General features: G+C 35.7%; 10 protein-coding genes and 1 long non-coding RNA gene across 27 annotated transcripts; 6 read left to right on the top strand and 5 right to left on the bottom strand.

The window, feature by feature from the left end:
* Positions 1-20,908: 20,908 nt before the first annotated feature.
* Positions 20,909-22,860, bottom strand: LOC138191006 (uncharacterized). Its single transcript, XM_069136316.1, has 3 exons — positions 22,266-22,860; positions 21,833-22,003; positions 20,909-21,593 (listed from the first exon to the last, which is right to left on the bottom strand). Exons 1-2 carry the CDS (start codon positions 22,679-22,681, stop codon positions 21,943-21,945), a joined length of 477 nt encoding a protein of 158 aa, XP_068992417.1. The 5' UTR covers positions 22,682-22,860; the 3' UTR covers positions 20,909-21,593; positions 21,833-21,942.
* A 2,320-nt stretch (positions 22,861-25,180) lies between these two features.
* Pgm1 (phosphoglucose mutase 1) lies at positions 25,181-35,301 on the bottom strand. The gene is made up of 7 exons (XM_046637085.2): positions 34,883-35,301; positions 33,078-33,516; positions 32,720-32,922; positions 32,101-32,302; positions 31,785-31,977; positions 31,288-31,471; positions 25,181-31,125 (listed from the first exon to the last, which is right to left on the bottom strand). Exons 1-7 carry the CDS (start codon positions 35,129-35,131, stop codon positions 30,901-30,903), a joined length of 1,695 nt encoding a protein of 564 aa, XP_046493041.1. The 5' UTR covers positions 35,132-35,301; the 3' UTR covers positions 25,181-30,900.
* On the bottom strand, positions 33,380-46,201 carry LOC124224879 (ATP synthase subunit C lysine N-methyltransferase). 3 transcript variants are annotated; one of them, XM_046637091.2, is made up of 5 exons: positions 45,885-46,197; positions 45,583-45,755; positions 45,144-45,332; positions 44,509-44,660; positions 33,380-33,516 (listed from the first exon to the last, which is right to left on the bottom strand). In XM_046637091.2, exons 1-5 carry the CDS (start codon positions 45,973-45,975, stop codon positions 33,513-33,515), a joined length of 609 nt encoding a protein of 202 aa, XP_046493047.1. In that variant the 5' UTR covers positions 45,976-46,197; the 3' UTR covers positions 33,380-33,512. The 3 variants fall into 3 exon arrangements, with proteins under 3 accessions (XP_046493047.1, XP_046493045.1, XP_046493044.1); XM_046637089.2 differs by lacking the exon at positions 33,380-33,516 and adding an exon at positions 37,903-39,261 and having other exon boundaries at positions 45,885-46,198; XM_046637088.2 differs by lacking the exon at positions 33,380-33,516 and adding an exon at positions 43,753-44,224 and having other exon boundaries at positions 45,885-46,201.
* LOC124224875 (neutral amino acid transporter 9) lies at positions 38,182-43,432 on the top strand. Of its 2 annotated transcripts, XM_046637083.2 has the most exons (12): positions 38,182-38,317; positions 38,475-38,590; positions 38,740-38,920; positions 39,093-39,264; positions 39,418-39,572; positions 41,337-41,494; positions 41,582-41,746; positions 41,866-41,925; positions 42,030-42,203; positions 42,400-42,602; positions 42,795-42,899; positions 43,019-43,432. In XM_046637083.2, the coding sequence occupies exons 2-12, from the start codon at positions 38,482-38,484 to the stop codon at positions 43,430-43,432; spliced, it is 1,896 nt and encodes a 631-aa protein (XP_046493039.1). In that variant the 5' UTR covers positions 38,182-38,317; positions 38,475-38,481. The 2 variants fall into 2 exon arrangements, with proteins under 2 accessions (XP_046493039.1, XP_046493040.1); XM_046637084.2 differs by lacking the exon at positions 38,182-38,317 and having other exon boundaries at positions 38,464-38,590.
* Positions 46,202-46,406: 205 nt separating the features above from the next.
* ohgt (E3 ubiquitin ligase component cereblon) lies at positions 46,407-49,637 on the top strand. Its single transcript, XM_046637087.2, has 7 exons — positions 46,407-46,583; positions 46,933-47,042; positions 47,200-47,529; positions 47,668-47,920; positions 48,060-48,205; positions 48,351-48,547; positions 48,710-49,637. Exons 1-7 carry the CDS (start codon positions 46,529-46,531, stop codon positions 48,915-48,917), a joined length of 1,299 nt encoding a protein of 432 aa, XP_046493043.1. The 5' UTR covers positions 46,407-46,528; the 3' UTR covers positions 48,918-49,637.
* Positions 49,638-50,543: 906 nt separating this feature from the next.
* Positions 50,544-64,915, bottom strand: Cnot4 (CCR4-NOT transcription complex subunit 4). 9 transcript variants are annotated; one of them, XM_046637080.2, is made up of 16 exons: positions 64,821-64,915; positions 63,049-63,131; positions 62,169-62,465; positions 61,499-61,640; positions 61,063-61,182; positions 60,516-60,781; positions 60,305-60,414; positions 58,867-59,481; positions 56,024-56,221; positions 55,152-55,489; positions 54,787-55,086; positions 54,410-54,680; positions 53,869-53,982; positions 53,507-53,760; positions 52,931-53,075; positions 50,544-52,805 (listed from the first exon to the last, which is right to left on the bottom strand). In XM_046637080.2, exons 3-16 carry the CDS (start codon positions 62,396-62,398, stop codon positions 52,798-52,800), a joined length of 3,111 nt encoding a protein of 1,036 aa, XP_046493036.1. In that variant the 5' UTR covers positions 62,399-62,465; positions 63,049-63,131; positions 64,821-64,915; the 3' UTR covers positions 50,544-52,797. The 9 variants fall into 9 exon arrangements, with proteins under 9 accessions (XP_046493036.1, XP_046493037.1, XP_046493038.1 ...); XM_046637081.2 differs by having other exon boundaries at positions 53,869-54,000; positions 54,485-54,680; XM_046637082.2 differs by having other exon boundaries at positions 54,485-54,680.
* Positions 64,916-65,599: 684 nt separating this feature from the next.
* On the top strand, positions 65,600-68,865 carry asf1 (histone chaperone asf1). The gene is made up of 3 exons (XM_046637092.2): positions 65,600-65,941; positions 66,220-66,335; positions 67,506-68,865. Exons 1-3 carry the CDS (start codon positions 65,833-65,835, stop codon positions 67,875-67,877), a joined length of 597 nt encoding a protein of 198 aa, XP_046493048.1. The 5' UTR covers positions 65,600-65,832; the 3' UTR covers positions 67,878-68,865.
* An 8,776-nt stretch (positions 68,866-77,641) lies between these two features.
* Positions 77,642-80,804, top strand: LOC124210811 (uncharacterized). 2 transcript variants are annotated; one of them, XM_046609193.2, is made up of 3 exons: positions 77,642-77,858; positions 78,439-78,930; positions 79,532-80,804. In XM_046609193.2, exons 2-3 carry the CDS (start codon positions 78,515-78,517, stop codon positions 79,857-79,859), a joined length of 744 nt encoding a protein of 247 aa, XP_046465149.1. In that variant the 5' UTR covers positions 77,642-77,858; positions 78,439-78,514; the 3' UTR covers positions 79,860-80,804. The 2 variants fall into 2 exon arrangements, with proteins under 2 accessions (XP_046465149.1, XP_046465150.1); XM_046609194.2 differs by lacking the exon at positions 77,642-77,858 and adding an exon at positions 77,880-78,161.
* A 1,927-nt stretch (positions 80,805-82,731) lies between these two features.
* LOC124210810 (E3 ubiquitin-protein ligase MARCHF8) lies at positions 82,732-90,956 on the top strand. Of its 2 annotated transcripts, none has more exons than XM_046609192.2 (5): positions 82,732-82,752; positions 86,025-86,116; positions 87,998-88,178; positions 88,849-89,114; positions 89,648-90,956. In XM_046609192.2, exons 2-5 carry the CDS (start codon positions 86,079-86,081, stop codon positions 89,925-89,927), a joined length of 765 nt encoding a protein of 254 aa, XP_046465148.1. In that variant the 5' UTR covers positions 82,732-82,752; positions 86,025-86,078; the 3' UTR covers positions 89,928-90,956. The 2 variants fall into 2 exon arrangements, with proteins under 2 accessions (XP_046465148.1, XP_046465145.1); XM_046609189.1 differs by lacking the exon at positions 82,732-82,752 and adding an exon at positions 82,761-84,196.
* On the bottom strand, positions 90,351-92,791 carry LOC124210812 (uncharacterized). The gene is made up of 2 exons (XR_006881308.2): positions 92,244-92,791; positions 90,351-91,700 (listed from the first exon to the last, which is right to left on the bottom strand). It is a non-coding gene; the product is annotated as an uncharacterized lncRNA (long non-coding RNA).
* On the top strand, positions 91,690-99,878 carry Cds (CDP-diacylglycerol synthase). 4 transcript variants are annotated; one of them, XM_046609186.2, is made up of 10 exons: positions 91,690-91,943; positions 92,791-92,915; positions 93,604-93,700; positions 94,486-94,662; positions 95,371-95,573; positions 95,691-95,847; positions 96,024-96,179; positions 96,412-96,543; positions 96,634-96,768; positions 98,350-99,878. In XM_046609186.2, the coding sequence occupies exons 1-10, from the start codon at positions 91,872-91,874 to the stop codon at positions 98,437-98,439; spliced, it is 1,344 nt and encodes a 447-aa protein (XP_046465142.1). In that variant the 5' UTR covers positions 91,690-91,871; the 3' UTR covers positions 98,440-99,878. The 4 variants fall into 4 exon arrangements, with proteins under 4 accessions (XP_046465142.1, XP_046465141.1, XP_046465143.1 ...); XM_046609185.2 differs by having other exon boundaries at positions 98,329-99,878; XM_046609187.2 differs by lacking the exon at positions 91,690-91,943 and adding an exon at positions 92,173-92,269 and having other exon boundaries at positions 98,329-99,878.
* The last annotated feature ends 4,998 nt before the right edge of the window (positions 99,879-104,876 follow it).

Raw genomic sequence — 104,876 nt, 5'->3', positions numbered from 1 at the left:
TCAAAAAGTGCTGGAATAGAGTCTTCTATGGACTATTCCGACGTAATTTTGCGAGAGAATACGATTGGGTGCAGTTCCAATACGCTACGATCAACGCATCAAAAGTTACAGCCAAAAAACCAAAACCTCAATTTTCGACATTTTTCAGCGGGTGCTTTTTCGCTCGCCATTTCTCTCCTGTTGGTCCTACGCTCGTTTCGCTGCGATTTCTGAGTTCCTGAGGGTCCAATTGGTCAGATAAGGGTCATTCAAATCGAATCTGAGACCAAAAGTTTTTTGCCCAAAAAAAAAGTGAGGCTAACCCCTTTCCATTTTTGGCGAAAATTTTCGCGATTTTCAAAAGTGCTGGAAATGATTAATTGTGGCACTATTCCGGCGTAATTTTGCGAGAGAAATCGATTGGGCGCAGTCCCAATACGCTGCAATCAACGCATTACAAGTTACGGCCGAAAGACGAAAACCCGAATTTTCGACATTTTTCAGCAGGTGCTTTTTCGCTCGCCATTTTTCTCCTGTTGGTCCTACGCTCGTTTCGCTGCGATTTCTGAGTTCCTGAGGGTCCAATTGGTCAGATAAGGGTCATTCAAATCGAATCTGAGACCAAAAGTTTTTTGCCCAAAATAAAAGTAAGGCTAACCCCTTTCCATTTTGGCGAGAATTTTTGCGATTTTCAAAAGTGCTGGAAATGATTAATTGTGGCACTATTCCGGCGTAATTTTGCGAGAGAAATCGATTGGGCGCAGTCCGAATACGCTGCAATCAACGCATTACAAGTTACGGCCGAAAAACGAAAACCCGAATTTTCGACATTTTTCAGCAGGTGCTTTTTCGCTCGCCATTTCTCTTCTGTTGGTCCTACGCTCTTTTCGCTGCGATTTCTGAGTTCCTGAAGGTTCAATTGGTCAGATAAGGATCATTCAAATCGAATCTGAGACCAAAAGTTTTTTGCCCGAAAAAAAAGGAAGGCTAACCCCTTTCCATTTTTGGCGAAAATTTTCGCGATTTTCAAAAGTGCTGAAAATGATTAATTGTGGCACTATTCCGGCGTAATTTTGCGAGAGAAATCGATTGGGCGCAGTCCCAATACGCTACAATCAACGCATTACAAGTTACGGCCGAAAAACGAAAACCCGAATTTTCGACATTTTCCAGCAGGTGCTTTTTCGCTCGCCATTTTTCTCCTGTTGGTCCTACGCTCGTTTCGCTGCGATTTCTGAGTTCCTGAGGGTCCAATTGGTCAGATAAGGGTCATTCAAATCGAATCTGAGACCAAAAGTTTTTTGCCCAAAAAAAAAGTAAGGCTAACCCCTTTCCATTTTTGGCGAGAATTTTCGCGATTTTCAAAAGTGCTGAAAATGATTAATTGTGGCACTATTCCGGCGTAATTTTGCGAGAGAAATCGATTGGGCGCAGTCCCAATACGCTGCAATCAACGCATTACAAGTTACGGCCGAAAAACGAAAACCCGAATTTTCGACATTTTTCAGCAGGTGCTTTTTCGCTCGCCATTTCTCTCCTGTTGGTCCTACGCTCTTTTCGCTGCGATTTCTGAGTTCCTGAGGGTTCAATTGGTCAGATGAGGGTCATTCAAATCGAATCTGAGACCAAAAGTTTTTTGCCCAAAAAAAAAGTAAGGCTAACCCCTTTGCATTTCCGGCGAAAATTCTCGCGATTTCAAAAAGTGCTGGAATAGAGTCTTCTATGGACTATTCCGACGTAATTTTGCGAGAGAATACGATTGGGTGCAGTTCCAATACGCTACGATCAACGCATCAAAAGTTACAGCCAAAAAACCAAAACCTCAATTTTCGACATTTTTCAGCGGGTGCTTTTTCGCTCGCCATTTCTCTCCTGTTGGTCCTACGCTCGTTTCGCTGCGATTTCTGAGTTCCTGAGGGTCCAATTGGTCAGATAAGGGTCATTCAAATCGAATCTGAGACCAAAAGTTTTTTGCCCAAAAAAAAAGTGAGGCTAACCCCTTTCCATTTTTGGCGAAAATTTTCGCGATTTTCAAAAGTGCTGGAAATGATTAATTGTGGCACTATTCCGGCGTAATTTTGCGAGAGAAATCGATTGGGCGCAGTCCCAATACGCTGCAATCAACGCATTACAAGTTACGGCCGAAAAACGAAAACCCGAATTTTCGACATTTTTCAGCAGGTGCTTTTTCGCTCGCCATTTTTCTCCTGTTGGTCCTACGCTCGTTTCGCTGCGATTTCTGAGTTCCTGAGGGTCCAATTGGTCAGATAAGGGTCATTCAAATCGAATCTGAGACCAAAAGTTTTTTGCCCAAAATAAAAGTAAGGCTAACCCCTTTCCATTTTTGGCGAGAATTTTTGCGATTTTCAAAAGTGCTGGAAATGATTAATTGTGGCACTATTCCGGCGTAATTTTGCGAGAGAAATCGATTGGGCGCAGTCCGAATACGCTGCAATCAACGCATTACAAGTTACGGCCGAAAAACGAAAACCCGAATTTTCGACATTTTTCAGCAGGTGCTTTTTCGCTCGCCATTTCTCTTCTGTTGGTCCTACGCTCTTTTCGCTGCGATTTCTGAGTTCCTGAAGGTTCAATTGGTCAGATAAGGATCATTCAAATCGAATCTGAGACCAAAAGTTTTTTGCCCGAAAAAAAAGGAAGGCTAACCCCTTTCCATTTTTGGCGAGAATTTTCGCGATTTTCAAAAGTGCTGAAAATGATTAATTGTGGCACTATTCCGGCGTAATTTTGCGAGAGAAATCGATTGGGCGCAGTCCCAATACGCTGCAATCAACGCATTACAAGTTACGGCCGAAAAACGAAAACCCGAATTTTCGACATTTTCCAGCAGGTGCTTTTTCGCTCGCCATTTTTCTCCTGTTGGTCCTACGCTCGTTTCGCTGCGATTTCTGAGTTCCTGAGGGTCCAATTGGTCAGATAAGGGTCATTCAAATCGAATCTGAGACCAAAAGTTTTTTGCCCAAAAGAAAAGTAAGGCTAACCCCTTTCCATTTTTGGCGAGAATTTTTGCGATTTTCAAAAGTGCTGGAAATGATTAATTGTGGCACTATTCCGGCGTAATTTTGCGAGAGAAATCGATTGGGCGCAGTCCCAATACGCTGCAATCAACGCATTACAAGTTACGGCCGAAAAACGAAAACCCGAATTTTCGACATTTTTCAGCAGGTGCTTTTTCGCTCGCCAGTTTTCTCCTGTTGGTCCTACGCTCGTTTCGCTGCGATTTCTGAGTTCCTGAGAGTCCAATTGGTCAGATAAGGGTCATTCAAATCGAATCTGAGACCAAAAATTTTTTGCCCAAAAAAAAAGTAAGGCTAACCCCTTTCCATTTTTGGCGAGAATTTTCGCGATTTTTAAAAGTGCTGAAAATGATTAATTGTGGCACTATTCCGGCGTAATTTTGCGAGAGAAATCGATTTGGCGCAGTCCCAATACGCTGCAATCAACGCATTACAAGTTACGGCCGAAAAACGAAAACCCGAATTTTCGACATTTTCCAGCAGGTGCTTTTTCGCTCGTCATTTTTCTCCTGTTGGTCCTACGCTTGTTTCGCTGCGATTTCTGAGTTCCTGAGGGTCCAATTGGTCAGATAAGGGTCATTCAAATCGAATCTGAGACCAAAAGTTTTTTGCCCAAAAAAAAAGTAAGGCTAACCCCTTTCCATTTTTGGCGAGAATTTTTGCGATTTTCAAAAGTGATGAAAATGATTAATTGTGGCACTATTCCGACGTAATTTTGCGAGAGAAATCGATTGGGCGCAGTCCCAATACGCTGCGATCAACGCATTACAAGTTACGGCCGGAAAACGAAAACCCGAATTTTCGACATTTTCCAGCAGGTGCTTTTTCGCTCGCCATTTTTCTCCTGTTGGTCCTACGCTCGTTTCGCTGCGATTTCTGAGTTCCTGAGGGTCCAATTGGTCAGATAAGGGTCATTCAAATCGAATCTGAGACCAAAAGTTTTTTGCCCAAAAAAAAAGTAAGGCTAACCCCTTTCCATTTTTGGCGAGAATTTTTGCGATTTTCAAAAGTGCTGGAAATGATTAATTGTGGCACTATTCCGGCGTAATTTTGCGAGAGAAATCGATTGGGCGCAGTCCCAATACGCTGCAATCAACGCATTACAAGTTACGGCCGAAAAACGAAAACCCGAATTTTCGACATTTTTCAGCAGGTGCTTTTTCGCTCGCCATTTTTCTCCTGTTGGTCCTACGCTCGTTTCGCTGCGATTTCTGAGTTCCTGAGAGTCCAATTGGTCAGATAAGGGTCATTCAAATCGAATCTGAGACCAAAAATTTTTTGCCCAAAAAAAAAGTAAGGCTAACCCCTTTCCATTTTTGGCGAGAATTTTTGCGATTTTTAAAAGTGCTGAAAATGATTAATTGTGGCACTATTCCGGCGTAATTTTGCGAGAGAAATCGATAGGGCGCAGTCCCAATACGCTGCAATCAACGCATTACAAGTTACGGCCAAAAAACGAAAACCCGAATTTTCGACATTTTTCAGCGGGTGCTTTTTCGCTCGCCATTTCTCTTCTGTTGGTCCTACGCTCTTTTTGCTGCGATTTCTGAGTTCCTGAAGGTTCAATTGGTCAGATAAGGGTCATTCAAATCGAATCTGAGACCAAAAGTTTTTTGCCCAAAAAAAAAGTAAGGCTAACCCCTTTCCATTTTTGGCGAAAATTTTCGCGATTTTCAAAAGTGCTGAAAATGATTAATTGTGGCACTATTCCGGCGTAATTTTGCGAGAGAAATCGATTGGGTGCAGTTCCAATACGCTACGTTCAACGCATCAAAAGTTACAGCCAAAAAACCAAAACCTCAAGTTTCGATATTTTTCAGCGGGTGCTTTTTCGCTCGCCATTTTTCCCCTGTTGGTCCTACGCTCGTTTCGCTGCGATTTCTGAGTTCCTGAGGGTCCAATTGGTCAGATAAGGGTCATCCAAATCGAATCTGAGACCAAAAGTTTTTCGCCCAAAAAAAAAGTAAGGCTAACCCCTTTCCATTTTTGGCGAAAATTTTCGCGATTTTCGAAAGTGCTGAAAATGATTAATTGTGGCACTATTCCGACGTAATTTTGCGAGAGAAATCGATTAAGTGCAGTTCCAATACGCTGCGATCAATGCATCACAAGTTACAGGCAAAGAAAGAGAACCTGTGTTTAAGACATTTTTCAGCAGGTGCTTTTTCGCTCGCCATTTCTCTTCTGTTGGTCCTACGCTCTTTTCGCTGCGATTTCTGAGTTCCTGAGGGTTCGATTGGTCAGATGAGGGTCATTCAAATCGAATCTGAGACCAAAAGTTTTTTGCCCAAAAAAAAAGTAAGGCTAACCCCTTTCCATTATTGGCGAGAATTTTTGCGATTTTCAAAAGTGATGAAAATGATTAATTGTGGCACTATTCCGACGTAATTTTGCGAGAGAAATCGATTGGGCGCAGTCCCAATACGCTGCGATCAACGCATTACAAGTTACGGCCGGAAAACGAAAACCCGAATTTTCGACATTTTTCAGCAGGTGCTTTTTCGCTCGCCATTTTTCTCCTGTTGGTCCTACGCTCGTTTCGCTGCGATTTCTGAGTTCCTGAGGGTCCAATTGGTCAGATGAGGGTCATTCAAATCGAATCTGGGACCAAAAGTTTTTTGCCCAAAAAAAAAGCAAGGCTAACCCCTTTCCATTTTTGGCGAAAATTTTCGCGATTTTCAAAAGTGCTGAAAATGTTTAATTGTGGCACTATTCCGGCGTAATTTCGCGAGAGAAATCGATTGGGCGCAGTCTCAATACGCTGCAATCAACGCATTACAACTTACGGCCGAAAAACGAAAACCCGAATTTTCGACATTTTCCAGCAGGTGCTTTTTCGCTCGCCATTTTTCTCCTGTTGGTCCTACGCTCGTTTCGCTGCGATTTCTGAGTTCCTGAGGGTCCAATTGGTCAGATAAGGGTCATTCAAATCGAATCTGAGACCAAAAGTTTTTTGCCCAAAAAAAAAGTAAGGCTAACCCCTTTCCATTTTTGGCGAAAATTTTCGCGATTTTCAAAAGTGATGAAAATGATTAATTGTGGCACTATGCCGATGTTATTCTGCAAGAGAAATCGATTGGGTGCAGTTCCAATACGCTACGTTCAACGCATCAAAAGTTACAGCCAAAAAACCAAAACCTCAATTTTCGATATTTTTCAGCGGGTGCTTTTTCGCTCGCCATTTTTCTCCTGTTGGTCCTACGCTCGTTTCGCTGCGATTTCTGAGTTCCTGAGGGTCCAATTGGTCAGATAAGGGTCATTCAAATCGAATCTGAGACCAAAAGTTTTTCGCCCAAAAAAAAAGTAAGGCTAACCCCTTTCCATTTTTGGCGAAAATTTTCGCGATTTTTAAAAGTGCTGAAAATGATTAATTGTGGCACTATTCCGACGTAATTTCGCGAGAGAAATCGATTAAGTGCAGTTCCAATACGCTGCGATCAACGCATCACAAGTTACAGCCAAAAAACCAAAACCTCAATTTTCGATATTTTTCAGCGGGTGCTTTTTCGCTCGCCATTTTTCTCCTGTTGGTCCTACGCTCGTTTCGCTGCGATTTCTGAGTTCCTGAGGGTCCAATTGGTCAGATAAGGGTCATTCAAATCGAATCTGAGACCAAAAGTTTTTCGCCCAAAAAAAAAGTAAGGCTAACTTTCCATTTCCCTTTCCCTTTCCATTTTTGGCGAAAATTTTCGCGATTTTCAAAAGTGCTGAAAATGATTAATTGTGGCACTATTCCGACGTAATTTTGCGAGAGAAATCGATTAAGTGCAGTTCCAATACGCTGCGATCAATGCATCACAAGTTACAGGCAAAGAAAGAGAACCTGTGTTTAAGACATTTTTCAGCAGGTGCTTTTTCGCTCGCCATTTCTCTTCTGTTGGTCCTACGCTCTTTTCGCTGCGATTTCTGAGTTCCTGAGGGTTCAATTGGTCAGATAAGGGTCATTCAAATCGAATCTGAGACCAAAAGTTTTTTGCCCAAAAAAAAAGTAAGGCTAACCCCTTTCCATTATTGGCGAGAATTTTTGCGATTTTCAAAAGTGATGAAAATGATTAATTGTGGCACTATTCCGACGTAATTTTGCGAGAGAAATCGATTGGGCGCAGTCCCAATACGCTGCGATCAACGCATTACAAGTTACGGCCGGAAAACGAAAACCCGAATTTTCGACATTTTTCAGCAGGTGCTTTTTCGCTCGCCATTTTTCTCCTGTTGGTCCTACGCTCGTTTCGCTGCGATTTCTGAGTTCCTGAGGGTCCAATTGGTCAGATGAGGGTCATTCAAATCGAATCTGAGACCAAAAGTTTTTTGCCCAAAAAAAAAGCAAGGCTAACCCCTTTCCATTTTTGGCGAAAATTTTCGCGATTTTCAAAAGTGCTGAAAATGTTTAATTGTGGCACTATTCCGGCGTAATTTCGCGAGAGAAATCGATTGGGCGCAGTCTCAATACGCTGCAATCAACGCATTACAACTTACGGCCGAAAAACGAAAACCCGAATTTTCGACATTTTCCAGCAGGTGCTTTTTCGCTCGCCATTTTTCTCCTGTTGGTCCTACGCTCTTTTCGCTGCGATTTCTGAGTTCCTGAAGGTTCAATTGGTCAGATAAGGATCATTCAAATCGAATCTGAGACCAAAAGTTTTTTGCCCGAAAAAAAAGGAAGGCTAACCCCTTTCCATTTTTGGCGAAAATTTTCGCGATTTTCAAAAGTGCTGAAAATGATTAATTGTGGCACTATTCCGGCGTAATTTTGCGAGAGAAATCGATTGGGCGCAGTCCCAATACGCTACAATCAACGCATTACAAGTTACGGCCGAAAAACGAAAACCCGAATTTTCGACATTTTCCAGCAGGTGCTTTTTCGCTCGCCATTTTTCTCCTGTTGGTCCTACGCTCGTTTCGCTGCGATTTCTGAGTTCCTGAGGGTCCAATTGGTCAGATAAGGGTCATTCAAATCGAATCTGAGACCAAAAGTTTTTTGCCCAAAAAAAAAGTAAGGCTAACCCCTTTCCATTTTTGGCGAGAATTTTTGCGATTTTCAAAAGTGCTGGAAATGATTAATTGTGGCACTATTCCGGCGTAATTTTGCGAGAGAAATCGATTGGGCGCAGTCCCAATACGCTGCAATCAACGCATTACAAGTTACGGCCGAAAAACGAAAACCCGAATTTTCGACATTTTTCAGCAGGTGCTTTTTCGCTCGCCAGTTTTCTCCTGTTGGTCCTACGCTCGTTTCGCTGCGATTTCTGAGTTCCTGAGAGTCCAATTGGTCAGATAAGGGTCATTCAAATCGAATCTGAGACCAAAAATTTTTTGCCCAAAAAAAAAGTAAGGCTAACCCCTTTCCATTTTTGGCGAGAATTTTCGCGATTTTTAAAAGTGCTGAAAATGATTAATTGTGGCACTATTCCGGCGTAATTTTGCGAGAGAAATCGATTGGGCGCAGTCCCAATACGCTGCAATCAACGCATTACAAGTTACGGCCGAAAAACGAAAACCCGAATTTTCGACATTTTCCAGCAGGTGCTTTTTCGCTCGTCATTTTTCTCCTGTTGGTCCTACGCTTGTTTCGCTGCGATTTCTGAGTTCCTGAGGGTCCAATTGGTCAGATAAGGGTCATTCAAATCGAATCTGAGACCAAAAGTTTTTTGCCCAAAAAAAAAGTAAGGCTAACCCCTTTCCATTTTTGGCGAGAATTTTTGCGATTTTCAAAAGTGCTGGAAATGATTAATTGTGGCACTATTCCGGCGTAATTTTGCGAGAGAAATCGATTGGGCGCAGTCCCAATACGCTGCAATCAACGCATTACAAGTTACGGCCGAAAAACGAAAACCCGAATTTTCGACATTTTTCAGCAGGTGCTTTTTCGCTCGCCATTTTTCTCCTGTTGGTCCTACGCTCGTTTCGCTGCGATTTCTGAGTTCCTGAGAGTCCAATTGGTCAGATAAGGGTCATTCAAATCGAATCTGAGACCAAAAATTTTTTGCCCAAAAAAAAAGTAAGGCTAACCCCTTTCCATTTTTGGCGAGAATTTTTGCGATTTTTAAAAGTGCTGAAAATGATTAATTGTGGCACTATTCCGGCGTAATTTTGCGAGAGAAATCGATAGGGCGCAGTCCCAATACGCTGCAATCAACGCATTACAAGTTACGGCCAAAAAACGAAAACCCGAATTTTCGACATTTTTCAGCGGGTGCTTTTTCGCTCGCCATTTCTCTTCTGTTGGTCCTACGCTCTTTTTGCTGCGATTTCTGAGTTCCTGAAGGTTCAATTGGTCAGATAAGGGTCATTCAAATTGAATCTGAGACCAAAAGTTTTTTGCCCAAAAAAAAAGTAAGGCTAACCCCTTTCCATTTTTGGCGAAAATTTTCGCGATTTTCAAAAGTGCTGAAAATGATTAATTGTGGCACTATTCCGGCGTAATTTTGCGAGAGAAATCGATTGGGTGCAGTTCCAATACGCTACGTTCAACGCATCAAAAGTTACAGCCAAAAAACCAAAACCTCAAGTTTCGATATTTTTCAGCGGGTGCTTTTTCGCTCGCCATTTTTCCCCTGTTGGTCCTACGCTCGTTTCGCTGCGATTTCTGAGTTCCTGAGGGTCCAATTGGTCAGATAAGGGTCATCCAAATCGAATCTGAGACCAAAAGTTTTTCGCCCAAAAAAAAAGTAAGGCTAACCCCTTTCCATTTTTGGCGAAAATTTTCGCGATTTTCGAAAGTGCTGAAAATGATTAATTGTGGCACTATTCCGACGTAATTTTGCGAGAGAAATCGATTAAGTGCAGTTCCAATACGCTGCGATCAATGCATCACAAGTTACAGGCAAAGAAAGAGAACCTGTGTTTAAGACATTTTTCAGCAGGTGCTTTTTCGCTCGCCATTTCTCTTCTGTTGGTCCTACGCTCTTTTCGCTGCGATTTCTGAGTTCCTGAGGGTTCGATTGGTCAGATGAGGGTCATTCAAATCGAATCTGAGACCAAAAGTTTTTTGCCCAAAAAAAAAGTAAGGCTAACCCCTTTCCATTATTGGCGAGAATTTTTGCGATTTTCAAAAGTGATGAAAATGATTAATTGTGGCACTATTCCGACGTAATTTTGCGAGAGAAATCGATTGGGCGCAGTCCCAATACGCTGCGATCAACGCATTACAAGTTACGGCCGGAAAACGAAAACCCGAATTTTCGACATTTTTCAGCAGGTGCTTTTTCGCTCGCCATTTTTCTCCTGTTGGTCCTACGCTCGTTTCGCTGCGATTTCTGAGTTCCTGAGGGTCCAATTGGTCAGATGAGGGTCATTCAAATCGAATCTGGGACCAAAAGTTTTTTGCCCAAAAAAAAAGCAAGGCTAACCCCTTTCCATTTTTGGCGAAAATTTTCGCGATTTTCAAAAGTGCTGAAAATGTTTAATTGTGGCACTATTCCGGCGTAATTTCGCGAGAGAAATCGATTGGGCGCAGTCTCAATACGCTGCAATCAACGCATTACAACTTACGGCCGAAAAACGAAAACCCGAATTTTCGACATTTTCCAGCAGGTGCTTTTTCGCTCGCCATTTTTCTCCTGTTGGTCCTACGCTCGTTTCGCTGCGATTTCTGAGTTCCTGAGGGTCCAATTGGTCAGATAAGGGTCATTCAAATCGAATCTGAGACCAAAAGTTTTTTGCCCAAAAAAAAAGTAAGGCTAACCCCTTTCCATTTTTGGCGAAAATTTTCGCGATTTTCAAAAGTGATGAAAATGATTAATTGTGGCACTATGCCGATGTTATTCTGCAAGAGAAATCGATTGGGTGCAGTTCCAATACGCTACGTTCAACGCATCAAAAGTTACAGCCAAAAAACCAAAACCTCAATTTTCGATATTTTTCAGCGGGTGCTTTTTCGCTCGCCATTTTTCTCCTGTTGGTCCTACGCTCGTTTCGCTGCGATTTCTGAGTTCCTGAGGGTCCAATTGGTCAGATAAGGGTCATTCAAATCGAATCTGAGACCAAAAGTTTTTCGCCCAAAAAAAAAGTAAGGCTAACCCCTTTCCATTTTTGGCGAAAATTTTCGCGATTTTTAAAAGTGCTGAAAATGATTAATTGTGGCACTATTCCGACGTAATTTCGCGAGAGAAATCGATTAAGTGCAGTTCCAATACGCTGCGATCAACGCATCACAAGTTACAGCCAAAAAACCAAAACCTCAATTTTCGATATTTTTCAGCGGGTGCTTTTTCGCTCGCCATTTTTCTCCTGTTGGTCCTACGCTCGTTTCGCTGCGATTTCTGAGTTCCTGAGGGTCCAATTGGTCAGATAAGGGTCATTCAAATCGAATCTGAGACCAAAAGTTTTTCGCCCAAAAAAAAAGTAAGGCTAACTTTCCATTTCCCTTTCCCTTTCCATTTTTGGCGAAAATTTTCGCGATTTTCAAAAGTGCTGAAAATGATTAATTGTGGCACTATTCCGACGTAATTTTGCGAGAGAAATCGATTAAGTGCAGTTCCAATACGCTGCGATCAATGCATCACAAGTTACAGGCAAAGAAAGAGAACCTGTGTTTAAGACATTTTTCAGCAGGTGCTTTTTCGCTCGCCATTTCTCTTCTGTTGGTCCTACGCTCTTTTCGCTGCGATTTCTGAGTTCCTGAGGGTTCAATTGGTCAGATAAGGGTCATTCAAATCGAATCTGAGACCAAAAGTTTTTTGCCCAAAAAAAAAGTAAGGCTAACCCCTTTCCATTATTGGCGAGAATTTTTGCGATTTTCAAAAGTGATGAAAATGATTAATTGTGGCACTATTCCGACGTAATTTTGCGAGAGAAATCGATTGGGCGCAGTCCCAATACGCTGCGATCAACGCATTACAAGTTACGGCCGGAAAACGAAAACCCGAATTTTCGACATTTTTCAGCAGGTGCTTTTTCGCTCGCCATTTTTCTCCTGTTGGTCCTACGCTCGTTTCGCTGCGATTTCTGAGTTCCTGAGGGTCCAATTGGTCAGATGAGGGTCATTCAAATCGAATCTGGGATCAAAAGTTTTTTGCCCAAAAAAAAAGCAAGGCTAACCCCTTTCCATTTTTGGCGAAAATTTTCGCGATTTTCAAAAGTGCTGAAAATGTTTAATTGTGGCACTATTCCGGCGTAATTTCGCGAGAGAAATCGATTGGGCGCAGTCTCAATACGCTGCAATCAACGCATTACAACTTACGGCCGAAAAACGAAAACCCGAATTTTCGACATTTTCCAGCAGGTGCTTTTTCGCTCGCCATTTTTCTCCTGTTGGTCCTACGCTCGTTTCGCTGCGATTTCTGAGTTCCTGAGGGTCCAATTGGTCAGATAAGGGTCATTCAAATCGAATCTGAGACCAAAAGTTTTTTGCCCAAAAAAAAAGTAAGGCTAACCCCTTTCCATTTTTGGCGAAAATTTTCGCGATTTTCAAAAGTGATGAAAATGCTTAATTGTGGCACTATGCCGATGTTATTCTGCAAGAGAAATCGATTGGGTGCAGTTCCAATACGCTACGTTCAACGCATCAAAAGTTACAGCCAAAAAACCAAAACCTCAATTTTCGATATTTTTCAGCGGGTGCTTTTTCGCTCGCCATTTTTCTCCTGTTGGTCCTACGCTCGTTTCGCTGCGATTTCTGAGTTCCTGAGGGTCCAATTGGTCAGATAAGGGTCATTCAAATCGAATCTGAGACCAAAAGTTTTTCGCCCAAAAAAAAAGTAAGGCTAACCCCTTTCCATTTTTGGCGAAAATTTTCGCGATTTTTAAAAGTGCTGTAAATGATTAATTGTGGCACTATTCCGACGTAATTTCGCGAGAGAAATCGATTAAGTGCAGTTCCAATACGCTGCGATCAACGCATCACAAGTTACAGCCAAAAAACCAAAACCTCAATTTTCGATATTTTTCAGCGGGTGCTTTTTCGCTCGCCATTTTTCTCCTGTTGGTCCTACGCTCGTTTCGCTGCGATTTCTGAGTTCCTGAGGGTCCAATTGGTCAGATAAGGGTCATTCAAATCGAATCTGAGACCAAAAGTTTTTCGCCCAAAAAAAAAGTAAGGCTAACTTTCCATTTCCCTTTCCCTTTCCATTTTTGGCGAAAATTTTCGCGATTTTCAAAAGTGCTGAAAATGATTAATTGTGGCACTATTCCGACGTAATTTTGCGAGAGAAATCGATTAAGTGCAGTTCCAATACGCTGCGATCAATGCATCACAAGTTACAGGCAAAGAAAGAGAACCTGTGTTTAAGACATTTTTCAGCAGGTGCTTTTTCGCTCGCCATTTCTCTTCTGTTGGTCCTACGCTCTTTTCGCTGCGATTTCTGAGTTCCTGAGGGTTCAATTGGTCAGATAAGGGTCATTCAAATCGAATCTGAGACCAAAAGTTTTTTGCCCAAAAAAAAAGTAAGGCTAACCCCTTTCCATTATTGGCGAGAATTTTTGCGATTTTCAAAAGTGATGAAAATGATTAATTGTGGCACTATTCCGACGTAATTTTGCGAGAGAAATCGATTGGGCGCAGTCCCAATACGCTGCGATCAACGCATTACAAGTTACGGCCGGAACACGAAAACCCGAATTTTCGACATTTTTCAGCAGGTGCTTTTTCGCTCGCCATTTTTCTCCTGTTGGTCCTACGCTCGTTTCGCTGCGATTTCTGAGTTCCTGAGGGTCCAATTGGTCAGATGAGGGTCATTCAAATCGAATCTGGGACCAAAAGTTTTTTGCCCAAAAAAAAAGCAAGGCTAACCCCTTTCCATTTTTGGCGAAAATTTTCGCGATTTTCAAAAGTGCTGAAAATGTTTAATTGTGGCACTATTCCGGCGTAATTTCGCGAGAGAAATCGATTGGGCGCAGTCCCAATACGCTGCAATCAACGCATTACAACTTACGGCCGAAAAACGAAAACCCGAATTTTCGACATTTTCCAGCAGGTGCTTTTTCGCTCGCCATTTTTCTCCTGTTGGTCCTACGCTCGTTTCGCTGCGATTTCTGAGTTCCTGAGGGTCCAATTGGTCAGATAAGGGTCATTCAAATCGAATCTGAGACCAAAAGTTTTTTGCCCAAAAAAAAAGTAAGGCTAACCCCTTTCCATTTTTGGCGAAAATTTTCGCGATTTTCAAAAGTGATGAAAATGATTAATTGTGGCACTATGCCGATGTTATTCTGCAAGAGAAATCGATTGGGTGCAGTTCCAATACGCTACGTTCAACGCATCAAAAGTTACAGCCAAAAAACCAAAACCTCAATTTTCGATATTTTTCAGCGGGTGCTTTTTCGCTCGCCATTTTTCCCCTGTTGGTCCTACGCTCGTTTCGCTGCGATTTCTGAGTTCCTGAGGGTCCAATTGGTCAGATAAGGGTCATTCAAATCGAATCTGAGACCAAAAGTTTTTCGCCCAAAAAAAAAGTAAGGCTAACCCCTTTCCATTTTTGGCGAAAATTTTCGCGATTTTTAAAAGTGCTGAAAATGATTAATTGTGGCACTATTCCGACGTAATTTTGCGAGAGAAATCGATTAAGTGCAGTTCCAATACGCTGCGATCAACGCATCACAAGTTACAGCCAAAAAACCAAAACCTCAATTTTCGATATTTTTCAGCGGGTGCTTTTTCGCTCGCCATTTTTCTCCTGTTGGTCCTACGCTCGTTTCGCTGCGATTTCTGAGTTCCTGAGGGTCCAATTGGTCAGATAAGGGTCATTCAAATCGAATCTGAGACCAAAAGTTTTTCGCCCAAAAAAAAAGTAAGGCTAACCCCTTTCCATTTTTGGCGAAAATTTTCGCGATTTTCAAAAGTGCTGAAAATGATTAATTGTGGCACTATTCCGACGTAATTTTGCGAGAGAAATCGATTAAGTGCAGTTCCAATACGCTGCGATCAACGCATCACAAGTTACAGGCAAAAAAAGAGAACCTGTGTTTAAGACATTTTTCAGCAGGTGCCTTTTCGCTCGCCATTTCTCTTCTGTTGGTCTTACGCTCTTTTCGCTGCGATTTCTGGGTTCCTGAGGGTCCAATTGGTCAGATGAGGGTCATTTCAATCGAATCTGAGACCAAAAGTTTTTCGCCAAAGAAAAAAGTAAGGCTAACCCCTTTGCATTTTTGGCGAAAATTTTCGCGATTTTGAAAAGCGCTGGTATGAAGTCTTCTATGGACAATTTCGACGTGATTTTGCAAGAGCAAACGACTGGACGCAGTCCCAATACGCTGCGATCAACGCATCAAAAGTTACAGCCAAAAAACCAGAACCTCAATTTTCGACATTTTCAGCAGGTGCTTTTTCGCTCGCCATTTCTCTCCTGTTGGTCCTACGCTCGTTTCGCTGCGATTTCTGAGTTCCTGAGGGTCCAATTGGTCAGATAAGGGTCATTCAAATCGAATCTGAGACCAAAAGTTTTTTGCCCAAAAAAAAAGTAAGGCTAACCCCTTTGCATTTTTGGCGAAAATTTTCGCGATTTCCAAAAGTGCTGGAATTGATTATTTGTGGTACTATTCCGACGTAATTTTGCGAGAGAAATCGATTGGGCGCAGTCCCAATACGCTGCGATCAACGCATCAAAAGTTACAGCCGAAAAACGAGAACCTGTGTTTTCGACATTTTTCAGCAGGTGCTTTTTCGCTCGCTATTTCTCTCCTGTTGGTCCAATGCTAATCTGGCTGCCTTTTCTGAGTTCCTGAAGGTCCAATTAGTCAGGTAAGGGTCATTCAAATCGAATCTGAGATCAAGAAAAGTGTGTGGCAGCTCCAACGCACGACTGGATTTTACTCCTTACGAACGATAATTATGATATATATCTTATAGAAAAAGAGAATAAATGAACGCATTTTTCAAAATGATAAGAGAAACAATCATATATCTGTAATTATCTGGATTATTCATATAATGTAATGATTCAAATATAAATGCGCGATGAACACGGCACGAGTGTATTAGGTTAGACCCAGGGAGTGGGGAACCTGGTCACAAATTTGAAAGTAGGAGGTTTTGGTCTACGTCTCTCCAGGAGGAAGGAGGTGCGGAGGTGTTCCTCTCTGAACTGAAATAGTAACTGATCGAAAATCGACCATTTAAAAATAATAACGGAAATTTAAACTACTGGGACATACCTTTTAAATTAACAATTCAAACACTCGAAAAGCCAAGCAAATTTAAAAAGAGAGACGATAGAACGAGAACATTAAAAGTGCCATAAACCAATATAGTGCCTCGACGAAAAACCGTTATTGACAATACATCGTAATTTCAACCATATACACTGATTTTAACAAGATACACTGATTTTAAATAAATACACCGGGAATGAATGATGAATGAATGATGAATGAATGAATTTTAAAATTAATGACAGCCCATGTGTAGTCATATTTATAAATAAATTAAAATGGTCACTCTACTAATCATAGTTTGATAAAAGATTGTTAATATAGATTTCCCCTCATTGTTAAAATTCAAATATTATTAGAATTTGGCGCCCAACGCGAAGGCTCGAAAGCTAGGAAGAAGTGTGAATGATTAAGAGGTCAAGATAGAATTTATAATTTTCAATTAATTGCATGGGTAGAGTAAAACGAACTTCAGTTTCTAGACCGAAAACTACACGTAGTGGCCGAAATATTCAATATAAAGACATGGCACCTGGTTCGACGAATTCAAATTCTGACCGTGAAGACAATGCGACTGGAGTTGAAGGAGGTGATGATTTGAATAAATTGAGATTAGAACGACAACAATTGGCTAACCAACAAAAAGAATTGGACAAGTCTTTGCGTGATAAGCAGCAGCAGGACACGATGATGGCGGAAATTCGACGTTTGATGGAGGAAAATGAGAGACAACGTCAATTGGTAGAAAGATTGTCGGCAGTAGAACCAATTCAACAAAGTCAAAATATTGAAGGAAGGTTAGTAGGAGGTTTGATAAACCAAATGAAATCATTTCAAATAGACATAAAAGTACCTAAATTTTCTGGGGAGGATAACACGAATCCTAGAGAATTTTTAAGTGATTTAGAAAGATATTTCGATGTGAAACACGTACCGACTGAACAAAAAATATTAGTTATTCATGGTGCATTAGATGGTAGAGCTAAGATTTGGTTTGATGGAAAAAAAAGTAGGTTTAACGATTACGAATGTTTTAAAACTGCATTTTTGAAAGAATTTTATTCCATAGCTATAAGAATCAGGGAAAAAAATCGTTGGTCGATGCGCAAATTCAAAGGGAATGAAAATAATTTGCAAACGTATTTTTTAAAACAAACTAAGGAAGCTCAGTATTTTGAACCCAAGTTGTCGGATTATGAAATAAATTATAGTATTATTCAACAAATGCCGATTAAAGTGAGGGAAGCGTTAGTGGCAATTGATTTTTCCGATAATAATAGAGTTGAAGCCGCGTTAGCTCAGCTAGATTTGACTTATGAAGAAAGAGAACGTGAAAAACCTCGAAATTCGCAATCTTACAACAACAATTCTTATAATACCAGCGAAATCAATAAACCAGGTCACATTCACGCACAACAGAAATATCAACAGATAAGTCAACATAACGGGGTATCTACGAAGCCAAATTTTCAAAATACTATACCAACAGCTGTAAGCGTTTGTTTACCCAACACAAGTTATCCGCCACCTACTTACTTTGGACAAAATCAAAGGTCGAATGGATATCATTTACCAACAGGGAATTATAATAATAACAACAGTAATGACCAACAACAAAATTTAAACTGACCATCGGCGCGTTGAATCAAGGTCCAATAACGTGTCGTGACCCTTTTGATTATATTACGGACCTATCTTATGATGTAACTGGTACTGAAAAAAATGTCCAAAAGAATTCAAGATTAACTGTACCAAGATGTCCACATATCTTAGTTACTGTTTTGGGGATTAAAATACATGCACTTCTTGATACTGGTAGTCAAGTGACATGTATATCCGAAGAATTTTTCAATCGATTAATGACAATAATAAATTTAAATATTCTCCCGGTTAGTAGAGTAATGGTAATCCCAGCTATTGGACGAAAAACTATAACTGTTAAAAAACAAGTTTTCTTACAATTGCATCTGGCAAATCAAGTTATAGAATATTCATGTCTTGTTATTCCACATTTATCTAATCGTATAATACTTGGTAATGATTGGTTATTGAAAAACGAAGTGATAATAAATTACAAAGATCGTATGTTGGAAGTCAACGGTGTTCATATCGGTATACCAACGGTGTTGTTTGATTTGGAACCTTTAGATAAATTGGTATCCTCTACAAATAACGAAGTAACTTTAATTCAAATAATAAATATGCAAAATGTTAATTTAGATTTAAGTGATGAAAATGATAAACTTGTTATTGGTGAAGAAAATTGTGGGGTTGATGCGTTGATTCATAATGAACAACCACACTGCCATGTAGAAAATGAAATTGAATTGATAGTTGATGAAAATAATATCGTTAATGATAATGATGTTGATACACAGCATCTCAATTGTGAAATGTATAAAAATAATTTACCTCGTGAAAATGATTTTGTTAAGTTAGTTAAAGCCATTGAAATAAATAGTAGTCATAAACAACTAGAAGAAACAAATGAGGAAGAAAGATCTCAAAATTTAAAGAAAGATGAAAGATTTTTAATACATGGAGAGGATCATAATTTTTTTAAAGAGTCTTCAAACTTCGTGCATAGTCTAACGACACTCAGTAATGTACAGATTGAAACTGTCTGTGTACTTCTTAAAAAGTATCAAGTCTTGTTTTCCGATAAACCCGGATGTACTCAAGTATATCAACATGAAATCAAAGTAACTAAGCCAAATCCAATTGTACGAAAAATTTATCCAATTCCTTTAGCTTTGCGAGTGTTAGTAGACAAAGAAACTAAAATTATGATAGCTATGGAAAGATTGTTAAAGAACTTTCGTTATCGACGCAAGCAACAAAAAGTGAAAACAAAGATTATTCTTGATGTGAATGATTTAGTTTTATTGAAAGTACCACTACCCTCTAATGCAGCTGATAGAGTAACTCATAAGTTTTTTCACATATATCAGGGACCATATAAGATTACAAAAGTGATTGGAAAGAATGCGTTCGTGTTATGTAATCCAGAAAATTTAAATGATGTCAAAGGTACATATAATAGATTAAATTTACGCAAGTATCAAACTTCCTAGTTTCCTGAATCAATTTTGAAACCAATTTATATACATTTAAGTTTATTGATATTCAAAAAAAAAAAAAAATATATATATATATAATAATGTATTTAACTCGTATGAATCTCAATGAAATTGATTTCATCCTCTACTTTGGACTCGACATAGAATAAGGACAAGCAAATTTTGTGAGTTAGATTTAATTTTATTAAGTGGACGAGATTGTAATAATCGGAATAACGGAAAACCAGAAGATTGTTAATTAGTTTATACAAGTGGATGAAGGTGTGTGGAAGAATGCGTGTGACAAACTTTCCAGTGCTAATAATGCAAAAAGGTGATGAAATTTCAAGTATGTGCAGAGAACGGTGGACACGAAGCAGTTTTCGATCATTATATAATAAATTTGAGTATGGATAATGAACAATGACAATAACTGGTGTTTGTGATAATTATGATAAACCTAACCATCACAAAAGGGAGGCAAATGTAATGATTCAAATATAAATGCGCGATGAACACGGCACGAGTGTATTAGGTTAGACCCAGGGAGTGGGGAACCTGGTCACAAATTTGAAAGTAGGAGGTTTTGGTCTACGTCTCTCCAGGAGGAAGGAGGTGCGGAGGTGTTCCTCTCTGAACTGAAATAGTAACTGATCGAAAATCGACCATTTAAAAATAATAACGGAAATTTAAACTACTGGGACATACCTTTTAAATTAACAATTCAAACACTCGAAAAGCCAAGCAAATTTAAAAAGAGAGACGATAGAACGAGAACATTAAAAGTGCCATAAACCAATATAGTGCCTCGACGAAAAACCGTTATTGACAATACATCGTAATTTCAACCATATACACTGATTTTAACAAGATACACTGATTTTAAATAAATACACCGGGAATGAATGATGAATGAATGATGAATGAATGAATTTTAAAATTAATGACAGCCCATGTGTAGTCATATTTATAAATAAATTAAAATGGTCACTCTACTAATCATAGTTTGATAAAAGATTGTTAATATAGATTTCCCCTCATTGTTAAAATTCAAATATTATTATAATAACTTCAAAAATTTTCACATTTTGAGTGCGTGTTCGTAGTAAGTCACTGCAAAAACCCCTGAGTACCAACTATCGTTCCCGTCAAACGACTTTTCACATCTTCCGTCCGCCATATTGGATCCGATATCTTGAATTCCTAACTTTTGAGTGCGGATTCGTAATCAACGACCCTGAAAACCCCCGGGTACCCACTTTCGCTCTCGTCAAACTTTTTTTTGCGTTTCGCTCCGCCATAATGGAACCGCCACATCGAATTTCCATTTTTTGAGTGCGGATTCGTAATCAGCGACCCTGGAAACCCCCGAGTACCAACTTTCGCTCAAGTCAAACGAGTTTTTGCACGTTTGGTCCGCCATATTGAATCCGCCATCTTGAATTTTAAAATTTTGAGTGCGGATTCGTAATCAGCGACCCCAAAAACCCTTGGGTACAAAATTCAAGTCGATAGTAAGCACGGAAAAATGTGTGCTGCTAAGGGTTAATATAAGTAAAGGAAATAATACATGAATATAAAATATATTAAATTAATTAATCAAAAATAATAAAAACACGAAATAAAAGATTTAGTTGTTTGTATTTGAAATGTATATTATTTGTAAATGTAAACGATAAGCTTACGAATTAACAGCATCCATGTGTTTTTCGGATTCTTCTTCATTATCATCTAAATCAATTTCTTCCATATTTTCAAATATTTTGACGGGATAACGTCACGTCTTATAAATTCATACGCAGGCACACAACACACACGTACAAACATGCGCACACATTCAACTCCCAGACCAAAGGTAGTGACTATACAGTGAGACTACGAAGCACCGCTGCACCGCACAAAGAGGAGACCCCGAGTATAGGATACGCTGTGTAATGTATTCCATCTCATTCTTTTGCACGTTCAATATATGTGTTTGTCTCTTTCTATAACGCCTCAAATTTTCGTGTTACACTTGATTTTACTCCTCATATAATTTCCGTACCGGGCCCTATAACTCAAATCGTTTCTTAAGAAGTAAACTCCAAAAACTTTTGGCTCCAAAAATGAAGAAAAAGTAAGGCTACCTCCTACTTCTCCTAATTCTACTTCTACTTCTACTCCAACTCCTACTGCAACACCTAACACTTCTAATCCTACTTTTACACCTACTCCCACTCCTATTCCTTTTCCTAATCTTACTACTCCTGCCTACCACCCCCTACTACCTTCGACCACCTCCGTTCTCCTCGTTCACCTAGTCCTCCTTCTCGTCTTCATCCTCGTCCTTTTCGTTCTCCTCTACCGCCTTCTCCTTCTTTTCCAACCACCTTCTATTACCGCCAGCCACCGTCAACCACCTCCAACGACCATCGATAACCACCTCGGGTTATGCCTTGAACAGTAATACATATTTGCAGCATAAGAACACTTCAAAATATTGTGTGAGGATTAATATAATTAATTTATTAATTGATAATACAATAACTTCTATTGGCGCATTCATAGCTACTGAATTTGTGCGTGCGCGAAAAATGAATTGAAATAATTTATTGTAAACAAGACAAGTGTAAAAAAATTTAGATGAAATATAATTACAATTGCCATCAAATATTATAAAAATGTTTTACTCACCGAGCACAAATCCTCGTCCTCCTTGTTCCCCTTGTTCTCCTCGTCTTCCTCGTCCTCCTCCTCGTCCACCTCGATCACCCACAACTACCCCCAACCACCTCCGATAACCTCTAACCACCGCCAACCACCTCTAACGACCACCGCCAACCACCTCGGGTCATACCTCGAGTACTAATAAATATTTTCAGTATTAGAACACATCAAAAATAATGTGTAAGGATTAATGTTATTTTTTTACTGACAAATCTGACCAAGAATATTGAGAAAATTATAAAAAGTTATAGATATTTTACTCGTACAATGATAGCTACTGAATTTGGGGTTGCGCGAAAAATGAATTGACATAATTTATTATAAACATGATAAGTTCAAAAAATTCTAGATAGAATAAAATCACCATTGCCATTAAATATTATAGAAATGTATTACTCACCGTGCAGAAATCCTCGTCCTCCTCGTCCACCGAGAGTCGAGATTCACCGGGTCGCGGACGTGGAGGGCAGGAACCGTGGAGCGCTTGTCCTGGAAGTCAAGTTCCACCAGGTAGTAGAACTTGAGCGCAGAAACTACGGAGCGCTCGTCCTGGAAGTCGAGTTTCACCAGGTAGCGGATCTGGAGCGCAAGAACCACGGAGCGCTTGTTCCTGAACTCGAGTTCCACCAGGTAGCGGATCTGGAGCGCAGAAACTACGAAGCGCTTGTCCTGGAAGTCAAGTTCCACCAGGTAGTAGACCTTGAACGCAGAAACTACAGAGCGCTCGTCCTGGAAGTCGAGTTGCACCAGGTAGCGGACCTGGAGCGCAGGATCAGGAAGTAGAGAACTCGGTACTCGAAATCTGCGGAGCGCCATTCTCGTACGCCGCTCTACTGCGCGGTTGTTTCCAAACTGAGGAATTCGGCTAGCTGATTCTACATCGATGACGTCAGGAGAAAAAAAATTTTGGGTGACGTCACTTTCTGAACATCCGAACTTTAATACTAAGTAAGATGTATGATGTATGATATATGATATGATATGATGTCAAATGATTTTAGTTTCTACATTTCAGACAAGAAATACGCACTTTATCTTTCCTGCCAATTCCAGACTCAAGCGGCTAGGCCCTTCGATGGTCAGCCGTTGACTAAAGATATTTTTTTAAGTTAACGGGCCAGCTGATAACGATGCCGTTCTGCGACAGTTGGATGATAAAAATTTTTGCTTGTACCTTTCAAATGTGTGTTAAAATACACTCGAAGTTTTAAGAAGCATCTTTCTTTTTCTCCCCATCAAAAAAAAAATCGCCGACAATCACCTTTTTAGGTCTTCAAATCAGGACACTGCGTTAAATACTGTTTCATATACGGAGCATCCATTTCATCTGGCTGAAAATTAGAGCATCCGTGATGTATTACAGTTACTCTGAATTTTTTCAGTCTAGAATCGTTGCGCGCTGCGGGTCTAAACTTAAAGTCGCAAAACAGAATATTTCTCCACATTTTTCCACATTTTCTCAGTTGTTGGTCTTTCTCGCATTCCGAAGGATCCAATTAATCCATAATTGCTCTTTTAAATCGATATTAGGATTTTAAATTTTTTGCATACTAAATAGTCGAAAAATGAAGACATCGGGAGACTTAGACAAAAGCTAATGAATAACGCCTGTTTCCTCCGACACACTTAACGCGGCGTTTCATTTTTTATGCATAGATTGGAGATAGGCTGAACTTACTTCAAATTTCGATTATTGTTGAAGGATTCGGGCCTAAATTGTACAAGAAAATAACGATAAATAATTATCAATAACATATATTTATTGAAATTGAATGAATCACATGTGCTCGTTTACACACCACCGCAAGCGGTAGCGTATTCGGCGTGTGTTGTTTAACCTCTGGAGTGCCGACATTTTTCCCTTGAAATTCGACATTTTTTAAAGTTATAATTTATGCATATAAATAGTCAACACGTCTGGTGGAGTTTCCGAGTTATCTGCTGACTCTTCAAAGAACCAGACCAGCCCTCTAAAGGTTAACGTGATATCCCGAGTTAATGGAGTTTTAAACAGCGAGGTATTCGATTCAACGAAACATTTTTACCATGCGTTACGCACAGCTAAAATCTACTAGAATCACGAAAACCAATAATTTGAGCGTTCATCAAAAATCCGTAAAACCATTTGTCTTCAAATCGTTTATCTACAGCGAGAATTCATCCCTCTCAATATGGATCGGCGACTCCCCAACAAAATGCAGTCACTCTAAATACCAGTCGGTAGTACTGTGAGATCTTTGTGTCCACCATTTAGCAGCAACATGCGAAGATCACCGTCGGCCGAGAAGGCACGTAGGATTCGGACTGAACACATCACGAAAGACAATCGACCGTTGGGGGAAAATGGTTTCAAAGCTAAAATACCGAGTAAAATATATTTCTACCTCAGAGTGATTACGCAAACAAGTTTTCTCAACAACAATAGGAGCCTGAAACTGATAACATTGACAGTATCTGTCAAAATTTCGAATCTATTGGTCAAACTGTTAAGTGTTACATATCCGTTAACGATTGTAAATTATCTCGAAGAACTGCTAAGAATTGCCTAGAAGCTATCCGGGGCAGATGACCAAATCTTCGCTAAAAACTGCAACCACTATGCATTCATGGCCGCAGGTTATAGGATGGCTTTCTTGGTTGGTCGAGTGCTGCACAGCCAAGCACCTTAGCCATTTAGCCTCGGACCATGTTCAACTGGATAATTTTCCATATATAGAAACAAAAAATTGCGAACATGTTGATAAAATGAAATTTCAATATTTCATAGATGCTTAAAACCGAGAGACAATGTTTTGCAGAAAGTTTCCAGTGATTGCGAGCTCATAAAAGTTGTCAATTATTTTATCTTACTGCCATGCCAAGTAATATCAATCGTTGATGTTTGTGATTTGTTCAGTTACAACTATTATAATGGCATTTTGCTGTGGTAAATATGTACTGCATTCGTGATGCAAAATACGACAGAATAAAGTCGTTTGCCGACATGCATTTATCATCCGTGCACTTCGAAAATGAGTTCCAAAAACTTGTTTCGTGTCGGAAGGCGCTACTATTTTGGGGATATGGAAAACGCAGGCGTGGATTCGCTTAGAGTTTTCTTTGGTTCAGATAAATTTTATTCCAATGCTGTTCGAAATCAGTAAAAAAATTTCTGAAAAAATTCGAATTAATTAACGTTCGTTTTGCAGCTTTGGTACTCAAAAACTTTTTATCCTAGAATCGATCTATGTAAGGTTTTTCCGACTAATTGGATCCCAAGCAAACTAACAAACACAATCAGAACGTAGAATGAACAACTGCAAACATACGAGAAAATTTCTGTGGTTGTCGGTTTATTTTTGCAAATCGATTGTTGCAACAGATTACAGCTGATTGCACTCATTTTTCCGTGAACCATCCGAAAACATGTATCGAACAAATCATCGTAGCATTCTGCTTTTGCAGAAATCAATATTTTTAACTGAAAGGAAAAAGAATTTTTTTTATTATTTTAGTTCGGCAGAAAAGTTCCCATCGTTAAATGAATGGTCGCTAATCTACAACGCTACAAAGCGTACCGCCAACAGTAGTCTTTGCAAAGTACTCATTTAATAAATGGTGACGCACCTCGGGTGTTAAATTTCTTGTGTCGATAAATCTTAAAAAATTATCAATTACTTAACATGTGGCATCTATATACGTGATGTCTTTATTCTCCAAAATTCAACGGCGTCTAATGTGTAGCAATAATAACAATAAAATACTGAACAAAGAAGTTGAATTTCTTGTGATACGACCATTACCATCAATTAAGAAATCACAGATGTTCACTACCGCATAAAAACACTTACCAAGGAATTCCAATTTATAATCACTACGTTATTCTGGTTTGCAAAAAAATGTACCAAGTATATTATAAAAACATACAGTAATTAGACATACTACTTTGTTAAAATATTCTGACCTTGCGTGATTTATAACTCTCCACTGTACACATTCCGTTGGCTTTATTCCTGGGCATATAATTATCACTAATCATCATCGAAATATTTCAACAATCAGTCGGATATGAGTTAGGGGAATTGTGTGAAATAATATACAGCAGCTGAGATTTCATCAGGTTTGCATGAATAAGAAAAAGTAACTTCACAAATCGAGATACCCTCCACGCTAACAAAGTGAACCAGAAAAAAATGTTGTTCGCCATTTAGTAAGAGGATCCTGTTCACAGTACATATTCAATACTTGATAATAACAACCAATATTGTCAGGATATACGCATGGCGATACCCAGTCTATAATAATGTACTTAGAAACCTAAAAGTTTCAAGTATTTCACATCTCATAATTAAAGTTATATATTATTCTGACATGATCTCACTTTTTCTGTTAAGTGTGATTGCTGGATTACAACTTCTCTTCTCATCACTCACTTAGTAGAATAAGAAACGAAAAAAATCAGTGCTCGAGTGTTCGAATCCCAAGTAATTTTAAACAGTCTAGTTAGATTTTTTCCCTCTACATCGTACATGGAACTTCAACATCTATTTGCGATGTATAAATGAAGATTCCACAAATGTACCAAGTAGATGGTTAGTCAGCAATCATAGCCTCTAATTATATCTTCCACCGTTATTAAAGGTACTTAGGGTATGTAACAATAGTAGAATCAGGATGATCAGCATGATACGATACTATGTACGTGCATGCTAACGAAATAATAGTACGAGTTTGATTTAACATTCACCGACATGGAAGCGAAGCGATATTTAAGCAATTTACAAAGCAATTTACCAAGATTGGACATATCGTCTGTATTCAATTTCAACCTTTTACAATGAAATTGAAACAAATAGATCTGAATAAAAATTAGTAATAAATTATTTATAGACATTACGAATCATATCAAATGCACATTCCATTTTGCCTAATACTTTGACTTGATAAATGCACTAATATAACAACTTTGTATCATGACAAAATCTTAGTAACAAATGGAATACGAGAGTCTACTAATGTAATTAAATGAATTGGGTGGAGAAAGAGTAGTTTGTACATCTAGTTAAACAGAAAATAAGTTCACATTAGGGATAATAACACGTATAGCTTTAGGCATTCACTCGAAAACTCTTAGATAGTAATTACTATAGTACAAATGTTATATGTTTATGTTTTATAGTACAATCGGCAGTCATCGCTGGTCTCTTGTGACACAGCTACCACATCACGACCTGAGACCATGTCACATATCTAATGAACAAATTATATAGATAAAAAATAATATATATCGACAACAATATGGATTTAGAACGTCTATCAATTCATTTTTAGATCTTACATGTTTTCAGTTTCCTGCGTGACATGACAATATTTTTGAAGCTGTAATTACGGTGCAGTTACAAATCTATACATAGAGATGAGAGTGATTAATGAAAAGATAGTCATTTTTTCAGGTCAAGATTCCACAGGTCAACAGACCAACTTTGGAGTTGGAGAATTAGACTTAAGGCGAGAAGCTCATATATCTGACATGACTTCGTGGCAAAATACTATCATAATATTGAAAAGAGAGCATTGCCAATTTCCAATTGTTTTCCCACAATCAGTAGCAAGTTACAGGGTCAAAAACAAACCACAATTTCTGAATAGCAGTAAATAATTCTGAATTTTTAAATTAAGCTTCATAATACTCTATTATATCTTTGGAAACTTCAAAACTTTCCATTACAAAGTTACATAAGATGGAAAATTAACACGATTACTTCTACGGGTTATTTGAACATAGGTACAATTACATGATTAGGGCACCTCTTAATCTTGAGTTCAACAGAAAATAGAACACAGACGTTTGTCGCTTTAACGGCCAGACGTCTTTGCCGTTCAAAAAAATCATTTTTCTCAACCACTTCAAATTTTTCTCAATCAACATATTTGAAAAATTACACTTTTTAAAAATAGTTTTTCAAATTTCATGCCTAAATTAAAAGTTTTTCAAATGAAATTATTCAGTGAAAACTTTCTTTAGAGTGCGTTACTATTTTTCAAATTCGTTCAGGATTTTTAAATTGAATTGAAGTAGGTATTTGTAAAAATAGCGGTTTCATCATTGTAGCAAATATGCTACAATGGCAGTTAAAGGGTTAAATACTTTCCAAGACAACTACGTGCATATTGAATTGTGACATGGAGGTTTTAGTCGGATGGGAGCTTGTGTCGCCTCAGGTCCCCAAGTATCCTCCCGCTCATCATCGATTATTTACAGAATTCCATTGGAATCTTCCAGACGCATAATCTCAAAAAATTTCAGACCCACCTGAAAACGTCGTTTGCAAAAACAAAACAAAAAAGAAAACACAAAAAAATTAATCAAGACCGAAGATGAAAACTAATCAAAAATCTGCTATGTCAAATTGGCCATTGTACTTGAAAACGACGTTTTTCTCTAGGATTCTTCATCTCTTATCAAAACCTACAGTCCTTTACAAATCGAATTTTGACACAATGAAATGATAGTTGCAAACTACACAAGCTATTAACACTACATCATTAAAGGACATATATTACTTTGTTGTCAAATACTTAGTGCTAAAACAAAATTGTTTGAAAAAAACTTTTAAGAAAGAAAAAGACTAACCTCACATTTATACAAGCAATATAGATCCCATTAGTGTGTTACATGAATGTATATATACATTTTTTTTTGTGTTTTTTTTACTTATTTTCCATTAGCTGAAGCAACAATTAATAAAAGCAAAAAGTGAACTAAGAATATTTCTATCTGCGATTATACTCGTATAAACTGATTACCATTATACCTCTTTAGTTATCATAAAATTGTTTTTTCTTTACGATTACTTAACACTGTATTCAGTGGACTTTTAAAACTGTAGATAGTTGGTTTTTTGTTTGTACACTTCGTTGTAATGTACATTGCCATACCAATTAAATTTATTTCGCAATTTTTCGGTGAATGTAATACTGACATTCACATTTCTTGAAATACTTTTAGTATTAAACTGTTTAGTATAACTTACTCTATGTATAGTTTTGTATGAAGAGACACGAGACATCACAAACAAAATGATGTCATTGTTAATTTTACATCACCATCACATTTTCATAACAAACTTATAGATATCTCTTATATTCAAAACTATGTCCAACCTCAGCGGTGTGGAGGGTCATTTTTTCAAACTTCATAGAAAATTGAAACTTTCAATTTTATCATTTTTCCTAGATCTTTGAAAAATTACTAGTATCCCGCACATCCACGCACTGACTAAAGTTTCCCATACAAATTAACTGAATATATATAATACAAGCAGTAATTGATAAGGAAATACAAATTGTATGCAGAATAAATTCACTTTACTAGCAAGTTACTGATAGATAGAAAAACGTGATGAAAAATCATAGGTACCTAAGTTCGTAATTGTCTCGTGGATGTTTAAAAAAAATAAAATTATATATAATTGTAAAAATAGTGTTGAACATCTAAAGCATATGAAAAGAAATAAGCAAACTACCCATTTCAACCGTTGGCTTGATAGATTTTTTATCACTGAGCAATTTATGTCGATATACCAGAACAGCAGATCATGTCAGAATGTAGTGTATGCATGTTGATATACTGTTAAGTATTAATGATTAGAATGGTAAGAATGTTTTTCATTCTGAATACTAAGAGGTAAGCTGTATTGAACCCCTGCGGTAAAAATTGTGAGGAACTCATTATTTGCCACGAAGAGCTGGTTTTTGTCGTTCGATAAATTTCAAATTCATGTTCAGGCACTGATATTTGTTCACATTGATGATTTGACAATTATGTCGTAAATTATTACATTGAATAACTTGTAGAGCTGGTAAACAGCAATATCAAGTTATATCTCAAGTTGCAATTTTTAAATACTAAAAGTAATTCGTATTGATATGATCACAATAGATATCTATCGATCTATGATAACTGTGTCGTTATTTTCTGTACAGTTAAGTTAACGGTAATATAAACTAATAATATTAGACCGCATTGTTCAATTTAGTTCTAAAGCGAATTTTTAACTGAATGTATTCAGCGTTTTTGTTTTATTACTTGGACACTTGAAAAGTTACCCCTTTTCAGGTTCATGTAAGTAAGTGATACTGTTGGTATGTCAAAACTTACAGACAGCCAATGACATTGATTTTTCGACGATTAAAAATCATCCCTACCATTACTCCGCAATTTATTTGTACGAGAATGTAAAGTAATGTAGTAAAGCGTCTTTATCTTTCAGAGTAAATTTAAACCATCATTCTTTTATCATAAACTGTGCTTTTCGAGTAAGTGATTTATGTTAAGAACATATATAATCGGACTATAAAAATCTATTATTCAGAATATATAAATTTTAAGTATCGGCAAAGTTTGAGAATATAATATTTTAATTGCAGCATTCCCATGGATAAAATTGAGATGCTTATTGTACATGAAAAATTCGTGTAAAAGTGAAAAAAAAAGTTGAGCAGCAATATTACTTTTCAGACAAATTTTTTTTCAGATGACAACTCAAATATCTAAAGCTATATAACACTTACTTCCTGTATGTAAAATTTCCTCATGTTAATCACTACATTATTGCTTTTTTTTTGGAATAAGAACATTTTGAGGAAAACAACTTTTAAGTTCTATTTCAATCTAATTGCAACATGGTTGTTAGCTGTAATAATCTTGTAGAAAGCATCCTCTTTTATCAAACAGTATTATGCATTTCATTGCAATTCTGCATAATCGAGTATACGATATAAATTGAAGAGGTGTATTTGGCATTGTAAATATCACAAAGGTTGCATTCTGCGGTGAGAAGTTCGGTAAAGAAGTTTATGATCGAGTCTCTGGTAAAATCGGACCTTCTTTTATCATATTGAACTTTAATTCAGAATTTTTTTTGGTAAAATTAAAACTATTCAAATATGCATTGTACGTCTAACACAAAATTTGTATAATTAAATATACTATACATACTGCTGCGATGAAAAGTGCTAGGTACTGTAGACGAATGTGGACTAGCTAATAAGTTTTATGTGATGACAGTTGGAGCGTTACGTCCAGTGTGCTCCTGGAGTTTACTCAATTGAAGAGCAATATTTAGAAGCGGAGCAAGAATTTTTTGGGGATCTTCGTTGTAAGTTGTTGGGTCAGACTCATAACTTTCAACATAAAGTCGGATTGTAGCTCCAGAACTACCTGTTCCAGATAAACGAAAGATCACTCGAGAACCATCTTCAAACAACACTCGCAGACCCTGTAGAGAGGAGTTGAAAATAATTATGAAGGGTGGTCTCAACTCATCATATTTAGTAATTAATTTTGGTGCATCAATATATAATCCTCTCAGAGAAGCACATGGATTTCAGAGCGCACTTGAATTCATAACACTACCTACAAGTACATCATATGTCCAAACCTGTTTCTGAGCAACACTTCCATCAATTGGATCCTTGTACGCGTAATTGTCAGCATGTTTAACAACATACGACTTGTCCGCATTTGTAAGTTTTGTTCCTTTGAAACTTGGATTGCTAATATGCTGTTCAAGTTCGAGCATCATTTTATTTGCAGCGTCAGATGCACAATTTTCGTAATCATATCTGTAAAGTGAATCATGGAGATCAATTGAAATTTAAAATTTCATGAATCGTTCGTCTTTTGGGTTGTTAAATTGGTTTTCCGTCTGAAACTAACTCGAAATTCATATGGGAAGGAAAATATTTTGAAAAAGTCATGATTTTCCGTTCAAACAACATGTACCAGCAGTAAGCTATAATGTGACCAATGATGAGTTAGATATTTTGACAGACTGTAATGGGATATTTGAAAACGGTGTTTTGTTTGAGGGGCTGATCAATATTTCGTTAAAGTGACAGATATTTCGATCTTCATGTTTACTATATAAAGACATACCTTGTAAAAAAGTTTCTACCATACTTGGTCCAATGTGCTTGCAGAATTTCCTCGACAGATTTACCTGAGTGTGCAATAATGCTGAGCCAAGCAAGACATGCCCAAACTCCATCTTTTTCGCGAATATGGTCGGAACCAGTTCCAAAACTTTCCTCACCACATAAAGAAAGTCTTCCTGCATCCATTAGATTGCCTGTCCACAATATAAAACGTTTAATTAACCATTCCAAATTCCAATCATCGTTTCATTTGATTCAAAATACTGTTTTCAAGTAACTGTAGAATCAAATTTCACACAAAAGATGTTTTCACTCACCAAAATACTTCCATCCTGTTGGCACTTCAAAAAATTCAACACCAGTTGCTGCAGCTACTCGATCAACAGCACCACTTGTAGGCATAGATCGAGCGTAACCTCTTACACCTGTCTTTTTAAAGTATGGAATAGAATCCAAATTCGCAGCTATGACTGCCAAGGAATCTGACGGATTGACAAAGAAGGCCTTCTTGCCTATTATCTAAAAATGCATTCAAATTTGTTGAATAATACACGCAGCCAACATAAATACTGCTATTCACTATACTAATTATGTGAAAAAAAATCATAATATTTAGAAACTTCTGGACACTGTTATTTGAAATACAAGGTAAGTTACATTAAACTTCACAAATAAAAGGAAATTAATTGAACAGTGAGCACCGCCGCATGGCTAGTTAGACAAGTGATCAGGTGTATAGAACCTTTTTACCGTAGAGTATTATTTATTTTCTTATTTATCGCTAATATTGAACCACCAATATTGACGTTACTTCAATGTAGTCTGATAACTCACTGATTACATTTGCCCTGAGGCGGTGCCTAACGACCAGCTGAGCTGCATCTATTCTAAAAATTTAAAATGAGGCGCCTCACATGTATGATTTCAAAAACTTGCCATGTTTCTATCTCCATCGCCATCAAAGGCTGCTCCAAGATCGTAAGGGCCGTTTTTAACAGTATTCACAAGATCTACTGCGTAAGTCAAGTTAGGATCAGGATGAAGTCCACCAAAGTCTTCCAATGGAATGATATTTACTGTGTTTGCTTCAGCTGCGCTCAATTCGTCGATAAATATCCGTTTTACATATGGCCCAGTGACTAGTAAGACATTGAATGTAAAATTAATGATGTATAGTAGTGATGTTATTGATCAGTCATTTCACTATGACAGATTAGGACAGTTTTTCGTACGTTATTCCACACTGTAAATTCAGCTGTAGGTTAACAAATTTTTATCAGCAACTATATCTTACCGCCACTCATTGAGTTGATAAGAACTTGAAAAGCAGATCGTTCCGTGCTGCCTTGGATAAGTTTCTTAAGAGCGGCGAAATCAAAAATGCTCTTCATCAGTTCAACGTAATCGTTGACAGAGTCAATAACATCGACAGTAAAATTTCTTCCATCGACTTCTATATTCGTGCTCTGAATTTTAGATATATCAACGTTGATCCCTGAAGCAATTTTGTAGCTTTTCAAAGTTTTGGTTATATCATAAATTTTGTTGGTAACAGCATCAGGTGCAGGTCCGCCGTTTTCACAATTGAACTTTATTCCAAAATCAGCATCTGGACCACCAGGGTTGTGTGATGCGGTTAAAAGAATTCCCCCAAGAGTTTTGTACTTGCGAATAATAGCCGAAACAGCCGGAGTTGATAGGATCCCATTCTGTCCTACTATCAACTTGCCTACCTATTGAAAAACAATTCTCACTTTAATTATTCAGTCAGTTGCTATAGATTTCTCCGTTTACAATTTACTGAAGGTCATACAAGAATAATTCAAGACTTGGGATTTAATTTCTTTCCTAACAAATATAAAATGTCAAATACAATTTTTGGTAAATGTAATCGAATTGACAAACTTTTTGAACAATATGAACTCATCTGCGTTGTATGTATAATAGTGTGGTCGTTAAAAATTAAAATCTTTGCGGCGCTGTTTTCTGTTTTAGCTGTTTAGCTCTAAATATGGTGATAAAAAAAAAATTTTGTAGAGAATTTAATTTTCTACAAGCCGTTTTTGATGATTTTTACCCAAACTTAACTACTGAGACAAATTAAAAAAAAAAACCATAATTTTATCGAAAAATTAACTTCAATTGGCCGTCGGCACGTGTTATTTTTGTTTAAATCGCAAAAGCAAAATTTTCCCCGTAGTTTCTCATCAGAAGGAAGGATTTTTTCGGGCGCCGCAAAGATTTTAATTTTTAACGACCACACTATTATACATACAATAATTTGCTGAGAAGTAGTTTCAAAATATTGAAAAATAAATTAAAAAGAAATATTCGGATGAAAATCAAAATGAGTCGAAAGATAATAAACAGTTAGAACTCTAATATCTATTATATCAATACTTGCACAAGTTTACAATTGTAATACAAATTTTACATCAGAATTACAAGTTTTCTTTTTAATAAGAAATCTAGGTATTCGAAATATAATCGTAAACCTAACTTATATAACAAAACTGTAGGTAAATACATAGATAATTATTTCGTAATTAAGTAAAAAGTGCTAGCTCATAGTGGCCCACGCCTGTTTTAATAATCTTAATGACCGCAGTATTAGATCTTTATCAATAGCTGATAGGCAAAGACAATACTGTGGTATGGATATACGATATCTGTATGTATATAGGTATAGCCTACGCTATCGTGTCACTTTATACACACGTAAATTTCATAGTATGAACTACACGTGTGTATTCACAATTTGTAGTACCTTACAGCATGACTTCTAAAACTCATTATACATGTGTTATGCTGTAATTTTTACGTTCTTAGCAAAAAAAAAGAACTAGAGTAACCATTTCTGAATTTTTATCTCATCTCAACTACACTGTACAAATTGAATAAAGGAACGTATTATTACAGCCCCCCCCCCCCCCCCTTGCCTAGGCAGCGAAGCACTCATACATGACATGCATTGAGATGCAAAGCTGTGAAATACACGTCACTTTTACGTGTGCATATATACACACACACACACACACACACACACATACATGACGACAGAGAATTTTAATAACAGGGCAACTAATTAATTTGACATACCCCGTTAGCTGCAGCGATTTTTATGATTTTTGCAACGGCCTCCTTGCCGTAATATCGGCCGTCACCGCCGACGACCAGCGTGCACCCGGTCAAACGATCGCCAAGAGCTTCAAAAATTGATTGGATAAAATTTTCAGTATAATGCTCCTGTGTGAAGACTTTGACGGCTTTTCGTAGACCCGAAGTACCCGGCTTTTGACCCTCGTGAACCTTCGTGGGTACGCTTACGCTTGAAATATTCCCGGGCATAATATTTTTTTTAATGTAACAATGTTCGATGGTCAAATATACAACGGTGCGATTCGATGTTAAACAACAATTGTAAACATACGATTAAATACCGAGCCCAAAAAATGTTCGGTAGAATCGACCACCAGTCCCGTCACCGCGGTTGCTAGCAGACTAAATTTTATCTGCCAATGACACACAAGGGCATGGATCCGACAACCAATGTATTACTCACTCGGAAAACATTCGCCTTTAGGCATCGTGTCAACTGCTATCGCCACGGACTTATGGACGGAGCCACGGTTATCGCACTGATCATACATACATATGATATCGTTCGCAGCTCCGGAATATACATACCAGAATAATTTTCGCAAGCGCAAGAGTCGCTCACTCCCGGCATGAAAAAAATTAGAAACAAATCGATTCATTTATCAAGTTGCATATGCTACTTTTTTCATCACGATAAAACGGCTAAAAGATATTTTCGTCTCGAGAATTTTTAATTCGGATTTTACAGAGCTACTTACTACTTTTATCCTCGTCTCTACTGTTGCGCGGAATTAGAGATTACAGTTCAATTTAACTATTTTATTTTGTACTGTATTTTTGGTACGTAGAAAAAGCGAAGAAGAAATGTACATCCTTATCTTATTTGCATGTGTGCATGTATTTCTGAACTAGATTTGATTATTGAGCAATATTTAAGTTTAATAACTGCTGGAAGGTTGTAATAATAAATTTACAAAAACGATAAATAAAAATACAATGTTACACCCTGTCTCGATACCTACTCATTGTAAGTTATTCTCTTCCACTTCTTAAGTATTCGGTGAAGAATTTTCGTAATTCGAAAAAGAAGTTGCAACGCATGAATCTATCTGGGCATTCGTGAAAAACTTCCTTATACATACTTCACTATAGCTTTCATGAAAATGTCTTTGAGATTTTATCCGTTTTTGAATAGTACTACCTTTACTTTCCTAAGAATAATTAACAACTCTCACTCTACATTACCGTATTCGACAAATGCATTGTTCTACAATTCTGTGACTGTTACATTACTCCGCATTCTCAGAATTTTATTAACTATACAGTGACACCTGCAATAAGTATGAATTTTGTTTATGCCTCGGCGGTATGTGCATATAGTACACAAATAATAATGTAGATAACTGATTGGTTTAGGAGTCAACACAAATATAGGAGTAAACATATAACTATTTGCTCCAATGTGAAATATCTATGTTTACAAAGCAGATACCTCAAAATAACAAATAAGACAATACAGCGGAAAATTGTTTGGAACATGCCACAATGGAATTTTCAACTGTTGGCGTCCGGTTCCAGACATTTCAAATCACTTTTTTCATGCTATACAGGACTGGAATGACAATGGCAATGATTATCCTTAAATATATTTCTGCTAAAAAATTTGACCTGATTTTCGTATCAAGTTTAAATTGCAACGTATCACACATGTTAATTATAGTTATCGTTATATTTGCAAGGACATGTTTGGAAAATTTTAGCCGTGAACTCTGAGTTATCAATACTTGATATTTGTGACAATATGTTCAAGGTCAATATAAAGTCTGCACGTTTCCGTCAGCTGGATATAGCTATCTAAATCATCTCTATAAATTCGTTGAGCCTAATGTGGGTCAATCTGCTACTAACATAAAATTTAGTAGAATCGTATACTCGGTGAGAAACTTGATAACTGTCTACCTTGACTGTATTACGCGTGGGGAGAGATAATAACGCTCTATTTTGTAACAGTGGATCTCGATCACAAGGTTGACGAAACTTCGAGAAAGCAATCTTTTGATAATAATCTGACGTCAAAAATACAAAACGAAAAATGAAACAGTTTGACCTATAATTCTAACAGTTGCTACTCATGCACAATAAAATCATTCCATAAGCCTTAACTAATACAAACTCAATTTATAGAAACCGTGAAACGTGAATAAATAAATAAAAAGGTAATACAATATTGCGCAACCTTTAAATGTTTTATGTTGCAAAAGGATTCCTATCGTCTCATTAATGAGAATGTGAAATTGTTATTGGCATTTAAATAACACATAGTCTCTCGTGGTTTCTGTGCTGCATAAAAAAGCGATACTTTATTTAGCCAAAACAGAATTAAGGTGAACTGCGATTGTCTTGGCTCATGCTATATATGGAAATAAATAAGATAAATAAGATTGTTTTTTAAGAAGTTGTTAAAAATAGTCGTACTGACTAGCAATTAATGGAAGTTAACTCAGTGCAGCATATTTACGCCACAGTGAGATGCTATAAAAATTGTTTAATGGTGAATTTAATTTGATGAAAAAATTCCGTTTAGATAGTGCAAGCAAAATCGTATGATAAGTTCATAGAAACATGTGTAAAGCCAATTTAGTTGATAGTAAATGATAAACTTTCAAATTAATTATATCACATCTTTAGCTACCGACTTCATAGAATTTTATTTTTGGCAAAACCTATTAATAAGTCAAATGTTATACTTCTATCGTTTAGTAATTAAATAAGTTTTTCTGTTGCTCAGCAGTTGTGAACGAAAAAGGAGATAATGACCAGCAGAGGGGATGATACTTATTACGTCACAAAACCCAGATATAATCACATGCTGTAGAAAGCATAGAGCTGAAGTTCTGCGAGTAAATCAGTCCGAGTTAAACCTTTAGTCAGGAAGTACGATTCATACAGTAACAAGGACAGTACTTGGTTCAAATATTTAAAATCCACCAAATAATACCAAGTTATTTTTTCACCCAACGGAATAGCATAACACATATCATACTTGCGGTAATAAAATAAATTCAAATATGATTGCGTACATACTAATGAAAGCCGATAAAAATTTAAACCAAGTACTTGTAGCAATACAAAAAAAATATAAGGTGTGTAAATGTTTTCGTACAATTGTCAGTTGTAAATAATTATTAGTAGAACACCGAATTAATTACTGCATATAACATAGAAACAACGTAAAAGTTTGAAACAATAATAGCTTGTGAAGAAAAAAAGTATTCACAAAATGTGTATTTTCATACTCTGCGAGAATTGAACTTACTATCATTTAGCCGACCTTCATGTTAAATCATTTTTATAACGAGAACAAGATATTACATATTTGCTACTACCGATATAATCCCATATCAGTGACGAAAGGCAACTAGAATTCAAGAGCTGGTATGTATAAAGCATTATTGGTCTATTATCATTTTACATAGCAAATATTATTCGGTAGGGATATACTACTACTTGGTAATAAATGAAATTATTAAAAAGTACTTCTTATAATGAATAACAGATGATTCGACGCAATTTCATGCAAATTTTCTATTAGGAGAAAAATGAAACCAAAAAGACAAGCTGAAGTAGCAAAGTTAGAAGCAGGTCTTGAATCTTTATTATCACACGCTACACTCTCCGGTGAAAATGAAACATCTAAACAACGGCAAGGTAGACAATAGAAATACAGAAATTTGATCGCTAACATCGCTGATTGAAAGAAATTTTTAATGGAAGAATGTGATAAGAATTTCATCTGTTGATACAATTCAATTTAACAAAATGATGCGAAGTCTTGATGAATTATAAAAATAAAACAGGTATGTACGAGCGAAAACCAAGACGTGCGTGGAGTGTAAGTGACACATCTCCACCACAAGACAGTGGATCTGAAAGCGCACCCTTACTAAGCTCTGGAACTCATATGAGCTTCTCACCTATGATTTTTCATGACTCTGATACCAGTGACTTAGACTTCAGTCCTATTGCAGATTCTCCCAGGTAACATTCGTATGAAGTTATCACAGTCACATCAGAAGACATCTATTTTATTGGCAATGTTTATAATATGGTTTTTGATCCTTCTACTTTGTGTTGCTTCATTTCTACCTCGAGTAACTACTTGTGACATTTGATAATCGTATTATAGAAAAAATGCTATAAATGTTTATAGATATGGTAGTGCAGGAACTTCAAATTTTAACTCCATGGCAATATTACCAAGAAGAGTACCTCTTTTAGCACACGATAGTCCATTGATAACATCGCACCAAACAAATATTTCACCACCACCACCGTATTGCCGGGAAGGATATTACCAAATTCACAACTCATTGTCAGACCTGGTAAGAAATCAAGGAAAATGAAATCAACTTAAGGGTACAACCACATTTTAAACCTTTCAAGTTCTCATATTTGTAGTCTTTCAAAGATTCTATTTACTTGACAAAAAAATTTATCTGTTTAATTGAGTTATTGATAAAAATCAAATTCTATAGGTCATAGATGATTCAATTTGTAAAGACGGTGGCACACGACCAATCATAAAAGAAATTGGTCGAGGTTTTTTGCCCGGACCTTTACCCTTAATACAGGATCCTCCGCCAATCACTTCCAAGTCCACAAAGCGAACACAGAGCTCTTTAGTGACAATGTAAGCCCATAACATACAGTGTAAATAAAACCGTATCATTTTGATGAGTGATAAACTTTTAACTCATGTTAACAATCTCGTGTACTTTATCTGCCAAAAATGTTTTAACATTGCCCAGGTGCCAACGGCAACGTTCACTGCATTAAATTGTTAAATCCATAGTCAATCTCTTTTTAGTACCGTCCATTCCTGACTTAAGTGAACTATAGCTGGTAATTCTCGCGAAAAATGTTGCTATTGTGGTAGGAATTTTTTTTTATAATATTCAATATTTAAGAGTCTAACGACTATGAATAAATATGGGAAAATATTTTTTCACACTGATTACGGACTACAGCAAATATAACAGGCTTTGATTTCATACACATATGCAATAAATAAGTATTGTTGCTGTTTTATTCATTATTTTATAGACCTCTATCAGTATAACTTTAGCTGATGTATGAATCAACAAATGTTTCATCAGAATCACTGGCAGAGTATACAGGGTGTCACTTATTTTACAAATATAGGAAATTTCTAAAATTTTCCTCAACGGCATGTTATTTGTATGAATATGTATTATGTCTAATGATGAATTTTACACAAATAAAAATTTTACGGGTGTCCTGAAGTAAAATTTCATGAAAAATCAATGATAAAATATTTCTCGTATTTGATTGAAGCACAAAAGAACAAAACACAAAGCTTAATGCGTATATTACAGTTGCATAATATGCTTATGGTTCATTTCTAGCGTTTAATAACCTTGACACAACACTGAAATGTTGACGACTGATAAAACCATTAAGGAAAGAGATTAACTTACATTGCTAATCTTGAAGACAGTGTAAAACAATATAAGATGGTGTTTGCAATAGCTAGAGATTTTTACCTTCACTTTGTGATACTTTGAATAGGATTAAACACTAGAATCATGGTATGAAATGCAGTGTAATCCGTTGAAGGAAATTTGAAACAACTTTCATAATACGATTAGAAAACCACAAATATCGTATTTTCACCAAACATTTTATGAAAAATCTACGCAAAGAATTTAAAAAATAATACTTGTAAGCAGTTCAGACATTTTTCCTTTCGCTTTTACAATCACTCAGAATATGAAAATATCACATCACTGCACATGGTATAGATAATGGGAATTGAATATCAAGATCTTTCTTCAAATTAACTATCGCAAATTTTAACACTTATACGCGAAATTATTGCCACACGTTATTTAATAATAATAAAAAATGGATAGATTTTAATGCGTAAAAGAAAACGTTTCTGACAATTTCTGCATATTCTAAAAATGCTTGTACGTAGCTTTGCAGAGGGAGTACAATTCACTGGCTGCTTTAGTTACCTAGATACACGCATATAAATCCCTGCCAAATATCACATCACCTATACTATTGTAAGCAGACGGTGGATAGAAGTTTTACACATTATTTGAGTGAGAAACTTGCGAGACTGTAGTATAGTAAGGGGTATTGCTTCGTCTGTTGCCTAGGCAACTGTCTAGTCAGTTCACTGTCCCCTGCTAGGGTGGATACCCTTCTCTAACCAGTCAAGCACACGAGCGCGTTCGTACAAAAGATATACCTATACCAGCATAATGACCTATATTTGTCATATTTACACCCACGATCCGCACTTTCGACATTATTAGTCTTGATAGTTCATGTTTCGAGTAATACTATATGTTATACTATAAAGAAAAAAAGAATGATTACCATGTTACAAATTATGGATATTCAGATTGACAATAATATTTTTCAGATTTTCAATATGGAATACCATTCTAGGTTCCTCATTGTTAACTATGCCATGGGGTATAGCAATGGCAGGATTAATTCCTGGAATAGGACTTATGTTAGCTATGGGAGGTCTTTGCCTTTACACAGCATACAGGTTACTCCAAGTCCACAAGTATCACGGTAAAATTTTGAGATAAAAACTTAAAATGCAAGTGAGCTTAAAGAAGTACGTGTAACTTGTCCATCAATGACTATATTGCATTCTAGGAGCAGGAGATAACGGAGAAGTTACTGCACTCAGTCGAACTCTACTGGGCTCCTGGGCAGAATATATTGCCAAAACTTTTAGCATTACAGTTATGCTAGGAGCAAATATTGCATACTGGGTTTTAATGTCAAACTTCTTGTACTATTCAGTGAATTTTTTATACGGTCTGTAATGAAAATGATTATTTTGAATCACAGCCATTGTTGTTCAATCAACGACATGATTATGATTCTTTTCTAAATCTTTATGTTGCCAATTACTAATCATTTTCCACCTGTTACAGATATTATTGCAGGACTGCCAATACACCCACCATTTACAAACGAATCTCATGCAACAGAAGGTGCATTTCTTTAAATCCTATTTTTATAATTAAATATATTTCGTAAAATTCAATTGAATAAAGACATCTTCATAGGTTAAATGGAAATCTTTCTTCTTATACAGTTTTGTGCCCAAAACAAGGATTGTACAATGATAGCAACCTCCACGACCATTCATATGATAACATGGGACCACTCTGGGACTTGTATAAAACAGTGCCTATAGTTTTGGCTATACTTATATTCCCTTTGCTCAACTTCAGCAGTGCAACTTTCTTCATGAAATTCAATTCACTTGGTAAGAGGAAGTACATTAAATAAATAACAGTGAAGTAATTAACCAGAAAGGGGTTGAGACAGGATCCAGTGTTCACCATTGGCATGATGTAATATATGGACACAACTTTTACTTGGAACTATTGCATCTATTAGAATCGCATCATTTTACTGTAATGGCGAATTCATTTCATCTGACATGTTTTTACTTTTGATAGGTACAGTATCAATTCTTTATTTGATTGTGTTTGTCATTGTGAAGTCGACCTCCTGGGGTATTAATATGGACAATAAGGCATGGGAAAGTAGTTGGGAACTGAGACCAACTTTTCCTGCATTATCTGGTATGCTCGCGCTATCATTTTTCATACACAACATTATCATCACTATAATGCAGAACAATGAAAATCAAAAGAATAATGTAAGTACTTTGATGTGAAAGACATACAACAAATCTGCCTTGACAAAAACTGTACAGTAATCACAGCAGATTTATAGATAATGTCATGTTTACACAGACAAAGTGATTAATATGAGGACATAAAAACTGTTAATGCGCAACAACTTGCTTGTGTTGAGTGGTATGACAAAAAAATTTTTTCACTGCTTTCAGGGAAGAGATCTGACCATAGCTTATATTTTGGTAATATGCACCTACATTTTAATCGGAATTATGTTCTATGTTTGCTTTCCATTGGCCAAATCATGCATCGAAGATGTAAGTACTCCTTTCCCTTTGAAATACCGAAATATCATAAAGATCATGACATGACATTACCTAATCAATATGACTTGATAGTTCTTGAAATGTAAACATTAATCATGGTTTGATTTTAGAACTTATTGAACAACTTCCAAAAATGGGATGGTTTGACCATAGGCGCCCGAGTTGTTTTATTCTTCCAGTTATTGACCGTGTACCCACTAATAGCGTATATGTTGCGTATTCAAATATTATCGGCTATATTTAAAACTTCCAACTGTACCAAGAGCTATGTTTTGATTGTAAATATCGTAACGGTACTAATCTGTGTTTTGTTCGCTATATTTATGCCACGGGTAGGTACAATAATCAGATACACAGGTGCAATGAGCGGTTTCATTTACGTTTTCACTTTACCTAGTCTATTGCACCTAATGTCTATGTACAAACAAGGTAAAATGACGATGATATCAGCCATTTTACATTTGACCATACCAATTGTTGGTGTATCTAATCTCGCAGCACAATTTCTCATCAGTGAAGACTAACTACAGTTTGCGAATTCAGTTGTGATTGTAGTTTTATTTTAAGGACACATTGTGCGATTCAGTTGTATAATATGTAATATTTTTAACAACCTAATACGTCTTTTAAATAAAGAATATGTAAGCAATCATCTTAATACGCTATTTCACCACTCAAATATTTCTTTATTGTCAAATTTCTGACAGTTGGTTACTAGGAACTTTATTTTGTAAGCTCGTTTAAATTTCAAATTCGGATTTTTGTTAGAAATTATGAGAATTATCCGATACACTACCACAGTTAGTATATGCAATCTTCAAATATCACGTTTTTTATTAACAGATGCAAACGAAAAATATATGTTTCACAATCAGAGAAACAAATAGAAAAATTGTATCTCAATGTGGCTGCTGAAAAATACATAATTCCACATACAGAATTCAAAGTACGTATGTTGGAGATGTGTTTAAAAATTTTATGTCCGGGGAACTAAGTTACGTTTTTTTAAACCCATACAGCGTGACATGCCTTTTCTATCTGCATCTCTGAAATGTCTCTCTGAGCTAGGTAGTTTTCATCAGAACCTCTCTTACTCATGTGTCATTATATGCCACAGTTACTGTGTAGAGTCATGGAACAATTTTAAATATAACAATTTCTGTGACTATTAATTGACTTGTTTGTAAGTATCAAGAATTTAATAAAACATTTTTGGTACATTATTATCACAATGTATATATATGTATGTTAGGGTGTTTCAAAAAAAGACGAATTTATTTTTTTTTTCTTATGGTGTCCAAAAATTGATAGTATACCTAAAAATAAAAATTTTAGCGCCAATATGAGCTTTAATATCAATAATAAGGTTTGCCTCTATCCATTTCTTTATTTTCCATTTAAATAACACGGAAAATTTTTTTTTTTATTTTATTTTGTGTGTGTGTGTGTGTGTGTACACATATATACATATGTATATAAATTCGTTGAAAAAAAAGTTGACTATTGCAAAAAAAAAAGATATTTTTTATTACCTTCTCCTCATTTGTTGCGATACCAATTAAAGTTATCTACATATTAAGTATAATGTATCTAAACTCACTTTGGTGAAGCTGCACTTTTGTAGACCCAAACAGTATCAACCCCATGTCCGAATATTGCAACAGGTTCCAAGTTGGGTAATGGAAAACGACAAGCTACTATCAAACTATCTCTCTTTAGTTCTGAGTTAAATTTCTCTTCCACTTCGTCCATCTGTACAGAAATTTCATAACATTAAATTTTCAATTCATTGTCATTCATTGATGTTATTATAAAATAACAGCTTGCAAATAAGAGTGGAGCTATGGTGAAGCTGAAACTAGCAGCCAGAGTTAGAAGCTAAACGTCTTAAACTTGTTGGAAATAGAAAGATACAGTTCAGTTTCATGCTTGTAATTCTATAAAAACAATGGGAGTTCAAGGCATGACAAAATTTTTATTTTTGGACGTCACTACGGTATTCGAAAGAATATTAGAACGTTTGGCTAATAATTCTAGCTGCTAGCTTCAGTCTCGTAATGGAGCTCTATACAAGCCTCGCAACAAAATTTAAGGTAAGTATAACGGTTTTTATTTGAAGTTAAATATATGACACATAAGGCAAGATGGATCAAAAAAATGCAATCAATGCATGCAATTTGCATGCAACCAAAAAATTATTTTATGTGCAAATTAAACGATTATATATACACTTACCATTTGCTGCACTCCAAATATAACAACGTTATCGTACTTTTCCAAATTAAATTTCCAAAGATCTTTTCTAAAAAAGGTGACTCTTGATGATAATCCTCGCATTATAGCGGTAAATCGTGAGTACGCTATGAGCCATGGATTTAATTCGATACCATCTGCCTTAAATCCAATTTTTGCAGCTGCGAAAACCTGAAGCAAGCATCCATGTACAGGAATAGATTTATTTTTAAAAATAACTACAATTAATATATTCCTAAATTTTACTACTTTACAAAATTATTTTTATCGTTAAACTACAGGTGGTTAAGGCAAATAACGATTGTATCTGAACTAGATCCACATGGAATAAAATCATAATTTTGATAAAAATAGGACGCACGTTCTTGTTTCTAAAAATTATTTTAGTTCATTTCAAAAATCATCACATGTATTGACATACTATGCGTCCATCTCCACTACCCAGGTCCACCAAGGTTCCTGAGCGCCCCTTCAATGCTCGTAGAACATTTTCAACTTGCTGAGTGGTTGCCGGCACATACGGTAAACAAACCTTGCGCAGTGCTGGACTCACAAACGGAAGACATACTGCACTGATGGCGACAGCTGCACCGCCTGAAAATATTAATTTCGGTTAATCGTATGAAGAATATCTGAGAATATCAGTACAGATAATGTCTCTAGGTTTGTGCTCGCAGTAAATCTGTTTTTGGTTATCTAATAAATCATGCCACATAACCTCACCAGTAAGTCCAACAAAGATTAAACCGATATTAGAGGTTCGTTTCTCAACGCCACTAGATAACTCTTCATTTCCTAACTGTAGTTCTTTCATAATTATTTGTATTTTTCACCGCGAGACTTAATTATTGAACAATTACTTCACATTTGTAACACGTCGCTGCCGCGAACCGGGAACAACAGGTTACATCTGTTTAACAGCATGTCTATACCTTCATTGAGCATACATATTACCGTACAGCTGAGAATCATCGCTGTGTTTCCCAAAAATACGCAACGCCAATCGTGCGTTGATGCGTACAATGATTCAAGAAACGATTCACAGAATGAGAAAAAATGATCCCGAATAAGACAAAACTATCATAAATCAGAATAATTAATATCCAGCTAATGAAGTCAAAATACGCGCGCTTTTCTAATCAATACCGTTAAAGAGGAATATTATGATTGGCTAGTATTCTCGTAGCATACAAATTTCAACCAATTGAAGTATCTGAACAATTTTTTGACACTTTTTATCATAACCACAAGTGAAACGGTGTGAAGAATTCGGCGTATATGCCGTAGATGAAACTGCTGAATTTAATGCAAGATTTTTCCAATTTTATCCAAAAATATTTACAGTTAACCACATTTAGAACCCAGTTATGAACTTTGTAATGGAGACAGACGAATCCAGTGCTTCTGAAGAGAATAATTCAGGTAAATGCAACAATAATTTTTCTGATCACGAAAATTTCCACTTGACATTCTGCAATAAGTTCAAACTGACGAAAATGTAATTCTGGTAATGAAACATAATTGTTGTCCTTTTGAAAATTCAAAAGAAAAGGAATACTCGATGAACGGGTAGAAAATATTTACATCTATGTACCTTAATCTACGTTTTACTTTTAATTACGTTTTACTTTTACCTAAGATCGTCCCAATTCTTACTTCAAATTTCAAAGCATTAGGAATTTTGTAACACTGCATACCTTTCAAATATGTTGTAGACACTTTTACCAGGTTATCTATTTCAATTGTTTTACCTATATTTATGATTTTACAGATGCATCATACATTGTGGAAGCATCTGATTCCGATGAAACCATCGAAGACGTGGTGTCACTTCCATCCACAGATAGCACGTTTGATTTAACGCTACCTGCAACTCACTCGGTAAAGTGATGCAAATGAGACATACTCACTTTTAAACTTATGAAATAAATCACAAACACTTCTTTTCAAAAATGAGTCAACTCATAATTGCATGTTTTATTTGTGTCAAGATTTTTATCAGCATCAATTTTCACCTTCATCTTTTTCACCTTCTCAGTATTTGGGAAATAACTTGGAGGAGCTGAGAGGTCGGACTATTTTGGATGATGGTATATATATGAACCTGCCGTTATTAGTAAAACAATCGGTCATTTTATTCCCTGGTCAAACACTGCCACTAACTGTCCATGGAAGAGATACTATCGAGATGCTCCAAAAGTGTATAGACAAGGATCGAACTTTTGGTGTTGTTTGCTTGGATCGTGACAAAATGATCCCTATTGGAACAACAGCTGAAATTTATCAATACAAATCAGAAATTCAATCATATGGGTTTAGGGTGAAAGCAAAGGGGAGACAACGTTTTAAAATATTGCGTCTAATACAGGTTTGTCTCTACCGAATTAGTCATATTTAACATCTTTACTATCTATGATTTACTGACTTCAATCGGTTTGTATAAAATTGTTTTCTGGCGATTTCACAACATAGATACATTATTGACAACATACTTTTCTTATGAAAGGGCTCGGGCAAGATATCTGCTGATGTTAAAATACTACCAGAAATATCACTTGGACCACCGTTATTCGACGAGCGATTAGTCAGCTTGGATCGCCTGAGAACACCTCCCACTAATAAACATCAAGCAAAAAGACGGCAAATATTAGATAGATATGACGCAGTAGCAACTCCTTGGCCATCCTGGGTCTATAGACAGTACGATTCAAGAATACTTGCAATCAGAATCAGGCAGTTTTTACAATACATTGAAACACGTTAGTTTCTTTGCTATTAGCATATGACAAAAATTATCATAACCTCTGACAGGAATATGATTGTCTTATAAATGGTTATTTGGACTTTATGCAAAGTATTTATGAGTACATCAATGTTGATTAAATTATTCTGGTTTAGAGGGCAGTAGTATTCCGGAAGATACAACAGAATTATCATTTTGGGTTGCTCAAAATCTACCACTGGACGACAGCGAAAGAATTTTATTACTGGCCTATAATTGTGCCATTCCTAGGTTACAATGGGAGATCAAATATCTGGTCAAGGTACATTAATATGGAGTAGTTAGAATTTTAACCAATGGAACATCACTAACCAATTTCCAATCGATATCTCTGAATTAATTCTGTCTCAAACAATTTACTTTCCTTATTTTTTCCATAATTAATGATACTAATTTGATTCATATAGGACCGAGTTTTCACGTGTTCCCAATGCAATGAATTCATTGGAAAACAGTCTGACATATTTCCTATGAGTAAAGAAGGGCCGCAAAATGCTTACTGTAATCCTGCCGGAATTATTCATGATACGGTGACTCTATACAAAGCTCAAGGCCTGGTACTTAGCAGAGAGGAGCCGTGTACCGATTTTAGCTGGTTTCCAGGGTATAACATTTGCTCTTATACTTATTTGTGCCAATCAATATTTTTCATCGGTTAAATAAAACTGCTTGATCTCTAAGTACTATAGATCATTCTTCAGCTCTTGCAACTACATAGGTAAATCCTGTAAATAATTCAAGTGAAATTAATAAAAGTTTTATTCAGGTATGCTTGGACAATAGCTTCATGCAACTGTGGTGTCCACATGGGATGGAAGTTCACAGCAGTTCAGAGTGATCTTAGACCTGTGGCATTTTGGGGACTTACTAGAAAAAGCTTACGATCAAAAAAACTTGGCGCAAAAGGACAATACTGGAAAAGTAGAATTCAAAGATATAACAATTCCGACGATTTTTTGACATGGTCTGAATAGTTAATGACAATCATAACCATAATCATATATGATTTAGTACTCAAAAAATTAATACAGATAATATTATATGTAAGGGTGAAAGCTCTAACTCATTCCGATTTTCCATTGATAAGTTTTTACCGTAATAATTGAAATATTTTTTCTAACAAAAACAGAAGCATCAAGTGCAGTTTATTAGTATATACTACAGCAAAGGGTGCACCGTTATGGCACAGTTTATAAAAAGTTACGAATTGTTTTTGCGATAAAACGATGCTGAATGTAGGATTATGAAATATTACATACATTTTAAGCGAACGTTATACGATCAATGTCTAGTTCGCAGCATTGTACAGTACGTTACGATTTCTAGTACAGGTGGTGAAGTTATAACCCACAATTTCTGTAAAATAAAAATAATACTATATTTTTCGTCATAGTAGGCATAAAGTACGTTCAAATATGCACCATTTGCGGGCGTAAAGTTGAATTTTATGCCCCAGGTATGAAACCTACTATTTAACCCATTCGCTTTTTTGTACATTATAGTGTACAATCTTGATTTACGATTTTCTCGATATATACTGCATATTAAATAATTGTAAAGTATATGAAATAGAGGTCAAATTTTCTGACAAATCGATTCCCACTATTTATTTTGTAGAATTATTCTCACACTGCAGGAAAATCGCAAATTTGGAACCAAACTAAAGTTCTGAAACATACCAAATCATTTCGAAATCGTCCACAAAAAGTGTTTCTTTATTTTTCTTTCTCAAATAATGGTATTTTGAGTAAATATTTTCATTTTAAAGGGAACGGGTTGATATATTTTAGGATCTATTCGTTCTGAAATGCTGGATTGAGTATCGCTTAATTTATTGTAGCTGCCGCAAAATATTTAGCTGCTCACAATTAGAACTTCGTTTACTGCAAGTATCTAAAAGTCGATACATTAAAAGTGATTTACGCAATTTGATACTGTTGAAAAACGTATGAAATTGGTGAATCTCAAACCCTTTGTAAAGTTCAATCACGTGGTTCCGTTTGTTAGTAACATATTTGTTAGGAAAGTGTGCAATATTTTGTAATGAATAAAACAACCGGTTTTCATCTGAAACAAGTTACACTTATTAAAATTCTTGGAAAATCGAATAGAAGAGTGCAGATATCATTTTCAATTCTGTATAGCGCCAGGAATGAAGAATTTGTTGAAGTTAAAATTTATATATGAATCATTATAATAAAGTTTTTAAAAGGCCTGTAAACATCCTTGAAACCTTTACAATATAAAGATTTGAATAGTGTTTAGTTTTTCAAGTTTACCAAAAATAAATCCCAGGAAAACATTCGTTATTCTATCTTATTAAATCCGCCGCTAGTCTACATCTCTCCCGAAAGTCAAATTCCTTTTATTACCTTTTATTGGTGGAAGAAGACGCCACCAGTAATAAAATTACAACATAGTTGCATAATCAATTTCAAGAGTTTGCCGTAAGACTGTTCCTAACAATGGTAGCGAATATAGTGATCTATGAGTTAGCATAAGTTTTTCATCTACATGTATGTACAATTCGTGACTGTAAATGAACAAAATTTCATTCATCAAGGGTAAAGGTACTTTGATAAATACTTCGAATCAATCGATTAATTTTTGCTCTCGCATATCGTATATTTTTCGATTACCTTAAATCAATCAATAAATTTATAATAATCATATTTCAATTTTTCATTCATTCGCTTGTGTATCTATTCGTTTGCGACATGACATTAGTCATCAAGATCGCTACGCGCTCATTCAATATTGTGTAATTTCAATTTATAATCATATTAATAATTAGACGCTGTCTCTTGTTATTTTAATAATTTTATACAAATTGCGGACCGTGCTGGATGATTGTAGAAAGAAAAAGCTCAGCAGCTGTCCAATCTTTGCATGTCCGAAGTACACATTTGCTTTTTTTAGGTGCTTTTCTTTAATACCATATTTTTAAGAGGTCTTCATTTTGTTTTCGCTCGATTTTAATACTGCACAACTGTCCTTAACGTCCAGTGTGCCAGGTTCAAATAGAGCGAATCAAAACGAAAATTGTACATCGCGAATACAAATTGTGTTTCTGCCCTTAACGTTCAGGATACTCAACTTGAATGCAATTTGACCTCTCTCTTCATGCTCAGCGTGTTTTGTCAGAAACGAGAACACAGGGTAGTGTTTGAAATCAAGGAAAAATTTTCAAATCATAAGCCCAATGATTATCAGCTGTCAAAGTTTATCAAGTCTAAGCCAAAGTATATAGAATAGGTTTTTTATAATTATAAATTATCGTATAAATTTGTAGTGGTTATTTTTCTATGTTCTGTAAAAATTCGCAAAATGTATAACCTTGAGTTAATATCGTGATTCTAATAGTATGGCACTAAGTATCACTAGTGAATTGTTCCAAAATCAATTTTCCTTGATATTGTCCACTATAGCCCTGTGGTTTCCTGTTCACAAAACTTCTCGACAATTCCTTTTAAAATTAAAAATTTTCGGTACATAAATGTACAGTATACATATGCAATGTATATACAATATACACACATACTGTGCCCTCCACCGAATGTCACCACACACAGCTGTCTATATCTTTTCCTTGATCATTGGTGAAATCGCGGATTAAATTGGATAACTACTACATACTCTGATATCTATTATGCCATAATTTTGGATTCACAGGAAGAAGGAAAGGTAGGAGAGATTTGATGTAAACAGTTAGTCTTGATTAATGTCTAGAACCATGAATAAATACAGAAATACCACTAGGCTGCTCTGAATATTGAATCAGGAAAATGAGGGACAGGTACGTAGCAAATTAAATTGCAGACTGAACTTATGCAGATCGCCACTGGAAGATGTGATGTTGTGTTACAAAATCAGATATAATAAGTGACCCTTTTTCAACCTTTAACAAATAAACCAGTGCTTTCACTAACACTGTTATTCAATTCCTGTAATGGCTATACAATCAATTATTATCAATGTTTAGATTGAAATAAGTGCCATATAACTTACAATTCAATTGTGCTCTTTCTTTACTGTTTTCACTGTTGAAATAGTAAAAATCTATTATACTTCAACTTTCTCTGATACTGAAATTGGCAAATCTGACTAGGTGATAATCTGTTTCGATTCTTTGTTGGCTTGTCACAATCAAAGCCGTGGACGTTCTTCACATCGTCAAAATTGTATCAAGAATTTGAATTTAAAACTGTCTGAAGACACGTTGAATGCGGAAAGAAGTGAATAAATAATCAGAATAAAATCGAATATTACTACTTGTTTCAAATTATGACAACTATTTTCTGGCTTTAGAATAATTTGCTGATTACAATGGGTTGAAAAAGTAATTGTGCTAAGTGTTTTGAGTCACTTTTGGCAATCCTTATTGACTTGAACTTGTGAGTTATACTCTATTAATGACTTTTGCTTTAGTAAAGAAATGCGAAAGTCTCAAAATGCTTGTAATAATGTCAATACAAATACCACTTTAATATTGCACAATCATCGCAAATGAAATCTCTGTTTCTAAACTTAGTTCGAATACCTTCGAGAATATGCAGTAAAATGTCTCAGGTGTAATATCAGTAATTTTGAATATACACTGTTTAAATATAACCTTATCCGAAGGTGGATCAACATATGCTTGTAAATCAGGAAAAAAAAATTGCTAAAATAGTATTTCTATTATTTTTTGCATTACCAAATACACATTGGCTCGAAGCCAAATCAAATATTTCTGGAAATAGATATAGACATAAGTTAGAAAAGGTACGTCACCAGCCACTGGCTGTTTTTTACACTCTGATGCCTGCACTATGTATCGCATGGTATTGGTATGTCCGCCTGTTTTCATGATGTTTACAAGTCTGCAACAAGTGATAAACTTCTTTAATGACATGATATTTGATTCCACTGACCGTTATGTTACTAGGTCTATCCTCAATGGAAATTTTAGTTTCTAGTAGGTACAACATATCGTATAATAACTCACTTTCAATCTCAGATCCGGCAGAAATAAGTTTAGAATGCGATTGTGTCCCTGAGCTTGGTTGCTGACCATTGTGTGGCGCCGAAGACGATGGCGCAGTAAAACCTGGTGGTGGTTGCATTGCCCAGTGTTGGGGCTGGTTCTGCTCCTAAAACGAAGAATAAATTAATGTTTCAATATTTGCAAGAGTCATTTTCCAAGATTGGAGCTCAATAGACTCAAGGTGTGAAAAACTAACCATAGACTAGAGAAAATCGAGAGCTAATGTATTTGAGAATATTTTTCTATTCTCTTAACACATTTGGAGAACATACCATACCATTTTATCTTACAATGATCGAATCGTTTTTAAATTCCGAACTCAGGTACACGTATTTGTCAATAAGATCACTTACAAGAATCTCTATTGATTTCAAAATGTAGTAGGCAAGTGATAAGTATAATATTTCTTTGATTAATAACGGTATGTGATTCAATTTTTAATTAAGTTTAGCATTTTATGTGCCAAAATATCAAAGTAATTATTGAAAGCCAGAAGGTTATCAACATTTTTCGGTACATTATAGATTTTCAACTGACCTGTTGTGTTGTATGAGATGATGTGTGCGGAGACTGAACGTGAGGGAATTGCCAAGTAGCTGTCGCCTGGAAAGGGACTGGTCTAGATGAGCTAACAATAGCTGGATCAATTGAAGTCCAGTCAGCATTTGGTCCGATGTTATTCCACCCTGTCTTTTGGTGTAGAAGCTGTTGGTGGTATTGCTGTTGTGGACTGCCCACTTCGCACCAATCTTTTAAGTTATACACAGCATCGCCGGCACATTTACCAACGCCTGAATAAAGAGCATGGTTTTTTATTGTTTGTAAAATCATCATTCCGTAATGTCTACTTTTAGAAAGTTGAGAAGGTGAAAGAGAACAAAATAAGAGACAATCTATACCTTGGGAACGAAGTAGCGGGCCACCATTGGGCAGAAAAGTATTTTGCTGTGGAGTTTGGGCACCAGTTAACAATACCCCAGATGAGTGACTCATGAATGGCAGTATCTTACTACCTGCAGACATAAGCAACTCTGTAACACAAACACGAGTCCATGCCATTGTACATTTTTGCCATATTGTAAATATCTACAACTACAATGGATATAGCAGTTTATTGTTAAGAGGTAATACCTGTATCTTATTGTCACAGTTTATATCTAAAATCACTTCAAGTATACAGCTTTCTGACTGTTTCAGAGTCGATGATGGAAAATAATGATCAAATAGTTTTCAGCTACAATTTCCAGAACTAAAAATTGATTGCCCGAAAATTTTGATTCTTCATAGTCAAAAGGGTCTGGGTCAGCTATAAGATAGATGCATTCACAGGGACAGAAGAAAAAAAAAAAAAGAAAAAACATGGAGCATGTATCCGTGGATAATTTAACGATAGTGACGATTTTATTTGACACGCGCTAGCGAAAATTAATTATTATTTACCGGAAAGAACATTGTTTGTGGGAGCCGGTCGCGGTATACCCAAACCAAAGGAGTTCATGTGATTTGGAGCCGAACCTGGAAAGCCTGGTGGTGGTAGACGACTGCGCTGTCCAAGATTGGTTGATGTAGCTGCCGTAGGTGCAGGGCTTTGAGTACCGCTAGGCGGTAACAAATTTGGTGGGAGTCGAGATAACAGGGAATGTGATTGCTGCAATGCTTGAAGGTTCTGCATATGTTGTGCTTGTTGTTGCAAATGAGCAATGTGTGCCACCTATATTGAGAAAAACAAGAACTTTTAATGTTACATAAGAGTTAGAAATGAAAGCAAGAGATATTTCATTAGGTTAAAAAAGATTTAAACTTTGAGATTTTCTAACCTGGGGGAAGTGTTGTTGGCCTAAGCTCACAAGGCTTTGTTGTTGCACTCTGCTTTGTTCTTCTCGTTCTCTTAGCTGTTGTTGTTGTTGCTGCTGTTGCTGAAACAGTCTCTGGTGCTGCAGCATTTCATTTTCCATCAATTCTGCTAATGCTTTTTGAGTCTCATGAAAAGGATCGAAACCCAAATCATCATCAGCCTTTATCTCTGTATTTACTTCACTATGATGTTTATTTAAGTCATCCAACGACGTCTGACCGTTTTGTTTTATGTAATCACAATTTTCTTGATTTTGTTGCGCCTGCAAATGTATGCAAGTGTCTGTAAGTAATGACCAAACAAATGTTTCGTATTTACAATAATTACCTGCATTACAAGCCTCTGTCTCAACGAATTTTGTTGAAAATCAGCCATAAACTTCGATGCTGGTGAATCTGTGAGAAAATTTGTAGCAAATACAGTTGCATTTTCAGCCAAAGTAGCATATCTCGAATTAGTGAAGACTTCTCCATCAATAAATTCCTCGGGATTGAAAGAGACACCTGGTGAACTAGACGGGCTTGGCTTATGTGTGGGGAGATTTGTCTGAGAAGGTTCGGGTTGAAATCCAAACGCAGCTTGCCAATCTTCACTAGAGTGGACAGTAGGTAGGGAATCAGGTATCGATACCAATCCCGTACTCATCCAATCTAAATTTGTGCTCCCTGTTCAATAAAACAATTTTTGTCATTATTTTCTAAAATCCCTAGAAATATAAACATAAAAGTACTTCTGTATTAAAAAATTAATACCACAATCAAATAATTAAATCTGTATCGTATGCTAGTATTCAATAAATTAGTTATAGTGCTTTTATACAATTACTTTGATTACCCAGATAACAACGTGTGTTCAAATTTGACAGCAAAATGACAGCAATGCTTCTAAAGTGTTGCCAGCAAAATGAGAACAAGGTGTGTTCCGAAATTGCTATCAAAATCAGAAAAAACTATTCTGTGCAAGAGTTATCAACAAAAAGTCGCTCAACACAAGCAAGCCTTGCCATATTACGACATAACATGATTACTGCTTTACATTTGCTACGTAAAAATTATTCACAACAAACATTCAGTGAATTGGTAAAACGAATTGCAACTAGTGGAATAGACTTATTGTACAGACACACTGAATTATCTGGGTATCTGAATATTCAATATCAGTCTTACAGATAAAATTGGACAAATGCCTGATACGCATACCGGTTTGTGACGTTGGTGGCGTAGATACAGTAGATGATACTTTCTGAAATGTATTCGAACTAAAAAAGCTGTTGTTATCCGTTTGAAAGATGGAACGATGATTCAGTTGTATTTGCGACCCGCCATTATGCACACGGATACCAGGGGGCAGTTGCTGTGAGCCATCCTGAGATGAAGTCGTGCTTGCTGGTGATGTACCTAGACACGACACGTACAACCGCTACACTACGAGATGCGATCTACTTGTTTTAAGGTTCCTCCAGAATGCCAGAATAAACAGCTCCCAACAAAATGATACCAAATAATTTCCTCCATATTTTGTTGTTACCTTGTTTAAATGTTAGAATACTGTAATTGCTTTAATGCTATTGATTGCATCTTTGCCCAGAAAACTAATCATGTGATACAAACAAGGAAAATATGATAAATGCAAGAGAATACTAGACAGATTTCTTTTATCTTGAGATTTTAGTTCTGAAACAGATACTGAAGTACGTTACAAGAATTAACTTCTTTCAATAACGTGCGACATGTGTCAAATGCAAAAATGGAAGAGAAGCTAATTTTCTGGTTCAAAGCAAAGATAAAAATATCACATATGGGATATCTTTCTTTATATTTTGTAAGAAACATGACTAGGGTAATTTTGGAAAAAATTATCTATAGTCAAATATTAGGATTATACAACAATGACTGAAGTCAGTTAACATCACCAACTCATGGGTATCTCTACGTGCGTGCCTGTGTGTGCGAAAAATTTCTATTTTTCCATTATTTGGATAAATCGGTTTTATTTGCTAAAGTACAGAGACCATTTGCATGTAAATTAAAAATTTTGCTGATGCGACATGAATCGCAGTACTAAATTAGATCGTTATCAATTTGTGTTATTATCTCGATCTAAACAGTGAATTCATTTGGCTGTATACAAAAGTTGACAGAGATCCTCGGATAAACCAATACAATCTGTCTACTTTCAATACTTACCTGACAATTTTGTTAAGAAAAAGAGCAACAGGTCTACTAAAATCTCAAAAATTAACGATTTTCTGGGCAAAGTTCGCGTTTATCTAACTAGCCTATTCTCTGTGTAGGATAAAAATAAGCACACACGAAGACACAACACGATCAATTTTCTGATTAACTCTCTTTATTTTGGCATATTATATTTTTTTATAGTATGTATCATTCTACACTCTTCAATAGGCACTTGGCATAAGTATTTACTCTTAAAACACATATTCATATTTATAGTATGGCAGTCTTTCCTGACTATTTAGATCATAAGATCCACATTAAAGCGCATAGGTACGTTTATTAGACACTACAGAGTACTTTAAGCTTTAAAGAATAAACTGAACATCATTTTCGGAAGACCATAGATGTTTTTTTAATTATACCCGAAGGCAAAGCCTGATTCTAACCGGAAATACTGATTCTTCAATTTACGAATTTAGGAAAGAGAACGGAGGAAATTTTACTAGTTACTAGTCAGTAATTGGCCAATCGTTTGGTTTTAAAATAACAGGATCATAACTTTAATACATGATTACAGTATTCAAATGTTTTCACAATGAACAAAACGTCTGAATTATTCAGTCAGTCATAACGTATAATTGCGACCAAATACGTTTGATCCAATTACGAGCTTTCAGCTTGCAAAATTGAATATTAATCGAGTTTGCATAGGTCCTATTTCACATTGATTTTTTTTTAAATATTGCGATATATTTCACTGCTATCGAATACAACTTCCCTTGCTCTACTATGAAGAACTGTGATTGAATACTTAAGTGATTCTTATACTGTGTTTCAATAAAATTGTTGTATTTCTTCAGTTTGTATAAAAGAATATCAGGAAGATTTCTTTAAAATGTATATATTATATCTATCCTCCCCGTAGTTAGTAGAAATATGCATTTGTATAAATACAAAATTAATAACAATGAAAACTAATACTTTATGTTTTCATAAATAACAGCAAGTTAGTTGGTAAGTTGAGCAAAAAGCGTATTTGAAAATCAATTACCATTAAATAGAAGAAATTCGTGGAAATTGTAAGAAAGTCGACTACCTGTTTCTCACACGGAAATTCACAAGAAGGTTATATTTTATAGTACAGCTGAACAATAATGGCTCAATTTTACTTTATATCATCGAATGGGACTAAAAGCGGAAGTTTTTTTCAACTGCTAATCATTTCTCTGGGTCAAAATATGTGAAAAATGGTAGGTTTGAGAAACTCTTTTTTTTTTTAACTTTCCTTAACCAAGTGAATAAACTTTTTATGGAATCTCTGGAATTAAACCTTTCTTAATATTGCCCGAAAATTTTTTGGAGTATTTTTTGATTGAATAAGACGAAGATATTAAAAAAAATAGCCAATTCCCTTCGTGCCAAATGTGGCATGCTAAGCACTAAACGTTTAAATACTTGAATATCCGCACTTTATGTCCACGTACGCGTCATAGACTTTGAAATTCAATTTTCAATGTTATTTATAAAGTATGTGCAAGTGATTTTTCATATTCAAAATCAAAAATCACCATAAATGTCTAAAAACGTATGCTACTTATTCTACTAGTGTCTGACTAGTTTAAGTAAAAATTAATGCAGATATTTAATAAGGCTTAATTGATGCGTTTTTCAAGTGCTTTGATTACTATGAAAATTATGATCACTTTAATATGGCATTGTTCTGAATTGTTATTAAATCGACGCAATGGAAACCTTATATTTTAAGAAAGTACCCACTATCTGAGAAACCCACAGCGAAATACACAATCAGTTCAATAAAAGACAGTCGAGACAGACAAAAATAACGGCGAGTATAAAGAACTCACCTAACACAGCTACACTGCCAATTTCTTCGGAATCCACTAACCCTGCATTGAGATTTGTAGAATCTTCTGTGCTTGAAACAGTACTAGCTGGCGTACTGCCTTCCCTTGGAGGATCACTTTCGCTCTCAGATTGACTTCTTTCACCATTTTCAAAGACACCATTAATCTTTGGTTCGTCGTTCTGGAATTCCGATGGATTTTGATCCTTACTTTGTGTATTGTGTTGATCCATTTTACTCCTACAGCTCGACATTTGTGTATTTTCACTAACTGAATCGACCGAAGAATCGAGAGACTCCTTTTGCATGTTACTCTGCGTCTGTAAACTAGTTTGACCATTTGTTGAATTTGATTCAGACCGAGAACTTGTCCGTACTCCATGTTTTTCTTTATTCTGTGAGTTTTTGTGTTTGTTGCGTGCAGCCTGTGCTTTACTTTCACTATTACTTTTTCCTCTACGACTCAGACCTCCTTCGCCTTTGTTGTTGTTATTTTGTTGATTTATCGTGACAGCTGGGTGATTTTGCTGTATGCTTACACTTCCGTTTGTGCCATTAGATTGTTGCACCGGCGTATGCACAGGTGGAGATGGTTCTTTACTATTTGTTTGTGTGCCTGTAAACATTTTCCCATTTTAGTGGACAATTTGCATGTAATTATACTCAAAAGTACAAAAATGAAATGAAAACCTGATATTTTTAATATCGATTCGACATGTAACGGTAATATGATGGAAATAGAAAAATAAAAGGGGCAAGAGAGGGTGTCATGCTGAGTCAATTGGCCTATAGAACTTGTAGTTTCCAAAGCATTGTTCACGAGATAAGACCAGTTGAAAAGTTGCATTAGGTGCCGGCATGTACCAGTATTGAATACACGGCAGTGATTGTTCAGCAGTCTGGTTGATAGGTGTGCTGGATTACTGATGCGGGTCCTACCACTTTCGAATTTGAGAATTTAAAACAAAAGTAATTTGGAAAAACAATTTACTACAAAAATCAATCGTTACAAGAGGTGCTGAAAGTTATAACCTTTAACTTGGATGCATAGTCGAGCTCAACGAAGTAGTGACTGACGCATTGATTCAAAGACATTATCCACCCAATCTGATATTTTAAATATTCGTATCCTGCGAATGGTATCTCAGAGACCTCATGTTCTATAAGCGAATTTAGTCAACTCAACACCCTCTATTACTTCCCTAAAGGTGTACAGTTAGTTTTGGGATACCCTGTTTATCCCATTGCTTGTATGTTTTTTTATCAATCATTCATTCCTTTCTAGCTTTAAAAAATTTTGACATATAATTTAATAGATTTGACATAGTTAGTTTAGACTGCTAGTTAGTTTAGCAATATAAACTCAATAATTATCAGATCACACCTAACTAAAGACAATAATGATAAAAAAATTAAATAACATAAAACGTTCGACTTACTATTTGTCTGCCCAGGTTGTAACGAAGGCCATGCTTCTTTTGTTTGTGTATTCACTGTACCATTCTCGCGAACTGTGCTACCTGTCACTGGTGGCGATGGCGTTGGTTTTCTGGAAAAGATGTATAAAATGTCAATCATAACAAGACGAATCTACTATTTTTTTTTGCAAAATACCAAGAATGTAAACAAGATGCAAAAATTTTTATTTACCGTTGTATTGCAGATGCATGGGCGTGTAACGACTGTACAAGTTTACGCTCATACTCCTGGTGTTTGCCTTGATGCATTTCTTCCTTTGTAAAAGAAGCTTCCTGGTCACCAAAGTCATGAAGGTACATACAATCTGGTTTCGGACATGCCTGATTACGCATGAAATGCGAACAGTACTTTGTGGTCCCTAGTGACGTTTTGACCGTCCGCCCATCAACTACTATATTATTTACTGCTTCTATAGCACGCAACGCATCTTCTTGTCGCTGAAGTTGTAAAACATAGATAATAAAAAATCAGTTTAAATCGGAATTGATTGCAAAAGCACAGAGTAATATGATATGAAAGCACAGATAATATGAGACCAGTCGAAACAGTAAACAGCATAGATAGAAGTCAAAGATTCTATTGATATGTACAGGTTTGGTGTACAATTATTAAACAAGCACATTTTTTTAATAATTGACGCCAGGGTTTCAAGAGTACTTTTGTATTACTCTTATTTTGCAATGCCCTTTACATAAAACCCTGTCAAGTTGCGACTTACTTGATACGTAACATACGCCGATGCACTAGGACCCTGAGACCCTGCATAAGAGGTACTTTGATTTATTACAACTTTGTGAATCTTCCCAAACTTCCCAAAGTACTCGTGTCGCTTAAGAACCTACAAAAATTAAAGTCATGGCAGATACTGTACACTAAATTATCCCTACAAATAATGCAAAATTAATTAAAACAAATAATAAATCTTAGATGCCCGAGGATAGCACTTTAGGAGATAATAAATTAGAATATCATGAGCACAATATTGAAACACAAATTATTTCAGTTTGAGAAGTAATAACATCTAAATCTTAATTTTAGTAACTATAGACCCATAGATTTTTGTTAGGTGATTGAAAAATATCGATTAAACAAAATACCATACTTCCTCGATTCAACCGTTTGTTTTAAGATATCAGGAAATGTTCAGCACTTACGTCAGCATCTGCCAGCCGCATTGGCAAACCAACAACAAAAACAAGATTTTTTTGCACCACCCGAACGTTTGCAAGATGTTTCCTGTTCTCAGTTACACGTTGTTTTCGCTGCTGGTCTTTCAGTCTTTTCTCCGCCTTCAACCTAAATAAATATCGCTTATGTATCAACGTACATGACAATTTGTATAGAATATAAATAAAACATTGTGTTTTTACCCATTCAAAACTGTTAATTCATAATTCTACCTCATTATTGTAACACATTTAGGTTGCAATCTCGAAAATAATTATCAATGTATATTTAATGTCCTAGTATGTATGAAAATTAATCCAATTGTAACTTTTTTTTAGAGAACTGATATATCAATCCTATGGTTTACTGGTCTGCTGAAATTTAATCTGACAAGTTCAGGACTTGTGCAAAATATCAAAGATCTTCCAATCAAACTGCAAATGGGGAACAAATAAAATCCAGTTTCAAAAAGAGTATGCTTCAAAGGACTGGTAAGCTGTTGCAATAAAACTGTATTATTCGAAATTTGGTTGCACACACCTATATATGCAGAAAAGCTCTTTTGGAAGTTGGATATACAGTCATTTAAAACATTCAATCATAAATGAAATTACTAAATGATCATCTATGTACTAAATACAAATATAGTTATTATACCTTGCTATTTCTTCCTTAGTTAGAGGCTTAAAGTCTGCAGGGTTTTCAGGATATGCTTTCCGACAAGCAGGACATAAACCATTTTCATCAGTACGGATTCTGTGCCAGCAAAAACGGCAAATTTGGTAACCACATGTACACGGATAAAAGTTCAGATCGTCCACCTCCAACGGTTCCATGCATAGCGGACATTCAACCGCATCTTCTCCACTTTGATTCAAAACCGACATGCTCCTTATTGGAACTTTGCGTGATAAGTTTGGAAAAAAACTGAAGTACACTTCGAGCCTAGAGTTCCTAAAAAACAGACGCAAAATTAATCTCTTTAAAAAGTTATGAACATCAATATCTAGTTGAAAAATTTGGATTACTATAGCAATACTGAAAGGTAGATTGATATATATATATAAAGAAGAATAAAAGAAATAGGTGTATTATATGTAGTTATTGCATGATCTAAGGCTGTCTATAAAAATAGAACTCTAAGATTATTGACTACCAAATTATAGGTACGTAACGTACTGTTTAGAATTTCAATTTTGATCGCAATACATCTACCATAGAATGGAGATGTTTAGTAAAGGATGGATCTTTTACTTTGATCTCTCCTGGTCTACATGCACTTATATGTCTACGTAATTCAGTGCTTAGAAATGCTAAAATGTTAAAAAATAAGGCAATTACATTGGATGTACATCCAAATGCAATTGTGATTCTAGAAGTATCATATATTATACCATACCTATGCTCACTTATATGTTTCTCAATAACTTTATTACAATTAATTATATATTACTTTTGCTAACCGTTCAGTTCATCTCAGTAAAAAGTCTATCACTCTGACTGCAATGTCTTATGAAATAATAATTTTTTTACTCACGTTAAAACGTATGCCAATTTTTTCTATACTGAGCCAATGGTAAAGCCTAGGATCCTAGATTGAGTTCTATTTCTGATAACTACCTGAAATCAAAAGATTGAATTCTAAGTAACAAAGTAAATTTCATACTATGGTATTTCGTAAATTTTAAACGATCAAGTAATGATTTTAATTAACGATTATTGCTTTTTAGATGTAAAAATATTTAATTCAGAAACAGTCCTTCACCTTGTTCAAGTAGGACATGAAATTACTAGAGAAAGTGAGCAGTTGTATCATTGTGCAACATGCTCTACAGTAAATTTTGATACACGTGGAATAAGAAATAAAACGTAACTGGATGAATACTACTTTGTAAAACACCTCGTTATGTTAGGAAATTTAAATATAAACCATGGTGCGAGTAAACTATTACTAAATCGCTATGGTTCTGGACAAAGTGAATTTCTTGGAAAAAATGTGTCATACCAACGTAGTGAATCATTACATACAAACTAATATTTCCAAGGTAAAATGTCATATTCAGCCTTTTAATTACTTTCAAACATATGACACAATACGACAAAAGTATTTAAAATTTTTTTATACACTTTGACAATATTGAGCAATTTATACGGATTGCTCATGATTGTCACTTGGATCATCATGAATCAAAAATGGGTTACCACAATATCATCATAAAATGCAAGGATTAACTTACAAAGAAATTTTATATTCACAAGAAGCAGCGGTATTACATGGTTCAGTAGCAATACCTGTTTGTAATAATAAAAAAAATCTGACGAATTGATAGTTATTTCAGAGACTGTTGATTTTCAACTATCACCAACAACAAAGCACTATGTTTTAACACAAGTAGGGATGTGATCAGTGTAAAATCAGCACATTCACATAAAGATTACCAAGAACTGTCAGTTGCTCAGACAAAGGATACTGATCACTAACTGAAGATTTGACAAACACTGGTGGTGTAAAATGAGTCGTAATATGATTACCGAATTTATATTAAAAAACAAGGACGTATAACTCAACTTATTCAACGCATTTGAGACTCAAAGATGAGTTAAGACAACGTAAACAGCTGTTAAAACTGATGGGAAACGTCAAGTGAGAGGCACAGGAGGGGTGATAGGAAAACGGTGGAAAATTATAGAGTGGGGAGTGACACGTAAAAGAAGCGGAGGGCGGGGAAGGTAACCGAATAACACTGTGCAGCATACGAGGATAAGCGAAGGGTGGGAGGAGACCGAGAAGGGCGGGGAGGGTGAGAAAGAGGAGTGGAGGGGAACAGACCAATGTAGCTACGCGAATAACATTAACCCAAAGAAATCTCTACTATTTATTAAGACCATAAATAAATCTTGGCCAATCTATATTCCGTCAATATCCGTCGCGTTACGTTATCTACGCCCTGAATCTACGTCCGAAATCATCATTGGTGAAAATGGAAATAGCCAATGAAAGCCAATTGTTTCATGGAATTTCCAAATTAATATTCAGATATGTACGGGACGTAGTAAAAATAAGTCAAAAGTGGGACCCCTCCCACGAAACGAAAAGCGTAAACTCTTTGAAATACACAATTTTACTCGCAAAACCTTCATTGAGTCTTGAGAGCTCACTGTTTTAACCTTAACTTGGCATTCTTACCCTGAAATTTTCAACTTCTCTAATAATATCCGTGTAAATTTGGAACGGACACTTGCACGATCGTTTACCTCATTTGTATCTACCCTAAGAAAAGTTGTCTTTTCAATCAAATGTTTACTTACGTATCAACTTTTCCACTACAAATCTTTTCTTTACTGGGAAATTTTTATGGTCGACGAAAAATAGCCGTGTGCGCAGTACTGGCGCGCAGGAGCGGACGTTACCCCTCGATGAAGTACGTCAAAGCCCTCTATGGTCAAAACAAATACCAAACTCGACAACGAATAAAATCCGTCGAAATTATGTACTATAGTTTTTGCCACGGTCGTTTTTGTACTCCTTCGGAGTCGTTGATATTGATAGAATATAACCCACGAATAAATTGCTACATCGATGCATGTTTTTAAAATTTTCCCGTTCCCTTATTTTATCCACTGTGTTCATAGATTTGTCGATGATATTATTTTTCGTTTGCATTTAGCGCGCAACTCACGCACCAAAGCCGGATATTACTCAACTGATTGATGCGGCTGCGTTCATTGGCAATCTGTCAATTTATATGTGATTTTATTCCTGTTATCTTTCGATCTCAAAAACAGCTAATTTGACACAAGAATGGCAATGTTATCACCTAATAACCCTGATTAAACTCTAAATACGGGTCACGCCTTAATTTAATTGTAGTTGTGACAACTGCATAATCCTGGGGTACCGACGATTTTGTATCTATGACAAATGAAGAAATTAAATGATTTTTCATAAATGACCGCCATTCCTACTATGACGTTAGCTTAGTAATCTACCAATGAAGTGATTACTTGAAGGCCGTTACTCCAATGCCAGGAATGGCTGGAAGTAAAATGGATCCAATGCCAACCATCTTTTAGGCTGCGTTCACTCCTTAGATTATTCCGTGGACAAAAACAGAAATATATTTTTGTCTCATTTGCCGCCAAACCAACCTCCAAGTAGCGCGAAATAATTATTTGTCTGTTAAATTTATTAAAAAATATCCGTAACTCGTTTGATTTAACTTACCGTCTCACTTGAAATTGTTAGTCTCATCCTTTTGTGAATATCCAGCAAACTTTAACGCCGTTCATACTCAATCATTAGCTTTCTAAAAATTTAATAATGGCCAAGGTACAACTCGCTAATGTAGCCGTTTTGGATAATCCTTCGCCTTTCTTGAATCCTTTCCAATTTGAAGTTACTTTCGAATGCATCGAAGAACTGAAAGAAGGTATGTATTTGAAAACGACACTGACGCTGTTATTGCATATACAGATAATTCATGAATATCTCAAAGCATGCTAAAGTTGTTTGCAAAAACCTGGCAGAACATAACGATGAAAAGTCAGGCCAAAGAAAATCTGAACTCTTGACATTTGGCTGCGAAAGTTCAATCCCTCATTTCTGACATCCTTACTTGAGTCAACTAGGGCGAAAAAATTTTCGAAGCCAACTTTTATTACTGAGCTACTCAATGTGTAATTGATCTTCTATTTCATTTTTCAACAGATTTGGAATGGAAAATGATCTATGTTGGTAGTGCAGAGTCGGAAGAATTTGATCAGGTTCTCGATACAATTTACGTGGGACCCATTCCTGAGGGAAGACATATGTTTGTTTTTCAGGTAAGATTTTGTAAAATTCTTGTTTAAAACCAGATAAACACTCGGAAGGGTTATTTTATAATTTTATTCTCCATGCTGAAAGTGATAAACGCTTAAAGCGGCTTACCGTTTGGTAAAAGTTATGAAATAACCACCCCCGGTTGAAACCACAGTACTAATCTGATATCGGTTTTGAATATTTGAAATTTGTCTACCCGTATGTGATTAACAAGATTTATTTTTATGCATCTTTCACAATAAGTGGCAATATGAATATCCAAAGATTCCTACAGACATGTTTTTGAAATTTTAGATAGATACTTTGTTTGAATGTTTATTGAACCAAAAAATGTATATGTTTAATAAAAATGGTGTGGAATAATAATTTTTACAATTCACTGTTAAATTTTGATTCAAACATAATTTAGGAACATTTGCAAAATAATGTTTTATGTCATCTTAAGTCGGCTGCAACCGCATAATGATGGTTACTGAGCCATCCCCTTCTTTACCCTGTACAAGCCAAAAATTGACTTCTGGGAACATACCCTATCAGGTATGGCGGGTGTAGGCAGTAATTATTAATTATTATTTACTCTGGTGTTTTCAAGAGATTAAGTGGTGTCTCCATTTTTCAAAAATAGCAAAACCGTGGTGGAGTTTTCTAAATTAACCAAAAACAACCGCTTTGAAAATCCCAAAATGTGGGATTGTTTGAAACACCTTTCTAGTTATTTATAATAACATTAACAACAGTATGTAAATCATTATAATAGAGTTACTATTTTTTAGTTCTTTGAAATAGTTTCAAAAAATCATTATCTTTCTGAAATTTTGAAGCTCCAATCCTGAACATTTGTCACAATGATAATTGAAATATACAATTGCTTATTCAGAATTTCCTGTATAATTGCCTTCCTCATGCGATAAAATAAAGTCCGGAGCCTCCCTTTTTAAGAAATTATATTTTACACTTAGAATGCCTGATATCTTTGAAGAAATTCTTATGACAACATTCTTATTTTATATCGGAACCCTATAAAAATGGTGTCAACTGAAGTGAGTTACTTTCTTAAAAATTGCTACTTCTCAGTTGAATCATTCACATTCAGCAATGGCATGTAATTTGTGTGAAATGAAAACTTGTCGATTCGATGAAGAAGAATCTTAATGCTAAAATGTTTCCTACAGGCGGACCCACCAGATGTCAGTCGAATTCCTGTAAATGACGCCTTAGGAGTGACTGTGGTTCTTTTAACGTGTTCATACCGGGGTCATGAATTTGTTCGTGTTGGTTACTTTATCAACAATGATTACACAGACACAGAATTGCGTGAAAATCCTCCCACCCAACCCCTGTTTGAGAAAGTTCAGAGAAATATACTTGGTGACAAACCACGAGTGACCCGGTTCAAAATAAATTGGGACGATGGAGTGAATTCAACTAGTGCCAATGTCTCCGATAGTATGGCAGAGCAAACAATGGAAGAAACTACGCAAGATACCCCGTCGTCTACCTTAGGTTTCACAGAAAACACACAAAACAGTATGGAAGTGATGTGAAATTGATGCGCTAGAGACAGAACATTTAGGTGTTTATCATTTATCTTTACCAAGCTCTTTATCTGCTAATGTACATTAGTTTCAACTGTTTTTGAATTTCGCGCAACTTTTGTATTGTTTTATTCCATATAGTACTATACATTAACAAACATTGATAGATCTATTGCAGAAAGTTATACGAAACTGAGAAAAACATATTTGAACAGTACAAGGTTTACTAATAAATTGTTAGTCGTAAATATTGAATGCAATGGACAGTTATTTAGCGCAATTGCAATAGCATGTACACATTTGAATTACTGTATGAAGCGAAATTTTCTAGTAATCGATGACCGACAAAGTATTAAAATTTGCCTTTCTTTGTAATGAAGAAAAATGGTTTGTTGGTTGGGGCACAGATTATAGTTACCTTAACTTGTCATTGACCACATCTGCAAAAATTGCCCTAGTCTTATTTGCAGACCCGTCTTATCTAACTGATTGTCAAAAAACACCCTTTACTTTTTGGTTTGTCATGTATTCTATCAGAGAATTTCTTGAATGGACCAGAAATCATTTCTTCATAATCAAAAGCACAAGTTTTTCAGTGTTGAAAGGTTACTACGTTTCATCATTTATCAAGGTAATAATTGAATTGGTCGTCAAAATGCTGTGATTCAATAATTTGCAAGTTAGTTCTGGAACGTGGAAGCCATACAGTGATGATGGAAATGTGAATTTTTGCACCAATTTGGTTTTAGATTCTTCTGTGAAGATATTTCAACCGAGTGGTGTTTATTCTTTATTTCTTTATTTTTTCGAAATATTTGAGCCTGTTGACGCTGTTGAGACAACTTGCTTAAAATACTATTTCACATTTAAGAAGTAAAGTTTAGTATTTAAGCTATAGTTTTGTTCGTTCATGTAAATACATTGAAATAAAATGTGATGTTATCTTTTCTACTTGAACGTAAGTGATAAACATAATAAAACTATTTTTTATTCTTGAGATGTAGTTGTAAAGGGTAATTTTTTCATGTTCGTTATGATTTCTGCTATTCACAAAAATAAATCGAAAACATCACTGTTACTGCGAACTATTAGATAAAAGTTTATTAAATTTTGAATTCTCCATTGAATTGTTATCAATACACACTTTACATCATCGACTACGAAATATATTTTGAAAATCGGAAGGTTCTCTGACCTGATAAATTCACCAGATATGAGGGCTTTCCCCAAAACTGGCCTTGGCATCGCATTCGAATATTTGAATATAGAATGTAGCGGTAAGAGAATTTACTATTATAAATATTGAGTTGGTAAATAGCTTAGTTCGGTATTTACTTCGGTCTCGGAATACTAGTTTATTCTTTTTTATATTCGTATTCATACACAAAGATTTACATCATTTGACGCAATTGTTAAATTTAAACAAATTACACATTTGTTAAATAAGTGTATGCGCACTATTGAAAATCTCAAAGTACTATGTAAGTCGATACAGATCGTAAAAGTTAAGACCCTTTGCTGTTGATGTCAATGAAAGACACATTTAGGTATCACGTTGATGCCACCATAGTTTTGAATATTTCACACCGATAAATCTGTACTTTCCAGTCTGTGAAGAAATTTTTTAATTTAATACCGCACTTTTTGCAGTACATCTCGAATCTGGAAATTCTTCACTACGATATATAACAAAACGAAGACAACTAAACATTACTATTATTATACAGGGTGAGTTTTTTGTCTTGAGGCATCAAAATATCTCAAGAAATACGCATTGTACAAAGAAATGTTCGAGACTAAAACTGTTTGATTTTGATGGGGAAAACTAACCCCGTAAAATTCAACCCTCCACTCCAACCCCTGAGGGCGTGAGGGGTAGTAACTTTGAAATCTCAAATAGAAACCACTATTTTTTATTGCAGATTCAAATTGTCCATGAGAAAATACACAAGTTTTATTCGAAATTTTTTTTTCGATCGGATACAGATGGCGCTGTAATTTCCTAAAAATCAAATTTTTCATGAAGTAGTACGTGTTAAACGGTTCCAAGAGTACGATTTGGAAACTATCGGATTGCTTGTTTTTGAATGATCTTTCTCATCATGTTCTCAAAAGGGTGAAGTTTATCAAGAAGTGCCAACGACTCGTGAGAACATGATTCAGCGAATCAGAAATGCTTGTGCGAAAATAACACCAGAGACACTTCTCAGTTGTGTACAATCATTCGAAGCGCGGATCAACAAATGCATCGAAGTGGAAGGTCACCATTTTGAGAACTTGATGTGAAAGATCACACAAAAACAAGCAACCCGATAGTTTCCAAATCGTACTCTTGGAACCGTTTAACACGTACTACTTCATGAAAAATTTGATTTTTAATAATTACAGCGCCATCTGTATCCGTTGAAAAAGAAATTTCGAATAAGACTTGTGCATTTTCTCATGGACAATTTGAAACTGCAATAAAAAATAGTGGTTTCCATTTAAGATTTCAAAGTTACTACCCCTCACGCCCTCAGGGGTTGGGGTGGAGGGTTGAATTTTACGGGGTTAGTTTTCCCCATCAAAATCAAACAGCTTTAGTCTCGAACATTTCTTTGTACAATGCGTATTTCTTGAGATATTTTGATGTCTCAAGATAAAAAACTCACCCTGTATATATGTCCGCCCAGTATTTTTTAACGTGGCATCCCCAGTAGGTCTATTCCACCGAGAAGAATTATAATAGCCGTAAACGTAGATGACGTAGAGCATGAACTGCTCATCTCTTCTACCGTCTATGGTTTGCCTGTTGTACGCCCGGTTTGTAAGACTGAACGTATACCCGGTCAGTCTCAATCCATCTGAATCTCCTATTGCCTGTGTACATAAGAGAAATATAGATATTCTTACCGCGATTTGTTCTATCTTTTGTTACAGTGGCACGCATTTTTTGCCTAGAACTGCAGTCTATGCTTACTGCCTGTACCTACTAATAGCATTTTTCGCACGAGATCAGGCAGAGAAACAATAGCTGAAACGCAAAGGTAAACAGTTAGTAGAATAATCTGGCCTGAATCGTTTCAAACCCTCGTTAGCCTTATTTTTCTGTCGGTAAATGCTTTTGCTGGATCCTGAATAGCTCCGATTATTCATTCAGAAATTACAAAAAAATTGCGACCAGTTCAGCTTCTGCATTTTGTTTTCAAAAATCAAACGCCAGGGTCAAAACTAATTCAGATATTCACTAACTTTGATCAATCTAGTTGCAATTTATTTCTATAATCAGTTGTAAGATCACATCATTTTATTAATTTTTCGTAATCAAAATCCATATCCCCTGTGTTAAACACCTGCAATTTTAACGTTATATATCATGCCATCATTGGAAAATATTATCGATTACATTATCAAGCGAGAATGATTTGGATTTTTTCATACCTGTTACTGTTCCGCAACAAACTTATTTGTCCAGCTATTGCTGATGTCTTTCAAGATTCATTAATTAACAGGGTCTTTCAATTCAGAGAATCACTACAATCAATCAACGTTATTGCAGTTTGTTCCCGTAATTAGGTATGATATTTTATCCCGTATTTTATTAACAAGGTAACTTTAAAATCGATCGAGTCAGCATTCCAATTAGACTATAGTTTGAATTCGTTTTATCAGAATGTTAGAAAGAAAACCGCAACAGAAGATTATCGGAGAATTAAAAGTCCGCCCGAGAGCAATCTCAATCTGTCAGTAACGCTAAAGCTAAAGTTGCACGAAAGAATGAAATTCGGAGACTGTTTTGACTTTAATAATTCGTTTTTTCACAAGCAACACGTCTACGATTCCGATATCAATTACCGAGTGTGAGTTTCTCGATAGTCACTGATTAAATTACGCCAGGAAAGTGCCAGGCGAGTTGTGCGCAAAGTACTCAGATGCTTATCAAATTTGGCTGAATACAAATATGCGTATAAATAAATGAAGAATGAGTAAATATTGTTATGGACTCATAAATATTTTATCTATCCAGTGAAATATATCGGATTCTTTCTCGATACGATTGATTGGAAACGGTGAATCCTTTGGGTAAACCCAGTTCAGCTTTTTGACGGAGATACAACTAGTAGATGATAGACAATTATTTGCAGCAAATTTTGAACTTACAAGGTTCACCAACTTCTTATTCATGCGAAAGTTTGTGATTCGTTCAATTTCGAGCACTACACTGGCACCTTGCTATGGTAAATATGCTCTGCATTGTCCACTGCTTCCGTGATGCTTGACCGAGGATATACATTGTAAGTGGTAGGAGAATTCAAACTTCGCCTGACGTCGCATGTTGCGGTAATCCTCTAAACATTTGATCACTTTGCGCGTAGCTTACGTGGTGTTTTCACCCGGTCGTTGAGACCATAGAGATATCTCGAATATTCCTGTAAATGACGCGTTAGGAGCGTAAGCAACGGCGTAAGCATCCCGTAAACGGATTTGAATTGGTTCTCTAAAGGACAGAAGATAATAATTCTCTCGCCCCTCTGTCGCTCTACTCATGGAATGGGGGCCACGAGAGGGGAAAAATAGCTAGGCAGGTGCGTACAGCTACCCCCACTCCATGGATAGAGCGGCAGAGAGGGCGGGGCGGGAGAATTGTTGTCTTCAGTTCTTCAAAGAACTAACTTAACTCTCTTCTGAGCGCCGTGCGGCATCAGTCGTTTCCAAGGAATCCGAGCGAGATCACGCGCTCTCAGTATCAGTTCGATATTCAGACCGCGTTGTTCGGGTTGTGATACGTTGTTCGATCAGTGTATTTCCACAATACTAATCTGTGAATAACACATGAGATGCATTGTGTAGCCTGAAGAAAAACCAAGTTACTGAAACAAAAAACATCCTGCAAACTTTGAAAGTGAATTTCGTGTCCCGAGTTTTCATTGTTTTGTGTAACTTCAGATTTCAGTGATGTCTCTTTTTGACTCTGTGCGCCGAGCGTAAATTTTCTTATTTTTTAGCTGATTTTCGGCAAATGCGCAGCTGCATTCTTTAGCAAGTTTATTCAGTCGGTTCAAACAGACCAGCTACAGCACAAAAAGCAAGTGTAGAATCGAGTGTTATTGTGGTGCGGATTTTTGGATTATAAGAGATTAGTGAAGATCTGAATTATGTAAAAAGTGCGTCACTTCATCAACAAACCTGAGATCCTGCAAGAACTACTACATGTAAAAGTGTGAAGCAGCCCAGAGTTGAGGTAACAATACTTATTTTAATTATTGATTAATAATTCAAAGTGGTACATATAAAGCCGAACTTTTGTTCTTGCATAACATGCAATGCATAAGTATGAAACTAGACAACAGTAATAATTAATTTGAAAACTGAAATGCCAATTTGCTAAATTAATTCAAGTGTTCTGTTTTGTTTTTCCCAGATTTAAGCAGAGACTTCCGAGTAACTTTTCCATTTCTCGGCAACGTTGGTGAGTTTGCACGTATAGGTTACGGGTATTTCCCTGGGATTCCTCTGTCACGTGGCGTGGCGGTAACAATTGTTACACAAATCTTCGATTTCTTAGCTGCATGGATAGGCTCATTCACGATCGCAACGTGCTTGACTTTCGGTCGAATAATTTTTTTTCGCTACCTAATTTACCGTAGCTTACTTGAAGTTAGAAATTTTGCACGTTGCTAAGCGTGGAATGAGCATCGCGACAGGTAACCATCGCTTACTCGGCATTCGCGAGATAGAATTGTGTTCTATAAAAGATGTAATAATCTGCGTTTGAATTTACCGATGATGTCGTTTAAGTGATGGGTTCACCTGAGGTTTGAACGTATTCAATTATTCACATTATTGTTAAACCGATAAAATTCCAAAGTTTGGCATAACGTAACGTAATCAAATTGCATCTTATATTATCTATCATTTTGAGTCATTTGACAGCCAACAAGTATTGATCAACTGCAGGTTTAGCTCGCTTGGAAAAATGCTACTTGGCATGCAGGATGTTTTTAATCAATTTTACAAAATGTTAATGTACCGATAGTCTGCCAATATTTAATAAAATAATACGTACAATATTAGGGTTGGCGGGATACAACCGCTATACTGTATTCTGAGTAGGCAGACTATGATGCAAAAACATTTTGCTCCCAACAGGTAACCAACGAAAATGTAAGTCAGTGACCACGGCGCAAATGATGAAGACTGATGTGTGTTGGAAAAAATGGAGAATCGTTTAGATCGAATATAGGTAACCGGGTAGGTAGGTGGACGTTTTGGGATGCGTCGCGGGGTTTATGCATGTGTGTGTGAGTCTCCTTTCCGTTGGGCGGTTCCGTTGTGGGAAACAGGCAAGGGTAGGAAGGTCGCGATGTGCCGTGATGTTACTAACTTTTGTAATCTACAGCGTCAAACGATCATAGATATTTTTTCCCAAAAGACTCTGTATTCGAATCTCTCGACTATCTGTAAGCATTTGAATATTAATGAAATTGAATTTCCTATTTCTTGTCACTGCAACCATTTTTTAATGGTTATTTAATTCAATTATTTAGTCATTACCGATCATTATTCCATTGAATTGATCTCTGTGATCGTTTGAATGGGCAAAACGCATCTCTGGACCATCTATCGCGTTCCGTGGTACGCTAGATGGGGAGAGATGCTGAGCTCGAAGACTTCGCGTCGAAGAGGACCGCCGACCGTCACGCCACACAATAATGCATGCCCTCCTCCAACCTCACTCCCAATTTCGATTTGTAATCTGAGAAGAACAATCCACATAGCAATGTATCTAATTCAAAAAGATGCAGATGTGGATTGGGTTTCTACAGAATTTTTGGGACAAGTCCCAGATAGTACAATTTTTTTGACAGTTTAATCTGTCGCGCCTTTTTGCGCGTAGATTAATCACAACAATTGGACGCAGCTTATTGCGCGTAAATTAATAACGGGAATCAGGCACGATTTTTGCGCATCGATTTTGCAAACAGTATATAAAAGAGTTACGCACTCCCGATGTGCTGATCTTTCAGCTCATAGGTCAATTTTTTGACGAATAATAATGTTTTCAGGTTCCACGCAGCCTTTTTGCGCGTGGACTTGATACCTTTCAGTTATGAGAGAAAGCGCGGCATTCGAAAACCGGCGCTCATCGCGCCAAAATACTCGTTTAACTGATCATATTATTTTCTCTTTCAGGGCTACAAAACCAATTTTTTAACAAATGCACTGAGAATTATAGATTTTTCAGTCGGAAAAGATATTCACTTTAATAACTCAAAGCAGAAAGCGATGTCAATTCAAAAAATTCAGGATTTTTTGATTCATCAGCACTTGAATAATTCAAGTAACGAATATTAGAGTGAATATCATGTCGGATTCGACCCATTTTTTGTCATTGTATGGACTTATGTGATTGTGCTAACCATAACTTCGTCTGTTTAAGTTAATGAAATTTTTTCTTGTCTTAGATAATCACTCCTTTGTGCAATCTAGCTAATCGAACCTTTATCTGTTTCAGGTAGTAAAACCTTTGTCTGTTTCAGCTAACCAAACTTTTTCTTTGTTTCAGCTAATCAAACTTTCGATCTGTTTCAGCTAATCAAACCTTTTGTCTATTTCAGCTCGTAAAACCTTTGTCTGTTTCAGCTAACCAAACTTTTTGTCTGTTTCAGCTAATCAAACCTTTTGTCTGTTTCAGCTAATCAAACCTTTTGTCTGTTTCAGCTAATCAAATTTTCTGTTTCTTTCAGCTAATAAACCTTTTGTCTGTTTCAGCTAATCAAATTTTCTGGCTCTTTCAGCTAATAAACCTTTTGCCTGTTTCAGCTAACCAAACTATTGTCCGTTTCAGCTAATCAAACATTTTGACTGTTTCAGCTAATCTAAACCTCTTGCCTGTTTCAGCTAATCGAATCTTATATCTGTTTCAACTAATTAATTTGTCTCTTTTTTCGTCAATTATATTGTTTATTTATCTAAGCTAAGTATATTTTTGCCTGTATCGACATATATCACTAATTGCATTTTCATCCGTTCCAGTTAACTGACTTTTATTGACTATACTGAAAAGTTAAAGTTTCATTTTTTAGACTTAGGTCTCGTTTAGGTCTGGTTCAGGGTCAGTCATCTTGTTCTCAACGATATATAGATTTAGCGATGTAGTTCAGAATCGTCATGATCACAAAGTGTGGTAAAATTTATTAAGCTCTAATTTTTTTTCAATGGTTTTATAGCCTTTTATTCTCGAACGTTTTAGTGTCAGTCTTTTTTTCTCGAGTCGCTCATAGGTCATGTTCGGTTTGTATTTCACTGTAGAATTATATAGATCTGTCGTATTTTGGAGGTTGTGCTTATTCTATTACGATTTGTTTCCATTTTCTCAAAGATTTCTGCATCGTCTTCCGATAGGGAAATGACAACGTCATACAGCGATCCGTGTTTTCTATCTTGGTTTAGTTGTTAATTGTTTTGCATATGTACCAGGTTTCCCATTTTAGTGATTATCTCATACCTCATAAGAAAAAAAACTCCTGCTCGAACATCCAAAGTCAATCACCGTTCGCCTACAAGATAAAAACAATTACCCTTTATCCATAATTAAAACGGTCATCTTTCATCGTTATGTTATAAGGTTACATGAACTGAAAAATTTCGAATACACTGCGAATATACGCGAGAACTAATTGATTGTGAAAAACAATTTACCATAATTAACATGTGAAAAAAGCCATCTGCAATTTTTCGAAGAACGTAAGATCGATCTTGCAAGTATTCTTCGTGGAGTAGGCCTACTGGGGATACCACGTAAAAAAAAAAACGCGCTGGGTGCTCTACCGCTTGCGGTGGTGTGGAAACGAGCATAAGTGAAATTATTTTCACTGGCTAAATACTAACATATTGTATTTTTTCAAATGACAATTTTATTCTTGCGTGAATTTAACTCATTGTCAATAAAAATCATGCTTCGATAATGTGTAACGCATGTGCAATCGTAATACCTCAGCGGACAGAGTCGCAATCTCACCAGCTAATATGAGTAAAAGTTGAAAAAAGAATCTTGATCATTTAAAAAAACTTTTAAAATTAGTTTTGTGATAATGATTACCTGAGGTTCATCGGGGTTTGTTACAGCATGGACTCAAACATTAGTAACGATCGAGTCTTGCATAATTTCCAAAAAATATTTACAAGTAGTATTTTTGTGTAGAAAGGTTTGGGTTCTCCACTGTAAGTAAACTGTATTTATTAAGTTAAGAAATAAAAAAAAGTAATATTCAGTTAAGAAATTATATTTATATGTCAGCTGCATCTTCTTTTGGAATGAAGATATGAGCGTTGACTGAAGATACACATTATTATATTCACTTAACGGTACGAGTTAAGCATTAAACATGTGTACTGAAATTACATAAAGTACATACAGGAACAACTATATATCTCCATCCTTTGATCAATTTCTTCGACTATGTCTCCCATCCTTTTTATCAATTAGAAAAGGTTTCTACCTCGGTTAACAGTAAACCAAGTGTATGTTTATTGTGCATCTATTTAGATAAAAAATTTTTTGTCGATCCGTTGGAGTGAGATTGATATTGCTGAATTTTGCTCACATAAATTTGCGTAGTTGAAAAATTTACGGCGTCCATACGGGGCTATATGAAAATTTCAGTCTGTACCTTTCGTCATTCCATAGGCATAATAATATTCGACTCTGCATTATCTCGACACGTATTTCGCGTCAGAGGGCGTTACTAACAATAAGTCGGGGACAAGAAAAACACAAGTGAGGCTCTCTCAGGCTCTGCACTCGTTCAACACAAACTCTGGTTGTGGCACTCCGTTCATACTCCTCCTGACTTTCCTTGTTCAATGCATGTCACATGAAATACGCACACACACACCATATCTGCAGCTGGCTGTTTCGTGAATCCCTACTGAGTCATATTGTATATTTGACAGTTATTGGATGCATGGATTGGATGGATTTGGGATTTTGGACATGACGCAATTTTGGTAACTAAACAATAAAATAAAGACGTTGGAACGTAGATAAGCCATGGAGAATATGCTAACGTTAGAAGCATGTCTAGTGCACCTGGGGAAGTCTCGTAATAATAGTTATATCATTTCATTTCTAATAACGACAATAACAACGGTAGTCTAACCTCGAAATTCATTGCATGTATTTTTCCGGGTATACTAGTAATTAATGGCTCGAATCACTGCGTGGTTTATCTTGGTCTTATCAGTTACGTATAAATTAGAGCCATTCTTCTAGCATATAAAACTGATGAAACAATAATCTCGGACATAGAAGTAAGTATGTTTCTAGTTAATGTCACAATGAGCGTAAGTACGTTTATATTTCTTGATTTAGAAATTTCATGCCGTTATCAACAATACAACAAATACACAACCACTGTGCCTTTATTCCTGACCTTCAAAGTTGCTTCGTCTTGTTGCTCATATTGAAAGCATGTTACAGAACTTGGAACAGTGTGTTGTGATTTTTTTCCTTAAAGATTAGCTACATTGATCAGGAAGATTCATTTTGGGTAAAATTAAAGTGGAATTATGGCAAATTGTTTTTCAGATTCCAGTTGAAATTGAAGCCATTGACAAGAATTGATCGAAAAGTGATTACAAAGTGACAATTATTACGCACCATAATGGACAGAACAAGGGTATTAGATTTGTCACGCCCACGACTAGATTCCACGAATGAAGTTATTGACCTGACCGGTGATTCTCCGGTTATGAATTCGGTGCAACCGAGAATTATGCATACTCGTAGTACCATGCCAAGACCATTACGAACACCATTATCGCACTACTTGCTGGGACGGTTAGGGACATCTGAAAGTCCACCTAATATGCCAAGAAACATGTCTAACTTTGAAGGACACATACCAATATCTCAGAATGATCTTGAGGATCTAACCAGACCGCCGCGAGATGTTATCAATTTCCAAAGGCGCTTGTTGCCACCCCAGGAGCCAACAAGTCTTCCAAGATTTATGCCTCAGCTTCATCTCTATCCATCTTATACAGAAGGAATTTACACGCCGGATGATCCCTTCATTCAGTGAGTTGTTCTATTCAGTCAGTTCAATAAGTCATTGGCAACGAAACTACGGTATAGACATGTATCTAATCATGTTTTATCTCAGAACTTAAACTTATCTTTATTTTTCACCTCAAAAAGAGTTATTTAGCGATCAAAGACAATAAAGTTTTGTGAGAAGTTGGAAGCCATAATTAGTGAATAGTTTGCATATCAATACTATTTTTGGGTATTACTTTTACCTTGCTTCTGTTACAGATTCAATAAAGACAACATTTTTTAGCAGAGCTTTCTATTCAATTATAATTCTGTTCCTTTGCGGTATATGTTGGAATCTTAAAGTCTTCCAAATTTCAAACCTTCAGATCTCATTGATCATGACAAATATTCGAACTAATTTGATCGTTTTCAGAAAATTAATCTTATGAATTCTTACTATGCATATTGTCCTTAATTCAAAAGTAGGCAAAAAAAAAATTTGTATCTACGTTATGATCTCGTTAAATTTCTTATCAACAAAGCTAGACGTTATTAAATTTCTATCCAGTTCTAATTATCTGTATTATATTCACCATTCATTTTATGGTGTCCAGATTACTTACATTCAATATTTTTATTGCAGAGTTATTGACCCAGAAGAACCTCAATCAGCAGTTAATTCAATTGCTAATGAAGAAGAGTTCAGAGACATCAACAGTTCACCACCATTTGAAGAATATAGCACAACTGTACCCTGCATAAATGATTCCTCCAGCGGAGAACAAACTGTTTTAAGTTGCCCAATTTGTTTTGAACCATTATGTGCACAGCAAAAACCAATGACTACAACATGTGGGCATATATTTTGCGCAATGTGCCTGAAAAAGACACTCCACGGATCTAGAAATAAAACTTGTCCTAAATGTAATGCACCCGTTAAGATTAAATCTTGTATCAGACTTTATTTTTGAGTATGTTTGCAGGAATGTAATTATAATATTTTAAATTTGCTTCTGAATGATATTAATTGCTATTTGTAGATGTTCATTGTTATTCGTAATTGACAGAAAAAAAATTCTTACAGAGATATAATACAAATTTTATAATGTACATTAAACGTCAAATCGTAAGTTCATCGTTTCTTCGGTATGAATTTTTTTAGAAATATCTTTTCCGCGACGCAACAAGAAAAAGGGTATTTCTACCGATCTGATTCATTTAGTTGCTATCATTAATAATACGTGGTAATAGTCCTCTAATCTGTAGGTTATTCTGAGTTGTATACCCCTAAAAAAAAAATGACAACATAAACCAATATTTCGTACACATGCTTTTGAATACATTGACAGTGTTGTACCGAGCCATCGCTGTAAAATGCGATTGTTGGAATTGTAAATAAATTGTTTTTTTCTTGAAATTTTTATGTTTTATAATATACTAAGCTGATCGTAAAAATATAATATGTATACTGTATACGGTACTATTTATGTTTATTAAACTTTAGTTTCTGATTGTATTATAGTGGATCCTGATAAATCTATTACGAAATTCAGCTGAAATGAATACACCACAGTGGCCATTCGTCAGTGAAAACCTTAAAATTGGAGAATTTTTTCCTGTTTTTTTGTGGCCACGATGTACACGCCAAGTGTTACCGAATTTCATGTTGCTTCATTATGATTTGTCTGCTTCTTTTAGTTTTGAGATTAACTTGATTTCATCTCTGAAAGATGATTGCGCGAAATAACGGTGTACTAGCATATCCGAACTACAAGTATAATTGCTGATAATTCATATTTTTAAAATATTATTTTATACCTTACAACATCACCTGTCTGTAATTATATCCTAGACTGTGCATTACTAACAATAAATTTAACACTTAAATATTGGTTAATAAATTCCTATACATCAAATTTCGCTACACTTAAATATTTCAAGATTCTTGTAACCAGACTTCTCGAATTTTTGCTAATATATTATAGGTCTGAGAAAAACGAATCGACATGTGTCCTTGCTGTAAAATGTATGTTTGTAAAAATCCTGCGTTGCGTCATATTATATTTGAGCAATAGTGCGGTGTTTGCGCAATGGATCATCAATTAATTGGACACGTATATTGCAATGCGAATTTCGTTATGTGCATTTGAAATATAGAGTAGTGCAAATTCATTTCACCTTGACATACTAAACTTCGATTCCACGTCTGCGACCCACATTTGACATCTATTTCAGTAAATGGAAAAATATCTTACAATCAAACGTATTGAGAAAAGATAATACCACCTGACCTTCGTTGAATGTAATTTTTCAATTGACTGAATTTGGCAAATTTCTAGCCAACGATTGTAATGATAATGAATCCTGTTGTATCGATAATTTTTTAATACTCAAATTGACTGATCAGCTTCAGTTCGTTGGACTTCGAACTGGATTTATCGCCATCAGATCGATACTATTTTCTCGACTAAATTTATTTCAATATCGAACTGAGATTCGGACGAGATTAACAAGATATTAATCTCATCGACTAGATTTCGGGTAACAAAAGGAGGAGGATGTAGGAAATCACATTTTCTTCGTGCTGACAAGCATTGCAATAATCTTCCAACCAATAAACTGCAGATTCAATCTGATTTAATTGATGTCAATGTTCCGTTGTATATACCACCTTCGATTCATATTCTATAAGCGTCTTATTATTACCAGACGCAAAGGAGATAAGAGTTCTTCGTTTTTGCCACTCACCGTTTCGAAATTAGATCTCGCTTGGATCACGATGATATTTGGAGTACGTAACGTACGTCTTCATTTCGGATGTAAATAATACGATATTACACCTGATTTTATAAAACGCGAAATTTTTTATCAAAATCTCCAACTCGAAGTAAAGTTTCTGTTTCAATTAACGACGATTTCCAATAATTTCAGATTTTTGCTAACCAATTGCTTCACGTTTCAAGCTTGTGATTTCGGCACCGAAGATATTTCTAACAAAATATTTTTAATAAGGTTTTAGAGTAATTATTTGAAAACAATGCAAATCCAACTTATAATCGGCCGACAAGGTCTCTGAATGTTCGAGTACCTAAGAATATAAATATGAAGTACTTACATTAAAAGTTCAAGTAATGAAGTACATTATGCCTACACGTATCGTCACATATCTTCCTCTCGATAAAAAGATGATAATATAATACGCGCCTTCTGAATTTGCTAATATTCGATCGAGCGAATCAATCTTAACTTAAAATCCGTAGTCCATAATTTTGCAGATGCTTAGTGTATCTGTCTGTAATAATGGTCGTAACGGCGAAAAGCTATCGCAGCATGAGTAATAGCGTTTGACCTTACAGATAGTGAGAAGCACAGGTCAAAGTAACATTTCTCGCAGGTCGTGAAACAGTGGAATTACTATAGGTATATTATTATATATTTACATAGCGTACGTGTAAATGAGAATAGACTCGTTTAATAGTAATCAAAACGTGACTGTACGCGATCTAAAATCAAGCACGAGTCTTGTAATTTTTCATAACGATTTTTACGAATGAAATATCTATCACAGAAAGTGTACGATCATTGTAGAGAGTGATTTATCAGTCACCGTAACGATCAGCGTCTACGGAATAACAGCTGATGGTCAATAATAAATATAGGGAACGTGTAGTAGGAGCGCTCTTCAATCCGAATGTCACCGATAATGTTGACTTTGAATAAATGCCGCGTTAGCATCGCGACTTCTAGCGCCATCGTAACCATATCGTAACAGCTGATTGGCGATTATTTTACCACGCCCACACGCCCTAGCGGTGCAAAAGAATAATATCGTCGCTAAGGAAGGATATTGCTCGCACTTGCGGAGTGAGTGAGCTTGCTTTTATTATCGTTTAATCGTTGCTTCGGCAGACCCTCTGTAAATAATGCGTGCAGACAGCGCCAGTGCCGCTAATTTGGCATTGGAACAAATAATTAATCATTTCATTTAAATGCGAGCCCTGAATATTCAAACCCGTAAATGTCATATCTCTCGGGGGAACCGTGCAGTCATCGACTCTTATTCGTTGTGTCAAATCTGTTTAGAGTCTGTGATGTGTACATACGTATGTACATGCGATACATGCATGCGATACATAATCTGTAATGCATATGCGCGTACGCACGTCTTCGAAGTGAATTTAATGAAGCTGTAAATATCTATTGTGAGGAAATTGTTAAAAAATAAATACAACAAAATCAAAATCAGAAACATCTATTATTAGCTTACGCTTCGTCGTGTGTTGTTCGGTTTGTTCAAAACGCTTAAAAATACATATTGTTGCCAACTGCTCGTTGGTGATATTTCACGTTTTTCCAATAAAACGTCCGGTCAGAAGAAATACAAAAAACAGAACGCAATAAACCAGTGAATACAATGTTTTTTCGCCCTCATCTCGTTCGCGAACGCGCGTTGTGAACGTAAATACGCTTTTTATAAAATTTAATATTGTGTACGAATAAGTGTGCCATGTTCAGACCTTCGTGTCGTTAATTATCCAGCGTTTTGTAATAAATGCAATATAACTGTACTCCGCGGTCAAACAGTCGGCGATACCGACCGAAGTATCCGGGTTTTAATTCTTCGCCGACGACTTGCAGGGGAGATTCAAGTTTTGTGCCGAAAATTGTGCTTCAAACTTCAAACTACAAACTTGTATACACACTTCACGGAGTTCTCTGACGTCTGTACATAATTTACACATATTGAATGTATAAAAATTTGACAACCCGTTGTCATCCGAAGATCCGGCTTCAACAGCAAAACGTCGAACGTCGGATGATAAATCCGCGTCATATAATGCAGAGGCGGTAAAGCGGTAGAAAAAAAAAGCCTTATAAAACACCGAAACGTACGGTTCACGGAGAGACGTTGCTGTTGAAATCGATAAAAAGGAAGGTTCAATTCTATCAACGGGTCAGGAGACTGCAATAATTAACAATTTCACGACGAGCTGTCCGCCGTTGAAAGGTTATCATTTTCAAAACACACGCAATTTAAGTTAAAATACTACGACGACGATGACGGTGATGATGAAGCTACGAACAGGGACGAAACGAACGACGAAACGTTGGGCATGATTACCTTGTACTTAAATCGCTATAATACCAACAATAAGTTACACGAATGTTCGTCTGTGGTCGGAGCGCAATGCCAGTGCATCAAATCAATGTTTATCCGCCTGATTGGCAACCCCAACTTCCTCCTCTAGATCCATCCAGCAACGTCAGTCCGGGAAGCGGGGAGCCTCCTCCGGAATGGATACCAAGGGTATGAACTCGTTTAGTTTGGAGATTTTCTGAAAGCGTGACACCGTCCGAAATGCGCGTTCTTCGACCTCCGATACGATGATTTTCTTTGCGGAAATTTTCCATAACGTCACGTGTTTGGAGATAATTCAAAACAAAATGTTACAAAATCGTCTGTAGGCTATTCTCGGGATAGCTAATTGATGGATGTCTGCATGTACTGTAATTAGATTTTGATTCACACTCTGCGAACCAATTGAAGGGGGTTCGTTTGCTTTCAAGTTCAAAGAATGTAAACCCCTTCTGACAAATGACAGTCAGCATCCTTACATATGATGGTGAAGATGTTTGAAACGTTAGAAACGTTAGCAAACAAAAGTTGATATTAAGAATGTCACCGCATAAATAACCAGAGTTGAGTAATGTCTGTTTGCAAAGGTTTCAGCTGAATCCTCACTAGTAAAGATCGCTAGGTTTCATCGTCCTTGATGAGGTTTACTTTGATTGCGTCGCAAATTGGAGAAACTATTTTAGGCTGAAACCAAATCCGGATGCAGAATTTCCTTGTTATAATTCGTGTTATGGCTGTGCTGGTTAAATTCTGACTCAACAGATGTTGCCTGCGTCAGTCTGTTTAAATTATTTCAACAAATGTGACGACATGAAAATATTCCATTTTCAGATTTACATTGCGGGTGAAAAAACTAATTGGCAAATTGATTTTGATTCATAATATTAAAGAATCAATCTTATTGGATGTTGTCATTATTAAAAGACCAGGTTGTGCTTTGTCAGATATTCGATTCAAGTTTCTTGAGTGGTTAAGAAAAGCTATGAATATATGGCAGTTTAAATTATTTTTAAGAATAGAGGTAGAAAGTATTCGTATTTCTTATGGATACATCATTTTGATAATAGTATGGAAACGTGTTAGATGTTCTCAGAATAAAATTAGAATGTGATTCACATTGGCCAGCTGCAGGCCAAGTCCTACCAAAATAACTGTGCTATGTGAAATTGAGGACTAATGGTCTATCGTAGGTGAACATGGTTTTGTCTTTTCAATCCCTTTTCATTTTTCTGATACTGTACCCATAGTAAGCATTTATTTAGCGGAGTATATTTGAGCGATTTAAGATGCAGAATTTTTATGATCTATTAAAACTGGTAATTGAAAACAAGGATCAAACACCAAGCAAGTTTCTCGAGTACAAAGTATAAAGTATAAAGGGAATGCTTACAAGATGCTGCTTAAAGCTCACTGGTAGATATCTGAACCATTCAGGAGCTGAATAATGTTTGTAATATTTATAAGCAGAAATTGCTTCAGTTGCTATGTTACTCATTACGACTTCATAACTACTCAAGTCCACAGGTTGTTGTGACATCCGAGTCTGCAGTTCCAAATAATTTTTGTCTTTGTACTAGTTGTATATCGTTCACATCTTACTTGCCATGTAGCGCAATAAGCGAAGCAAAAACGAATCTACTGTAGAATTACATTTAAGAACAGGTTAGTGGTGGTTTGAAAGGAAGCTGTATCCGTGATCAAATTTGTACCTTGAATAAATGAATGGCAATGATTTGTAGAAACTGATAGGTATGTGCTTGATTTAAATTGTAAAAACGTACACTGTGTGGAAAATTGTGAAAATCATGTGAAGTTTAATCAATTTGAAATTTCGTTGGCACATCTTGTACAGTTATAAAATATTTTTCATGCATCACCGACAATATCCTTCCACTTTTATGTAGAAAATATACTTTAGTTTTTTTTCCTTTATATGTATGTTATCTTAATGATAAGCATGCATGTAACATGACTAATGACGATTGTTAATGTCTTTCAGGAACCGGCGTATGCAACAGCCGTCACAGTTATACGTGATCATTCGCATTCTTCGATGAGTACCTTGTCTTCAAACAGTCATGACATTTGCCGGTAAGTTTTCAATAGGTATAAACTACCTTGAGATTTGTACAAATTACAAACCTGTTGTAAGCATTCGTTACATGAACTTTTAAAAAAATATTTGGATGTATTTTGTATTTATATTTGAGCTGGACGATACATGAGTTTCATATCCATAGATGACTGGTTAAAATGATTCAGGAATAATTTGTAGTTGTTTTGACGAAATATGAGAGGAATAGTTTGCGACAGGTTTTTTCTGCGATTTGAAAGTTACGTGTGCCTTTCAATTTGTAGAACTTCCTAAATTTTCTTTATTATTAAACTCCGATTGAGGGATATGTGACAAGTAAATGAAAGAATCCGTCAGAAGATATGTATACCAGTACATTAATATTTGATTATCCGAATATCTATATAATATTGTGTACATTATCTCTGTGATCTTAAGTACTCTGTGTTAAATTTCTTACGCAGCAATAAAAATGTAGCATTTTTCTATGGTTTGCATCGATATGTTTAAATTTATTTATTTGATGGACCAAAAAACGTATAATGGTGTGGTAAAGGTTATTAGCATTGTAGCGACCTGTTATGCAAACAGTTTCGATATGTACTATTTTTTTTGCCTTATGCTGACATCACTAGTAAAGCCAAATATAGAGGCTAGCTATAGCAGCGTCTAAGTTAATAGAGAATACAAGATTTTAGATTTTTTATGAGTCGTCTACAAAGTAAAAAGATATCAATGCTATTAGCCATAAGGTAAATATAAAAATTTCCAGTTCAGTAATTCATATTTCATCCGCATTGTTGCTCAGCCAAGAAGTATAAAAATGACATTGGTAGAATTGAACAAAATGTTCGAGATACTGTCATGTTGAAAAGACGAATACTAATTAATCCAATTGAAAATTAACTAAATTTTTCAATGCGCATAATGAAGTGGTGAAATAAATGCATTTTATCACAGAACAGCTTTGTGTTCTTGACCGAAGGTCGAATTGTTATTCGTAGCAGACTCATGTCAAATATTTGCCAAAATATTCAATTAATATTTTCGGAGTATTGCCCGAGTACGAAGGGGGAATTCTCATTTTGATTTAAACAGCTGCTTCTTGAATCCTCAACATGCTAAGCTATTTATATCTATCAAGTCTTATTTAGCAAACAGTAGTGTTTGGATGGATTGTGCAATTGTGCGTAGGGCATGAAAACTTTTAATCGCTCATTCTCTTCTTCTCATTGACTTATAGGTTGACGTCAGCTTGTCAGGTTATAAATAAACAATTATCATAGTTCAATGTACGATTCTTTGTTTTGTAATTACGATGATCGAAAAATAGTAATAATAATTCTGAAACAGATGCACATTGCATGCTGCGCTACACTAAAGAAATTATTATCCGTTAACATGCATGCTATACCACACATAACTGAAACGTCATTTAAAAGCAGTAAACATGTTTGTTCAACTGTAGGAGAACTTGCAATTAAAATGAGATAGTCCAGTTGATGTAATTTAATCCGCTTCCAAGTAAAAATATTCCAGAGAAAGATCGCTTTCATTAAAATATGATACAATGAAAGGATTTAATTCGAATTTTGTCATAATAACACCTTCTGGGCTCCACTCAGTTTGCATTTGAATTTAAGTGGTAATCAATCTAGAAACTGCTCTGAATCATACATTTTTGTATTTCTAAGCACTTGAAACAATTTCGGAACACCTATAAATGCTGAAAAAAATATCACAATATCGGCAGTTGTATATTACAGAACGTTGCTTACAAAACTATTAATAGGCAATGCAAAAATTTGTGTATAAAAATTCGGGAATTGAAGTTTTACACTCATACATTCGATAGGTTTCAAAAAAGGCAGCATTTAATTTTCATTTCTTTTTGCTAGAATATGCCACTGTGAAGGTGAGATCGGCGCTCCTCTGCTGGCACCATGTTATTGTAGTGGAAGTCTACGTTACGTTCACCAAGCTTGTCTTCAACAATGGATAAAGGCTTCCGACACACGCGCCTGTGAATTATGTAAATTCACTTTTATCATGCATGCCAAAACAAAACCATTTTCAGAGGTAAATTATGTGTACATATACTTTTAAAAAACTCCTCGCATTTTATATTTATGTCGAACAATTACGATTATCGAGAGTAATTAATTACACTTTGAGCTCTTAGCCCCAAGTGCTTAAATTTGAATAAAACATATGATTTTTATCTGTAAAGATGTTAACATCATTAGTCACCAGATACTAAAAAGAACATATCTTCATTAATTAAGTGATTCATTATCTTTCATTAGTAACGTTGAAAGTTTTCGTCTTTGATCACTATCGGCCAGTTTCTTCATAAGTAAACATTACGCCACACCAAATAATCTATTTCAGTTCTGAAATATCGGTAACATAATGACAAGAACGATATTCTTTCTCTGAGGTCATCACTCTTATCGAATATTTGATTCTCTCATAAATCAGACTATGCAATGAACTTTTTTTCATGAAAAACAAATGTATAATGGGTGAAGACTTTATTCAAATAGAGTTGCATGTAAGAACTTGTATACAAATTTCAAGTTTCTAATAAAATCTACCCCATCTCCATGTACTTATAACTATTGAAATATCACTTGTTCTTACTTTATACCAGTTAATACTTTGAAAGAAGTATTCTAGTACGAATGATTTTTACCGAGCGTATATTTCAGCAACTATTAAATCTCTAATTCCAATTTTCTATTTATAGTGGGAAAAACTTGAAATGTCTGCACTGGAGGTGCGAAAATTATGGTGCGCTGTAGCTTTTAACGCAGTCGCAGCATTATGCATTGCATGGTCGCTGTACGTACTTGTAGAACGTTCTATTGAGGAGGCACGGAGAGGGTCCATGAATTGGCCATTCTGGACAAAAATGATCGTTGTTGTGATTGGCTTTACCGGAGGCCTGGTGTTCATGTATATTCAATGTAAAGCATACATTATGCTCTGCAAAAGATGGCGGGCATTCAACAGGTATAATATTTGATACGAAACAAGCTTTTTCGTGTACTCTGCCTTTTAGAAAATTAATGTTAGTTGAAAGTATTTTACTTTAAAGGAGGTCAACTAAAAACATTCTTGTTATTACTGCTGTGGAAAGTAAAGTCTTGTGGTTTGCTATTTCAGGGTATCGTTATCTGATCGGTTATCTCGGTTATGGTTAATTATGACGACTGTTATTTTTTTTTATACACGTTTGAGTTATACTTAGTATTTTCTTCACATTCAGTTGAACAAATAATTTTCCTTATTCAAAAGATGTACATTTTAACAAATGTATAAATTTTCATCATATTTTAATTATTACTACTCAGCTTACTATTAGTAGCTTAAATGTGCTACAGGTAAATATGGTTTTTTATTTCGCCCCGAGACTGTGTATTTAATTGTGTACAATTAATCATGTTACATTTTAGAAGCATGAATCGATTATCATTTTGTGGACTTGTAGGAATGAAAAGAAAATTAAAAAAATCGTTTATCATTTAATTTCTCATTTGTTACAGAGTGATTTTCATACAGAATGCCCCAGAAAAAGTCGTGCTTCCACCGTCTCCTGCAGATTCGCTCAGAGATGTGACGATGCCCTTAAAAGATCCAACAGTCTCTATGTCTGAGCAGAGTCACACTTTGTTACCGCGCACCGACCCGGCTGGTGCATCACAAACAATGAAATCAGAATCCACACCACCCCCCCAAAAGCATGAAGCTCAACTTAAACTTTACGTATTTGACAAGCTATCTACATCGGAAGACAATTTGTATAACAAAAGTGATAATTGCTAAATAAGTGACAATTTATGAATATATATTTAATCGGTACCTAATTGTGACCCCAAGAATATAGTGAAAAGAACGAATATTCTATCGGAAACTAGATTTGAACAGATCAAAGGGCTGTGTTTATTAATTTGGTAGTTTTGATAGTATAAAATGACAAAATTAGCTATGTATTTATTATTATGATTATTATTATTATTACTGTTGAAAATACTATACGGCGATTTGTTGTTACTTTTTTTTATATAATATAAAAATATCATGAACAAAGTTACCATTTAATACTGTTTAATCTATTCTAAATGCACAATGGATACGTAGGGGCAAACTAATGGCAATTTTCTGAGAAAATTGTTACGTCTTATTAACGTTCTTACAAGTTATACGTGTATGCATATGCGTATGTACTTGTGATTTTTGTCAGTGCACCTACCATATCGTTATATTAATTATTGCAATCCTAAAAACCATCGTTAACCTTACTACTTGCAAGGAGAATATCAGACCTCTGAATCACAGATTCTGCTGAAACTGAGGGATTTATCCTTGGCTCAAATTATCGAGTTACTCATGCGTAGTTCCAGCTATTTGGGCCCTCTTTCACTCAATTCACAATAAATAAAATTGTCGAAAATTCGCAATTTATACTTCACTATAGCTCTGAAATAATAATATATCCGTTTACACTTGTATCTATAGTATCTTGTCACTTATAATGGCATTTCGCTCACCAAACTGCTAATTTAATTAGTTTGACCTGGTGTGAAGAGTCCTATGTGATGAAACTACTTATACAGGTTTTATATTTTAGGCCAAAGAATCAACCGTAGAAGTTTGAATACAATTCATGATTCAGAGGTCTGATACTCTCCTTGTTAGTATACATACTTTATACTGTATTCTTAGTCGGAATTTGGTACTTCAGTACTTAGATTGACAGCGAGGTGCTCCAAAGTTCGAAGCGGAGGTCTCGAACAAATATGTACATAATTATTGTATCTGTGATGTTAATAAATAAACTTTAAGACATTTCAATTATTGCATCACGTATTTTTTCGGTGTTTTTATGCCTCGTTGATCCCAAATCAATTTCACCTCGATACAGACCCATTACGGCAAAAATTCTTCTGTTTGCCTATTTCTAATATGGAATAGTGGTAGTTTTCAATGATGAATTTTGCTGCAAAAATGTCATTGAAAGCCACTTATTTCATATTAGAATTACATTTTATAGCTGCATTTTTCGCTCTACATATTTAAACGTCAATAATGAAGACTGTGCCATAAGTTGATGACTTGTGAGTTGAGTCTTATAAATTAGTTAAATTGGAATCCGAGTTTTGTGTACCGATTTGATATTGCCCAACGCCAGAATGAATTTGAAACTAGCATATGTTAATTGCTGATGATAATGGTAACCAGCCGTTAACCATTACCGTTGAGGCATATTTCGGCGATAAATAAATAAACCCGTGGATGTTTAATAAAAATCGAAGCATTCCAATAAGGTTGAGCTCTTTCGAACAAATTAGAAAATAATAGCCGAGTGATACAATTATTCGGTCATACAATTATCCCTTGGGTAATTGGTATAACGAGTTGTGGGCGCGTATTGAGTAATTTGGGCTTAGTGGTTTTTTTTTTACAAGCATTTGTAGCTGCTGATTATGTGTACAACGTATTAGTTATAAGTGGGACTTCGGGTAGCTGGTTCAAATCGATATTGAATACCCGAGAGTGCCCGACTGCGTCCCGAAGATCCCCGAATCCGATGTTAACCTGCAATGTGCAAGCCGTGAAGTCGGTAAGCGCGATTTGATGTATCACGTCCGCTCGAGTTGTTTTCGTAATTATTCAAACAATGTAAAGGTATGCAATTAACGTGTACAAGTCAGTGATCACCGGTGCTTGATCAAGATATATAGTTTTACCAAATCGTGAAATATTTTTATGAATAAAATGTCCGAGGTACGAAAACGGGCGATTGGAGATGTGGCAGCGGGAGACGTCAACGACGATCACGTAAGCATGTTTAATCGAATCTCTTGTAACTGAATAATTATTGGCTATTCATGCAGCCGATGAAATAATTTTCAAGCCCGTAAATATCTCCAGGTGCGATTTTCACACACGTACTACTTTTGACGAAAGGTATCCAATTTATTTGAAATTTTGTCTATTCAGTCATCTGTCGTGTTTTGTGTTGAAGAAATGTCAGAGAGCAGGCAGCGCACTCGAGTTTCGATTGTATGTTCGAAATAAATGTATTAAGTTTAACGACAAAGTAATCGCATTGAAATAATAAGATGAAACGATACGAACCGATATCAGTTGTTAGACTCAACGAGGTAATAAATTTCACTTCTCGATTAATACAACACTTTATTATTAATTCCCGCGCATGACTTCGCACTTGACGATTCATCAGCGCGTACAAGTTCTTACGTACAATACAACGCGTCATGGTGTATCTTTTGTTATTTTTCGTGAGATAGATATAGCACGTAATGTTTATGTTTATGTGTACGTATGTACATCACAGTGTTGCTCCAATGATACTTCTTGACATAAATAAAACAGATTCAATTTATACTACACAGATTGTGGAATTTCATGATATACCTATGCACAAAAACAATTCATGCATTATGCATATGTCTCATTCGTTACTCAGCATCGGTCATTTTATGGCGATTAAATAGAACAGTGTGCTTTAATTCAGTTGTTTCTCAGTGTCGAAACAATTAAATTATCGGTTTTAAACATTGCTTGGATTAACTTCTGTCATTTTGCATGCCATGAAATATGTAGAAACAATTCTAATAATTGAAAGAACATAAATAACAGTCTGCACGAAATCATGTTGCAGAGGGAAGATGCGGAGTCGGAAGAAGACAATAAGATCGAAGTTGATGAAGTGTCCAAGACTCTGCCTCAAGGGACTAATCATACACCAGATGCGCTCGCTTCCGCTCTCTCTGGCATGTCGGATCGGTAAGTTTGAGGAGTGGTAATCAGATCCATTGAAGAAATGATTTCGAACTACCTTCGTGCCACTTTCAACCATATACACTTTTCCTCATGTGTAGTTGTCAAAGAACATCTTGAATGTTAAACCGGATTCTGTCAATATCATAAATATATCAAATGTATTTGCATAATCAAGATATGCATACCTATTGCTTTGTTGCCAAAGCTTTCGCGCCAATTCGTACCTTGTCATTGGTCCAAGCTGATGATCATTTATGACGAGGCAAAGAAAGTGGCGGAGATTGTTTGTCTTCAAATTTATGTCACTGAAGAAGACAATGAAATATTGTTTTGACATATTCAAATCTGCCCAAATACGTATGGAAAGTAATTGAAATCCATAGCTTCTTCTTTTCTTGATTGTACTTTCACGCTGTTCGAATACTTCAAAGTATTTCAGTGTAACTTTTATAGCTTATGTACTATCTATTGAAAATTCGACTGTGTTGAATTCTGTTAGAGGTGATTCATTTTAAACTGTCATTCGTTTTAGTAGGACAAAGAGTTTCCTCTTTCTGGTAACAGGCACTAAAAGCCCCACAGTCAAAAATTCTTTGACCAATATTATTCACTTTTGGGTGTGTCATTTTCGTTTGATTCACTGTATGCCAAATGTTCATGACATATTATAGTATATATCGTTTCGATGCAGCTGGAGAAACTGGATAATTCGGGGCATTTTTACATGTTTAATGGTGACAGGATTTGGTATTATTATCTATGGAGGGCCATTAGCACTGATGGTCACGGTACGTATTATGCACACTCTTATAATTATTAAATTTAAAAAAACCACAGAGTTGATTAGTGGTTGCAATAATTCTAATGGTTTTTTGAATAAAAATGTTTGTGTCATTCAATAATTTGCTGCAATATTTTATCAATCCTCCGTTGGCGGCAAGTCATTTCTTGGAGTTTGTACCAATTTTATAATTCAGTCGTTACTTTAGCGAGTTAACCATTCCAGACGTTAATATAAAGTAACAAATATAAAGTATATGTAGGATAATTTTCAGAACATTTATGTTTTCAATACTGCACAACTTGTCTTTATCTCTGTTCAAAGATAGGTGTCTGAACAGTAACTCATAATCAATTTTTGTAGCAAAAAGATCACTCCATTCCTCAATCGCCTTGTTACTCATTACCCCTATTTTACACTTATCTTTCATTCCACGATACATATTTTTGTTTCCATTTTTATTTTTATAATGTGCAAATTCAATATTAAAGTACAATATATACAATGTAATTAACACTGGTAATCTGTAAACAACACGCTTATTGTGAAATTTACGATGCATAAGTTTTACCGAACGCGTGTTACATACATCCCTGTGAAAGACTGTGATATTACTTGAAAAAAGTATTTGACAATCGAGGATGATGGATGACTTAATATTTTGCAGAGAATTTAATAATAATAACAACAATAATGATAATTCAAAATGTTTTGAAAAATGCAACTGAGCATATTAAGCTTTCGGGTTAACATACGTTCTGAAATAACACTGCTGTTTTGGTTTATTAACAGACTTTAGTTGTACAAGTGAAATGCTTTGAAGAGATCATTAACATTGGATATACCGTGTATCGAATTCATGGTTTACCTTGGTTCAGATCTCTTTCGTGGTATTTCTTGATTACTTCCAATTATTTCTTCTATGGAGAGAACCTGATGGATTATTTTGCAGTGGTAATAAATCGGACGGTGAGTTATAAAAACAGCTGAGTACTCTTTCAACTATTTTGTAAAACTAGTATTTTATTTATTTTAAACAAAGTATTCATTTAAGTTGAGGAATTTTTGTTTGTTATGAATTCCATGGACCCTAGTCGTTTAATACCTGAGTAGTTTGTGGATTACTCTGAGGGTGTTCCATTTAATCCTAATTGAATCCTTTGGGTTTTAAGGGAGTTTTCATGCATTACCTTATATTAGGTGACGACAGAAATAATCACACTTGATGAACACAGCTGTGGGCATGGCATAAAATCAATAAGCTTTTCTTGAAAGCAAAGCTTTGCTGTGTTTATATGGCTTCATTTTCCATCAAGGCTTTGAATATCAAAAGTGATAGTTTTAAATGGGTCACGTTAGTCAAAACTTTTTCCCAGCCCTCAAAATCTTCTGGAAAATTGCCAAATTGCGGCTTATATGAATGACCACCTACAACTTCATAGCGAAAATATTTTGGCATGGAAGCTATCTCGTTTCTGCTGAAATAAAACCTAGTGTAGTAATTGGCTCACTATTCAAATACACGGTATCAATTGGAACACTGTAGTCACATTTAACAATGTCATTGGTAATGCATATATTAAAACCACGAAATACTACTTTAGTTCTTACATCGAATGATTTGTGTCAGTCGTAATTTGAGGCAGTATTACTAACAGTTTAAAAATTTTTCCATAGGACTACCTACGCGTTTTAGTAACGTATCATCGATTCATCTCGTTCTGCCTGTATATTATGGGTTTTGTTTGGTTCGTACTATCTCTTGTCAAAAAATACTACATGAAGCAATTTTCTCTCTTCGCATGGACACACGTTGCGCTATTGATCGTAGTGACGCAAAGCTATTTAATTATACAGAACATATTTGAAGGATTAATATGGTAAGTTTGAGGAAACATCATCGTCTGTTAGTACTAAGATTTAAAGTATGCTTATAATAGGTCCGAATGTTAATATTGGATACATACTGAACAAATATATTTATTTACCTATTTCAGGTTCATTGTACCTGTGAGCATGATTGTCATAAACGATATAATGGCATACGTCTTTGGATTTTTCTTTGGTAGAACTCCATTGATAAAATTGTCCCCAAAGAAAACTTGGGAAGGCTTTGTAGGTGGTGGTATTTCAACGGTCATACTTGGATTATTGGTCAGTAAAACTTTCAACAAAGTTCTTTGTATTAATTTACTAATCAGTTCTAGAAACGCTAATTTTCAGTTCTTCGATTCAAGATTCATATTGTCCCAGAGTGAATATTTCGTTTTCAATGACCTATTTTCCTGCAGAATTATTCTAATATATTTTTATTTCATTCATTTTATCAGATGTCGTATGTCATATGCCAGTACCGCTACTTTGTGTGCCCAATTGAGTACAGCGAAGCCTTGGGTCGAATGACTATGGACTGTGAACCATCCTATCTTTTCAGACCGCAAGAATATACTCTGCCTACTGAAACCTTACAAAATTTATCCAATTGGGTAAGTCGGAATCTGGTCATATTTATTCATAACCAGATTTCCCCTGTTGTCACGATGCTAAAGATACTAGGAAATGTACAAAATTGTAAAGTTTTCAATAGTTACACACCTGTTACTACTAGCACTTTTATTTTACATAGAAATGTTAATCAACTTATGAAGTAAAACTAATTTGAAGATACAGAAATACACTTGAATAATTACTAATTCACTGTTTTTAATCTGTTGACAGCTCGGTTGGAAGGGTACAATAACAATGTATCCTTTTTTGCTGCATTCACTGTCAATGTCTGTATTCAGTTCAGTGATCGGGCCGTTTGGAGGATTCTTTGCTAGTGGTTTCAAACGAGCTTTTAAAATCAAGGTGAATGAATAATAGAATTACCAGTATTGTTAGTCCCATAATCAATTAACTTTTGGCTGTTGAAAAATGATTCATTTTTCATTATCGTAGGATTTTGGTGACGTGATTCCTGGTCATGGAGGAATAATGGATAGATTTGACTGTCAGTATTTAATGGCAACGTTTGTCAATGTTTACATCTCATCGTTCATCCACACCGCCTCGCCCCAGAAGCTTCTACAGCAGGTAAGCCTGATGCTTTCTACTTCCCTTGTAAACTATTCAGTTGAATATTTGAATAATTTATGTTTATTACTTTTTATTTTTATTTCATCGCTGAACTCTAGTCAGCTTTAATGAACAAGTAGCTAGCTTAACTCATTAGAGTTGGGATTCTTTTAAACAATTTTTTGGTATCGGATGATAATATGAATAAATAATGAAATACCTAGTTTTGTACACCCATGCAACTGGTGAAAGAGAGTATAAATTTTATCCATTTCACAATACATACCTAACACTTTAACTACGCCACAAAACACCGTATTGGTCAATTTGTGTCCAATTTTACTCATGTTATTATTCGTGGACAATTATACACATTTTTTTTTTTGCATGAGTCGTGAAAGCAGTTCCTGAGATAATTTTTTTTTCATTTCCAAATCTTATTCAGAATTCAAATATTTTTTGCACATTGTGAACAATAATGTTTTAACGTCATATGTGGCGGTGACCATCCAGAATCCCCTTGCGACGAAATCTCCGAGAATAAAATCTCGGTAAATCCCCAGGATAAAATTACGCCGGACAAATTCCCCGTTGGACACAATCACCCCTGAAAAAATCGCCCCTGGACAAAATTCCCCCGAATAAAATTTTCCCAAATAAATAGTTATCTAATTGCATGAACATTAATAGACGTATAATAATATTTGGGAACGGGAATTTTGTGGAGGGGAAATTTTGTCCGGGGGATTTTGTCAAGGGAGGATTTTGGCGAGGGGGATTTTTCCACAGGGGATTTTGTCCACGGAAATTTTGGAAAAAGAGATTCTGAATGGGAACCCATATGCATGTAATAAATTTTGGAACTGGAAGTTTGTAATAATTCGATATCGTAATTCAATTGTCCAAATTATGAAAAAAATTCTCCTAAAACGTGAATGTTTATTTGTAAAACGCATAAAGATAGGAGTCTGAAAGACGTCGAAAAAAAATATCATTTTCGGTCTTCACGATCTGTAAAACTGGTTTCATTTGGGAACTTACAATTTCGTAACAACCCTAAATTTGAAAAGTGGTGTTTATTTTTGTATGTCATATTTTACTAACGATTTTACTTTTCTTACTAATTTCACAATCATACAAAGGGCTGGCTTGTGCACCGTAAGCACATCCTAATTGTTTAACTTAATATCAGTAATATTTTTTCTGTTTGCACCAATTACCATTTTCACTGATTATCCTTCTTCAATTTCTTTGATTTAATGTCTCCTCCATGGTTTACGCATTCTTTAATTTATATTTACAAGAAGACTCTTTGGATTTTGGATTTGAACTTATGTCAAATTTTTGCCTAAACAATTTTTTTGTTTCGGGTGGTTACAAAATCATGGCTAAAAATCTAATTGCATTGATACAATCGAATATAATACAATATTATCAGCATCTTTGCATAGGGTATGAATGTATTGAGTCGATTCTGAGTCTTGTTGTACGCATGGTATTATTTTTGCATGTTTTACGCTTCTAACCAATTAATCTTCAAGCCAGCCCTTAATACAAATTTCTGTACTCCACGTACAGAGCGACGGTATTTTGTCGCAGGTGTACAACTTGAAGCCGGAGCAGCAACTGCAGCTTTTTTACACTTTGCGAGACGCGCTGGAGCACAGAGGTATTCTAAATACGCCCTAAACATTACCACCTACGTCAGGTAGCGTGTGGGTTATTGATTGGGCGCCAATTGCAATGCATTGCTATGGGAATCCGAATAAATTGAGACATATTTTTCTGAGATTTACTTAACATCACTACAAAATACCCTGGTCTATTTCTGTTCACAAAATTGACAAATACAGCGACTGAAACGTTCGTAAAGGACAATATTCCTTGGTAAAAAGGAAGGCAGATAGCTTCACGCTATCCATTATTACCAAATTTATGAAAAAAAGATGTTACCAATGGTAAATGTCGAATGTGCCACATATTATGCTTTTACTCTCATAGCAAAGCAGATCATTGGATTAGGAAATTTATATGCTCGTTATTTATTTTGATTAAGTTTCATTCTGAAAGTATGTGCGTGATGTCCCTGTAGAGTATGAATCATACAGAATATAACTTACTTATTAACAATAACTTATTATCTTCACGTCACTGAGTGAACATTGAATTTTTTTCACAATTATCGACGTTTTACTATTTTTTTTATTAAGTACGTGAAATTACTTCAACGTCCTGGTTTAAATATAAAGATAAATCATTGGACAATTACAGTCATGTATAGATCGCGCATTCCATTTGCTAGGTAACTACGAAAAAATCCATTTTGCAAGAATTCATCAATTCGTTGTTAAAATAAAAGGCACGAAACAATCAAATAAATTCCATCCTCGTTAAGTCAACTTGACGCTGAAAGGGCGCTTTATCCATCAATTTTTGGAATACAAAAGGCAATCCACGAGTTTTTCCTTCCTGGATAATTTAATTGTTTTGTGCCCATTTCAGAGAAATTGACAACATTAAATGATCATTATATTGGTTAGTATTTTATGTATCACACTAACGTACCTCGTAAGGAATCTAAGTCATTATGTTGTTAATCATTTCCAATTTACTAGAATTCAAAATAAGCCTTTTTTTTAATTTAAACAAAATTCATATTATAGCGATAGTTTCATATATCTAGTTATCGTTATTACACCTGACTTGAGTCTTTATGTGTCTTTCATCATTCTTATAGTATTTTACGTAAGCAAATGATCATAAATCTCTTACAATTTTCAAGCCACTCAAAATGTTTCTAACAATTCTTTCCATAACATCTATTGATTGAAGATTTAGATCTTACATCCATGTATGTTCACACGCACTTATATTCTGCCGACTTGCCAAGTTGATGCCTGTATAGCTTCAAATATTTCTTTTATAATACGATTTATTACTGTTGAAAAAATGAAGATATTTCGAAATAACGCTGTTTTTATTTCACACTTTTCGCAATTATCGTATACTTGTCTACAAACCCACGAGGTGCGGTGTTCTCTCACCATGTCGTGCATTGCTGAAAAAAAAAAAAATACTACATCATATGTAAAGCATTCAACTACTTTATTATCCCTGATTCATATTACGGCATCAAACAGTTATTTTCTGACGTGAATACATTTTTTTTTTTTTTTTGCGAGTACGGTACACACATTTAGTCATAATGAAATAATAAAACGTGTAGGGATTTCACTCCTGCGCGTCTCACGTAGCAATACTTGCGTGTGTAGCATAATTGAATCAACTGATAAGAAAATCCTCTGTCACAAAGAATAATTAAGTATAAATGAATTGAAGAGTAGAAAGAAAATATATCGAGTACGAAAGCATATAGCAAATAAATTGGTCTGTAAATTAATCAAAATGCAGAGTGAGAAAAAGAGAGAAAGAAATATTGACGTTTTATGTAATATAATACTTTGTTTTTTGGATTAATTATTTATTGTCGTTTGCCTTTATGATTGAAGCTATAATTAGTATACTTGAAAAAGAAAAAAATATATATATATATACATACATACACTAGGCACACATCCATACATAGGTACCCTATTATATTGACTTTAATGATGTGTCAAATTGTTGTTGATTTGATCTTTCTAATCGTAAATTAGGGTATATGTATGATTGTATTCTGTGTACTACCAATTGAAGTAATATATACATTATATTCAATTAATCGATAAGTATATATTATCAATGGCTTCCAATCAGCGTCTTTTATTTGTGGTATAAGAACAATCACTAGTACCGTTTGAGGGATGCTTCGTCTTACCAGATTTTCAAGAGTTCAGCTTCTGCGTAACGATTTTGAAAAATGTAGAAGCTCTTTACGTAAACGCCATAAGCGCAGCTGGTCAATACCACTTGAATTCGTAATGTTGGCAAACTGGAATTTTTTTTTCGCTCCGGTTTCAGATTAACGATTCGGCAAAAACTTGCTTTACCGTTTTATTATAGTACATCAGATCTCATTCGCTTGAAAAAGTCGAGTTTAAATTAACAAAGAGTCTGCAATCCGTCAATCGTTACCAAATTAGAACGCAGGCATGTTTCCACGTATCTCGATGATTTGACTAATTTGAATTATATTCATTAATAATTTTAAATCTAGTTATAACTCACTCGACTGGACGAGCTGCGCTTGCTGTGATTTGGATCGCTGAATCATACACAATACACGTGCATATATCTAAATATTGTTGACGTATAAACAGGTATATATATATTGGAAATCCTATGACGTTGCAGCAAATACCGACCATGTTTTTTGGGTGAACCATTGTTGGCGTTTACTCGCCGAAAGTGTATAGTTGAATATTATACTAATAGCGTTTATCGACCAGATTTGGCTTGAAAAGCCAATCTAAACGGCTTCGTCTCACAGTATAATACAAAGTACTATTTACGACGAGGTCATTTTTACAGAGAAATATTTGTGTCGCACTTCTGTGAAATCTATGAGTCGTGTTTAATTCATTTCGTGGAAGAAAACGAGGGAGCTATTGATTCTATTCAGTGTTTCTTAACTAAGTACAACTAACCAGGAATCCGTTGGATTGAGGGCGTCAGTATTTGCATCAAGGTACGGCGCTATTAAACTGGCGTAGGCAGGGCATTCGACAAATGTTATATAAAAAACATCTGCGTTTTGATTATAATAATGTTATATATTGCACGCGGTTCCAGTGTTAATGTTATGTATAAATTGGTTAAGTATTGTAGGTAAATTAAATTTAATGTTTTTTTTTTCAGACGATTTATTCCCCGTTATAAATAAATGTATTGTCTAACAGAAAAAAAAAACAAATAAATAAATAAAGAGAGTAAAGAATATACTGACGAATTTCTGGATCACTTAATTCTTTCCATTTTCTTTCATTCTTCGATGTAATTCACGTTAGAAGGCATATAGAGTCGCGTTTTGACTATTCAACCGACTCCAATTCAATCCTATCATTACTGGAATTTTGACATTGCCTTGGTGTTCCGGTTCTCGCGATCCGCAATAAGACTATTCGAGAAAAAAAGGAGAAAAATCAAAGAAACAATTATAATGGGGCTAGGGTATTAAACCGATGTTTGTTACGTGAACGTCATTTCGTGTTATATTGCTATCCTGAGCGATTAATCATAACTCTGATTGTTATGCCGCGTCGAACTGACATGACAAAGGCTAAGGAGACCTGATATACTTATTTATCACACTCTTAGATTACGATCAAGATAATATGACGGTTTAATATGTATCCTGGATTACTAACTACTGCCACTTCCTCGAATATGTACTGCACGGTCCTGTTAATTAGTACTCGAACAGACAACCGACGTTGTAATTTCTGACACTTTATCGAGGTCCCGATCAATTAGGGCGTCGACTATGCGGATCCAGGAAATCCTGGAAACTTTGTGATGATATTAATAGTGCGGAAATATGTGATGTTTCGGTTTATAAGGGTCGATGTAGTTTTGCCAGATACCAATTTTACGCACTCATTCAAGTTTCTTCCGCCTCCCGCGCATCTGCCGTATCTAGAATAAATGTTGTAAAATTTTTTAAATATGTAAAGTATGTATAAAGATATGATTGCTTATATTAACAATGAACGATTGCTGTCGCGGTATTTGAAAAAGTACATAGGTCACAAGGAAATTCGTTTTTTACAAACTTTTGCGAAAGAATCCGAAGTTTGACGTTTCAAACGAAACAGAAGTTTCAAGTTAATTGCTGATCCGAGACCAATTGCTCGATTTTCGAATTTTTCAGTAAAGAAACATCTATTGCATGAACAGAGGAAATTTCGATGAAATTAGTTGAAAAACCACGTGGTTGAAGATAGAATTATTGTACTATTAAGCAAATTACGATTGTCCGAAATTCAATAAACCGTAATAAAGCAAAATATACTTATATTTTCAGAACTCAATTCCTTAAAAGTTCAACAATGAAAAAACAGGGATATTATCCTCTGCCGTGCCGTTGCGTTAACGTTCACACGAGCTTCAACCTCGTAGAGGTTTTTTTAAAATTGTTGAAAAAAAATCCATCTGTCAGCCTCTGCGAAGTATTACTCTCACAAACTTGCCATTCATTGTCAATGAATATTCGGACTACGCTAAGGTCTTAAGTTCACTGTTTATAAGCTCATTTGATCCTACAGCTTGTAAATCTAATCAATAATAGCTACCGGCTGCGGGAATGCGAATATTTATCTATGTAGTTTACATACCACAAGCATTTTATACACGCGTGCCTCTGCTGTCCGTTCCTTACAAACAGTGATCACTAATGACCGAAAAATTGAAGGGAAAAGACGTATTGTACACACGTGTTTAAAAATAGGTATACATGGTCCAATGGTATGTGAACCGGATTAATGTTCGTTTTATTTTGTACCGCAATTTGCAGAATATTGCATCCGTGTTCGGCAATGATTCTGTCTATACGTGTGTCTTGAGTCGTGTTCCGTTTGTTTGATCAGATATAAATAAACGTGCAGTTTATATATGTATACCTATTAAGAACATGTACAGTTATACAATATCTATAAGCTTGCTGCCGGATAAGCGTGGGAGTTGTGGTCTGGTAACAAGTAAGATAAATCCACGCTACGCATGGAATACTTTGTTTATTAACGAGTAATAAGTTGTAACGGGAACGAAGAATGTCGGGGATGGCGTAACTGATGTATTTCGTAGAAATCTCTTTAGTGTTCAACCAGTTTTTTTTTTTTCTGCAAATTTTACACTTTCTCGTTAGTCGAATAACACCTAAATACAGGCTACAATTTCCTGGATACAGGATCGTCGTGAAAGTCATGGCTGTCATTCGATTGGCACGCAGAATTGGCGAATCTGCATTTATAAGTATTTTATATTAATTTAATTAATAATCGAACTTGAAATGATTCGGGAATTCCTACCACGTGCACAAAATCCCCAATCACGTCTTACCAATTGTCAGGCTTATTTCGATAAGTTACCACCATTGCGAATTCGTGTCACTTGTAAATGAGCGTTCCAGTAATCCTACATACATTCCTAACGCCCTGCGGCACACGCGTTTCTTCCTTCGTGCGTTTATTTGTCATTATTTCGGTGTTTTCATTTTTTAAATAATTTTTCTTTACTTAATCACTTAGCAGAATCGCTCGATGAAATACACTAATTTGATTGCGGTGTCTCCAAAACCGGGTGGAATCTCATTTGCCGATTGATTTGCACAATCCCGATTCCGTGTTGAATTTTCGCGAATCAATTGCTTTACCCAGTATTTAAATGCGCCCGTTTTTACACTTTTATCAAATATTATTCATTGTTCATCGCTGGGTTTGCATGTGCAGTGGCCATTATTAACAGAGTAAGATTTTATATGAATAATAAACATGATGGTAAATACAGGAACGGATGACCAATACAGCTTTATTTGATAACGCAGAGAGGTATTTTTTTTGTCACTTTACGTGCTTGGTGGTATTATACACGTTAAATGCTAGCACGAATTTTAATCGGACAACATGTATATCTGTTATAAGTCAAGTTTACTGGCGTAGGTACGGCAAGGCTACTCGTAACGAACAGAGACGTCGGAATATGTCATTACTCGCTCGTTTATCTCCATCTACCAATTCGAACTCAGTTACACCTACCGTCGCTCGATCATACACCACTGCAATGTCGTTTATCTCACATTCCGAGCGTAGGGTACGAAAAAATAAAGAAATTAAAGTATCTCAGAACGTTGTATAGGAAGTTCTGCATATCATTAGCTGCAAATTGTACTGATTTGATCAGACGATAATTATGTATATTTTATTTATAATATGCCTGCGTACCAAGGTCTTTGACCATTCCTTGCGACGACCTTTTTATCCTTCTGCCTCGCAGACTTTTATCATCGTTAATGACAGGTACGTTGATGGGTAAGTTTTTACAGCGTTTCCGTCGCGAAAAGCATTGAAGATTCAAAAATGCTCAAATCTTGGCACTCGTATCGGTTTCCGGTGACGCCAGGATGTTGTACCTACGCACTCGTAGTGTCCTTGATAATTTCGTAAGTGGGTTTACCTGTACGCGTAGGCAGG

The sequence above is a fragment of the Neodiprion pinetum genome, chromosome 1, assembly GCF_021155775.2.
Source record: "Neodiprion pinetum isolate iyNeoPine1 chromosome 1, iyNeoPine1.2, whole genome shotgun sequence".
NCBI lineage: Eukaryota > Metazoa > Arthropoda > Insecta > Hymenoptera > Diprionidae > Neodiprion > Neodiprion pinetum.
The sequence above is the reverse complement of the archived record's forward strand: the minus strand, read 5'-3'. Positions and strand labels throughout refer to the sequence as shown.

Coding starts and splice junctions, on each gene's coding strand:
- LOC138191006 (XM_069136316.1), bottom strand. CDS start 22,681: ATGGCGCTCCGCAGATTTCGAGTACCGAGTTCTCTACTTCCTGATCCT. Junction 22,004..22,265: donor AGGACGAGGATTTCTGCACG/GTGAGTAATACA, acceptor AATATTTATTAG/TACTCGAGGTATGACCCGAG.
- LOC124210811 (XM_046609193.2), top strand. CDS start 78,515: ATGGACAGAACAAGGGTATTAGATTTGTCACGCCCACGACTAGATTCC. Junction 78,931..79,531: donor CCGGATGATCCCTTCATTCA/GTGAGTTGTTCT, acceptor TTTTTATTGCAG/AGTTATTGACCCAGAAGAAC.
- Pgm1 (XM_046637085.2), bottom strand. CDS start 35,131: ATGCCCGGGAATATTTCAAGCGTAAGCGTACCCACGAAGGTTCACGAG. Junction 31,978..32,100: donor AACAGGATGGAAGTATTTTG/GTGAGTGAAAAC, acceptor TATTGTGGACAG/GCAATCTAATGGATGCAGGA. Junction 31,472..31,784: donor GGTAGAAACTTTTTTACAAG/GTATGTCTTTAT, acceptor TTCACTTTACAG/ATATGATTACGAAAATTGTG.
- asf1 (XM_046637092.2), top strand. CDS start 65,833: ATGGCCAAGGTACAACTCGCTAATGTAGCCGTTTTGGATAATCCTTCG. Junction 65,942..66,219: donor CATCGAAGAACTGAAAGAAG/GTATGTATTTGA, acceptor ATTTTTCAACAG/ATTTGGAATGGAAAATGATC. Junction 66,336..67,505: donor GACATATGTTTGTTTTTCAG/GTAAGATTTTGT, acceptor TGTTTCCTACAG/GCGGACCCACCAGATGTCAG.
- Cds (XM_046609185.2), top strand. CDS start 91,872: ATGAATAAAATGTCCGAGGTACGAAAACGGGCGATTGGAGATGTGGCA. Junction 91,944..92,790: donor GAGACGTCAACGACGATCAC/GTAAGCATGTTT, acceptor ATCATGTTGCAG/AGGGAAGATGCGGAGTCGGA. Junction 96,180..96,411: donor TACAAAATTTATCCAATTGG/GTAAGTCGGAAT, acceptor ATCTGTTGACAG/CTCGGTTGGAAGGGTACAAT.
- Cnot4 (XM_046637075.2), bottom strand. CDS start 62,398: ATGTCGGTTTTGAATCAAAGTGGAGAAGATGCGGTTGAATGTCCGCTA. Junction 61,183..61,498: donor TGCGGCTGGCAGATGCTGAC/GTAAGTGCTGAA, acceptor TAATTTTTGTAG/GTTCTTAAGCGACACGAGTA. Junction 55,490..56,023: donor GCCACCAACGTCACAAACCG/GTATGCGTATCA, acceptor TTTATTGAACAG/GGAGCACAAATTTAGATTGG.
- LOC124224875 (XM_046637083.2), top strand. CDS start 38,482: ATGAAACCAAAAAGACAAGCTGAAGTAGCAAAGTTAGAAGCAGGTCTT. Junction 39,265..39,417: donor ACAACTCATTGTCAGACCTG/GTAAGAAATCAA, acceptor CAAATTCTATAG/GTCATAGATGATTCAATTTG. Junction 42,900..43,018: donor CCAAATCATGCATCGAAGAT/GTAAGTACTCCT, acceptor GTTTGATTTTAG/AACTTATTGAACAACTTCCA.
- ohgt (XM_046637087.2), top strand. CDS start 46,529: ATGAACTTTGTAATGGAGACAGACGAATCCAGTGCTTCTGAAGAGAAT. Junction 46,584..46,932: donor TTCTGAAGAGAATAATTCAG/GTAAATGCAACA, acceptor ATGATTTTACAG/ATGCATCATACATTGTGGAA. Junction 47,921..48,059: donor TTTACAATACATTGAAACAC/GTTAGTTTCTTT, acceptor ATTCTGGTTTAG/AGGGCAGTAGTATTCCGGAA.
- LOC124224879 (XM_046637088.2), bottom strand. CDS start 45,975: ATGAAAGAACTACAGTTAGGAAATGAAGAGTTATCTAGTGGCGTTGAG. Junction 45,756..45,884: donor AATCTTTGTTGGACTTACTG/GTGAGGTTATGT, acceptor TAATATTTTCAG/GCGGTGCAGCTGTCGCCATC. Junction 45,333..45,582: donor GTAGTGGAGATGGACGCATA/GTATGTCAATAC, acceptor TGCTTGCTTCAG/GTTTTCGCAGCTGCAAAAAT.
- LOC124210810 (XM_046609189.1), top strand. CDS start 84,053: ATGTTCGTCTGTGGTCGGAGCGCAATGCCAGTGCATCAAATCAATGTT. Junction 86,117..87,997: donor AACAGTCATGACATTTGCCG/GTAAGTTTTCAA, acceptor TCTTTTTGCTAG/AATATGCCACTGTGAAGGTG. Junction 89,115..89,647: donor AGATGGCGGGCATTCAACAG/GTATAATATTTG, acceptor CATTTGTTACAG/AGTGATTTTCATACAGAATG.